General features: G+C 36.4%; 12 protein-coding genes, 1 long non-coding RNA gene and 1 pseudogene across 15 annotated transcripts in view; all 14 read right to left on the bottom strand.

Annotated features, from left to right (window-relative positions):
- LOC127904853 (beta-glucosidase 13-like) overlaps positions 1–4,108 on the bottom strand; it is a 6,530-nt gene extending 2,422 nt beyond the window's left edge. Inside the window, exons 1-6 of the mRNA XM_052449844.1 lie at positions 3,909–4,108; positions 3,726–3,795; positions 1,602–1,660; positions 1,384–1,459; positions 676–753; positions 489–576 (exon numbers count right to left, since the gene is read on the bottom strand). Coding sequence (XP_052305804.1) covers positions 489–576; positions 676–753; positions 1,384–1,459; positions 1,602–1,660; positions 3,726–3,795; positions 3,909–4,070 — 533 coding nt within the window. The 5' untranslated portion in view covers positions 4,071–4,108. The remainder of the gene's footprint in view (positions 1–488; positions 577–675; positions 754–1,383; positions 1,460–1,601; positions 1,661–3,725; positions 3,796–3,908) is intronic.
- A 7,295-nt stretch (positions 4,109–11,403) lies between these two features.
- On the bottom strand, positions 11,404–13,731 carry LOC112325732 (uncharacterized). Of its 2 annotated transcripts, none has more exons than XM_024592684.2 (2): positions 13,576–13,731; positions 11,404–12,069 (listed from the first exon to the last, which is right to left on the bottom strand). In XM_024592684.2, the coding sequence occupies exon 2, from the start codon at positions 12,019–12,021 to the stop codon at positions 11,608–11,610; it is 414 nt and encodes a 137-aa protein (XP_024448452.1). In that variant the 5' UTR covers positions 12,022–12,069; positions 13,576–13,731; the 3' UTR covers positions 11,404–11,607. The 2 variants fall into 2 exon arrangements, with proteins under 2 accessions (XP_024448452.1, XP_024448451.1); XM_024592683.2 differs by having other exon boundaries at positions 13,273–13,671.
- Positions 13,732–20,138: 6,407 nt separating this feature from the next.
- On the bottom strand, positions 20,139–41,584 carry LOC18097260 (G-type lectin S-receptor-like serine/threonine-protein kinase LECRK2). Of its 2 annotated transcripts, none has more exons than XM_052449848.1 (2): positions 40,198–41,584; positions 20,139–21,340 (listed from the first exon to the last, which is right to left on the bottom strand). In XM_052449848.1, the coding sequence occupies exons 1-2, from the start codon at positions 41,567–41,569 to the stop codon at positions 20,295–20,297; spliced, it is 2,418 nt and encodes an 805-aa protein (XP_052305808.1). In that variant the 5' UTR covers positions 41,570–41,584; the 3' UTR covers positions 20,139–20,294. The 2 variants fall into 2 exon arrangements, with proteins under 2 accessions (XP_052305808.1, XP_052305807.1); XM_052449847.1 differs by having other exon boundaries at positions 20,139–21,400; positions 40,258–41,584.
- Positions 41,585–43,657: 2,073 nt separating this feature from the next.
- Positions 43,658–46,272, bottom strand: LOC18110091 (G-type lectin S-receptor-like serine/threonine-protein kinase LECRK3). Its single transcript, XM_052449845.1, has 2 exons — positions 43,839–46,272; positions 43,658–43,799 (listed from the first exon to the last, which is right to left on the bottom strand). The coding sequence occupies exon 1, from the start codon at positions 46,270–46,272 to the stop codon at positions 43,849–43,851; it is 2,424 nt and encodes an 807-aa protein (XP_052305805.1). The 3' UTR covers positions 43,658–43,799; positions 43,839–43,848.
- Positions 46,273–49,089: 2,817 nt separating this feature from the next.
- LOC18097259 (G-type lectin S-receptor-like serine/threonine-protein kinase LECRK3) lies at positions 49,090–53,852 on the bottom strand (annotated as a pseudogene).
- Positions 53,853–60,256: 6,404 nt separating this feature from the next.
- Positions 60,257–62,984, bottom strand: LOC18097256 (G-type lectin S-receptor-like serine/threonine-protein kinase LECRK2). Its single transcript, XM_052449849.1, is given in 2 exon segments — positions 60,257–60,975; positions 60,977–62,984. Coding segments are annotated over 2 exon segments (2,019 nt in total). The 5' UTR covers positions 62,447–62,984; the 3' UTR covers positions 60,257–60,426.
- A 2,983-nt stretch (positions 62,985–65,967) lies between these two features.
- LOC18097255 (G-type lectin S-receptor-like serine/threonine-protein kinase LECRK2) lies at positions 65,968–68,609 on the bottom strand. Its single transcript, XM_024592693.2, has one exon. The coding sequence runs from the start codon at positions 68,607–68,609 to the stop codon at positions 66,219–66,221; it is 2,391 nt and encodes a 796-aa protein (XP_024448461.2). The 3' UTR covers positions 65,968–66,218.
- An 877-nt stretch (positions 68,610–69,486) lies between these two features.
- LOC18097254 (G-type lectin S-receptor-like serine/threonine-protein kinase LECRK3) lies at positions 69,487–75,533 on the bottom strand. The gene is made up of 3 exons (XM_052449852.1): positions 73,519–75,533; positions 73,166–73,238; positions 69,487–69,903 (listed from the first exon to the last, which is right to left on the bottom strand). Exons 1-3 carry the CDS (start codon positions 75,531–75,533, stop codon positions 69,487–69,489), a joined length of 2,505 nt encoding a protein of 834 aa, XP_052305812.1.
- Positions 75,534–80,655: 5,122 nt separating this feature from the next.
- LOC18097253 (G-type lectin S-receptor-like serine/threonine-protein kinase LECRK2) lies at positions 80,656–88,955 on the bottom strand. The gene is made up of 2 exons (XM_006386020.3): positions 86,836–88,955; positions 80,656–81,313 (listed from the first exon to the last, which is right to left on the bottom strand). The coding sequence occupies exons 1-2, from the start codon at positions 88,646–88,648 to the stop codon at positions 80,721–80,723; spliced, it is 2,406 nt and encodes an 801-aa protein (XP_006386082.2). The 5' UTR covers positions 88,649–88,955; the 3' UTR covers positions 80,656–80,720.
- Positions 88,956–89,281: 326 nt separating this feature from the next.
- Positions 89,282–90,528, bottom strand: LOC18097252 (G-type lectin S-receptor-like serine/threonine-protein kinase RLK1). The gene has a single exon (XM_024592691.2). It carries the CDS (start codon positions 90,265–90,267, stop codon positions 89,863–89,865), a length of 405 nt encoding a protein of 134 aa, XP_024448459.1. The 5' UTR covers positions 90,268–90,528; the 3' UTR covers positions 89,282–89,862.
- Positions 90,529–98,555: 8,027 nt separating this feature from the next.
- On the bottom strand, positions 98,556–100,471 carry LOC127904855 (uncharacterized). Its single transcript, XR_008058285.1, has 3 exons — positions 100,207–100,471; positions 99,314–99,395; positions 98,556–98,720 (listed from the first exon to the last, which is right to left on the bottom strand). It is a non-coding gene; the product is annotated as an uncharacterized LOC127904855 (long non-coding RNA).
- Positions 100,472–101,550: 1,079 nt separating this feature from the next.
- LOC18097251 (G-type lectin S-receptor-like serine/threonine-protein kinase LECRK4) lies at positions 101,551–103,086 on the bottom strand. Its single transcript, XM_024592685.2, has 2 exons — positions 102,920–103,086; positions 101,551–102,866 (listed from the first exon to the last, which is right to left on the bottom strand). The coding sequence occupies exons 1-2, from the start codon at positions 103,084–103,086 to the stop codon at positions 101,774–101,776; spliced, it is 1,260 nt and encodes a 419-aa protein (XP_024448453.1). The 3' UTR covers positions 101,551–101,773.
- Positions 103,087–117,687: 14,601 nt separating this feature from the next.
- On the bottom strand, positions 117,688–120,464 carry LOC127904854 (G-type lectin S-receptor-like serine/threonine-protein kinase RLK1). Its single transcript, XM_052449846.1, has one exon. It carries the CDS (start codon positions 120,248–120,250, stop codon positions 117,833–117,835), a length of 2,418 nt encoding a protein of 805 aa, XP_052305806.1. The 5' UTR covers positions 120,251–120,464; the 3' UTR covers positions 117,688–117,832.
- A 1,881-nt stretch (positions 120,465–122,345) lies between these two features.
- LOC127904856 (G-type lectin S-receptor-like serine/threonine-protein kinase RLK1) lies at positions 122,346–123,881 on the bottom strand. The gene is made up of 2 exons (XM_052449851.1): positions 123,679–123,881; positions 122,346–123,562 (listed from the first exon to the last, which is right to left on the bottom strand). Exons 1-2 carry the CDS (start codon positions 123,879–123,881, stop codon positions 122,569–122,571), a joined length of 1,197 nt encoding a protein of 398 aa, XP_052305811.1. The 3' UTR covers positions 122,346–122,568.
- Between the last annotated feature and the right edge of the window lie 20,298 nt (positions 123,882–144,179).

Below are 144,179 nucleotides of genomic sequence, written 5' to 3'. Positions count from 1 at the left end.
TCAATCTGATCGACAATATTATAATGGGATTATACGCCCTAATCATGATCATATGTTAATAATTCAATTTATACGTTCCAAGATAACAATTTAATCAAGGAAATTATATCACCTTCATTACCATAGGTGTCGAAAATATTCATCATTCGATGACGAATCCAAAATCTTCATTATTTGGTAACAATGCATCAATGGCTACAAGCCCATTGGTACTTTTGCCAAAAAAAAAAAAAAAAGGCGAAATCTTTATCAATCAATAATTAATCTTAGTGAGATGTGGGAAGGACCTAATCATTTAGATGCACCAAGTGGGTAGATCATAAATTTAAAACCTTGACTTAAAATCTTCTAAGGAATTGCAGATATTTCATTTTTCTGTAAATAAACATTTAATTTTTTAAGGGTTATCTTTTAAATGACTGTTTTTTAATTAACACACTCAATTATTAAAAAAAAGATATATTAAGGAATTTAGTTAAGTTACTTACACAATTCTAGGGCTTAAGAAACCTCCATACTCATCCTCTAAGGTATGGGGGAGATCCCAATGAAAGAGAGTTACAAATGGTTGTATGCCTGTGTATGACAAAATTAAAGAAAGAAATAAGCTATTTGCCCATGGCGCCAAGATTTCTTGAAAGAAAATTAAAAAGAAATTATAAGATTAATTAAAACCATTGGCTAGTAGCTCATTGATGAGGTTGTTGTAGTATTGGATTCCTTCTCTATTAACACCTCCACTTAGCTTTCCATCTGAGAGGATTCAGGTAAATAAATATTAGATTCCAAAGATGTAATTAACAAAAACTTATCAACACATGTCAATAAATATTTGTTAATTTGACTTAATAATTAAGAATATCAAAGGCACTTTTAATCATGAGATGATGTTCAACTAAGTTGTGTGATCATCCAAATTAAGAAAACTAATTAAGTTTCAAAGATTAATTATTGTTAACAAATTCATCTCGCTGAAAATGTATCAAATCTAGCTTAGAAGTTTGGTGACATGAAGACAAAGCTGTATCTTTTGTGTATTGTTATTTTTTTTGTGGTTTATTATAATTAAAGGGTTTAAGAGTGTAGTAACAGTTGTTTTTTAAAGTGTTTTTTGTTTGAAAATATATTAAAAAATATATCTATTTTATTTTAAAAAAATTATTTTTTATATCAGTACATCAAAATAATACAAAAACATTAAAAAAACTCAAAATTTAACCAATTCTCATTTGAAATACAATATCAAAGGAGAGCTTAATCTTGTTGTCCTCCTTGTTTTTTAATTATAACCCTACTGAACTTAAGTCTTTGTAGATTTGAATTTTGTTTTCTTGACCAAATTATGGCGATTTAGTGCAATATATATATATATAAAAAGCTTACTTGGTAATATTCTAGACCATGATATTGAAAATCTATAAGCATCCAAGTCCATCTCCTTCATTATGCCAACATCTTCCTGTGAAATAATTAGACAACAAAATTGCATTAACCCCTTGATCTACAAGCAGTTGAAAAGGATAGTATATAACTCATAATTAATACATTGAAATCCTTGTAATTTTGTTTTCTTTCCCTCATCGACAATTTTATATACGTACCTTGTAGCGATGATATGAATCAATAGCCAGATCTCCATTGGATCCATCCTTTATCTTGCCTGTCATTTCACCATGCACGTATTTTTATGAAATAAATAAATAAATAAATATAATAGACAACATGGCGCGCAAGGCAAGAATCGATGCCTATACATGTTATTAAATTTGATCTGTCCAGCACAAGAGACAACTTGGGAAAGGCGAAGGGTGTCTCTCCCACTTGTCCTTTACGAGAATAAGTTATTAGACTAATCAACTTCTTAAAACATGAAGAAAAAAAAAAAAAGAGTAACGACAGGATACTAATTTTATATATATCCAATGTAACTATCGACAATAATGGTAATAATTAAATATGATAATTATTCAAAACTAGTATTAACAGAAATTAAGCCTCGGGGCCAAAACACTACAGCTTTAATTATTCTTCATCCATTCACAAATTATTATGAATTGGTATAGATATTTAAAATTAAAATTTAATTTCATTATCGATTTTTTTTTCACAATTAAACTATTTTGAATTCAAATTAACACTCAAATATATTTTTTTATGAAAATATTGAAAAGTCAAAGGATCAAAGTGAAAATAAAAAGTTACATAGGTGGTGGCTTCAAATCTCATATATTTTATTTTGATTCCTTATTTTTTTTTATTATTAATTATGGGTGTCCGAGTTAACTTATATACACCTCAATTAATCTTTCAAGGTTTTAAAGTTAATAATTATATAAGTTTATAGTGACTTTAAAGTTTGTAGCACTTTAACTAGTGATTTTTAAGAAGTATACTTAAAATCTGATTAGTTAAGATATACCCCTTAAAATAAATCCTATAGAGGATTGATCAACCCTATAGTTGCTAGGCTTCATGCTGTTTCTCAAATCAGGTTAGGCATTGTTCATTAAAAATGTGAAACGACACTAATTAATATGTTGTCCTTAATATGTACGTTATAGTATTGTCATGAATACGAGATGTTAACGAAGGCGTAACCCAATAATTTTAAATTTTATTTATTTATTTTTTAAAATTCCGAATCCAAACATAAAAATAACAAGAGTAAAGCTAATTGTTATGGATAATATTAGAGAATTGATACGATTGTTTGAGGAAATGTGCTTACTTTTATGATGTAAAAATTTCTAATCCTACGGTAAATAGTCATTTTGTTTTTTAAAGCAAGTGTCTGCTATATTTTGTCCATAACGTTGTGTCCAAAGACAATAATAAGATAGAAAGATTGAGGCTGTCAAAAATTTGAATTTCATGGCCAACTTGATACAATATTGTGTATCATATACTTCGTAAAGATAATAAATAAATAAACAAAACATGTTAGGATAAAAAAAACAATGTTAGGTCCTTTGTTTTTTTATTTATTTATTTGGGATATTATAATCACTTAGATGTTATAGTCAATAAGATTCTTTAATTAATAGGCGGCATCAAAATTAAATTGGGCATATGCAGTATGCAGGTGAAGTTGAATATATGTATTTTTTTTAGTATATGGTACCTTCAAATCAATTTATATGTCACCTAATATTAATTTTTTTTAACAATCTTAAAAGTGCATTTATTATATTGGTCTGTTCAGAGAAATTTAATAATTCTTTTCGGGGATGACTCTATAAGATTTGAAAATATAAAATTAAATAATAAAGCATTAATTTCTTAAAACTTAAGATGTAATCAATCTATAAGCATTAATTATTACGTATAAAAAAATCAATTAAAGAATATATCTAAAAATTAAAATTATATTTGGGATGAGACATGCATCTGACCCGTTGTTCAGATTAAAATTATAGGAGGAATTATTCAGTAAGAAAAAAAAATCAATTAAGGTTAATGGATATTTCATAATAAATTGTATATATTTACATTAAAAAAAAGTAAGAGAGCATCAAATATATCTAACAACTTTTCACATATAATAATAATAATAATAATAATAATAATAATAATAATAATAATAGCAAGTTTAATTGTTTTCTATAGCAAATTTAATTTGTTGTCCAAGCACTGAATTCTACCAAGAGGTAAAAAGCAGAATTAAATAGCAAAAAAGCAAGTAGATTTACCAACCAAACTAAAGCTACAAATTAAGAGAGGAGAACCTGGATATCTATGGGTGTAAATATCCCATATACTGGGTCCTCGGCCTCCTTTAGCTGCTGCACCTTCATACTGGAAAAAACAAAAACAAAAACAAAAAATCAAGAAGACAGCTTTTCCTATCAACATCTCATGCATCAGGATTTCAAAACCTAGGAGAAAACAAACCATAATATTATCCTAACCTGGTAAGCTGATGATGCTGTCCCAAAGATGAAACCTCCTGGAAAACTACTACGGTTTAGAGAAGCAATGTTAATGTGGCTTGGTGCAGCAGCTGCTACATTTGAAGTCACTGTGCCAAGAACGAGAAGCAGAGCTGGCAAGAAACAGTTTTTGGTTGCCATAGCCTGTCGTTGAGCTAGCTAGACAGGAGAGACCTGCGGCCTTCATATATATAGGAGTTACATATGCCAAAAAGCATGCGATATGACAGGTAATATATATTAATCACTGCTAGCTTTTGAATAAGGTGCAGTGTTTGTTTGATATTATGGTTTAGAGTTTTTTTTTAATTTAAAACGTATTTAAATAATATGTTTTTTAGATTTTTATTTTATTTTTTATATAAACATATTAAAATATAAGATAAATATTAATTTAATATTTTTTTTAAAGTAAAAACAATTTAAAAAGAATTTAAACCACAACATTACCAATCACACCTTAGCTCATCATTCTCGTGTATTTTTCCGATTTTTACTCTGGTGCACGTGTTGTGGGCTCCAAAGAAAGCCACAAATTAATGGTTCAATTTCTGAAATAAGGCGAGTGGACCCCAGTTCACGGGGACCCGCTTTGAATCGGTTGAGCTTCTTCCAAGAGTATGGTTTCAAGGAATATAAGTTTTGCGAAAGTGGTCAAAAATATTCATTAAGTTAAATTAAATTAAATAAAAAATATCAAAAATTCAATTAGATCCCTTCATGCATTGTGTCCAAATTGTATTTTTTTTTCTCTATCGTTTCTTATTGTAGAATATTGTAGACGGCCTGTTGGCTTGTGTTTTACTGCTTGTATATATTAACTGATTTATACAAATTAAAAAAAATGAAAAACCATAAATTAAATCGGACGGTCAGAAAAAATCAAACGAGGGGAATACTAGGAGAGATTCGGCTAACCAAATGGTGAGGTCCTAAAGAATATCCAGATAACCTAGAGTAGAAAAAGGCAAACAGAACAAATTAAGGCGTTTATTAGAATAAATAAAGTTGTTTTTTTTACTCTTTCTAGTTCTTAAAATAAGAAATCAATAAATAATATAAAATGGAATTAAATAAAGTTTAGATCATATATATATATATATATATATATATATATATATATATATATATATATATATATATATATATTGCTTTTATTTCTAGGAAGACAGCATGTATGTCTATTTTTTGAGAGAGCTCTTGACCAATGGGCTGAAAGTTTATGATATCTTTTCAGTCCATCTTTATAATCTACAAAGATGAGTTAATGACTCATTATTAAATTCACCAACCCCTAAACAAATCGAAAGCATGTCGTGATTATGAAAAAAATAATTTCTATACTTTTTTCACGTTAAGGATTATTGCAGTGTTAATTGAATTTAATTGGAAACGTTTATTACCATTTTCAGTGATGTACTTCTTCTTTGTGATGAGTCATTTAAAGAAAATAGAAAAAAAAAAAAAAACTATGAGTACTTGATCGAGGGAACATGTACAGAGGACTGAAACACCACAAATCCCAGCAATCAACCCATCATCTAACCCAATTAACCCCACCTCTCTTCTTTTCCCATCCTTACCCATAACCACCACTGCCAACCTCTCTCGGATGCTGCCTTCCTGCAAAACACAGCCATGAAGTCCCTGTTTTGCATTGCGTTCTAAAGAACAGGGTTAGCCAATTTTTGAGGATTTTTCTCCTTTTTTTTTTTTTTGAGAATTTTTGCATCGAAGCTCATATTTTTCATAATCCCAACATCTTCCCGTGTCAATATTGTGCTTTGATTTATTTTTTTTAATAGTAGCTCAAAAAACATGAACACAAGTGGTGATTAATATATATATTATATATGTATACTGAATTGTTTCAAAATTAAAAATAAATTTAATTTACTAACCTAGAAACCACATTTCTATTCTTTATTTTCCATTTCCCTAATTATCATTATCACGTACCTTGTAACGATGATATGAATCAATGGCCACATCTCCATTGGATCCATCCACATCTCCATAGGTTAAAAAAAATTGACAACAAGGTAATAAAATGATGTTGTATTATTAAAACCATCAATCATACATAAATAAATAAATAAAAATTAAAAATAAATCAGAGGATGGCTTACGGGTGTTTGAAGGCTTTCCCAAGGGTGTATGGCTTACGGGTTAGGTGAAAGAGACCGGAGAGAAACCTTTCCAGTTTTCTTCCCTTTCGGTTTATGACCTTCCAGGGCCCATGCTCGGTACAGTGAGCTTTTCTTTATCCACTAAATCACATCTTATTCATTGAATATAGAAAATTCTTGTAAAGATCATAAGTATTATAATTGTTGCTGTTGACTTTCTAGAGATGTAAATAAATTATTTTAACCTAAATCTTAATGCGAGCAAAATCATCATTATCTTCTCTTGGGTATAATTTATTTCTTTTTAATTAGAAAAAAATAAAAATTATAGGATTTTAACTTATAACAATTTAGTTATTAAAATCTTTATTGCCAAAAAATAATATAAATCATATCTTAAAACCTCACTTAAAAGCTTAAGTATTTATGTTAAGATAGTTATTTGATATGATACAAGAGTTTTATAGACCAAAAAATCATGAATTTAAATATCATCATTTTTATTTTTTTTAATTAAAATTAATTAATAACACAAGATAATATTTGTTTATACAAGTTTTAACCCCAAATTAATTATATTTGAGATGATATATTAAATAATAATATAAATCATATTTCTATAACACTACTATCATATTAAAAAACCATCTCAATTCAAAAACTTAATCAATTAAAGTTTATATATATTAACTCTCTGGTAAAATGAATACACTATTTAGTCGAATGATGTTGCCATTTATTTGATGTAGTAAAAAGAATACAGTGTACAAGCTGGAGAGCTCTGCCAACAATTCTTATTCTGCGTAGAGAAATAATAGGTGTTGGAACCTATTTTTGGATTTCTGTAAAAAAAAAATTAAAAATATTATTAATAAATAATAATAATGAAAAGAGGATGCCAGAACACCATAAAAATAGTTAAAAATTGGTTGAAGAGGTTTAAAAATACAAAGATTAAAATTTGACGGTATTTTGTTGACTGATGATAGCTCTGTTGACAAAGAAAATTCAATTTGAGGAAGAAAAGTCCAAAATCAGATATTTATGAACTTAATTAAATTTTATTGAAGGTTTAATTGAATTTATGGATGGTTTGATTGCAAGAAAAATTGATTTTGGAGTTAATTTAAACTTTACTTGGAAGAAATTAAAGTTCTGGGGTCAAATTATACTTTTGAGAGTTAATTTGGTCAAATCAGGAGTTTAATTGCATAAATATTGAAGTTTGATGGTCAATTATGGACTTAATTGAAGAAATCCGAAACCAAGAACCAAACTGGAAAAGGCGCGTAAATAGAGGGGCTGTAATTAAAACCAAATCAGGGGTCAAATTGAAGAAATTAGAAGTTTATTGCTCAATTGAGGGTCAAATTGCATAAATCAGAGACCAAGAACCAAGTTGGAAAAGGCGGCCAACTTCAGGGCCGGCGATTGATTTTTGGCAGGGATGCAATTGCATTGATTTTTAAATCAAAATTGCAATTTAGGACTTGATCGAACAAGTTACAAATTGAAGACTGATTTGTATTTTGATATAAGTTTGGCGCCGTTTTCATTTAAATGAAACGACATGTTTTGTTCAAAACGACGCCGTTTCATACAATGTTCATTAAAAAAAAAGAAGCCCGGAACGGTGCCGTTTTGACGGCACTGTGGGTCTTCTTCTTCCCCTGGATGCGTGAGGCAGGGGAAGAGGAAGAATTTTCCTCCCTGCTTTTCTCCTCTCCCTCTGTCCCCTAAATCTCAAAAAGACGCTGACACAACATCCCCACTTGTTTGCCACGTGATGGAGGAAAGAAGGGGACGTACCCCTTGGGCAGTTCGGGGCGGCTGCACGATGGCCGCCCCGCCCACGTACCCCTTGGACAGGGGTAGTAGGGGGTCTCCCCCCCCCCTTTGTTTTACCTATAAATACAAAGGGGGGAAGCTGAGAAAAAAGGGACAAAAAAAGGAAAAGAGAGAGAGAGAAAAAAAAAAGAGACAATGAAGAGAACAAAAAACCGAGAGAAAGAAAAAAGAGAAAGGAAAACAGAGGAATAGAGAGAAAGAAGAGAGAAGCATAATAGGGATAGAGAGGAGAGAATCGAGAGAGGAAAAAGAAAAGAAAAAAAAAAGAGACAGAAAGAAGAAGATTTCAACCCCTATATTCTCGTGCCTTTTCCAGTTTGATCCTTGGTTTTGGATTTCTTCAATCAAGTCCTTAAATTCCCATTAAACTTTAATATTTATGCAAGTAAGCCTATGATTTGACCAAATTAACTCCTAAAAATTACAATTTGACCTTAGACTTTAATTTCTTTCAATGAAATCCTAAATTGACTTTAAAAAACAAGTTTTCTTGTAATTAAGCTCTCAATAAATTTAAATAAACCTTGAAAAATTTTAATTGAGTCCTTAAACATCCAATTTTAAAATTTCCTCCTTAAATTAATTTTTCTTTGCTAATAAAACCTTCATAAATAGAAAATGCACTGCTAAATTTTTTAATATCTTAAAAAGATATTAATCATAGTCATTTTACAAAGTTCAATTGATATTAATCAGTAAAAAGATTTAATTACCTTTAAAAAGGAAAAAATAGGCTTGCATAAGAGGACCTTTTGATCTTTTTGTTTTTTCAAAATAGTAAAATAGTGGTTTTACCTTAAAATCAAGCATTTACAAAGGGGCTTTGTTATTTTTTCATTCTTTTTTGAAAAGTCAAATGATGGATTTGTCCTTAAAAAAAAAAAAACTAATGTTGTTGTCACAATGGCATTTTCATCTTTTTTGTATGGTTTTTTTTTATTATTATTACCGGTTTCAATTAGGGACAATTTGGTAACTTAACAAATACAAATATCATTAAAAAAAAGCAGGAGGTACATCTTTGCGCATGTCAGCCCGTGGATTTACATTTCTTTGGATTAGAGTGTGCTGTCGTGTCTTTTGTCTAAAAATGACCAAGCATCATGGTGTCCAAAGCTTCCAATGGCGCCGAAGTTAATGGGGGCGGCCCGTGTTTTTTTTTTTTTTCCCCATGCTCTTTACTCTTTTGTTTTTTTTTTTTTTAAAATGTTAATTTCAATCGTTTTTTCTCAGCCTCAGGTTAAAGCGAATATAGGTTGAAGCCCAAACTTTTACTAAGAACTCGGTAAAATAGAGGTAAGGCCTTAAGCTAATCAATGGACTGACATGGGCTAAAAGATTAATTACAAGTTTATTTAAAATGTAGTATAAAAATATGATATTATAACTTTAATAATCAAACGTCCAAATTTAAAATTATCCATTCTTATTTTCTATTAGTAAAAAACAAATACACATAAAATAGTAATGAATTGTACATATTTTAAATTTAAAAGTTTTAATTTAGAAAAATATGTCAAGATATATTATAAAATCATTCATTAATGTGTTTAGTAATGTGATGTAAAATATCTATTTGTACATGAATCTTGCTTTTTTTTTTTCCTAGTTGACAAGGCCGTGTTTTAGATTAAGTTTGGTTGAGTTCATCGAGTTGTTATAAACCTAGCTAGATCAAATAGTTTTATTAAATCAGTATTTTATATAATTCAATTAAAAACCTAATATAACCTGATTTCTATGGCTAAAATGATCAATACAAATATATTTGTTGGGATTTTTGTATTGTTTAAAGATTTTAATTTAACCTGATTTGAATTAGATTCTGAATTAAAATAAAAAAAAAACTGATTAGTCAAAACCCAATTAACCCAATAAGATTTTAAATAACCTCGATCCAAATTTTATCAAGTAATAAAAATGTAATAAAAATAATTGACGTATTAACCAGGATAGGATATTGACATGATAACAGAATCAACTAGATGCTTTTCCAATTCCGTCTCATGACATTGTAACAACTATGATTTTCAGTAATGTTAGTCAACGAATAGCTCCTGTTGATGTGATTTTGTACCATAGTGGTTTTAATTGATGTAAAAAAAAGAAAGAAGAAAGGAGCAGGCAATCATGGTGGTTGCCCAACATAAAAAGTCTTGGGAGGGCAGCCCACCCACCTAAAGAATATCATGCATGGTGTTTCTTGCAGATTGCATGTGTACAAGCTAGAAGAAAAGGGAAAAACGATATCGAAGATCTAACATTCTCAGGGACTATAATGAAACATGAAATCCTCAAAGACAAGGACAAATTGCATTACGACTGCAGACAACCATGTTGGTTCAACAAACAAGAAATAAAGTAATGAATCACTCCACCACAAGAAATGTCCCGACATGAACCCTACAAGAGTCGGCGTGTGTTTATTTAAACACAGTTTGCCGCAAAAAAACATCATTTCTTAATTACAGTTTGAAGTGCAATCGACCGCGTACACAAAGCAGTATGTTTTTCAAGGCAAAGGGCATCAAATCAAGGAGATTCTTAGTGAAGATCTCTCCTCTATGTTCTTCTCTGGCTTCATCTTCTGGACGTCACTCGAAAACTTCCGCAGAAGTCCAACATCATTCAATGCTTTGTGCCCTAGAAGGCCAGAATTCACTGAACATGAAGCAAAATTGTTTGTGCTTGCTCAATCATGCTGTTAACTATTCAAGATGCTCGTGTTCTTACTAAAGGCACTCGATAAGAGGTTCAAAACTGATGCTCAGGGTTTTCAAGTGATCAATTCAAACTTCTCAGCTTCACTGTCAATAAGCTTATCACGCACAATTTCTAACCTTTTGTCTTTAACTAACACTCTTGAATAAAGAAATGCAAGATCATAAGAATCTTCAACTAAGGACAAACTTCAGCAAATTCTTAAACGTACAAGACAAAGACCAACACTCGTATCTACATCATCTCTTTTGCTGAGGCAAGGTAAATGAATTTATGAAATGTAATTCAGAACCTCTAGACCTGGTAAGCGAACACAACTGCACTACTATTGATCAAGCATTTTTAAGGCAGAGAAAGAATTGAGAAATACATACGCAAAGCACGTGAGTCAACCATTCAAGTCCACAGCAAAATGCAGATGTAAAACTCAGCTGTTTGCCACAACCCAATACACTACCCCGGTAATTGCAGTCCCTCAACTCCTACCAGCTGGATCAAAATGCCATGACAGGAAGAAAGACAATTTGAAACGTTTTTCCACATCATATGCATAACTGCAAGGAACTAAGAATAGATGGCATAAATTTTCTACGAACAGGCAGACTTCCTTGTCGTTTCAACCGCTCAAAGGAGTTTGACAAGGAGCTGTGAGATTGTAAGTGCAATGATGAAGATAAAATTATAGGAAATAATCACAACAGACATCTGGAAGGAATGAAGAGGACATTTCAACGGGCCAAGCATGTCATGCAAATCAAATGATAGAGGAACCCAGAGACGGTATGAAACATAATAGCATTATAAAAATTACAGGCAGTACAAAACTCCCAATTAAAGTGAAGAAATCGGCAAAAGGATGACCAAAATAATAAACCAAAAAATTCAAAATGAAACTAGAGATTTTACTAGGCCTCAATTCCTATATAATTTACTGGAAAGTCATCAAAAGAAGAGACCCACTGCAAAAGCCAACAATGGCTTCACTTACATTCCACACCTGCTTCAGCAGCACGACGAGGCTTGCTTTTCCGCCTACTTCCATTATGACGAAAACCATTAGACTTGGTTGAGTCATCAGTACTTGATCTGGTTCCAACACCATTTTCTTCCTTTACTGAATCTGGTTTCTCCTTTGCCTGTGAATATCGCTTCCTCTTCTTTCCATTTTCTGCTGCTGTTGGACTTTTTGAATCTTTGCTTGTGATGTCAGTTTTTCCTTTCTCTACATCTTCATCTTCAATTTTTTCAACTTCCTCCTCATCGATGCCATCTTTCAGCGGTTTTTGTGGCCTTCCCCTTCTCTTCTGTGCTGGAATTTTCTCTTCCTCCCCACTTCCAGTATCATCATGATTGCTAACAGTCAACTTCTTTCCTTTTCCTCTGCCTCTACCCATAATTCTATAACTCCGCGAAAGAAAAACTCATGCAGATGAAGAATATTTCTGTCAAATCAAAGAAACAAGAGTTAAGCTTTTAATAAAGAAATTTCAATGGCAAGAAGCACACCCGTGGTATCACAACAGTGAACCATCTGAGCAGAGTTCATGTATCATGCCAGCCAACCAGAAACATGCATTACAAAGCTTATAGAGATTTCTATTCTATGATCAGTGGTGCTTCATAAAATGAATAATTTCAAGACTAACCAGCCCAACTCCACTGCTAACATTAACATAAAACCTTGCGTCTGAATCCAGACATGTTTCAAAGATGACTTCACACTACCTTCCAATTACTTAAATAATAAATGCATGACATCATTTATAGGATTCCAAATGCTTACATGGTTTCACTTATCTTATATTCATAACTTAGTGCGATAGCTCCCTTCCCTTTAATGACCTATTATACACGCATAATGGATTACACAAAGAGGCCAAATGCCATTTTCTCAGCTCGAAAACCCCAAACAAGAACAGAACTACAGATATGAAGCTGAAGACTCATTTCATGTTAAGAACATAGTCTTTACCCCCTATTTGGTTGCAAATACAAAGGACCAACACAATCACAAAGGTTTTTCCTATCAAATGTGTGCTTGAAAGTTAAAATACTCAACTTCTAAAAGATCATCACTTTATCAGAATCAAGGGAGTAAAAGCATAGTTTTCCATGCCCATTAACAATAAGTCATGTGACTTGCTCTTTTTTCATATATTTACACTACAGCTAAATGCAGAATGAGGGAACATCCATTTCTATATCCTCATCAAAGCAAACAGAACCTTAGGTATTTTAGACAAAAGGATTGAAACAGATATCACATAGCTTCCAATAGCCAGAAACATCATAACATAAATAACAGTGAAAGTGAAATCAAGAAGAAAAGGCACATCTATATACCAATAACTCAAAATTAAGGGTCACTAATTTGATATCTTGAAAACTGATGAATCAAAGAGTCCAGACTCACAATACTTTAAAAAACCGCACAAAATCTCCTTAAACCAGTTCATAGCAAGATCCATGAAAAGCATAAAAATCTCAACTTTCACAATATATAGACATAGTAGAGCTAAATTAATCATCAAAAACAATCTCAAGTAGCTCCTCAAAAGCCACAAACATCAAAAACTAAAAAACCAATAAATACACAACAAAACATCAAAAATATCTCAAAAACAGAACGGCTAAATGAAACCAACCTGATATTGAGCAAACCTTATTTGCAACTTCAACAAGAAACCCATTACTTTGAATTTGTTAAAGAAAGCAAAAGGCACTCAAAAAGACCAAAACCCAGATAGGTCTTTCTCTTATAGTGACAAAAGCAAAGATTTTTAACACTAAACTATGATCTAAAGAAGAAACACTTGATGCCCAGATCAAGAAACATTGAGATTCCAAAATCTGAAAAAAGAAAAGTACTAAGTACAACTACAAAACATGACCGAAATGAAACACCAAGAGATGGAGGAAGAGACAGAGAGAAGAGTTGATAGATATACGTTGATTGGTTAGTCTATGTGTGTGACTCTCTGTATACTTTGCTGTGATGTAATCTCTCTGTGGGAGTAGGGAGGTGAGTGTAAGGAAAAATGAATTGGAAGGGTATTGTGGTAAATGTGGGTCCAGTGTTTACTATGTTAGTTAGTGGACATACTTTTATTAACTTCAAACTTCTTCTGTCTGATGTTTTATTCAAACTTCAAAAACATGGAGCTCTTGTCTGCCTTGTTTCAAAACGTGAACAGGCGGGCAGGTCGATCCATCTTAGATTAGTTCAGATTAAAAAAATAGAAAAACAAAATAGTTCATCCGGTTAAAATCTTGGGGTAGATTCTGTGTCATGAGTTCATCCGGTTAAGCTCTGCTTATCTATGCTATATATCTTTTTTTTTTTTTTTTTATGTTTGAAAGATTTAGAGATCACCCATAACACGAATTTCATCCTAAATTAAGCTTTAAATTGAATTTTAAAACTATGCTTCTCTATGCTATGTATCTCTTTTCATGTGTGTTGCCTTAAAATCTAAAACACCCCCACCAGATTCTTTTAATTTTCTCTGATTTGTCATACTAAAATAATAATAAAAAAAGAAATCTTGGAGAAGTTGGTTTAAATGATAATGAAAATAACCTTTGTTGTTCGAGAGTTAACTTCATAAAAATATTTTAAGATTTGATCTCGACATTAATACTGTGAAATCTCTCAAAACATAATGTTTTTTTTTTTGGATAGTATATATAATCAATTTATTGTATAAACACATTAGTAGTATCAAAACAAATTTAAAAGAGAAAAAAAATATGACATCCTCCCAAGAATTTGTGTGTATATCCATCAATAAAAATAAATCTAATAAAGTTTTAAACACTTCATCTGTATCTAAGAAAATTCTCCCAACTTTTTTTAAATAGCGTTTGTTTACTGATAATTGTGACAATGAAAAGTGAAAACATGCCCTTTTTTAAATATTAAACCCTTTTTTGTCATTTGCTTAAAGATGAAGTCATAATTTGTCATAATTGTAAAGGCTTTATGATAGATTAAGCAACTAAAAGGATTCCTATCCCCGATCTCTACATTCAAGCAACTTCAAATAACTCAGAATTCTATAAGCAATATATAGTAAGCCATGTTTTAAACTATTATTGATCACTCCATATTGCTGTAGTGAGATGAAAATAATAACATCAATTGAAGGAATGTCTCAAATATAGTATTTATTTACGGTTAGAAAAATATAAATCATGTTTTAAGATCTCACTGTAAAACAGGAAGAAAAAGAAAAGTAATTTTTTAACAATCTTTTTTTTAAAATACCCTTATTAGCTTGATTGAATTTTGAGTCAAGGAAAATTGAAGGAAGAAGTAATTATCTCTCTTTTTTGTTATTTTCAATTAGGAAATTGATTATGGAAGGATTTAAAAAGTTTTTAGAGTTTTTATTTTTATTTGATAATGAAACGATTTAAGAGTTTTTATGGATGTTTACGGTGTTAATTTTGACTTAAAATGAACTGATTAAGAAATGGAATTATAGGCTCTAAAGAAATAGATTAATTATTTGGGGAATTACATATTTAAAAACTAGTTGATTGGGATTCTAAAAATTCTGATAAATTGATTGACCGGTTAGCTAAATTGGCTGACTGGTTGTTGTTAGTCGATTGGTTGGTCTAAATCGGCGAACTAGTTGGCTTATTGTAGTGATTGACCGAATTGGTCATTTTTGTCAATCAATTGACCCAACAGTAGGGGTTAATCGAATCTGTTAGGTTTAATTAGTTTGATTTATATTCGGGATCCATCAGGAGAATTAGTTTGTCTTTATAATTACATTTTGGTCTCTAAGTTTAAAGTTTTAATCTTTTATGTTATCTTGCTTTGAGTTGTTTTTGAGTGTTTTTTTTTATATTTGTTATAGGTTTTGTTGATATTTCTTTTAACAATCTTCAGTAGTCTCCAGTTCTATATTCGTTTGTATTTTGCTTTTATTTTCCGGGTGAGTGAGATAATCTTTAATATGCATGTAATATAAATAATACATGTATGCTGATTAGATGATGAGTACAAGTGGTTATTTCTTGAATACACAAACACACGCATATGTGTGTGTGCTCGCTTGCGCGTATTCTGTATACCTAGCTAATGAGAGAGGCACCAACTTTTAACAACTAATTCTCCCACAGTGATCACTTTCGGTTGTTATCTGATCTCTGACATGTATTCTACTATCTTATATTAATATGTTTAGTATGTAAATCTATATCAAGATATGTACGACTTGTAAACTATTAATATTTAAGATATATATTAATTGTTATTCTCTCACTAAGTTGGTTGAACTCACCTCTCTATTTTAATATTATTTCAGATTCTTAACTTTGGTTAGCAGGTTGATCTTTGATTGAGAGTTCCTGCTACTTTATTTGTTGGTATGCCTTGCTTGTTTCCGCGAGATTTTTTTTATCTTTATGATTCGATGCTTTAAACGCTCTACTATTTTGTTGTTTTCATTGTTTTATTAGTTTTGAGGAATATTTAACATAATATTAGATTCTTATTGATCAAATGATTACGAGTTTGAATTTCACTATCTTATTTTAATTGATATAAATTCACTTCAGGGTATGTTAAAGAATAATATAAATCATATCTTGTATTTTTTTAAAAAAATTTATGATAGGGTAAGCTATTCTAGTTTATGCAATCCAAAGTTTATTGAATTTTTTGTTGAACCAAAAAATGTGTCGTGGTATGATGTGTTGGTGTCCTAATTTGGATGTGAATGTCCAACTCGAGAAGAACTTAATCAAGTCATGCAAGCTCATAAATATTATGATGGGAGGAATGACAAATAAATTTATTGTTATATAATAAATAAAATATATTTTGTGATTTAATTTCTGTTTTTTTTTAATATTTTATAAGTTAATTTTTGTGTTTTAAAATAATAGATTGGCCAGAGAGATAGTGGTTGGTTGAACATGAAATTTCCCTAATATAACTACAAAACTATATATTTATCCTCTAGTTACAAGTCTATCCCAATCAGGCACCCTTTGCTCCTCTCCTTTGATTTCTTCTTACTCTTTAATATATGCCAGGAAAAAATTAAAAATTAATAATTATGAGGATAGCTTAACAAATCAACAGCTTAAGAAAGATTTCTGGGTTCAATACCAAGAAAAAAGAAGGAAAAAAAAAAACTTATCTGAGCTAGGAGAAGAGGATGTACCCTTGATAGAAGGTTTTTTTTTTTTTTTTTTAAAGAGAAATTCAAATATGTTTACTACACATTTTTTACAATCATAATGCACAAAATTTATTTATTTATTTATTTATTTTGTGCCCACAGATCATATAACACAACTAATTTATTTAGCTTTTTTCTGGTACCCGATTAAAAACAGTGCGTGTGAAGATTTGTGGATTTATCATAATTTTACTTCTCAACCTATTCTGAAAGTGTCCTTAAGATTAATAAAGCAAGGAATTGTAAACAAGAAGTAAATTCTCTCTTAATCTTGAATGTAATTAATTAATCAAGAGGTGTCCAAACCCATATGAAATTTAATTAAGAATTAAACTCATCGATCACAAAGGGAATATTAATTTGTCAAATATGAGAGGTGTCTGAACCTATAGTATCTAGCAATAGCCACATATTTTAGACGTGATTGGCAGACAAAAGTCTGCACCTAGCTTGACATTTTAAGTAAAGGATGACAGCCAAATTTGTCGAAAGATTGATAAAGAAAGTCTTAATCTTGACAGCTTTGTTCACCATGTACAAGGGTGCATGCATATTCTATTTCATCATAATTTCAAGACACTTCTAACCCAATCTTTTGACTTTCGTTTTAACTACTCCTGGTATTGGCGGATTCACTCGGGATAAGGCTTGGATTATTAGTTGGGAATGTTAATTTTTTATTTTTTTTAAATAATCATAACATTTTGTTTTGGTAAAAAAGTTTTTTAAAAAATTTAATGAGTTAAGGGTGGATCTTAAGGTTTGGATTATTTGTCAAGAATGTTGATTTTTTAATTTTTTTTTAAAGATAATCATAACATTTTGTTTTGATAAAAAGATTTTTTTTATAAAGTTAATGGGTTAAGGCTGGATATTAAATAAATTAGATATGATTAGACCGAATTATAAGGTTAACTTGAGTTTTAGACTAAATCAACTACTTTTTTTTTTTCCAACTTAAACTAGTTTAAAACTACCAAGTTCAAATCAAACTTGTCAACTCTTACCAATATTAGCTAGTATCAAGAAGGAAAAGTTATTCTAACAAAATTCAAGAGGAGAAAATGTGAAAAACAATATGTTTTGAGAAATAATTTTTCTTAATTTTATGTTTAGTATTCTATCTCTTACTTTTTTCAATCAAGTGTATACCATATATGTTGAAAGCAATTAATTCATATAAAATTTGGTAGATGATTGAACGAAAAACAGAGAGTTGAATACTCCAACAAGAAGCATCAAGAATTGAAATACTCCAACGAAAATAATAAATTTTGGGTACTTGATTGGTTACAAAGAGAAAGTTACAATACTTGTTTGAAGAAAATCAAGAAAGTTCGTGATTAAAAGTTCATTAAAAAAAAATAGGTCTTGAAGACATATTAAAACTCCAATCATGACACTATTAATATAATAAAAAAAATTCTATAAAATAAATCCAACAACATAACAAAAATCTTCAATAATAACCTGAATATCAAAACTTTGATATTCCTTCTGACTTTGTCTATCTTTTTTTTTTTTTCTGTCATCTCATCTCTTCTAATGTGCAACTCATTTTTTTTTAATATTATTATTTTGAATAGCTATATCCTATAATTTTTTTTTAATATTTTGCCAACTCTTATTTTAAAAAATGCTAATAAGTAGAAATACCATAAAAAAGGGTAGAGTCTTTTCTTTTATCTTGTTCTTAAATAATAAAAACAAATGAATTCACATTTTCCATAAAAAAAAATCCCCATAATTTATTTTTCATAAAAAAACCGTTCTTTTTTTTTTTCACTACAAAGGAAAAAAAAAACCCTGTTCTATGATAAATTTTGGTAACATTTTATGCTTGTGGACCTCACTACTAAAACTAAATAATGCACATGCTATTAAATGGTCAAGGAAAACCACTAACATATGGACCCCTAGGCCCTATCCTTTGAGCACAACATTGATGAAACATGATCTCTCCATTCTAAAATAGACCACACATTTTCTTGCTTCTTTCCCGGCAACTCAGAGCTCTGCTACTCTTTCGAGTTCTGTCAAATCACCTAAATATTTCACTAATAAAATCATGGGCATGATTACAAGATTAATACTGATGTAATGCTACAGTATCGTCACAGGATTAATAGAACATATGAAGCGTGCAGATGTCTTGCTGTTTTGATAACTGTGTATGCATAGTGCTTTTACTGTAGAAAATGACGGTGTGGTGGAAAAATTGTTCTTGATCTTTGGGTTATTAACATAAACATGTTGAAGCTGTCTGTATATCTCGTATTATTTTGAAAAAAAAATTTATAATCCGTGATGAAACATGAGTTACATAACTAAGTATATGTATATATTGTTTGTAAGAATAAAACCACATCAAATGTATAGCCAATACATTTATTTATTAACAAGATAAATAAAGTAAAGTTTAAGAAAAGGTTTAAACATGTTAAATTTTTTTAACAAAAAATAAGTATTATTTTTTTATTTAATTATTGAATTAAACTGGAATTTCGCTGGAGTGTTATATAGACTCTGTTTTATGTTAAGGGTCAGCAAACTATTATCCTACCACGTTTTTTTCATGCCCGGATTAGGTATAGAAAATGCTTTTTTTTTTTTTTAAACTTTTAGTTAATTATATATATATATATTTTATTTTCTACTTAGGTCAGCTTAATATTTATTCAAACAACCAAGTAAGTTATTTTAGAAAAAATATTTTTTTTTACACTTTCAGAATTTATAAAACATATATTTTCTTTACATATTCATCATGTTGTGAAAGAATATAGCAATTATTAATGAATATTATAATAGAAAAAAAATTAGAATAAACATAAAATTTAATGTGGTTCAGCAATGTATTTATATCTACATAAACGATGAGTTTTTATTTTTATTATATCAAAATATAATTATATGATAAGTATTCATAATAGATCCTAAACTATCCGAGTAATCGTGGCAATTCAAAGAATTCTAACCGTTCAAGAAATATTAATAATTTTTTATAATATTTTTTTAAACAAAACAGAAAAAAATCCCGGCAGCCACAAACTAGACACAATTAATATTCTTGCAAATGATAAACATCCTAAGATATTACTATAACATTTTGAGATTCATGCTGCAGAGTATTAGAGTACTATAATCATATATTTTGGCTAAATTCCTATGTTGATATATACACGAATAACAATGATTTTTTTGTTGTCAATACTAAAGATGCTTGGAACATTTTTCAGTCCATATTTCTCTTTCAATCTTTCCTTTTTCCCCAGGTATTTTGTCTAAAATAATTCGTCACCAACAAATTAATCGTGTTAAATTTTCTTGAGGAAATTTTACTGAGTTTTTGGATTGGGATAAAATTTGAGAGATTCAAAGTTACAGGCCCTACTCGTAAGGAAATTAATGAGCATAGCTTGTGCTCAAAGCAGCAAGCTTTCACCTAATGACTTGAACATATATTAGGTGAATGATGAAAAATCATCTTGAATGCTGATAAATGATGAAAAATCAGGAGGAATAGAGACTTGAACAGCTCCTTCTAGCATCTGCACAACTTTCTTCATTCCAGGTCTTAAAGATGGATCATCTTGAATGCACCAAATTGCAACCATCACAAACCTCTCCACCGTTTTCATGTCTTCTGTTGCCTCTTCATCTTCTTCTACTAAAAGGTCTAACTTTACTTCTTTAAGGCAATCACATGCCCAGTCTGCAAGAACTATCTGACCTTCTTTCTTATCAATATCAAAGTTCTTTCTACAGCATACTAGCTCCAGCAAAAGAATGCCAAAGCTGTAGGTATCTACTTTGGTTGTGACAGGCAGGTTCTTGAACCATTCAGGAGCTACATACCCTTTGGTACCCCTGATTGCTGTAGTTGTTTTAGTTTGGTCTGTCTTCAACAGCTTGGCTAGTCCGAAATCAGAAATCCTTGCATTAAAAGATTTGTCGAGGAGGATATTTTGAGGCTTGATATCACAATGGATTATCTGGGAGCTGCATTCTTCATGGAGGTAAAGGAGCCCTCTGGCTATATCGAAAGCAATTTGCATTCTTCGGTACCAGTTAGGCCTTGAATCTCCAAAGAGAAAATTGGCCAAAGAGCCATTGCTCATGTATTCGTAGACCAGAAGGCGATGTTGCCCTTCGTTACAGAATCCAACAAGTTGAACCAAATTCTTGTGATTTGTTCTTCCAATAACTTTCACTTCTGTATTGAATTCTTTGTCGCCCTCTCCGGCCATCTTATCTAACTTCTTCACTGCAATGAGTGGTTCGTCTTCGTTCGCTAGTACCCCTTTGTAAACAGTTCCATAGGCACCGCTACCAAGTTCTTCCTTGAATCCTCCTGTAGCTCTTTCGAGCTCACTGTAAGTGAAATTCTGCATATTCATATCTGGCATGAGACGGTGTTGCGGTATCATTTTTTGTTGCTGTCGGTTCCATCGAGAAAAGAACACATAGATCCCTAGCAGTGAGAGAACAATTAGAAAGATGGAGCTACCTAAAAGCACCGAGCCTGTTGTGATCAAATTCGATCTATCACACTTCTTTGCACTTGAACCTGCAGTCGAGTTGCCTGTCCTTACTTTTATCAGGGCTTTTCCACCAACACTTGGATCTGTTACCCCATTCGAGAGAGGGACTCTCTTCATCCAACATTGTCCAGCAGTGTTAAAAATGGCAACAGCACAATAACAGTCACTTAAGCAAGCCTGTCTGCACCAATCCTCGTCCACCGAACCAAACATTTCATAATCATTAAATGGCCAGTTTGTGTTAGGCATTTCCTTGATCTCAAAGCTATCTATTTCTTGCGATGGATGGTCACAATCCTGTGAAATAAAGTCTTTCTTGCATCCCTTCCTCTCATCATTTGGATCAAAGAAAGTGTAACCAGGAGGACACTTGCAACTTGGTCTTTTGTCATCTCCTAATCTGCAATAGCTGTTGAAACCGCAAGCTCCACCGCCTTGTTGTCCCGCAATTCTCAAGCAGATATTTGATGGTATGGAGTTTGACAAAGTCGTCCAGGCCATAGCCCTGCTTCTGCTACTGGAAGTAGTCTTTGGATAAGCATATTGCCTAAAAACTCCATCATAGTCTATGGTAGCCCTCAAGTAGAAATCTTGCATTGATACTGAATTAGAGAATACCGAATTAAGCATAGTGCCATTTTGGGCTACGAGGTACATATAGCCAGACTGGTTAAAGACCACCCTATAACCGCTTCCAATAGAATCCTGGGTAGACCAATAAGCAAAATTTGAGGTAGTTAATGGATAGTGTGTGGTGTACAGGATGAGATTCCCGTCAGCTTGTAGAATGAACTTGTATCTTCCTTCTGAATAATTCTTATTTTCCAGGTAGGGAGCAATTAGTTGAGCACCTAAATTCAGATTTTGTGTGGGCAACAGTGTGTCTGTTGGTTCATCAAAACTCTGCCACAAATTCGCACCAGCTTGGCTTGCTACCACGAAGTTTCCCGAGTCAAGCATGGTTGCATAGGCGGTTCCACTTCCCCCCGATTGTGGACGGATCCATATTTGTCTGCCTGATTGATCATTTAGAATCAACTCACCATCTGCCGTAAGTTGTACTCTTGATCCACCCTGAACTAGATCATTTCTATTAGCAGACCAGACCATGGTTCTTTCAGGTATTTTGTTGAACCATATGGCAAGTAAGTAGCCAGCATCACCAACTTTCTGGAAACCAAAAGCAAATTCGCCAGATGGTGAAGTCCAAGAAAGGTTATCACTTGCAGCAGTGAGAGATGACCCCAAAGATATGTTTCTGTAAGTCTGACCATTGGTGGAGAATGGCAGAAGCAGAAGAAGAAGGAAGAAAAAACAATATGGTAGTTGAAAATCCATGATGTGAAGATACTATATTTTAAGACATTGCATGATTTAGGGCACAGGTCCTCTTCTCTATTTATGCTGAGTATTACAGTTGGAAGAAATATTGAGTCTCCAACTATCCGCGTACGCATCAAATGAATAAATTAATGAAGTAAAAGTAAAGCATTAGAAAATTGTAAGTCTGATCAACGGTCAAGTTTTCCAATATTAACGTGAAGAAAGGGGTGTTCAAAGAAGAGAAATTATTAGCAATAAGTCTTAGAGCGATTACTAATGCCATTGGAATAAACGGTGTGGCCCTTTTCTTCTGACCACTTCAACTATAAAGGCTTCACTGTTTCTCTTGATTTAGGATTGCATGTGCTACAAATTTTCTTCATTGAAAATCTCTAAAATCCTGGTCTTTCTGAGAAAATCCAACTAGAACTTGGAGAAAGAAATGCAAAAATGAAGTGTTTTCATACTCAATATCGTTAAATAACCGGTTCCTAAAAAGTTATACATTCTAAGTCCTTTTGAAGAAATTCTTAATTATAAATCTGAAGAAACAAAAGGACTCGAGAAAAATAACTTATTTGATCATGATAACAGTTGTTAAAGAATAAATTAAATTCAATTTAAAAGCTAAAGCAAATTAGCACAAAATTAAAATAATAATTTAACTAATAAGATTCCATATCTAGTTTAATCAAAAAATTTAAGATATTGATGATAATTTAAGATATAATTTATATTATTGTAAAATAAATATTACTAATGAAATTAATAAGAAGCTTTTTTTTTTAAACCATTCCAATTACACAGTTTTAACTGCTTGGATTTAAGATTATTCTACAATTTTTTTTAATTAAAAATCCCTAAAATCCTAATAACAAGTTATATATAAAAAACTCAAATTTATTCATGTTGATTCTTCATTTTCATATTTATATTTTCCTCTCATAAAATAAAACACTTCAAAGATTCAAGAAAGGTAAGGTATTTGATGAAAAGGATGACATTAATTTAGTTCATTTATAAACTACAATTGTGAAGTTCGAGATCTTTAAAATATAAGGGTACAAAAAGAAAATTGTTTCATTTACAGGGGCAAATGATAAAGTTTACCCTTTTGCTAATTTGCCACCGAATCGTGCATGAACACAAACAACGAGGACAAAGCAACGACATGTCTTTCATGTTGGTCCAGAGACTTTGGACTAGCTACGGATGATAACGAGTACATATGAATCGAGTTTTTGTTATATTCATTTCTGATTAATTATTATTAATCAAGTTAAAAATTTATTAATGAATCGAGAAATTCAGTGCTGGTGAATTATAATTCCTTTTTGAACACGTTGAAATAGGAAAATCCTTGTAAAAAAGGAATTCATGCACTTATTCCCTTCTTCTCTTTCTTTCCTTAACCCGTTATTTTCTTTAGCTGAGCTGAGAGAGTGAGAAAGAAAGAAAAAATCTAAGTACTTCGCTAGCTGCCGACTTTACGTTGATTGTGTTTGTTTTGGTGTTTAAAAAATATTTTTAAATTTTAAAGTAAAGAAAAAGATATTAATTTAAAGAAAAAAATTAAAAAAATTTAAATTTTTTTAAAACGTTTTTAAAATGTAAAAACAAATAAATTTTTTTTCTTTTTTTTTAGAGTATATTTATTTATTTATTTATCCAACCAAAACTTTCTCTTGAAGATCACGTGAATGAAGCCTGCCCCGTTTCACAACGCTTTCACATAGGAAACATTTGTCAAGACAGCACTGTCGTTTCTTCTCCTCAGCTGAGAGCAATGTAGTAGTCATCAATGAGAATGTTCTGCGGCTTGATATAACAGTGAATGATTTGGGGGCTCCAAGTTTTTTCTTAATGCAAATATCTAAAAAGGATAATTAAAATAAACTCTTTTAAGATTGATTTTTACTTTTGTTGTAACGCATTTTTGGGTCCCCACACAAGAAAAAAAATACAAAAAAAAATCAATAAATAATAATATATATAAAAAAATATAGCAGTGAAAAGAGGATGTCAGAGCACCTAGAAAATGACCAAAAAATAGTTGAGGAGGTTCAAAAAAAAATATAAAGATTGGAATTTGATAGTACGTATATCATTGACTAGTGAGAGCACTATTGATAAAGAAAATTTTATTTGAGGAAGAAAAGTACAAAATCAGATGTTTATGGACTCAATTAAATTTTATTAAAGGTTTAATTGAATTTATGGAGGATTGATTACAAGAAAAAAAAATGATTTTTAAGTCCATTTAGGCTTTAATTAGAAGAAATTAAAGTTCTGGGGTCAAATTATAATTTTTAAGAGTTGATTTGGTCAAATCAGGGACTTAATTATGTAAATATTGAAGTTCGATGGCCTATTAGGGACTTGATTGAAGAAATCCAAAACCAAGGACCAAACTAAAAATCACGCAAATTGAAGGACTGACTTGAAATCTGACGCATTTTGGCGCCAGTTTCCATTTAAATGAAACGGCGCGTTTTGGGAAAAACGACGTCGTTTCATGCATTTTCCACAAAAAAAAAGGGAAAACAAAAATTGTCGTTTTTAGGCGGCACTGTTTCTCCTTCTTCTTCCCTTGGACATGCAACAGGGGAAAAGAAGTTTTTGTTTTTTCTTCCTTGTTTCTTCCTCTCTCCCCCTCCCAACGTGCTCTGTTAAAACCAAAACCGGACGCCATCCGGACCTCCTCATAATGACAAAACAGAGAAGTCGTGCCCTGCAAGCGACACCCCCATTGGCCACCTCTCTCGGTGCCGTGACAGAGCAGGAGGACCTCGCACCCTATGCAAAATGATGGGACGGGGCAGGGTTGATCATATTCCCTCTGCCCCTATAAATACTGCCCGAACAGAGGGAAGAAAGGGAGGAGGATCAACGGGAAAGAAAAAAGAATAGGGGAGAGAGGAAGAAGAGAGAGGAGCGGAAGAAGAGGAAAAGAGAGAAACTGAAAGAGAGAGACAGGACAGTGAAAGAGCCGAAAGAAAGAAAAAAAATAGAGAAGGGGAATAGAACAAAGGGGACAGAACATAGAGGGAAGAATAAGAAAAGAAAAGAGAAGGAGAACAAAGAGATGAGTGAATGAGAACTGAAACGGGAAGAGGAAGATTTGCTTGAGTGATAGCATAAAAAGAGCGAAAACAAACGAGGGGAAGAAAAAACAGAGACCGCGGGCTCTGCACAGAGGAGAAGAAGAAAAGACAATCGCGCCACCACCTGGAATCATCGTCATTTCTCCTCCCAACCGCTGCCCCAGTCACCTTCCACCACCGCTGACGACCAGAACCATGTTTTCCCGCTTCAGGTAACGTGAGCAATTCATGTTTTGCAGCAAATGAAGTTTAATTAGCTAGTTATTGTGCTGTGCACAGTAACGAGCTAATTATATTTGGCTGGTTACTGTGCGCAACACAGTAACCAGCACTTTTGTTCGTTTTGGGCTGGAACATCAGCCGAGCCCACGCGGCTGGGCTCAGTCCAGCCTTGTTGCTAGGCCAATACAGGCCCAGCTCAGATAATTGAACCGGGTCCGACCTAGTTTCATTTTTTAAAAAAAATTAAAAAAATAATAATGATATGTTTTCGAAGAAATTGCGATTTCCTCTTGTATTTTTCTTTGCCATTTTGATTAATATCGGTCTGTATTTTCATATCGTAAAGATACAAATCTGATATTAAAATTTATAGTTTTTTTTTTAAATATTTTTGTTTTCATGTCTACGGCCAAGTCTCTCGAAGCAAAAAAAAATAATATTGTGTTTTAATACAACAAAAAAACTTCAATATATATATATATATATATATATATATATATATATATATATTAGCATACATTTTGCCTTTAATAACCAATTTATTAAAGTAATAAAATCTTTATATTCATTTCAAATCTTTTATTTTACTTATTTCTTGTGAACATGGAAAATAAAAAATAATAATTGAAAGCAGGCGTTTTAAGCCTTATTGTACAAGATCTAACACATGATGCCTGAAATGATAGGAAATACAGATTATTCAATACAAGGAACTACAGATTATTCAATGCAAGGTAGATATGTAACATTCATTGGCCTTAGTTTCTGGATATATATATATATATATATATATATATATATATATATATATATGTGTGTGTGTGTGTGTGTGTGTGTGTGTGTGTGTGTGTGTGTGTGTGAAAAGATTTAGATTGTGCTGATAAATGATGAAGGATCAGGAGGAACAGAGACTTGAACACCTCCTTCTAACATCTGCACAACTTTCTTCATTCCAGGTCTTAAAGATGGATCTTCCTGAATGCACCAAATTGCAACCATCACAAACCTCTCTACCCTTTTCATGTCTTCCATTGCCTCTCCGTCTTCTTCTACTAAAAGGTTCAACTTTCCTTCTTTAAGGCAATCACATGCCCAGTCTGCAAGAACTATCTGATGTTCTTGCATTGCATTAATCTCAAAGTTCTTTCTGCAGCAAACTAGCTCCAGCAAGAGAATGCCAAAGCTGTAGATATCTACTTTGGTTGTGACAGGCAGGTTCTTGAACCATTCAGGAGCTACATACCCTTTGGTCCCCCTGATTGCTGTCGTTGTTTTGGTTTGGTCCGTCTTCAACAGCTTGGCTAGTCCGAAATCTGATATCCTGGCGTTAAGAGATTCGTCGAGCAGGATATTTTGAGGCTTGATATCACAATGGATTATCTGGGAGCTGCATTCTTCATGGAGGTAAAGTAGCCCTCTGGCTACACCGAAAGCAATTTGCATTCTTCGGTTCCAACTAGGCCTTGAATATCCAAATATGTAGTTTGACAAGGAGCCACCGCTCATGTACTCGTAGACCAGAAGGCGATTTTCCCCTTCGTTACAGAATCCAACAAGTTGAACCAGATTCTTGTGATTTGTTCTGCCAATAACTTTCACTTCGGTTTTGAATTCTGTGTCGCCCTCCCCGGCCATCTTTTCTAATTTCTTTACTGCGATGAGCGGTTTGTCTTCGTTGGCTAGTGCCCCTCTGTAAACAATTCCAAAAGCACCCCTACCAACTTCTTCCTTGAATCCTCCTGTAGCTGTTTCCAGCTCATTGTAAGTAAAATTCTGCAGATTCATTTCTGGCATGACATGGAGTTGCGGTACCACCTTTTGTTTTTGTTGGTTCCATCGAGTAAAGAACACGTAGATTCCTAGCAGAGAGAGAACAATTAGAAAGATGGAGCTACCTAAAAGCACCGATCCTGTTGTGATCAAAGTTGATCGATCACTCTTCTTTGCACTTGAACCTGCAGTCCAGTTGCCTTTCCTTACTTTCATCAGGGATTTAAGACCAATACTTGGATCTGTTACCCCATTCGAGAGAGGGCCTCTCTTCTTCCAACATTCTCCGCTGTTATAAGTGGCAACAGCACAATAGCAGTCACTCAAGCAAGCTTGTCTGCACCAATCCTCGTCCACTGAAGTAAAATATTCATAATCAGTATATGGAAAGTTTGTGTTAAGCATATCCCAGATCATAAAGTTATCTATTTCTTGCGATGGATGGTCACAATCCTGTGAAATAAAGTTTTTCTTGCATCCCTTCCTCTCATCATTTGGATCAAAGAATGTGTAACCAGGAGGACACTTGCATCTTGGTCTTTGGTCATCTCCTAATATGCAATAACTGTTGAAACCGCAAGCTCCACTGCCTACTGGTCCCCTAATTACGACGCAGATATTTGAGGGTATGAAGTTTGGCAAAGTCGTCCAGGCCATAGGCCACCTTGTGCTACTGGAAGCAGTCTTTGGATAAGCATATTGCCTAAAAACTCCATCATAGTCCAGGGTTGCCCTCAAGTAGAAATCTTGCATTGATACTGAATTAGAGAATACCGAATTAAGCGTATTGCCATTTTGGTCTGCGAGGTACATATAGCCAGACTGGTTAAAGATCACCCTATAACCGCTTCCAATAGAACTTTGGTTAGACCAATAAGCAAAATTTGAGGTAGTTTTTGGATAACTTGTTGTGGATAAGATGAGATTCCCATCAGTTTGTAGACTAAACTTGAATCTTCCATGTGAATAATTCTTTTCCAGGTAGGGAGCAATTAGTTGAGCACCTAAATTCAGATTTTGTGTGGGCAAGAGTGTGTCTGTTGGTTCATCAAAACTCTGCCACAAATTGGCACCAGCTTGGCTTGCTAGCACAAAGTTTCCTGTGTCAAGCATGGCTGCATAGGCGGCTCCACTTCCACCAAAAACTGGACTCCATATTGTTCTGCCTGATTGATCATTTAGAACCAACTCACCATCTCTGGTAAGTTGTACTCTTGATCCCCCCTGAACTAGATCATTTCTATTAGCTGACCAGACTATGGTTCTTTCGGGTATTTTGTTGAACCATATGGCAAGTAGGTAGCCAGCATCACCGACTTGTTGGAATCCAAAAGCAAATTCCCCAGATGGTGAAGTCCAAGGAAGGTTATCACTTGCAGCAGTGAGAGATAAGCCCAAAGATATGTTGCTGTGAGCCTGACCATTGCTAGAAAATGGCAGCAGCAGAAGAAGAAGGAAGAAAAAACATGGTAGTTTAAAATCCATGATGTGAAGATACTGTATAGTAAGACATTGCATGATTTAGGGCACAGGTCCTCTTCTCTATTTATGCTGAGTATTGTCGTTGGAGGAAAATATGGGTCTCCAGCTAATTGATAAAGAGATTGTATTTATGTGATTGTATTTTTCCCTTGTGATAAATTCGAATCTTTTTTTCATGCATGAGAATAAACTAATGCTAAAAACCTTCCAGTTATTAAACGGTCAATGCATTTATCTGCATTAAACTAGTTAGATTTCAAATTAAATATCTGAATTGACTTTTTTTATGTGATTGTATTTTTCCCTTGTGATAAAGAGATTTCAACTAATTTCGAATCATTTTTTCATGCATGAGAATAAACTAATGCTAAAAACCTTCTGCGTATCCAATGAAGATGGAAAAGACTTTCTTTCTGTCTTTATGATTTTTTCTTTTTGGTAAATAAATTTTAACTAATATCGAATTTTTACAGTAACCAGCCAACTGGTGAGCACAGTAACCAGCCAACTCTGCATTTGCTGCAGAACGTGATTTATTCACGTTCTGCATGCAAATGCAGGCGAGGTTAACAACAAGGAAGAGGGAGGCGCAGTTACCTGGAGCGGTGGCGACGCTGGCGACTGCTGGTGGCAGGGGTGGTGGTGTAAGCGGCGACTGTTTTCTTTCCTTCTCTCCTGTCTCCTCTGTTTCTCTCCTCAGCCCCTCCTCTGTTTTTTTCCGTTATCTTCTCTTTCTCCCCTCTGTCTCTCCTCTTCTTTCTCCTTTTCTGTCCCCCCCCTCCTCCCCCCCTCTGTTTCTCCTCCTGTCTTCTCTTTCCCTCTCTCTGTTCTGTTCCTCTTCTCCTCTGTGCAGTGACCCCCAGTCTCTGTTCTTCTCTTCCGCACGTATGCTTTCGCTTTCTCTCCTTTGTCTCTCAAAAAATCCCACGTCCGGTTTCCCTTACCCCTCTGCTTTCTCTCTATCTCTCCTCCTCGGTCTCTTCCTCTTCTCTCCCCTTCTCTTCCTTTTTCTTCTGTTTTCACCGAGCTTCTTTGATCTCAAAAACAAACTCCCCCTCTCTGTTTTCTGTTCGTCTGTAAACCTCCCCTGTCTTCTTTCTCAAATCGTTCCTCCTTTCTCTATTTTTTTTCTTCTTCTTCTCTCTCTGTTCTGTTCGGTTTTCCCCTCTCTCTCTCACATTCGTCCCTCCCTTCTCTTCGTCTCTCTTCCTCTATTTATAAGCGGGAAGAGAGAGAGAGGCCACCTTGCCCTGTCTCGTTAGGGTGCAGGGCAGGGTGGCGTGAGAAAGAAATGCAAAAATGACCTGTTTCATCCTCTATATCGTTAAATAACCGGTTCCTAAGAAGTTATATAATATTCTAGTTCTTTTGACGAAATTCTAATAATTCTCGGAGAAAGAAAGGACTCGTGAATATATAATGATTTATTTCATGGTAAATTCAATTCAACAACATAAGCAAATTAGAAAATATTTAAAATAATAATTTAACTAATAAGATTTTAATGTCATATTAAATAACTAGTTTAACCAAAGAATTTAAGATATAATTTATGTTGTTAATTATATAATAAATATTACTAATGAAATTAATCAGAAGCTTTCTTTTTTTTTTACCACTCCAATTACACAGTTTTAAGTTTAACTGCTTGGATTTAAGATTATGCTGCAACTTCTTCTTCTTTTTTTTTTTTTTATTAATAATCTTTAAAATCCTAACAAGTTTTATAAAAAATTTACCGTTTTAACTACTATTCAATCCGTAAACCGATTCCTCTGTTCTTTTTTTTTAAAAAACAAGATATCATCACGACCCGATTTCTGGATCCATGACCGGCACATAGACAAAGTTCCCCTCCAAGGTTCCATACCTATGCGAACCCAAACTTACATACAAACTTATCCATTAAATAAGTCAATCAGAGTTCAATGCAACAGTAATAACAAAACTAACTTTATAATATAATTTAATTGACTTAATACAAGAGTTAATATAATTTCATAGTTTTGGAACACTAACTAGACATAAAGAAAAATATACAAATTACAACAAAAAAAGCAGGTTCTGAAGGTCTAACAAAAGTGACCTGCTATCAAGCTATAAACCTGAAAAGGATAAATAATAAGAGGGTGAGTTCAACAACTTAGTGAGTAGATAACATTCAATACACACACACGAGGTAATACCACAATGAGAAATATATATACAAGTACAGCCTTAGATTCTTATAGAAAGGTTTCTCAAATAGGTCATAACAAGAAGATCATATGGTAAAACTCGTCAGAGAATCAAAATGCAATGAGCATAAGGCTCCGTACTGTGGGATGATCAGTTCACACAGGTTGGTGACTCCCCCGACCAACTAGGGTTCAGATACGATGTGCACAAAGACTAACACTACCCTGTTAGCATGAGTATTTTGACTAGTATACCATAGGTTCATAATCATAATCATAATCAAACAGACATATTCATATTTCAAAGCTCAACTCATGATATCAATCAAATGAGGAGCTATCAATTCAGAAGTCAATTCAAAATATATACTGATTCATTTCAAGAATTCATATTCAACAATTAATCATGCTTTATCATAACAAAGATAATAATCGACATATATATTATCAAGAAGTATGATCCAATTCATATTAACAAATCAAATATTTATAATATTTCTCATGCATATGGAAAATTATCCACTCACCTGACTCGAAAGCAAACAGAAGTCAAAAGCAGACACTGAAGAAAATCCTACTGACGTCCCGCCAATAGAATATCAGGATTATCTGAATATAAAGAAGACACATTCAAGAATAACATAAAAGAACATATAACCTATTTAATACATTTATCTAAGGGTATATTCCATAACACTATGTTTTTAGACTAAACTAGTTATTTTCCCAAAAACCCAAAAATCGAAAAATCAATGGTTTTCCCGTAATCTAATCCATAATAAAACAAATAATAAGACTTGATAATAATTCACTAAATAACCCTCAATTATTCTCAAATAGGTCAGCTTAATATTTATTCAAACAACCAAGTAAGTTATTTTTTTAAAAAATATATTTTTATATTTTTTAGAATTTATAAAACATATATTTTCTTCGCATTTTAGACCGGTAACTTAAAGTTTGAAAAACTCTGATTTTTTTTTGCTATGCATTGCGTTAAAGAAGTTTAACATATTCATCATGTTGTGAAAGAACATGTAGTCATAATTAATGAATATTGTAACAGAAGAGAAACTACAATGAACATAAAATTTAACATGGTTCAACAATGTATCTATATTCACATGAATGATGAGTTTTTATTTTTATCATATCAAAATATAATTATATAATAAAACTTTATAATAGATCCTAAACTATCCGAGTAATCCTAGCAATTTAAAGAATTCTAATAGTTCAAGAAATATTAATAATTTTTCATAATATTCTTTTAAACTAAACAGAAAAAATCCCCGCAGCCACAAATAACAAAACACAATTAATATTCTTGCAAATGATAAACATCCTAAGATATTACTATAACATTTTGAGATTCATGCTGCAGAGTATTAGAGTATAATCAAATATTTGGCTAAATTCCTATGTTGATATATACACGAATAACAATGATTTTTTTGTTGTCAATACTGAAGATGCTTGGAACATTTTTCAGTCCATATTTCTCTTTCAATCTTTCCTTTTTCCCAGGTATTTTGTCTAAAATAATTCGTCACCAACAAATTAATCGTGTTAAATTTCTTAAAGCCTACTTGATCATGACTTGAAAAAAACAACTATATATTTTTTCCTTTTTGTACCTCATAGAACATTGAGTGAAAGTTAATTACTTTAGGTTTACGAAGGAGTACAATTTTTTTTTTATATTTCATATATATATTTATAAATAGTGGAGTATCTAATCTATGAATCTCTTTAAATTACTGTATCTAATCTTTCATGATTTTGGTAAGTAAATGGAGAATTGCATTTACTGTTGTGAATATTAATTGCATGTTTGATATATGGTATAGGTTGTTTTTTAAAAATATTTTTTATTTAAAAATATATTAAAATAATTTATTTTAGATTTTTTTACTTTTGACATTAGCACATTAAAATAAATAAATAAATACTAAAAAACCCATGAATTTAAGCTAAATGTACTTTTAAAATATAATTTTAAACACAAAAATTAATGTTACTTAAACCGAGTCTTGTATTCTAAATTCTGATAGAACTGCAAGTTAGTTTTGTACCTATTTTCTTGGGGAAATTTTACTGAGTTTTTGGATTGGGATAAAATTTGAGAGATTCAAAGTTACAGGCCCTACTCGTAAGGAAATTAATGAGCATAGCTTGTGATCAAAGCAGCAAGCTTTCACCTAATGACTTGAACATATATATGATTCTAAGAAGTTGAATAGAAGTGAGAAAAGAAATAGAAGATGCATGGTCTTAACTTGACCTGCCGAGTTAAGTAAATAAAATTGACTTTTATATATATTCAAACTAAATTTTAACAAAATTGACCTGCCGAGTTAAGTAATAACCACGAACAAACTTTTTTATGAAACTCGAGCCAAGCTGGACTGTAAACTTGAAATTCTTTTTTTCTCGGCCTTCTTAATTAGGACTAGCTACATTGTGATAAATAACTTCAGAAACAAACATACTATTTACACGGGCCCAGTCTATGAGAGTTACACCGTTTAAGATTGAAGTACTGGTTAGTAATTAGTTTATTAAGCACATATTTTGAATAATAATTCTTTGATTCTACTCGTTACTCTTGAGCATGGAAAAGGAAAAAAAAAGGATGCAAGTATTTGAAGCCTTGTTGTGCATGTTGTAACACATGATGTTTTTCTTTCCAATCAGATAGAGACTCAGTCCCTACGATCAATCTGTTACTCAATTGGACAAGTTGAAGAAATCATCATTTGACGTGAAATTTAGAATACGAACCCAGAAGATGATCTAGACATGTCTGAAATGATAGGAACTACAGATTATTCAATACATGGTAGATAAGTTATATTCATTAGCTTTAGTTTCTGGATATATATACGTGTACAAAAAGGATTTAGATTATGCTGATAAATGATGAAAAATCAGGAGGAATAGAGACTTGAACAGCTCCTTCTAGCATCTGCACAACTTTCTTCATTCCAGGTCTTAAAGATGGATCATCTTGAATGCACCAAATTGCAACCATCACAAACCTCTCCACCGTTTTCATGTCTTCTGTTGCCTCTTCATCTTCTTCTACTAAAAGATCTAACTTTCCTTCTTTAAGGCAATCACATGCCCAGTCTGCAAGAACTATCTTATGTTCTTGAATAGCATTAATCTCAAAGTTCTTTCTACAGCATACTAGCTCCAGCAAAAGAATGCCAAAGCTGTAGGTATCTACTTTGGTTGTGACAGGCAGGTTCTTGAACCATTCAGGAGCTACATACCCTTTGGTCCCCCTGATTGCTGTAGTTGTTTTAGTTTGGTCTGTCTTCAACAGCTTGGCTAGTCCGAAATCAGAAATCCTTGCATTGAAAGATGAAAGTGTTTGAATTAAAAAACAGTGAAACAGTAAATAAGATTTTCAGATTTTAATCTGAACAGTGGCTGTTTTCTACTGTTTTATTAGCAAGAAATCTGACGAAGGTGTTTCTTGTAGTTGCTGTAGTTTTAGGTGTTTGAAGTGTACTTGAAGAAACAAGAGAATAGAAGAGAAATCAATATTAATACTGCACTCTTTTATTAAGAATGAATTAATACAGAATTGCTTAATTGTTGACAGCAATCTCGTACATATTTATAGAAGCAAATTACAACTGAAAAAGCTAAAATAAAGCCATGATCTGTTAACAAACTAACAGATTAACAAATTCCTAATGACTAGGACAAGCTATTATTATTGCAGGAAAATATAAACTAAAAACAGAATCTTTGACCGCAGCATCTTAAAGCAAACTTCAACACTCCTCCTTGCTTTAAGAAGTGCAAATTCCTAACATTTTCCTTAGATACTCAAACCTACTTACTGGAAGTGGTTTGGTAAATAAGTCAGCAAGTTGATCTTCAGACTTGCAATAAATTAACTTAATATCTCCATTTTTCTGCACCTCCCGTAAAAAATAAAGCTTGATGTTGAAGTGCTTAGTCTTCCCATGAAATACTGGATTATGAGAGATTGCAATAGCAGCTTGATTGTCTACTGAAATCTCTGTTGGTTCTCTTTCCTCCATTGACAAATCACTTAAGATTTTTTTCAGCCATAGAGCCTGGTTTACTGCTGCTGTGGCTGCAATAAATTCTGCTTCAGCCGTGGATTGTGCTACAATCTCCTGCTTCTTTGAACACCAAGAGAAAACTCCAGAACCAAAATTAAAACAATATCCTGAAGTGCTTCTCATATCATCAAGGGAACCAGCCCAGTCACTATCTGAAAATCCATATAACTTGAAGCTTTGACACTTCTCAAATTTGACCCCGTAGTTGACAGTTCCTTTAACATACCTCAATATTCTCTTTGCTGCTCTTAAATGTAATTCACTAGCACCATGCATAAAACGAGATAAGAGACTTACAACAAATAGAATATCAGGCCTTGTTGTTGTAAGATACATTAAGCATCCAATCATGCTTCTAAAGTATCCTTCATCAACTTTATCTGCCCTATCATTCTTGCTTAGCTTTTCCTTTTGGTTCATTGGTGTGCTGGTTGCTTTACACTCTTCCATCTGAAATTTCTTCAATATTTCCTTTGCATATTTCTTCTGGCAGATGAAGACTTCATTCTGGCTTTGCTTGACCTCCATTCCAAGAAAATAAGTCATAAGACCAAGATCGGTCATTTCAAACACATTCATCATTTCTTGTTTGAATTCTTCAACCAGCAATTCATTATTTCCTGTCACCAAAAGGTCATCAACATAAAGGGACACTATAAGAACATCATTGTCCTTCAGTTTGACATACAGAGTGGCCTCGTATAAGCTTTTTACAAAGCCTAAATTTAGCAAATGCTCATCAATCCGGCTGTACCAAGCTCTAGGAGCTTGCTTCAGCCCATAGAGAGCTTTTTGCAAAAGGTAGACCTTATCCTCTGCTCCTTGAATCACAAATCCATCAGGCTGCTCCACATATATTTCTTCTTGTAAAACTCCATTTAAGAAGGCTGATTTTACATCTAACTAAAACACTTTCCAGCCCTTCTGTGCTGAGATTGCTAGCAGCAATCTGATTGTGTCCAGTCTAGCAACAGGTGCAAACGTGTCAGAATAATCAACACCAAAAATCTGAGCATACCCTTTAACAACAAGCCTGGCCTTGTGTTTGTTGATGGAGTTATCTGCATTCAGCTTCGTTCGATATATCCACTTCACTCCTATAACTTTTCTGCCTTCAGGTCTGTCAACTAATGTCCAGGTATTGTTTTTCTGAATCATTGACAGCTCCTCCTCCATGGCGTTCTTCTATTTGCTGTCTTTGAGTGCCTCTTCATATCCAGCAGGTTCATAAAATGCAATGTTGCATCTTTGATAGATGTCTGATAGCAGCCTTGTGCCTTTAACTGGAGGATCATCTTCTAGTTCATTCTGCCACTGAGGAGCTATTTGATCTTCAGAAGGAGTTCTCTGTTGAAGGTTCTTCCAGTCCCATTGCTCATCTTCATTGAAGTGTACATCCCTTGTAATTGATATCTTTTTTGTTTGTGGATGATACACTTTGTATGCTTTGGAGACTAAGCTGTATCCCACAAATATGCCTGGAAGTGCTTTCTTATCAAGCTTGTCGCGCTTGACCTGAGGAATGTGGACAAAACACACACTGCCAAATACTTTAAGAAAGTTCAGTGAAGGTTTATATCCATACCAGACTTCGAATGGTGTTCTTTCATTCAAAAACTTGGCTGGAAGTCGATTTTGAAGAAAGACTGCTGTATTTGCTGCCTCTGCCCAGAATTCTTTAGGCAACTCCTTGTCATGCAACATACACCTAGCCATCTCCATTACATATCTATTTCTCCTTTCACTAACCCCATTTTGCTCTGGAGTGTAAGGAGCAGTGAGCTGATGTTCAATTCCAGCTTCTTCACAGAATAGATTAAATGTTGCTGAAGTATACTCCTTCCCATTATCTGATCTTATGCTTTGAATCTTGCAGCCACTCTGATTTTCCACCATCTTCTTGAATTTCCAGAAGATTCTAGCAACCTCTGACTTGAACTTCAAGAAAAAAATCCAGCACATTCTTGAAAAATCATCAATGAACACAATGTAGTAGAGACTACCTTTCAGTGATGGTGTTCTTTAAGGTCCTGCTACATCTGTGTGAATGAGTTGCAGCTTTTGAGATGCCTTCCAGGAAGATTTAGGAAAAGGCAGCCTCCTTTGTTTGCCAAATTGACAAGCATGACAATTCAGCATTTGATCAGCAAGAGCAGGCAATCCTCTTATCACTTCATTCTTTTTCATTGTCAGTATTCGCTGGAGATGACAATGCCCAAGTCTCTTGTGCCAAGTTTCAGTGATGCTTGTATTTGTGGAATAGGCTGTATGCTCCTTCTCAGTTGGAAAAAATGAAAAGCTTTTCCCTTTCATTTTAACTTGTAAAATTTTATGGCCAGCAACATCATATATGAGGCAGCAATGATCTTCAAATGTAACTTTGAATCCCTTTTCTATTAGCTGACCCACACTCAGCAAATTTTGATCAATATCAGGTACGTAAAGAACATTTGAAATAGATTTTGTACCTGAGTTTGTTGTAATTGAAATGGTTCCTTTTCCCTTTGCTGGAATATAGTCACCATTTCCTATTCGAACCTTTGTGATTTCAGTGGACTGCAAGTCTTTGAAAAGGGTTCTGTCATATGTCATGTGGTTTGTACAACCACTGTCGATCAGCCAACATTCTGAGGAGCTCTTGGTTGAAAAACAGGTTGCCACAAAAATCTGATCTTCATCATCTTTCTCAGCAATTTGAGCATCTGCTTCCCTTATTTGAAATTTGTTCTTGCATATAACAGCCTCATGTCCAAGCTGATTGCACTTGTTACATTTTGCATCAGGCCTTTTCCAGCATTTGAATGGTGGATGACCTGTTCTGCCACAATACTTACAAGGTGGATAACCTCTATTTGAGTTTCTTCCTTTGCCTTGATTTCTGGTGCTGGTAGTGGCTTCATTAATTGAAGCCTGAAATTTCTTGATGAATTTCCTTTTGTCCTTGCCGTGGTCCTGATGCTTGGCTGGTAAAGCTCCTTCAACAATCTGATCTTGCCTCATAAGCCTCCGTTGCTCTTGAGCTTGTAAGGCATTCAATAATTCTGCCAAGGTGATCTTGCACAGATCCTTGGTATTCTCCAAGGTGGTTATGGATGCTTCATATTTCTCAGGTACAGTTACTAGGATTTTCTCTACAATTCTGGAGTCAGAGAAACTTGTACCTAGTAGCCTTACCTTGTTGACGATTCCAAGCAATTTATCTGAGTACTCTTTTATGGACTCAGAATCCTTCATCCTCTGCAGTTCAAATTCTCTTATCAAGTTGAGACTTTGCATGCCACGAATTCTTTCATCTCCTGCGTATTCCTTCTTCAAGTAATCCCAAACATCCTTTACTGATTGAAGTGACATAATTCTGGTGAAAATGGTTGTGGAAACAGCAGCAAATAGACATGCTTTTGCTTTTGATTTCCTTGTTTTTCTCTCTTTGTGGTTTTTGATCTGAGCCACTGTTGGATTATTAGGCAGAGGATGCACTTCATAATCTTCCTCAACAGCTTCCCACAGATCCATAGCATCCAGATAGGTCTCCATCTTCACTGCCCACAGTTGATAGTTTTCTCCATCAAAGATAGGAGAAGACATGTGAGAAAAACTTGTTTCAATCTCCATTACAGGTCCCTTCAAGAATCAGCTCTGATACCAAATGAAAGTGTTTGAATTAAAAAACAGTGAAACAGTAAATAAGATTTCCAGATTTTAATCTGAACAGTGGCTGTTTTCTACTGTTTTATTAGCAAGAAATCTGACGAAGGTGTTTTTTGTAGTTGCTGTAGTTTTAGGTGTTTGAAGTGTACTTGAAGAAACAAGAGAATAGAAGAGAAATCAATATTAATACTGCACTCTTTTATTAAGAATGAATTAATACAGAATTGCTTAATTGTTGACAGCAATCTCGTACATATTTATAGAAGCAAATTACAACTGAAAAAGCTAAAATAAAGCCATGATCTATTAACAAACTAACAGATTAACAAATTCCTAATGACTAGGACAAGCTATTATTATTGCAGGAAAATATAAACTAAAAACAGAATCTTTGACCGCAGCATCTTAAAGCAAACTTCAACAAAAGATTTGTCGAGGAGGATATTTTGAGGCTTGATATCACAATGGATTATCTGAGAGCTGCATTCTTCGTGGAGGTAAAGGAGCCCTCTGGCTATATCGAAAGCAATTTGTGTTCTTCGATACCAGTTAGGCCTTGAATCTCCAAAGAGAAAATTGGCCAAAGAGCCATTGCTCATGTACTCGTAGACCAGAAGGCGATGTTGCCCTTCGTTACAGAATCCAACAAGTTGAACCAAATTCTTGTGATTAGTTTTTCCAATAACTTTCACTTCTGTATTGAATTCTCTGTCGCCCTCTCCGGCCATCTGATCTAACTTCTTCACTGCATTGAGTGGTTTGTCTTCGTTCGCTAGTACCCCTTTGTAAACAGTTCCAAAGGCACCGCTACCAAGTTCTTCCTTGAATCCTCCTGTAGCTTTTTCGAGCTCACTGTAAGTGAAATTCTGCATATTCATGATGTCTGGCTTGACACGGTGTTGCGGTATCATTGTTTGTTGCTGTTGGTTCCATCGAGAAAAGAACACATAGATCCCTAGCAATGAGAGAACAATTAGAAAGATGGAGATACCTAAAAGCACCGAGCCTGTTGTGATCAAATTCGATCTATCACACTTCTTTGCACTTGAACCTGCAGTCGAGTTGCCTTTCCTTACTTTTATCAGGGCTTTTCCACCAACACTTGGATCTGTTACCCCATTCGAGAGAGGGACTCTCTTCATCCAACATTGTCCAGCAGTGTTAAAAATGGCAACAGCACAATAACAGTCACTTAAGCAAGCCTGTCTGCACCAATCCTCGTCCACTGAACCAAACATTTCATAATCATTAAATGGCCAGTTTGTGTTAGGCATTTCCTTGATCTCAAAGCTATCTATTTCTTGCGATGGATGGTCACAATCCTGTGAAATAAAGTTTTTCTTGCATCCCTTCCTCTCATCATTTGGATCAAAGAAAGTGTAACCAGGAGGACACTTGCAACTTGGTCTTTGGTCATCTGCTAATCTGCAATAGCTGTTGAAACCGCAAGCTCCACCGCCTTCTTGTCCCGTAATTCTCAAGCAGATATTTGATGGTATGGAGTTTGACAAAGTCGTCCAGGCCATAGCCCTGCTTCTGCTACTGGAAGCAGTCTTTGGATAAACATATTGCCTAAGAACTCCATCATAGTCCAGGGTTGCCCTCAAGTAGAGATCTTGCATTGATACTGAATTAGAGAATACCGAATTAAGCATGGTGCCATCTCTAGCTACAAGGTACATATAGCCAGACTGGTTAAAGACCACCCTATAACCGCTTCCATTAGAACTTTGGGTTGACCAATAAGCAAAATTTGAGGTAGTTAACGGATAGTGTGTGGTGTACAAGATGAGATTCCCATCAGCTTGTAGAATGAACTTGTATCTTCCTTCTGAATAATTCTTTTCCAGGTAGGGAGCAATAAGTTGAGCACCCGAATTCATATTTTGTGAGGGCAACAGGGTATCTGTTGGTTCATCAAAACTCTGCCACAAATTAGCAGCAGCTTGGCTTGCTACCACAAAGTTTCCTGTGTCAAGCATGGCTCCATAGGCGGCTCCACTTCCACCAAAAACTGGACTCCATATTTGTCTGCCTGATTGATCATTTAGAACCAACTCACCATCTGTCGTAAGTTGTACTCTTGATCCCCCCTGAACTAGATCATTTCTATTAGCTGACCAGACTATGGTTCTTTCGGGTATTTTGTTGAACCATATGGCAAGTAGGTAGCCAGCATCACCAACTTGCTGGAATCCAAAAGCAAATTCCCCAGATGGTGAAGTCCAAGGAAGGTTATCTCTTGCAGCAGTGAGAGATGACCCCAAAGATATGTTTCTGTAAGTCTGACCATTGATGGAGAATGGCAGAAGCTGAAGCAGAAGAAGAAGGAAGAAAAAACAATATGATAGTTGAAAATCCATGATGTGAAGATACTATATTTTAAACAATAGGTCCTCTTCTCTATTTATGCTGGGTATTGCCGTTGGAAGAAAATATGAGTCTCCAACAATCCGCGTATGAAATGAAGATGGCAATCATGACTTTGTTTATGTGATTGTGATTTTTCCCTTCTCATAAAGAGATTTCAACTAATTTCGAATCTTTTTAATGCATGAGAATAAACTATGTTAAAAACCTTCCGCTAATTGGATGATTTTATTATATTTGGGATTGTGATAATATTATTTTTTAAATATATTTTATTTGAAAATATATTAAAATAATATATTTTTTTATTTTTTAAAAATTAATTTTGACTTCAGCACATCAAAATGATTTAAAAACACCAAAAAATATTAATTTCAAGTAAAGAAAAAAATAAAAAAATTTAAATTTTAAAAAAAATATTTTTGAAACACAAAAACAAACAGAATCCTTGTAAAGACTTTTTTTTTTATCTTTATAAATTTTTATTTTTGGTAAATAAATTTTAACTAACATCAAATTTTTCCAGTTATTAAACGGTAAATGCATTTATCTGCCAACCCAAAACCAAACTTTGGTTATTTTTTAAAATAAACTAATTAAAATTTACTTAATCAGATTTAATCAACTTAATAAAAATCCCGGAACCAGACCGACAATATAAAAACCTTGTTTAATTTTAAAAAAATTAAAATAATATTATTTTAATTTTTTTTTAAAATAACAAAATAATATTTTTATGAATCGGCTCGTTATATCGTTAAATCCCGGTCGGTAAACTATAAAAAAAACTGAAATAAATTATCATTTGACTGGAGGAAAAAACATAGCAGCTTCCTGTTTACTGCCTTAGGAAAAACTTATCGCAGCATTAATGAGTCAAACATTAGGTGGTTGTAATTTTCAATGGTTAACTATTCCAATATATATTAACGCGAAGAAAGGACTGTGTGATAGACCCATGCAAAAAAGACATGTTATTAGCTGTACGTCTTAGAGCAATAGATAACGTCCATTGAAATTAATCACAAGCTTCCTTCTTTTGACCACTTCAATTATAAAAGTTTTATTTTATATTTGATATATACTAGAATTGTACTCCCATCTCAGGTGGGACTCGTACGTGTTTGTGTAAGAGGGGGGATTACAGCTCCAATATTATACCTGCTAGTTTCTCAACATTTCATCTTCTTAGCATTAATTTCCCATGTATATGTAACATTAATTCTACTTCCTAAGACCCTCTTTTGTTTCGAAGGCCAAAGAAATGATTGTTCCATCAATCGAATGACACCAAGCAGAAAGATATTCGCTCTTTTGGATTCATATTTTATCAGGTATCTATCTGTATTCGAAGATGATAGCTGCAGAAAAACATCAATCGGCTTGTTTTACAAACTATTTATTCTATCAAAGAGATGTGATATGTTGTCCTCTGATGGATGCATCTTACACTAATCCTTATGATAGTTTCTGGTTCTTCTTTGCCTGTGTTTCTGTCACGATGCATTCTCATCTAAACTAAATCCCAATCAATCCACGAACCAGACCAAGTTAATATATAACAATCCGTACGAGTCCCACCTGAGATGGGAGTACAATTCTAGTTTTCTTTATTCTAGATTTTGTTTTGAGAAAATTCCACTAAATCTTGGAGAGGAAAACCCTTTCAAAAGGTGGCTTGTTCCAAGAAATTATATATATATATTCTGGTTTTTTTTTAGAAAATTCTATTAAATTACAGAGAAAGAAATAACTCGTAAAAAATGACTTATTATTCAATTTAAAAACAAGAATTATTAGTTAAGATTTTAAATTTTTATTTATATTATTCTTTAAAAATATTAGATGATATCACAGGGTACGTGTAATGTTTTCACTTCTAGGATTTAGGATTGTGCTCCAAGTTTTTTTTATTGAAAATATCTAAAAAGAATAATTAAAATAAACCTTTAAAGATTGATTTTAATTCACTTTCTTGCTGAGAAATTGTATTTAACATCTTGAATTTTATACATGCGTTAATATATAACATCCTAAAAGAAAATCAAGAAAAAATATCTAATAATTATTTACGGTTTGCCTTTATATTCATTTTAAATCTTTTATTTTACTTATTACTCGTGAACATGAAAAGAAAAAATAATAATTGAAAGCATGCGTTTTAAGCCTTATTGCCCTGAAATGATAGGAACTACAGATTATTCAATACAAGGTAGATAGGTAACATTCATTGGCCTTACTTTCTGGATATATATATGTGTACAAAAAGGATTTAGATTGTGCTGATAAATGATGAAGGATCAGGAGGAACAGAGACTTGAACACCTCCTTCTAACATCTGCACAACTTTCTTCATTCCAGGTCTTAAAGATGGATCCTCCTGAATGCACCAAATTGCAACCATCACAAACCTCTCTACCCTTTTCATGTCTTCCATTGCCTCTTCATCTTCTTCTACTAAAAGATTCAACTTTCCTTCTTTAAGGCAATCACACGCCCAGTCTGCAAGAACTATCTGATGTTCTTGCATAGCATTAATCTCAAAGTTCTTTCTGCAGCATACAAGCTCCAGCAAGAGAATGCCAAAGCTGTAGGTGTCTACTTTGGTTGTGATAGGCAGGTTCTTGAACCATTCAGGAGCTACATACCCTTTCGTCCCCCTGATTGCTGTAGTTGTTTTAGTCTGGTCCGTCTTCAACAGCTTGGCTAGTCCGAAATCAGAAATCCTTGCATTAAGATATTCGTCGAGGAGGATATTTGGAGGCTTGATATCACAATGGATTATCTGGGAGCTGCATTCTTCATGGAGGTAAAGGAGCCCTCTGGCTACACCGAAAGCAATTTGCATTCTTCGGTGCCAACTAGGCCTTGAATATCCAAATATGTAGTTCGACAAGGAGCCACTGCTCATGTACTCGTAGACCAGAAGGCGATTTTCCCCTTCGTTACAGAATCCAACAAGTTGAACCAGATTCTTGTGATTTGTTCTTCCAATAACTTTCACTTCTGTATTGAATTCTGTGTCGCCCTCCCCGGCCATCTTTTCTAATTTCTTTACTGCGATGAGCGGTTTGTCTTCGTTGGCTAGTGCCCCTCTGTAAACAATTCCAAAAGCACCCCTACCAAGTTCTTCCTTGAATCCTCCTGTAGCTGTTTCCAGCTCATTGTAAGTAAAATTCTGCAGATTCATTTCTGGCATGACATGGAGTTGCGGTACCACCTTTCGTTTTTGTTGGTTCCATCGAGTAAAGAACACGTAGATTCCTAGCAGAGAGAGAACAATTAGAAAGATGGAGCTACCTAAAAGCACCGATCCTGTTGTGATCAAAGTTGATCGATCACTCTTCTTTGCACTTGAACCTGCAGTCCCGTTGCCTTTCCTTACTTTCAGCAGGGCTTTATCACCAATACTTGGATCTGTTACCCCATTCGAGAGAGGGCCTCTCTTCTTCCAACAGCTTCCACTGTTATAAGTGGCAACAGCACAATAGCAGTCACTCAAGCAAGCTTGTCTGCACCAATCCTCGTCCACTGAAGTAAAATCATCATAATCAGTATATGGAAAGTTTGTGTTAAGCATATCCCTGATCATAAAGTTATCTATTTCTTGCGATGGATGGTCACAATCCTGTGAAATAAAGTTTTTCTTGCATCCCTTCCTCTCATCATTTGGATCAAAGAAAGTGTAACCAGGAGGACACTTGCATGTCGGTCTTTGGTCATCTTCTAATATGCAATAACTGTTGAAACCGCAAGCTCCACTGCCTACTGGTCCCCTAATTACCACGCAGATATTTGAGGGTATGAAGTTTGGCAAAGTCGTCCAGGCCATTGGCCACCTTGTGCTACTGGAAGCAGTCTTTGGATAAGCATATTGCCTAAAAACTCCATCATAGTCTATGGTAGCCCTCAAGTAGAAATCTTGCATTGATACTGAATTAGAGAATACCGAATTAAGCATAGTGCCATTTTGGGCTGCGAGGTACATATAGCCAGACTGGTTAAAGACCACCCTATAACCGCTTCCAATAGAATCCTGGGTAGACCAATAAGCATAATTTACTGTAGTTGTTGGATAACGTGTTGTGTACAATAAGAGATTCCCGTCAGTTTGTAGAATGAACATGAATCTTCCATGTGAATAATTCTTTTCCAGGTAGGGAGCAATTAGTTGAGCACCTAAATTCAGATTTTGTGTGGGCAACAGTGTGTCTGTTGGTTCATCAAAACTCTGCCACAAATTGGCACCAGCTTGGCTTGCTACCACGAAGTTTCCCGTGTCAAGCATGGCTGCATAGGCGGCTCCACTTCCACCAAAAACTGGACTCCATATTTGTCTGCCTGATTGATCATTTAGAACCAACTCACCATCTGCCGTAAGTTGTACTCTTGATCCCCCCTGAACTAGATCATTTCTATTAGCTGACCAGACTATGGTTCTTTCGGGTATTTTGTTGAACCATATGGCAAGTAGGTAGCCAGCATCACCAACTTGCTGGAATCCAAAAGCAAATTCCCCAGATGGTGAAGTCCAAGGAAGGTTATCACTTGCAGCAGTGAGAGATAAGCCCAAAGATATGTTGCTGTGAGCCTGACCATTGCTAGAAAATGGCAGCAGCAGAAGAAGAAGGAAGATAAAACAATACGGTAGTTGAAAATCCATGATGTGAAGATACTGTTTTTTAAGACATTGCATGATTTAGGGCACAAGCCCTCTTCTCTATTTATGCTGGGTATTGCCGTTGGAATAAAATACGAGTCTCCAACTATCCGCGTACGTATCAAATGAATAAATTAATGAAGTAAAAGTAAAGCATTAGAAAATTGTAAGTCTGATCAATTGTCAAGTTTTCCAATATTAACGTGAAGAAAGGGGTGTTCAAAGAAGAGAAATTATTAGCAATAAGTCTTAGAGCGATTACTAATGCCATTGGAATAAACGGTGTGGCCCTTTTCTTCTGACCACTTCAACTATAAAGGCTTCACTGTTTCTCTTGATTTAGGATTGCGTGTGCTATAAATTTTCTTCATTGAAAATCTCTAAAATCCTGGTCTTTCTGAGAAAATCCAACTAGAACTTGGAGAATAAAATGCAAAAATTAAGTGTTTTCATACTTAATATCGTTAAATAACTGGTTCCTAAAAAGTTATATATTCTGGTCTTTTTTTGACGAAATTCTAATAAATCTAGACAAAAAAACTTGAGAAAAATAAACTTATTTTATAATAACAGTTGTTAAAGAATAAATTCAATTCAAAAGCTTAAGTAAATTAAAAAAAATTTAAATAATAATTTAGCTAATAAAATTTTAATGTCATATCAAATAACTAGTTTAATAAAAAAAAATGTAAGACATTGATGATAATTTAAGATATAATTTATATTATTGTATAAAAAATATTACTAATGAAATTAATCAGAAGCTTCTTTTTTTTTTTACCACTCCAATTTCACAGTTTTAGCTGCTTGGATCTAAAATTTTGCTGCAACTTCTTTTTTTATATAAAAAATCTCTAAAATCCTAATAACAGGTTATATAAAAAAGTATTACTAATGAAATTAATCAGAAGCTTTCTTTTTTTTACCACTCCAATTACACAGTTTTAGCTGCTTGGATCTAAGATTCTGCTGCAACTTCTTTTTTTTATATATATAAAAAATCTCTAAAATCCTAATAACAAGTTATATAAAAATAATATTACTAATGAAATTAATCAGAAGCTTTCTTTCTTTTTTACCACTCCAATTACACAGTTTTAGATGTTTGGATCTAAGATTCTGCTGCAACTTCTTCTTTTTTTATATATAAAAAATCTCTAAAATCCTAATAACAAGTTATATAAAAAATATTAATAATGAAATTAACCAGAAGTTTCCTTTTTTTTTACCCACTCCAATTACACAGTTTTAGCTACTTGGATCTAAGATTCTGCTGCAACTTTTTTATATATATATATATAATCTCTAAAATCCTAATAACAAGTTATATAAAAAATATTACTAATGAAATTACTCAGAAGCTTTCATTTTTTTTTTTTACCATTTTAATTACACAGTTTTAGCTGTATTGATGTAAGATTCTGCTGCAACTACTGTCTATTGTGTCTTCCTTGGTTCCAACACTCTTTCTTTTCCAAGAAAGAAGCAAGCATTTAACAAGAAAGAATTAATCAGAAGCTGAGTATTACAGTTGGAAGAAATATTGAGTCTCCACCTATCCGCGTATCAAATGAAGATGGCAATCATGACTTTGTTTATGTGATTTTGATTTTTCCCTTCTCATAAAGAGATTTCAACTATTTTCGAATCTTTTTCATGCATGAGAATAAACTAATGTTAAAAACCTTCTCTGTATTGAGATTTAAGAGTGTGATAGTAATTATTTTTTAAAGTATTTTTATTTAAAAATATATTAAAATAATTTGTTTTATTTTTTAAAAATTAATTTTAATATCAGCACATTAAAATGATCTGAAAACATTAAAAAAATATTAATTTTAAATAATAAAAAATAAAAAATTTTAATTTTTTTAAAAATAGTTTTAAAACATAAAAATAAATAAAATCCTTGTAAAATAGTTTTTTTTTTATCTTTATAAATTTTTCTTTTTGGTAAATAAAAAGCTTATGGCAGCATTAATGAGTCAAACATTAGGTGGTTGTAATTTTCAATGGTCAACTATTCCAATATATATTAACGTGAAGAAAGGACTGTGTGATAGACCCATGCAAAAAAGACATGTTATTAGCTGTACATTGAAATTAATCAGAAGCTTCCTTCTTTTGACCACTTCAATTATAAAAGTTTTCTTTATTGAAAATCTCTAAAATCCTAACAATTTATATGTATTCTAGATTTTGTTTTGAGAAAATTCCACTAAATCTTGGAGAGGAAAACCCTTTCAAAAGGTGGCTTGTTCCAAGAAATTAATTATATATATATTCTGGTTTTGTTTTTAGAAAATTCTATTAAATTACAGAAAAAGAAATAACTCGTAAAAAATGACTTATTATTCAATTTAAAAACAAGAATTATTAGTTAAGATTTTAAATTTTTATTTATATTATTCTTTAAAAATATTAGATGATATCACAGGGTACGTGTAATGTTTTCACTTCTAGGATTTAGGATTGTGCTACAAGTTTTTTTTAATTGAAAATATCTAAAAAGAATAATTAAAATAAACCTTTAAAGATTGATTTTAATTCACTTTCTTGCTGAGAAATTGTATTTAACATCTTGAATTTTATACATGCGTTAATATATAACATCCTAAAAGAAAATCAAGAAAAAATATCTAATAATTATATACGGTTTGCCTTTATATTCATTTTAAATCTTTTATTTTACTTATTACTCGTGAACATGAAAAGAAAAAATAATAATTGAAAGCATGCGTTTTAAGCCTTATTGCCCTGAAATGATAGGAACTACAGATTATTCAACGCAAGGTAGATAGGTAACATTCATTGGCCTTAGTTTCTGGATATATATATATGTACAAAAAGGATTTAGATTGTGCTGATAAATGATGAAGGATCAGGAGGAACAGAGACTTGAACACTTCCTTCTAACATCTGCACAACTTTCTTCATTCCAGGTCTTAAAGATGGATCTTCATGAATGCACCAAATTGCAACCATCACAAACCTCTCTACCCTTTTCATGTCTTCCATTGCCTCTTCATCTTCTTCTACTAAAAGGTTCAACTTTCCTTCTTTAAGGCAATCACATGCCCAGTCTGCAAGAACTATCTGATCTTCTTGCATTGCATTAATCTCAAAGTTCTTTCTGCAACAAACTAGCTCTAGGAAGAGAATGCCAAAGCTGCAGGTAACCTTGGTTGTAACAGCCAAGTTCTTGAACTATTCAAGAACTACATACCCTTTGGATAGTAATGCGAGATGCATTCTTCATGGAAGGAGCCCCCTGCTAGAAGAAAATTAATGTGGTAGCTTATATGGATAAATACTAAATTGCAAGGCTATTTAACAAGAAGAAATTTTTAGAGGAAAGTATGTTTTATTAAGTGTTTTTCTTTTCTGTACTTGTCTTATATTTATAATTAAAAGCCTATTTATAAATATAAAATTTTAGACAAATAAGAAATTAAACTAAATAAAAAATAATTTAATATAATAAAAAATAATTTTTTTTTACTTAATTAGTCAAATAATTTTCACCGGTAAATTAGTTCCTCTGTTTCAACTAGTCGATTAGTTCCTTTATTTAAAAAAAAAAACCAAAAATTTAATTTATTTTCAACATTCTCTATTAAACTTGATTTTTGATAACTCCTAGCATATCTCTAAGCTTGGCAAAAACATCATGTTTGAGTGACTTTATTAGAATATTTGTGACTTGGTCTTAGATCTTGATATATTTGACTTAAACTTCTTTTAATTATTTTTCATCTTTTAATTACCTTATACTTATAATTACAAGCCTATTTATAAATATAAAATCCTAGACAAATAAGAAATTAAACTAAACAAAATATAATTTAATATAATAAGAAAAAGTAATTTTTTTGACTTACTTAGTCAAACAATTTTCAACCGGTAGATTAGTTCTTCTGTTTCAACTAGTCGAATAGTTTTTTCATTTAAAAAAAACCAAAAAATTTAGTTTATTTTCAACATCCTCTATTAAACTTGATTTTTGATAACTCCTAGCATATCTCTAAACTTGACAAAGATATCATGTTTGAGTGACTTTGTCAGAATATTTGTGACTTGGTCTTAGATCTTGATATATTTGACTTAAACTTCTTTTAATTATCTTTAAACTTTTAATTTCATACAATTTCATCCCTGTCAAACTCAATAATCAACCCCAGAATTTAGCACCTTTTCTAATTAGGTTATTGATTGTTGATTTATGTAAATTAACCCTCAATTGACCATCAATTAAACTTTCAATTGTCTTTAATTTGACCCTTGATTCTGTCGATTTAAGTCTCATACCTTTTACGATTTGGTCTTTGGTTTTGAGTTTCTTTAATCAAGTCCCTAATTGCCTAACAAACTTTAATATCTATGCAATTAAGCCCTTGATTTGACCAAATTATCTTTTTAAAATTGCAATTCAACCCCAAGACTTCAATTCTTTCCAATTAAAACCCAAATTGAATTCAAAAACCAACATTCCTCATAATTAAACCTTCAATAAATTTAATTAAACCCTAAAAAAATACCAATTGGGTTATTAAACATTCAATTTTAAATGTTTCTTCTCAAATTGAATTTCTCTTGTTAATAAGGCATTTATCAATCAAAATTGAACTATTAATTTTTCAACTTTGGGCATTTTGATCTTCCTCAACTAGTCTTTGAAAATTTTCTAGATATTTTTCATGCTCTTCTTATTGATATGTATTTTATTTTTCCAAAGTTTTTTAATTTTTTAGTATGGGGTCCCAAAAATAGATAACAATAATGTTGATTTGACAAGTTAATTTAGGTTGACCTGAGTCGATTCAATATATTTTTATCTTAATATTTCTTAAAAAATATAATCTTGGAAATTTTTTAATCAAACGATGTTTTTAACGATTGTTAATTTTAAGTTAACCAAGTTATATCAGGTTAACTCATATATAATTTAAATTATTTTTATCAAAAAAACATGTTAGATACATCTGCATGTTTTTCTTTATATATAAAAAATTGAGCCAATAATTTAGTTAACATCTCGTTGAGTAATTTGTAAAGTGAATTAAAAGTGATCATTGTTGGAATGCTGCCTCCTATATATTGATTTTGAATTAGAGCATTTATATCTAAATTTGTAAATTCAGAAAAAGGAATCGTTTTTTTAAAGATTGAATTCTAAATAGTAGCTTAAGGAGCAAACTCATTTATCATTTAAACTAAACCTTCAAAATAATATATTATTATTTAAAATTAAATTAAGTGGAATAATAAATTATAAAACCCTTTTGCTTAATGCTAATATATAAATATAAGATTTTACTTGTTACTCTTTAATATGGAAAAAAAGAAAAGAAAATAAATAAGCGCATGAAACTTTAATGTGCATGGTACAATTAACACACGAATCAATCCAATTTGAAAGTCACATTGCCATCAACTACGTGTCATACATAAACAAGACAACAAATGCAACGACTAGTCTTTTATATTGGTCTAAAATTGTCTTGTACGCCGAAATGAACCTTTTCTTCCTATCATTATTATAATGGACTGGTCAACTTTTGTCTGCAATTACTAAATTTCTCAAGATGTTAAACAAACCATTCACATAAAAAATATTAAGCCCGAACTCGCACATCATGACCCACAGATTAGATATGTTAATTTAGATTTTTTAAATTAATTTAAAATAATATTTTTTAAATTTATTTTAATAAAAGTTAAAACGATATTTTAAAAATAGAAAAAAAATTAAGGTTGTGAATTGATCAGGATTGAGTTAATCTAATAACTACAAACAAAGTTTTTTATGAAAATCAAGCTCAATTAATATGATCTTAATCAGGACTACATTATGATAAATAACTTGGGAAACGAACATGCCATTTACACGGGCCAAGTCTATAAGAGCTAGACCATTTAAGATTGAAGTACTGGTTAGTAATTATTTATTAAGCACATATTTTGAACAATAATTCTTTCATTCTACTCGTTACTCTTGAGCATGGAAAAGGGAAAAAAAAAAAGGATTCAAGAATTTGAAGCCTTGTTGTTGAAGAAATCATCATTTGACTCGAAATTTAGAGTATCAACCCAGAAGATGATCTAGACATGTCTGAAATGATAGGAACTACAGATTATTCAATACATGGTAGATAGGTTACATTCATTGGCCTTAGTTTCTGGATATATATATATATATATGTGTGTGTGTGTGTGTGTGTGTACAAAAAGGATTTAGATTGTGCTGATAAATGATGAAGGATGAGGAGGAATAGAGACTTGAACAGCTCCTTCTAGCATCTGCACAACTTTCTTCATTCCAGGTCTTAAAGATGGATCCTCATGAATGCACCAAATTGCAACAATCACAAACCTCTCTCTACCCTTTTCATGTCTTCAGTTGCCTCTTCATCTTCTTCTACTAAAACGTCTAACTTTCCTTCTTTAATGCAATCACATGCCCAGTCTGCAAGAACTATCTGATGTTCTTGCATCGCATTAATCTCAAAGTTCTTTCTGCAGCAAACTAGCTCCAGCAAGAGAATGCCCAAGCTGTAGGTATCTACTTTGGTTGTCACTGGCAGGTTCTTGAACCATTCAGGAGCTACATACCCTTTGGTCCCCCTGATTGCTGTAGTTGTTTTAGTTTGGTCCGTCTTCAACAGCTTGGCGAGTCCGAAATCAGAAATCCTGGCGTTAAGAGATTCGTCGAGGAGGATATTTTGAGGCTTGATATCACAATGGATTATCTGGGAGCTGCATTCTTCATTTCATGGAGGTAAAGGAGCCCTCTGGCTATATCGAAAGCAATTTGCATTCTTCGATACCAGTTAGGCCTTGAATCTCCAAAGAGAAAATTGGCCAAAGAGCCATTGCTCATGTATTCGTAGACCAGAAGGCGATGTTGCCCTTCGTTACAGAATCCAACAAGTTGAACCAAATTCTTGTGACTTGTTCTACCAATAACTTTCACTTCAGTATCGAATTCTTTGTCGCCCTCTCCGGCCATCTTATCTAACTTCTTCACTGTGTGTTTTTTTGCTACAGTTCCTCTCACCTTAGTTATCGATGTTTTGACATTGAATCTCATTGCATGTATATCTCCTGTCATGTCCGTTTTCATGAACATGTTTTTTCGTTTGATAAATCTGAACAAATTGCACAGGTCTCGTCTCAAAACCACACATCATTCCCTGCTACCATCCTCCCAAATCTGACCCACTTCCTATTATTCACCGATGATAACACACCCCATCCCGCCTCTGCCCTGCATTCACCTCCTACCAAAACACCACAGCCTCCACATTTCCCTTGCCGATCACCACATGCATCTTTATCTCACCATTCTGTTGTAGGTACAGGTTGTCGATCAGTTTTCCCTGCACTCCAGCACGATGTCTCTACTAGTACTGGGACAACCTTTGGTTCCTCCTCTGCTTCCCCTTATTCTGCCAGTCACCCGGCTTCTGCAGACTCTATCTCTACTGCCAGCCCTCTACTTGCAGCAGCTTCTTCCCTGACTTCTTCACCTGGTCTGAATCTAGTGGTTGATCTCTCCGCTTATCCACTGCAACAGGACACCTCTGTGACACCTACCTCTTCTGCGTCGCCACCATTGCTCAGCCGCCACCCTATGGTCCTTAGACCGCGGCAGCCCAAAACCACAAATATAGTGGCCTCTGCTGCAGCTGATACAACTGCCACCCGGGTATTGGTCTCTCATTCTTCTGAACCTATTGCCTTCTCTGATGCAGATAAATATGTTGCTTGGCATGATGCTATGTGTGATGAGATCAAGGCTTTACGTTCCAATCACACTTGGTCCCTAGTGCCCTTTCATCATTCGATGAATGTTGTGGGTAGCCGATGGGTATATCGAATCTAACATCATGTTAATGGCAGCATTGAACATTATAAAGCCCGTCTAGTTGCTAGAGGCTTTACTCATCAGGAAAGCATTGATTATTCTGAAACTTTCAGCCTAATTATTAAGCAAGCCACCGTCAGATTAGTCTTTTTCATTGCGGTTTCCTGTAATTGGAAGATTCATCAGCTTGATATTCATAATGCCTTTCTCAATGGTGTTCTTACTGAAGAGGTTTACATGAAACAACCTCCAAGTTTTGTTGACCCTACTTTTCCATCTCATGAGTGCAGATTGCACAAGTCATTATATGGTTTAAAACAGGCACCAAGGGCATGGTACACCCGTCTGAGTGATTTTTTACTCTCCATTAGTTTCCTTGCCTCCAAGGTTGACACCTCCCTGTTTATCTTATCTGATGGTACTAATATCTTTTATCTCTTGGTCTATGTTGATGATATTCTGCTTACGGGCAACAACTCTGCCATGCTTCATCACCTAATCCAGTTACTAAGCTCAGAATTCAAGCTTCGTGACTTAGGTGATGTTCACTACTTTCTGGGTATTGAAATTCAGTCTACAGGTATGGGTCTGATGCTGCGCCAACACAAATATATTCTTGACATCCTCACTTGGGTTGGTATGACTTCTTGTAAACCCGTTGATACTCCAGTCTCTCCTTCCAAACTTGTTATACAGCCGGATCATCCATTCTCTAATCCCACACGATTTCGTCAAATCGTGGGTACTATTCGGTATCTTACATTCACTCATCCAGATATCTGTTTTGCTGTTAACAGAGTTTGTCAGTACATGCATGCTCCTACAGATTCCCATTGGGCTGCTGTTAAACGCATACTCCGCTACCTCAAAGGAACGGCATCCTATGGTTTTCATATCACTCGAGGCACCTCTTTTGCTCTTCATGGCTTTACAGATACAGATTGGGCTGGTAGTATTGATGATCGCAAGTCTACGGGTGGCTATCTTGTTTTCTTTGGTCAGACACTGATTTCATGGAAATCCAGCAAACAACGTACAGTTGCCCGTTCCTCCACTGAGGCTGAGTATAAAGCCTTAGCAGATGGTACTACTGAGGTCATCTGGCTTCAATATTTGTTAATAGATCTGTAGTTCCCATCGTCTCTACTCCTACCATTTGGTGTGATAATCTTGGTGCGACCTATCTCTCGGCGAATCCTATCTTTCATGCTCGTACTAAGCATGTTGAGGTAGATTATCATTTTGTCCGCAACTGGGTTGCGAAGAAGGAAATTCAGATTCGCTTTATCCCTTCTCGGGACCAACTTGCTGACGTCTTCACCAAACCACTTTCCGCTGTGTCCTTTACTGCTTTCAGGTTCAAGTTTCGGGTCGATCCTCCACCCTCAGCTTGAGGGGGCATATTATAGAATGTATAGCATGTATATCTCTGAATAAAAAATTAATGTAGGATTATTCCAATGTTGTAATCCCTACGGTTGCTGCCGTGTTATGCCGTACATATATAAATAGGAAAGGTTGGCTAAGGCCAACCCAAGTCATTCTGTTATTCTCAATTGAGTTAAATTTTAAATTAATCTGGATAGAAGTTCACTCGGTTAAACTTGATTATCTTAGCAGGTCAAGCTATGAAGCAGTAAAAATCTTATCTAAATCTAATTTGATTTTTTTTCCAAAACAATATCGTTTGAAGTTATAAAAAAATTAAAATGACATTATTATGGTTTGATTTGGATCAACTCAATATTAACCCGTGAGCCGGACCAAATTTAATAACTTTGCAATATGCACTACTTTTAAAAGACACTGAATCTAATTTTATAAGATACAAATGAATAAATTAAGGGGAGCATGAAAACTAGCGTGAATAAATTAATGAAGTAAAAGTAAAGCATTAGAAAATTGTAAATCTCAACGGTCAAGTTTTCCAATATTAACGTGAAGAAAGGGGTGTTCAAAAAAGAGAAATTATTAGCAATGAATCTTAGAGCAATTACTAATGCCATTGGAATAAACGGCGTGGCTTGTTTCAATGGTCACCATTACTAATGGAATTAATCGGGAGTTTCCCTTTTCTTTTGACCACTTCAACTATAAAGGCTTCACTGTTTCTCTTGATTTAGGATTGCGTGTGCTACAAATTTTCTTCATTGAAAATCTCTAAAATCCTGGTCTTTCTGAGAAAATCCAACTAGAACTTGGAGAAAGAAATGCAAAAATGAAGTTTGTTTTCATACTCAATGAATCGTTAAATAACTGGTTCCTGAAAAGTTATATATTCTGGTCTTTTTTTTAACGAAATTCTAATAAATCTAGGACAAAAAAAGGAATCGCAAAAATGATAATTTAGCTAATAAAATTTTAATGTCATATCAAATAACTAGTTTAACCAAAAAATTTAAGATATTGATGATAATTTAAGATATAATTTATATTATTGTATAATAAATATTAGTAATGAAATTAATAAGAAGCTTCCTTTTTTTTTAAACCACTCCAATTACACAGTTTTAACTGCTTTGATTTAAGATTCTTCTACAATTTTTTTTAAATTAAAAATCCCTAAAATCCTAACAAGTTATATAAAAAAAACTCAAATTTATTCATGTTGATTTTGATTTTTCATATTTATATTTTCCTCTCATGAAATAAAACACTTCAAAGATTCGAAAAAGGTAAGGTATTTGATGAAAAGGATGACATTAATTTGGTTCATTTATAAACTAGAATTGTGAAGTTCGAGATCTTTAAAATATAAGGGTACAAAAAGAAAATTGTTTCATTTACAGGGGCAAATGATAAAGTATACCCTTTTGCTAATTTGCCACCGAATCGTGCATGAACACAAACAACGAGGAGAAAGCAACGACATGTCTTTCATGTTGGTCTAGAGACTTTGGACTAGCTACGGATGATAACGAGTACGTATGAATCGAGTTTTTGTTATGCTGATAAGGTAAATCGTGCAAATTATGCTGGATTAGGCGCCTTAGCCACTGTAGTCTCTCCCCGTACAGTCTCTGGTAATATTCATTATCTGCATTATGGAGGGCTCTTAATTATAACCACCCTACGTTCACCATGTATTTGGTACCACAGAGAGCTAGAAAGGCACGTACGTACTAATTACTATGTCTATCTCTCTTACATAATCTCAATTATTTACATGGATTCATCGCTGTAATTTGTTGTCAAATCCTTTGCTTGATTTTGCCTTCTACTGATAGTTATTTTGCCTGTTTTATCCAGTAGCTAGAAGATCAAACATGGCTGTATTATCGATAGATTTTTTATTTATTTTCCTCTTTTATGCAGTTATTTCTTCTTTTTTAAAGTAAAGTAGATAGATATTCTTGAATGTGCTGTCACGTCTTTTTGGGATTTAAGTTAATTTATACGAAGTTTTCGTCCCCAAACGGATATATAGTTCTTAAAAGTCCACCTACTGTTTTCTTTAATTTTTCTTGCGCACCTGCACCCTTTCTGTCGGTCCATTTAGTAATGGGATAAGAGGAAAAAAAAAATTGGACAGAAGGCTCTTGTGACTGATACTCGATGATTTTCCCTTTAGGTAGATCTTACACGTGGGAAATGTTTCGAAATCTCCACGTGTTTTTTATTTCTTAAAAGAGCCGCATAAAATAGTGGATGTTTCCAAAATTCAATTGGGCGGGGATCAGATTCAGGATTCGTGAGGCACATCATCCACTGAAATGGACAAAGGTTAGAGGTACAGAGATGTTTTAATTTATTTTTCTCAAGAAACAAAGAAATTTTCTAACCAAGTTCATTCTATGTATCAAATAAATGAATACATACATGTTTAACCAATTTTTTTTTTTTAATGGTGAGACATCAAGGATTGCAAGGATAAATTTGTGTAATTAGCATATAAAATGCAAAAAAAAAAAAAAAAAATTGACACCGTAGCAAAATTTTTTTAGCAAAATAGCATACTTTTGGATATCGTGATTTATAAACATGATATTTAATTAAATGTTGTGATTCTAAATCACGATATCAATTAAATTTCAGTACCATTAACAAGAATATGAACTAGTCAATCGATTCATAATAGTTAATTAAACTAATGCGGTGATGGTCAATTTTGATATAGTCGGGACAACTAACGTAAGAAAAAATCTATCTATAACACATATGTATTAACTTTACAAGCAGGTAATCCATCAAATGTATTAATTAAACACATATCCTTCCATAATATAGCAACCAAACACATGGTATATAAAAAGGTATTTATATTTCCATTTATAAATGTTTTACGATAGTTAAATGTCATGATCAAGCTACTTCAACTCAAGTTTACTCGATTACATTCAAGGACTATGAGTGTGTTTGATATTGCGGTAGCTGTTGTGGTTGTGATTTGAAAAAAGTTGTTTTATAAAAAGTACTTTTAGTTGAGGTTGATTTGAAAAAATAGGTGTTTGGTTAAAACTGTGGTTGAAATTGAGGTTAAACAAAAAGTAGAAAAATCCTTGTAAAAAAGGAATTCATGCACTTCCCTTCTTCTCTTTCTTTCTTTAACCGATTATTTTCTTTAGCTGAGAGAGTGAGAAAGAAAGAAAAAATCTAATTACTTGGCTGCCGACTTTACGTTGATTGTGTTTGTATTCATGTTTAAAAAGTATTTTTAATTTTTTTATAAAAATATTTTTTTTAGTTTTTTATTGTTTTAACGTGCTGCTACAAAAAGCAAGGGTAATGGCAGCTTTTCTTTTGATTTACAAAGGCCCCGTTTATTTACTGGAAAGTAGTTTTCTTTTGAAAAGTAAATTTCAGGAAAATGAATTATTTTCCGATATTTGGTAGTGTAATGGAAAATAAGTTGGAAAACACTTTTCAGTGTTTGGTTCTGTCATGGAAAATGAGCTGGAAAATAACTTATTAATGTTTTATTTTTTTCAAGTTTATTAAAATAATAAGAAACAAATCTTACAAATTAAAAAGTTGAATCAAAATGAAATTGAAAAAAAAAATATAATTTCATAAATTATCTCAAATAAAATAAATAATAATCAAAATAATAGAGATCAAATCTAAAAAATAAAAAAAATTGAAAGATGAAGAAATTAAAATAATAATAATAATTAACATTTCATAAATTAATATAAAAATTCAATTTTAATGGATGAAATTGAAAAACAAATATTCAAAACAAAATATATATAGCAATCAAAAGTTTGAGGACCAAATTTGATATAATTAACAAATAATATGACATTTCTAAATTTTTCACAACTTCCGGAAAGTGTTTTCCGCCCAAAATAAAAGGAAAACATTTTCCTGGAAACCAAGCGAAATTTTCCTTTGACTGGAAAGTGTTTTCCGTTGACCGTAAAGTGTTTTCCGTTGACCAACTTTCATGATGACAAACAAACACAGAAAAGTTTGGAAAGTGGTTTCCCGGAAACCATTTTCCAGGAAACAAACACAGCCTAAAATAGTGCAGGCCGCGAGTTAAAATCGTCTCTAGTAGGTACGTGAGCTGCATGGCTTGCGTGTTTGGAAGGTTGTAATTATTATTTTTAAAAAATTATTTTTAATATCAGTGCATCAAAATAATCTAAAAACATAAAAAAATATTAATTTAAAGTAAAGAAAAAAATAAAATAAAAATTCAAATTTTTTAAAAACATTTTCAAAACACAAAAACAAATAAATTTCTATTTTTTCCCTTTATTTTTTCTTAGTATATTTATTTATTTATCCAACCAAAACTTTCTCTTGAAGATCACGTGAATGAAGCCTGCCCTGTTTCACAACGCTTTCACATAGGAAACATTTGTCAAGACAGTACTGTCGTTTCTTCTCCTCAGCTTAGAGCATTGTAGTCGTCATCAATGAGAATGTTCTGCGGCTTTATATCACAGTGAATGATTTGGATGCTCCAAGTTTTTTCTTAATGCAAATATCTAAAAAGGATGATTAAAATAAACCTTTTAAGATTGATTTTCACTTTCTTGCTAGAAATTATATTTAATATCCTGAACTTTATCTATGCGTTAATATTTAAAATCCTAAAAAAAAATAAAGAAAAAATATCTAATTATATACGAGTTTACCTTTATATTCATTTCAAATCTTTTATTTTACTTATTACTGGTGAACATGGAAAAGAAAAAATAATAATTGGAAGCATGCGTTTTAAGCCTTATTTTACAAGGTCTAACACATGATGCCTGAAATGATTGGAACTACAGATTATTCAATACAAGGAACTACAGATTATTCAATGCAAGGTAGATAGGTAACATTCATTGGCCTTAGTTTCTGGATATATATATATGTACAAAAAGGATTTAGATTGTGCTGATAAATGATGAAGGATCAGGAGGAACAGAGACTTGAACACTTCCTTCTAACATCTGCACAACTTTCTTCATTCCAGGTCTTAAAGATGGATCTTCATGAATGCACCAAATTGCAACCATCACAAACCTCTCTACCCTTTTCATGTCTTCCATTGCCTCTTCATCTTCTTCTACTAAAAGGTTCAACTTTCCTTCTTTAAGGCAATCACATGCCCAGTCTGCAAGAACTATCTGATCTTCTTGCATTGCATTAATCTCAAAGTTCTTTCTGCAGCAAACTAGCTCCAGCAAGAGAATGCCAAAGCTGTAGGTATCTACTTTGGTTGTGACAGGCAGGTTCTTGAACCATTCAGGAGCTACATACCCTTTCGTCCCCCTGATTCCTGTCGTTGTTTTGGTTTGGTCCGTCTTCAACAGCTTGGCTAGTCCGAAATCTGAAATCCTGGCGTTAAGAGATTCGTCGAGCAGGATATTTTGAGGCTTGATATCACAATGGATTATCTGGGAGCTGCATTCTTCATGGAGGTAAAGGAGCTAGCCCTCTGGCTACACCGAAAGCAATTTGCATTCTTCGGTGCCAACTAGGCCTTGAATATCCAAATATGTAGTTTGACAAGGAGCCACCGCTCATGTACTCGTAGACCAGAAGGCGATTTTCCCCTTCGTTACAGAATCCAATAAGTTGAACCAGATTCTTGTGATTTGTTCTGCCAATAACTTTCACTTCTGTATTGAATTCTGTGTCGCCCTCCCCGGCCATCTTTTCTAATTTCTTTACTGCGATGAGCGGTTTGTCTTCGTTGGCTAGTGCCCCTCTGTAAACAATTCCAAAAGCACCCCTACCAACTTCTTCCTTGAATCCTCCTGTAGCTGTTTCCAGCTCATTGAAAGTAAAATTCTGCAGATTCATTTCTGGCATGACATGGAGTTGCGGTACCACCTTTTGTTTTTGTTGGTTCGATCGAGTAAAGAACACGTAGATTCCTAGCAGAGAGAGAACAATTAGAAAGATGGAGCTACCTAAAAGCACCGATCCTGTTGTGATCAAAATTGATCGATCACTCTTCTTTGCACTTGAACCTGCAGTCCGGTTGCCTTTCCTTACTTTCATCAGGGCTTCATCACCAATACTTGGATCTGTTACCCCATTCGAGAGAGGGCCTCTCTTCTTCCAACAGTGTCCACTGTTATAAGTGGCAACAGCACAATAGCAGTCACTCAAGCAAGCTTGTCTGCACCAATCCTCGTCCACTGAAAAAAAATCTTCATAATCAGTATATGGAAAGTTTGTGTTAAGCATATCCCTGATCATAAAGTTATCTATTTCTTGCGATGGATGGTCACAATCCTGTGAAATAAAGTCTTTCTTGCATCCCTTCCTCTCATCATTTGGATCAAAGAAAGTGTAACCAGGAAGACACTTGCATGTCGGTCTTTGGTCATCTCCTACTATGCAATAACTGTTGAAACCGCAAGCTCCACTGCCTACTGGTCCCCTAATTACCACGCAGATATTTGAGGGTATGAAGTTTGGCAAAGTCGTCCAGGCCATAGCCCACCTTGTGCTACTGGAAGCAGTCTTTGGATAAGCATATTGCCTAAAAACTCCATCATAGTCTATGGTAGCCCTCAAGTAGAAATCTTGCATTGATACTGAATTAGAGAATACCGAATTAAGCATAGCGCCATTTTGGGCTGCGAGGTACATATAGCCAGACTGGTTAAAGACCACCCTATAACCGCTTCCAATAGAATCCTGGGTAGACCAATAAGCATAATTTGAGGTAGTTGTTGGATAACGTGTTGTGTACAGTACGAGATTGCTGTCAGCTTGTAGAATGAACTTGAATCTTCCATCTGAATAATTCTTTTCCAGGTAGGGAGCAATTAGTTGAGCACCTAAATTCAGATTTTGTGTGGGCAACAGTGTGTCTGTTGGTTCATCAAAACTCTGCCACAAATTGGCACCAGCTTGGCTTGCTACCACGAAGTTTCCCGTGTCAAGCATGGCTGCATAGGCGGCTCCACTTCCACCAAAAACTGGACTCCATATTGTTCTGCCTGATTGATCATTTAGAACCAACTCACCATCTCTGGTAAGTTGTGTTGGGATTTGCCATTATTGGGCAACCTACCCTAAGGAGTAGGGTTACCATTTGTCAATGGTAGTTGCACCCACCATTGACAAATGTATCAACCCATGTGCAGCTGCTGTTGTTGAAGAAGAGAAGCCACCATACTTGCCTATTTATAGGCATACGTGAGAGAGCAAAAGGTAAGAGAGGTGTGAGAATGTGAAGAGTATAGAGAGAAAGTGGAGAGCTGCAATGGCAGCAGCCTTGTTGCCATTGCAGCAGCTGCAAGTGCAGCAATGAGAGCTGGGAGTAGAGTTTGAGTGAAGTGATCCTCCTCCTCCATGTATATCCTTTCTCTAATCTCAAATAAAATGGACTCTCTCCCGTGGATGTAGGCGGTTTTGCCGAACCACGTAAAATATTGTGTCAGTGTGCTTTACCCTCCTATGAGCAAATATCAGTACACCCCCGGTCCGCGCAAGGGGAGCCGGAATTCCCCAACAAGTTGTACTCTTGATCCCCCCTGAACTAGATCATTTCTATTAGCTGACCAGACTATGGTTCTTTCGGGTATTTTGTTGAACCATATGGCAAGTAGGTAGCCAGCATCACCAACTTGTTGGAATCCAAAAGCAAATTCCCCAGATGGTGAAGTCCAAGGAAGGTTATCACTTGCAGCAGTGAGAAATAAGCCCGAAGATATGTTGCTGTGAGCCTGACCATTGCTAGAAAATGGCAGCAGCAGAAGAAGAAGGAAGAAAAAACAATATGGTAGTTGAAAATCCATGATGTGAAGATACTGTATATCAAGACATTGCATGATTTAGGGCACAGGTCCTCTTCTCTATTTATGCTGAGTATTGTCGTTGGAGGAAAATATGGGTCTCCAACTAATTGATAAAGAGATTGTATTTATGTGATTGTATTTTTCCCTTGTGATAAATTCGAATCTTTTTTTCATGCATGAGAATAAACTAATGCTAAAAACCTTCCAGTTATTAAACGGTCAATGCATTTATCAAATGAATATGGCAAAGACTTTCTTTATGTGGTTAATTGTGATAAAGAAATTTCAACTAATTTCGAATCATTTTTTCATGCATGAGAATAAACTAATGCTAAAAACCTTCTGCGTATCAAATGAAGATGGCAAAGACTTTCTTTCTGTCTTTATGATTTTTTCTTTTTGGTAAATAAATTTTAACTAATATCCAATTTTTCCGGTTATTAAACGGTCAATGTATTTATCTGCCAACCCAAAACCAAAACCCGGTCGATTTCATTATATAAAAATCTTGTTTAATTTTTTAAAAAAATAAAAAAATAATATATATATATATATTTTTAAATAACAAAATGATACTTTTATAAATTAACTTGAGTTAACTCCCGGTCGTTATACTATAAAAAAAACTAAAATAAATTATCAATATTTGACTGGAGGACAAAACATAGCAGCTTCCTGCTTACTTCCTCAGAAAATGCTTATCGCAATGACTCAAACATTAGGTGACTCTTCCAATATATATTAACGCGAAGAAAGGACTGTGTGATAAACCCATGCAAAAGAGACATGCAAAAAAGACTTGTTATTAGCTGTACGTCTTAGAGCAATAGCTAGATAATTAGGTCATTGACAATCAATTGACTATCAAACCTTCAATTGTTTTTAATTTGACCCTTGATTTTATCGATTTAAATCCTTGAAGTCTCATGTCTTTTATGGTTTGGTCTTTGATTTTAAGTTTCTTCAATCAAGTCCTTAATTGCCTATTAAACTTTAATATTTATACAATTAAACCTCTGATTTGATCAAATCATCTTTTTAAAATTGCAATTCAACCCCAAGACTTCAATTCTTTCCAATTAAAGCCCAAATTGAATTCAAAAACCAACATTCCTAGCAATTAAACCCTTAATAAATTCAATTAAACCCTAAAAAAAATACCAATTGAGTTATTAAACATCTAATTTTGAATTTTTCTTTCCAAATTGCATTTTTCTTGTTAATAAGACCTTCATCAATCAAAATTGAACTGTTAATTTTTCAAATTTGGGTATTTTGGTCCTTCTCAACTAGTTTTTGGAAATTTTCTAGACAATTTTCATGTTTTTCTTACTGATATATATTTTATTTTTCCAATATTGTTTTTTAATTTCTTAGTATGGGGTCCCAAAATGGGTACCAATAATATTGATTTGACAAGTTAACCCAAGTTGACCTAAGTCGATCCGATATGTTTTTGTCTTAATATTTCTTTAAAAAATCCTCTTGGGATTTTTTTTATCAAAATTTTTTTTAACGATCATTCATCTCAAGTTAATCAAGTTATATCAGGTCAACCCACATATAATTTAAATTATTTTTACTAGAAAATATGTTAGAAACATCTGCATATTTTCCTTTATATATATAAAAAATCTAGTATGTAGCGTAGTGTGAGCTATTAACATCAATTTGTTGTTGAGTAATATGTAAAGTGAATTAAAAGTGATCATTCTTGGAATGAATTCCTCCTATGTATTGAGTTTGAATTAGAGCATTTATATCTGAATTTGTAAAGTCAGAAAAAGGAATCGTTTTTTTAAGGATTCAATTCTAAATAGTAGCTTAAGAACAAACTCATTTATCATTCAAACTAAACCTTTCAAAAAAAAATTTATTTAAAATTAAATTAAGTGGAATAATAAATTATAAAACCCTTTTGCTTAATGCTAATATATAAATATAAGATTTTACTCGTTACTCTTTAATATGGAAAAAAAGAAAAGAAAATAAATAAGCGCATGAAACTTTAACGTGCACGGTACAATTAACACACGAATCAATCCAATTTGAAAGTCACATTGCCATCGACTACGTGTCATACATAAACAAGACAACAAATGCACGACTAGTCTTTTATATTGGTCTAAAATTGTCTTTTACGCCAAAATGAACCTTTTCTTCCTATCATTATTATAATGGACTGGTCCACTTTTGTCTGCAATTACTAAATTTCTCAAGATGTTAAACAAACCATTCACATACAAAATATTAAGCCCGAACTCGCACATGACCCACAGACTAGATATGTTAATTTAGATTTTTTAAATTAATTTAAAATAATATTATTTTAATTTATTTTAATAAAAGTTAAAACGATATTTTAAAAACAGAAAAAAATTAAAGTTGTGAATTTATCAGGCTGAGTTAATCTAATAACTACAAACAAAGTTTTTTATGAAAATCAAGCCAAGCTCAATTAATATGATCTTAATTAGGACTACATTATGATAAATAACTTGGGAAACAAACATGCTATTTACACGGGCCAAGTCTATAAAAGCTAGACCGTTTAAGATTGAAGTACTGGTTAGTAATTATTTATTAAGCACATATTTTGAATAATGATTCTTTGATTCTACTCGTTACTCTTGAGCATGGAAAAGGAAAATAAAAAATGGATGCAAGTATTTGAAGCCTTGTTGTGCATGTTGTAACACATGATGTTTTTCTTTCCAAGCTGATAAAGACTCAATCAATCTGTTACTCAATTGGACAGGTTGAAGAAATCATCATTTGACTTGAAATTTAGAGTATCAACCCAGAAGATGATCTAGACATGTCTGAAATGACAGCAACTACAGATCATTCAATGCATGGTAGATAGGTTACATTCATTGGTCTTAGTAACTGGATATATACATGTGTACAAAAAGGATTTAGATTGCGCTGATAAATGATGAAGGATTAGGAGGAATAGAGACTTGAACAGCTCCTTCTAGCATCAGCACAACTTTCTTCATTTCAGGTCTTAAAGATGGATCCTCTTGAAGGCACCAAATTGCAACAATCACAAACCTCTCTACCGTTTTCATGTCTTCTGCTGCCTCTTCATCATCTTCAACTAAAAGGTCTAACTTTCCTTCTTTAAGGCAATCCCATGCCCAGTCTGCAAGAACTATCTGACCTTCTTTCTTATCAATATCAAAGTTCTTTCTGCAACAAACTAGCTCCAGCAAAAGAATGCCAAGGCTGTAGGTATCGACTTTGGTTGTGACAGGCAGGTTCTTGAACCATTCAGGAGCTACATACCCTTTGGTCCCCCTGATTGCTGTAGTTGTTTTAGTTTGGTCTGTCTTCAGCAGCTTGGCTATTCCGAAATCAGAAATCCTTGCATTAAAAGATTTGTCGAGGAGGATATTTTGAGGTTTGATATCACAATGGATTATCTGGGAGCTGCATTCTTCATGGAGGTAAAGGAGCCCTCTGGCTATATCGAAAGCAATTTGCATTCTTCGGTACCAGTTAGGCCTTGAATCTCCAAAGAGAAAATTGGCCAAAGAGCCATTGCTCATGTATTCGTAGACCAGAAGGCGATGTTGCCCTTCGTTACAGAATCCAATAAGTTGAACCAAATTCTTGTGATTTGTTCTTCCAATAACTTTCACTTCTGTATTGAATTCTCTGTCGCCCTCTCCGGCCATCTGATCTAACTTCTTCACTGCAATGAGTGGTTTGTCTTCGTTCGCTAGTACCCCTTTGTAAACAGTTCCAAAGGCACCTCTACCAAGTTCTTCCGTGAATCCTCCTGTAGCTCTTTCGAGCTCATTGTAAGTGAAATTCTGCATATTCATGTCTGGCATGAGACGGTGTTGCGGTATCATTTTTTGTTGCTGTCGGTTCCATCGAGAAAAGAACACATAGATCCCTAGCAGTGAGAGAACAATTAGAAAGATGGAGCTACCTAAAAGCACCGAGCCTGTTGTGATCAAATTCGATCTATCACACTTCTTTGCACTTGAACCTGCAGTCGAGTTGCCTTTCCTTACTTTTATCAGGGCTTTTCCACCAACACTTGGATCTGTTACCCCATTCGAGAGAGGGACTCTCTTCATCCAACATTGTCCAGCAGTGTTAAAAATGGCAACAGCACAATAACAGTCACTTAAGCAAGCCTGTCTGCACCAATCCTCGTCCACTAAACCAAACATTTCATAATCATTAAACGGCCAGTTTGTGTTAGGCATTTCCTTGATCTCAAAGCTATCTATTTCTTGCGATGGATGGTCACAATCCTGTGAAATAAAATCTTTCTTGCATCCCTTCCTCTCATCATTTGGATCAAAGAAAGTGTAACCAGGAAGACACTTGCAACTTGGTCTTTGGTCATCTGCTAATCTGCAATAGCTGTTGAAACCGCAAGCTCCACCGCCTTCTTGTCCCGTAATTCTCAAGCAGATATTTGATGGTATGGAGTTTGACAAAGTCGTCCAGGCCATAGCCCTGCTTCTGCTACTGGAAGCAGTCTTTGGATAAACATATTGCCTAAGAACTCCATCATAGTCCAGGGTTGCCCTCAAGTAGAGATCTTGCATTGATACTGAATTAGAGAATACAGGATTAAGTACAGTACCATTTCTAGCTACAAGGTACATAAAGCCAGACTGGTTAAAGATCACCTGATAACCGCTACCTATAGAACTTTGGGTTGACCAATAAGCAAAATTCGAGGTAGTTAACGGATAGTGTGTGGTGTACAAGATGAGATTCCCATCAGCTTGTAGAATGAACTTGTATCTTCCTTCTGAATAATTCTTTTCCAGGTAGGGAGCAATAAGTTGAGCACCCGAATTCAGATTTTGTGAGGGCAACAGGGTATCTGTTGGTTCATCAAAACTCTGCCACAAATTAGCATCAGCTTGGCTTGCTAGCACGAAGTTTCCTGTGTCAAGCATGGCTGCATAGGCGGCTCCACTTCCACCAAAAACTGGACTCCATATTGTTCTGCCTGATTGATCATTTAGAACCAACTCTCCATCTCTGGTAAGTTGTACTCTTGATCCCCCCTGAACTAGATCATTTCTGTTAGCTGACCAGACTATGGTTCTTTCGGGTATTTTGTTGAACCATATGGCAAGTAGGTAGCCAGCATCACCAACTTGTTGGAATCCAAAAGCAAATTCCCCAGATGGTGAAGTCCAAGGAAGGTTATCACTTGCAGCAGTGAGAAATAAGCCCGAAGATATGTTGCTGTGAGCCTGACCATTGCCAGAAAATGGCAGCAGCAGAAGAACAAGGAAGAAAAAACAATATGGTAGTTGAAAATCCATGATGTGAAGATACTGTATTTGAAGACCTTGCATGATTTAGGGCACAGGTCCTCTTCTCTATTTATGCTCGAGTTATTGGTATTGCCTTCGGAAGAAAATATGATTCTCCAACTATCCGCGTGGTTATATTTAAAATTATAGTAGCTGTTATTATATAAATTATTTTTTATTTAAAAGTATATTAAAATTATATTTTTTTTATTTAAAAAAATAAATTATTTTTAATATTAGTGCATTAAAGTAATTTAAAAATACTAAAAAAAATTATTTTAAAAAAAATTATTTTTTTATAAAAACAGGTTGGATTGCATTTCCAAACAGGCATGACAAAGACTTTCTTTATGTTATTGTGATTTTTACCTTGTGATAAAGAGGTTTCAACTAATTTCGAATCTTTTTTTCATGCATTGAGAATAAACTAATGTTAAAAACCTTCCGCCTATGGCAAAGACTTTCTTGTTGTCTTTATGATTTTTTTTTTTGATAAATAAATTTTAACTAATATCGAATTTTTCCGGTCAATGCATTTATTTGCCAACCCAAAACTAAACTCTGGTTAGTTTTTAAAATAAACTAATTAAAATTAACTTGGTCGGATTTAATCAACTTAATAAAAAAGCCCCGTGACATTAATAAAAAAATCTAATAATTATATACGATTTGCCTTTATATTCATTTTAAATCTTTTATTTTACTTATTACTCGTGAACATGAAAAGAAAAAATAATAATTGAAAGCATGCGTTTTAAGCCTTATTGTACAAGATCTAACACATGATAGGAACTACAGATTATTCAATGCAAGGTAGATAGGTAACATTCATTGGCCTTAGTTTCTGGACACACACACACACACATGTGTGTGTGTTCAAAAAGATTTAGATTGTGCTGATAAATGATGAAGGATCAGGAGGAACAGAGACTTGAACACCTCCTTCTAACATCTGCACAACTTTCTTCATTCCAGGTCTTAAAGATGGATCTTCCTGAATGCACCAAATTGCAACCATCACAAACCTCTCTACCCTTTTCATGTCTTCCATTGCCTCTTCATCTTCTTCTACTAAAAGGTTCAACTTTCCTTCTTTAAGGCAATCACATGCCCAGTCTGCAAGAACTATCTGATGTTCTTGCATTGCATTAATCTCAAAGTTCTTTCTGCAGCAAACTAGCTCCAGCAAGAGAATGCCAAAGCTGTAGGTATCTACTTTGGTTGTGACAGGCAGGTTCTTGAACCATTCAGGAGCTACATATGTTAGGAAATTGCCATTATTGTGGCAAATACCCCACTCCCACTTGGTAGATAGTGGAGCATAATTAGTGCCTCATTTTGTGGATCTTGTCTCACCATAAAATGCCTATAAAAGAGGCAATTATTTGAGAGCAAAGTGAGAGTGAAGAGAAGGCTGAGAGAGAGAACGTGAGAATAGAGAGAAAAGAGAGAGCTGCAATGGCAGCAGCCTTGCTGCCATTGCAGCAGATGTAATCTTCTTCCATGTATCTCTATATCTAATAAAATGGACCTCTCCCGTGGATGTAGGCGGATTTGCCGAACCACGTTAAATATTGTGTCAGTGTCCTTTAGCCTCCATTGAGCAAATATCAGAACATCACCGGTCGGATTCCCCAACAATTGGTATCAGAGCACATGGTTTAAAGGGGTGTTTGATTTTTGCTCAAAAATGAAAGTTCTCAAAATGGTGTTTTGACCATACCACTGTGTAGAGGAGGCCGAGACGAAGCCACTGGTGAAAACGGCGTCAAAATCGGACGTCGGACATGGCCGCACTCTCCATCACTCTCCGGCAGGGCGTCTGCCCACGCGCCCCACGCGTGACACGCGTCTTCTTCGCCCGGATGGGCTGACCCGACCCGAATACCAGTTGACCCGACCCACATGGCTGACCCGGATATGAATGACGTCAGCATGGCATAATTGTGATGTCAGCATGCACAGTAGGCATGCCAGGGATGACATCAGCATGATGTAATTGTGATGTCAGCGTACACAGTAGGCATGCCAGGTCATTAGACACGTCATCGATCAGTCAGCAGACACGTCAGCAAAGTGGGACCCACCTGCCACATCATCAGCCTCGAGCCGAGTTGAGCCGAGCCGTGTTGGAGCCGAGCCGCGAGCCGAGGGAAATGATTCTGTGCAGCAGAGTCTACGTACAACCGGATCTGAGATTAAATCTGGGCCGCTCATCAGGCCAGAATTGTTTTGATCAAATCGTAGCCGTCTGAAGTGCGATTTGGACGATTTCAGACTTGTTTCCAGCTAATTTGATCGTTCCGGATGCAATGGTACGGTCCGATCGTTGAGATTTGAGACCAAAAATGGCGGTGGTTAATTAACAAAAGAGATTGCCCGATCAGGAGGCATCTGAAGGTCATTATGGTGGTCGTTGAAGAGAAGAAGAAGAAGGTGCACATGTTTACCCAATTACATGTGCTGAACTGCTAAGTGGGGAGAAATTTAACTGCCTTGAGGGAAGGCAAAATTGGGACACTCTGGACACCCGATCAAGTGGACAATTTGAGGTGAAGAGTGGAAATTGATGAAGACCAATCTTAACGAATCTAAGAACTGGTAGTCTCGCCAGATGTTGAGAAATCATGTATTAAACTAGTATATTCCAGATCACTTGTAAAGGAAAGCCGCAACAAAGCTAGCAAATGGTTGTATATACGGAAAGACAGTACGATGGATAGATATGGCCTAAGAAGTTCTGGCTAGGAGATTGGGTTTTAAGCGGGACCAGTGTGACCCCTCCAATCTTTCCTAGGAACTTGCTTAGTGGAAGGATTATCCATACGGTACTATTTTCGTATATATAGCAGTTTGTAATGAAACGGTGGAAGACTAGCAAGACGACGGCACAAGGGAACAGTTGGGTTCCGTATGATCAAGGATCTGATGAAATGGTGATTTCTCCAAAGAAGTTAGATTCGGTGACTGTGATTTCTCGAGGGGAGAATTGATGAAGACCCTGATAATGGTAGAGAAATACGGCAAGGGATAAAGATTGGCACCCTATTTTGACTTGGATAGATGTGGTGACAGGATGAGCTGCTGTCAAACATAAGCAAGGAATAGGGGAAAAATCTGGAGAACAGAAATTGCACGAGGGCACAAGGAGATTGTGCATGAGTACCCGTAGGATCCAACGAGGTGCTGTAATGAGACAACAGGTGCAAGGAGAAGAAGTGTTCCCAGATGAAGCTCAGAGCAGAGACTGTTAAAGTTTGTACAACAGGAAGTCTCTTATGCTCTTAATGAAGACAACAGGCGAAGACCTTTCCAATGCATGCAAGGATGGAAAGAGAGCTGTTGTAGAAGCACCTAATTGAGGGGGTGCAAACGCCTGTGATAAAAGGCGACCGCCTATGATGAAAGGCGATGACACCAAAGAGAGTTGGTGTAGGTGGAGCTGTCAAGCAGAAAGGCGTAGAAGCTCCAAACATAGAAATCGAGGTGGAGGATTGCGAGGAGTATACCGCAAGTTTATCTTTCTATGTAATCAGTGGCAGTGATCTCCCATAGTGCACATGGTGGTAGAAAATTTTGGAGCCACTTTGAAGCATCTCAGCTGAAAGAGGATGCGACCGCCCCATGACAACGGGCGAAGACACCTTAGATAGAAGGTGTGTGAGGGCCATGATAGGAGCCCGGATCAGACCGCCCCATGACAACGGGCGAAGACACCTTAGAGAAGGTGTGAGGGTCGTGATAGAAGCCCCAGTTCAGACCGCCGTATGGTGACGAGCGGAGACACCTAAGGAGAAGGTGTGTGGGCCACGATTTGAGCCCAGTTCAGAACGCCCCAGAGCCAATGTAATGGCTAGATATGAGTGGACAGGTGTATAGCCAATGAAATGGCTATGATGAGTATGAAGACAAATGCATGATTGACTTTCATAGATATTGCCCCCATGCTAAAGATCAATGAGCTAGAAGACATTTGCCTTGGACAATAAGTGTGTGACTTGTGGAGCATTAAGACGCGGCTGCTATGAAGAAGCAGAAGGGCATGCGCAGGTTCCGAGAACGAGTTAACTCTTGTCAAGGTGGTGAGCTCGGTAATGGCATTGTAATACTCAGAGTATGAAGACAGATATGGATCAACCTTTAATGGGCTGCCCCCATGGTTAAAGGTGGAGAGCTACCTGGACTCTTACGACTAAGAGCGAGAGACTCACGGAGAAGTAAGGCGTGGTTCCTAGGGTGGAACAGAGGGCAGGCGCAACTCCTGGATGAGTAGACTCTTGGAAGAGTGGTGAGCTTGTGATCACATTGAAATACTCAATGACTGTCACACTTGGAAATATTCGTTTGAGGGGGTGTTGTAAGCCTTGGTGTAAGGCTTGAAAAAATCATTCCGGACCGAGCATGGTTGATACGCTCGAAGGGGAATGTTGTGTTGAAGACGCTCTCAGAATGGTAAGCTTGGAAGAGCTGCAGAATGCAAGCTTGTGCTGAAGAAGTAAGAGGACAATTGCCACAAATGGCAAAGGGGGTGATTGTTAGGAAATTGCCATTATTGTGGCAAATACCCCACTCCCACTTGGTAGATAGTGGAGCATAATTAGTGCCTCATTTTGTGGATCTTGTCTCACCATAAAATGCCTATAAAAGAGGCAATTATTTGAGAGCAAAGTGAGAGTGAAGAGAAGGCTGAGAGAGAGAACGTGAGAATAGAGAGAAAAGAGAGAGCTGCAATGGCAGCAGCCTTGCTGCCATTGCAGCAGATGTAATCTTCTTCCATGTATCTCTATATCTAATAAAATGGACCTCTCCCGTGGATGTAGGCGGATTTGCCGAACCACGTTAAATATTGTGTCAGTGTCCTTTAGCCTCCATTGAGCAAATATCAGAACATCACCGGTCGGATTCCCCAACAACATACCCTTTCGTCCCCCTGATTCCTGTCGTTGTTTTGGTTTGGTCCGTCTTCAACAGCTTGGCTAGTCCGAAATCTGAAATCCTGGCGTTAAGAGATTCGTCGAGGAGGATATTTTGAGGCTTGATATCACAATGGATTATCTGGGAGCTGCATTCTTCATGGAGGTAAAGTAGCCCTCTGGCTACACCGAAAGCAATTTGCATTCTTCGGTGCCAACTAGGCCTTGTATATCCAAATATGTAGTTTGACAAGGAGCCACTGCTCATGTACTCGTAGACCAGAAGGCGATTTTCCCCTTCGTTACAGAATCCAACAAGTTGAACCAGATTCTTGTGATTTGTTCTGCCAATAACTTTCACTTCTGTATTGAATTCTGTGTCGCCCTCCCCGGCCATCTTTTCTAATTTCTTTACTGCGATGAGCGGTTTGTCTTCGTTGGCTAGTGCCCCTCTGTAAACAATTCCAAAAGCACCCCTACCGAGTTCTTCCTTGAATCCTCCTGTAGCTGTTTCCAGCTCATTGTAAGTAAAATTCTGCAGATTCATTTCTGGCATGACATGGAGTTGCGGTACCATCTTTTGTTTTTGTTGGTTCCATCGAGTAAAGAACACGTAGATTCCTAGCAGAGAAAGAACAATTAGAAAGATGGAGCTACCTAAAAGCACCGATCCTGTTGTGATCAAAATTGATCGATCACTCTTCTTTGCACTTGAACCTGCAGTCCGGTTGCCTTTCCTTACTTTCATCAGGGCTTTATCACCAATACTTGGATCTGTTACCCCATTCGAGAGAGGGCCTCTCTTCTTCCAACAGTGTCCACTGTTATAAGTGGCAACAGCACAATAGCAGTCACTCAAGCAAGCTTGTCTGCACCAATCCTCGTCCACTGAAAAAAAATCTTCATAATCAGTAAATGGAAAGTTTGTGTTAAGCATATCCCAGATCATAAAGTTATCTATTTCTTGCGATGGATGGTCACAATCCTGTGAAATAAAGTTTTTCTTGCATCCCTTCCTCTCATCATTTGGATCAAAGAAAGTGTAACCAGGAGGACACTTGCATCTTGGTCTTTGGTCATCTCCTAATATGCAATAGCTGTTGAAACCGCAAGCTCCACTGCCTACTGGTCCCCTAATTACCACGCAGATATTTGAGGGTATGAAGTTTGGCAAAGTCGTCCAGGCCATAGCCCACCTTGTGCTACTGGAAGCAGTCTTTGGATAAGCATATTGCCTAAAAACTCCATCATAGTCCAGGGTTGCCCTCAAGTAGAAATCTTGCATTGATACTGAATTAGAGAATACCGAATTAAGCGTATTGCCATTTTGGTCTGCGAGGTACATATAGCCAGACTGGTTAAAGATCACCCTATAACCGCTTCCAGTAGAACTTTGGGGAGACCAATAAGCAACATTTGAGGTAGTTGTTGGATAACGTGTTGTGTACAGTCCGAGATTGCTGTCAGCTTGTAGAATGAACTTGAATCTTCCATCTGAATAATTCTTTTCCAGGTAGGGAGCAATTAGTTGAGCACCTAAATTCAGATTTTGTGTGGGCAACAGTGTGTCTGTTGGTTCATCAAAACTCTGCCACAAATTGGCACCAGCTTGGCTTGCTAGCACGAAGTTTCCTGTGTCAAGCATGGCTGCATAGGCGGCTCCACTTCCACCAAAAACTGGACTCCATATTGTTCTGCCTGATTGATCATTTAGAACCAACTCTCCATCTCTGGTAAGTTGTACTCTTGATCCCCCCTGAACTGGATCATTTCTATTAGCTGACCAGACTATGGTTCTTTCGGGTATTTTGTTGAACCATATGGCAAGTAGGTAGCCAGCATCACCAACTTGTTGGAATCCAAAAGCAAATTCCCCAGATGGTGAAGTCCAAGGAAGGTTATCACTTGCAGCAGTGAGAAATAAGCCCGAAGATATGTTGCTGTGAGCCTGACCATTGCCAGAAAATGGCAGCAGCAGAAGAACAAGGAAGAAAAAACAATATGGTAGTTGAAAATCCATGATGTGAAGATACTGTATTTGAAGACCTTGCATGATTTAGGGCACAGGTCATTCTTCTCTATTTATGCTCGAGTTATTGGTATTGCCGTCGGAAGAAAATATGATTCTCCAACTATCCGCGTATGAATTGAAGATGGCAAAGACCTTCTTTGTGTGATTGTGATAATTTTCCCCTTGTGGCAAAGAGATTTCAACTAACTTCGAATCTTTTTTTCAGGTATGAGAATAAACTAATGTTAAAAACCCGGCAGGCCTAGTAGTTTAAAACTTGTTGACTAGATCTGATTGGGATTAAATTTTAAATTAATTTGGAATTAAGTTTACTTGATTGCCTTACCAGGTTAAGTTGTGGCTAGTAAACACCTTATATAAATTTATTATTATTTTTTTCAATGATATTCATTTGAACTTATACAAGAAAATTAAAATAACATCATTAGAGTTTGATTGGATTAATCTATCAACCTATGACCTGAATTAAATTTAATAACTTTACAGTATACACTACTTTTAGAAGACATTGAATTTAATTGTATAAGTTATAAATGAATAAATTAATGAACTATTTAGTAGGTGGTTTAATTGTAAGAGTTTGGAACCAAGGGGTTTGTTTTTCCTATGGTTTCAGGTTGGAGCCTTGTGGTTATTAATATTGATAGTCACTGAAGATTTACATAATCATTAACTTCAGGACTCGTGTGATTAGTCGAGTTACACGCAAGCTGACCCGAACATCGATATTAATAAAAAAAATTTGAATAAATTAATGGTAGCATGAAATAATTAAACGGCGTGGCTTGTTTCAATGGTCACAATTACTAATGGAATCAATCAGGAGTTTCCCTTTTCTTTCGACCACTTCATCTATAAAGGCTTCACTGTTTCTCTTGATTTAGGATTGCATGCGCTTCAAATTTTCTTCATTGAAAATCTCTAAAATCCTGGTCTCTCTGAGAAAATCCAACTAGAACTTGGAGAAAGAAATGCAAAAATGACCGTGAATAACCGGTTCCTAAGAAGTTATATAATATTCTAGTCCTTTTGACGAAATTCTAATAATTCTCGGAGAAAGAAAGGACTCGTGAATATATAATGACTTATTTCAATTCAATTCAACAACATAAACAAATTAGAAAATATTTAAAATAATAAAATTTTAATTTCATATCAAATAACTATCAAATAACTAGTTTAACCAAAGAATTTAAGATATAATTTATATTGTTAATTATATAATAAATATTACTAATAAAATTAATCAGAAGCTTCCTTCTTCTTTTTTACCACTCTAATTACACAGTTTTAACTGCTTAGATCTAAGATTATGCTGCAACTTCTTTTAAATTAAAAATCTATAAAATCCTAACAAGTTATATACAAAACTTACCGTTTTAACTAGTATTCAATCCATAGAATGATTCCTCTGTTTATTTTTTATTTTAGAAAAACAAGATATAATGGACTCTTCAAGTTCATCACAATCCTCAATTAACACTGATCCTAACAGTCTATATGGTCTTCAATGTTCAGATTTTCAATCAAGAGTTTTTTGTGATTCTGATTGGGCTAGCTAGCCATGAAGATTCTTCTTTTCTACAGCTGTTAAGGCTTTTCTTGTCTCATTTTTTATATTTTAAAAACCATTTAAGGTCAGAAACTTAAATCATTAGGTTGTGTTAAGAATGATTACAACTCCTGGCCGCTAAATGATTTGATGAGATTTACTCTCATAATATATTATTAATTTTTCTTGCATGATAACTGATTTACGATGATTAAATTTTGGAAAATTTTTTACAGTAAAGACAATTACTCGTGCTACGAACGGTATGAAAAGATTGTGACCTTGATACATACAACATCTGTGATTCAAAATTGAGAAATCATATCTACATTGCCACCCACAGAGGCAAAATAGACCTGCAATGGGACCTGCTTGATAGAACTTGGAATTTGTCAAGCTTACTTTTCATGCAGCAGAAGCAGGTCAGCATTAAATGCACAGTAGTGATTAGAATAGTAAGAGAAGGTGGAATGCACTTGAGATGGCTAATGCACTATTTTAAAATTTGATTTGACTTAGAACAGGCCAGGTTTCAACAAAAATAAAAAAAGAAAGTAATTGACCCGGTATGATCGCATTAAACTGGGCATTTCTGACCTTGCCGGGTTACAAGGAGCTAGCCTCTTATTATAAATCTATGGCTATAGAACTTTCTATCAAAATCTGAATAGCGTCTACGAAAAGTATAGCGTGTTGATACGCAGAAATATTGAATCATTTTACCTTTAAGTATACGGAGTCCAAGCTACTGGAAAAACTATTGCAATAATTTTGGAAACTTAATTGTCCGAGTAGGACGTAAGACTGGTTTTTTGTTCATCTTTTACTTTTAACCATAGAGTGGTTGTCATAACTCAATTTTTAATCTTTTTATTTTAATTATTTTTATTTTTAAAAAAATGATGAAAAAACAAGTAAAAATAAAATAATTAAAAAATAAATTAAAATTTGGGTTAAAAACAACATGATTGAAAGTTTAAAGATTTAATTAAACTCTTGACTATTTTAATTAATTAAATCAATGACTTAATTGGAGAATTGATTTAATTAAAATTTAGATTATTTTAATTAATGAAATTAAGAGTTTAATTGAAGAATTAATGAGTTTGAGGACTTAATTAAACTTTGATTTAATTAATTAAATAAATTCAGGGATTTAATTGAAATTAATCCAAGGGTAAAATTAAAAGATTGTTGGGATCAAATTGTTAAATTCCAGAGGCAGGGGTCAAATTGAAAATTCTCATTTTTTTTACCGAAACGGCACCGTTGCTAACAGCCGTGCGTCTTCTCCATCCCGCTTCAATAGGGGAGCTCCCGATTCAGCAGGGAAGCTGATAATCTGCAACAAATCCGATCGTGGACCACGTCTCTCGCCCACGATCTCGTCGGGGAAGATAACAGTCCTGTAAAGGCAGGACTGGTTAGAGGCAAGCAGCTGGGTCTCTATAAAAGGGGCCGAAAATCAGAGGAAAAAGGGGAGTTTTTGGGGGGATAAAACAGAGAAATAAACCCAGAAAAGGAAGAGAAAGATCAGAGGGGAAAACAGAGGAAAATTCAACCCAAAACAGAGCCAAGAACAGAAAAAAAGACAGAGAAAGACTGAGCATGTGAGAGCAAAAAGTAAAAGAAAAAACAGATCGAGAGAGAGGGGACAGACACAGGCGAAAAAGGAAAAGCAGAGGAGATAACGTGAACAAAAAGAGAACCAGGGGAACGCAGAGGAAAAACAAACGCAGAAGACAGAGAACGAGAGCAAGAAAACAAAAAAGGAGCGACTGGAAACAAGAACAGGGGACGAACAAGCCAAGAAACAGGGGACGAACAAGCCAAGAACCGGAGAAAAACAGAGAAAAAGGGACGAACATAAGCAGAGGAAAGCCACCGTGACCAGAACCATTGTTGCTGCTGCCTTCGTTGTATCCAGAGCCAGGTAAGTAAGTTTCTCTTTCACCGCTTTTCATTTTAATTCACTTCCTACTGTACACTCTCAATTAATTCCTTTATCTGCTAATGCACGCGTGATTTAGTTCACGCGTGCTTCATGTTGCCCAGCCGGGTCACTGGCTTGGGCCAGTGACTGGGCTGGGCTGGCTGGGCCTAGCCCAGCCCATATGGATTGAGCTGGGCCCAGCCCCAAAAAAAATATATAAAAAAAACAGAAAAATAAAAATAAAAAATGTGTATGCATGAATAAAAATAATGTAAATTTATTGGTTTATTCACTGACGCCAGAGTCAGGAATAAAAATACCGGTTTAAATTTATATTAATTTTATTTATTGTATTTTATTTTATTTAGCTAGAAATATAAAAAATATTTGCATTTGTAAAAAATAAATTTATTATTATTTATTTATTCACTGGCGCCAGAGTCGGGAATAAAATAAAATATTGATCTAATTTATTTTATAGCTACGTAATATTTACTAACGCCAGAGTTGGAAATATTCGTAGTTGAATATTCACTGGCGCCAGAGTCAGGAATATTATAAGCAAATTTTCATAGCATAAACTAATAAACATTTAACAATTTAAGACGAAACTAGCAATGCAGCCTGCCTTAGGCAGGACGTTTAAGGGGTGATAATATCTTCTCTTTTATGTAACCAGTCCCGAACCATAGAATCTTTGTTGACTAGTTAGGGTTTCTAGTGACCATAATACTAGGTGGCGACTCCTTAAACAAAGATCATTCCCCATTAAAGAATAGGATGCTAGAAATCCGTTCTTTTTTAAAGATTTAATTTTTAAGGCCGCCGCGATGTCGGGTGCGATAGTGGTATTTAATTCAACGGAGAGCACCTTATATATATTCTGCCAAGTTAAAGTTCAAATTAATGAAGGATCACCAACCCAGCCTAGCATGAGTTCATACGTCAAGAAAGTGACCTCCCCTTACAAATGCAAGAACAAAATAAATTCTTTGTAAAAATAAATTCTGCAGAATCTAAAGATTAATGGCCACTTAGGCATGCTACTTTCCTGTCTTTCTATGCTGAAAAATGCTTCAAACAGCAGCAACAGCATCCAGCAACCTTAAAAATCAGTGCTTGCTTCACATGGTCTGCAGTAACTAATTGTTGGACATATTCATTATTAAGTTTCTTTAAAGTGAATTAACCTCCTACAATGAACTTAATAGCAAGAATTAGAGCCCAGTAATTGCTTCTTCGCAACAATATGTATCCAACCTGCTGCGACAGATCTTATAACCAGCCTCAAGCACACCACAGGTCCACAACGTTGCCTTCGTTCTTTTTTTGTAAGTCTGGTGAATAATTAAGGAAGGTACGTACTTATGGCATGTATGAAGAATATGATCTTATAGAATGCAAGAGAATGACACACCAGATTTATATGATCTTGCAAGGAGCAGTGTAAAGCAAAACTATAACAGCTATAACTATCAAACCACAGTTCTTGGAAAGTAGGACATGCATCGAATACAGCGTTACTTATGTACAGAGCTGCCTTTTGTAGTAGCAGGCAAAACAGAAATGACAAGCACTAATAATCTTGAAGTGAAGAACTTATGGTGGACAAGACACTGGTGAAGAAGCCAATAATCAAGAAAAGGTTACTAGTGAAAGATAATAGGGCTGGCAACGCTACAAAGCTGATTTAACTTGCTGCGTAAAGAAGGCATGGACATGGTGGAACAGGCACTTCGACTACTCCTTCAAGCATCTGTGTAACTTTCCTCATGGTGGGTCGGAGAGATGGATCTTCCTGAATACACCAGAAAGCAATCATCAGAAACCTCTCTAGCTTTTCTATGTCATCTAAGGCTCCGGTATCAGATCCAACGAGGGCATCCAATGTCCCTTCACGATAACAGTCATATGCCCAGTCTGTTAAAATTGCCTGTTCTTCTATGGTTGCTTTGCTCTCCACATTTCTTCTGCAACAAATGATCTCTAGCAGAAGTACACCATAGCTATACACATCCACCTTCACAGTGACGGGAAAGTTCCTGAACCATTCAGTTGCAACATACCCTTTTGTCCCTCTGATGGCAGTACGGGCTTGGCTCTGATCCAGCAACAAGAGCTTTGCCAAACCAAAGTCAGATATCCTTGCGTTGCAATATTCATCCAGAAGTATATTCTGGGGTTTGATATCACAATGGATAATCTGATTGCTGCACTCTTCATGCAAGTACAAAAGTCCTCTTGCAACTCCAAAGGCAATTTGGATTCTTTTCTTCCAACCAGGTTTTGCATCTTGAAAAATAGAACTTGATAGACTTCCAGTGCTCATGAACTCATACATTAATGAGTATTACAGTTGGAAGAAAAATTGAGTCTCCAACTATCCACGTATCAAATGAATAAATTAATGAAGTAAAAGTAATTAAAGCTTTAGAAAATTGTAAATCTCAACGGTCTAGTTTTCCAATATTAACGTGAAGAAAGGGGTGTTCAAAAAACAGAAATTATTAGAAATATGTCACGACCCGATTCCCGGATCCATGATCAGTACACTGACAAGGTTCCCCTCCAAGATTAATTCCATACATATTCGAACCCAAACTTACATACAAACTTATCCTTCAAATAAGTCAATCAGAGTTCAAAGCAGCAGTAACAACAAAACTAACTTTATAATATAATTCGATTGTCTTAATACAAGAGTTCATATAAATTCATAGTTTTGGAGCACTAACTAGACATAAAGGAAAATGTATAAATTACAACCAAAAGAGCAGGTTCTGAAGGTCCAACAAAAGTGACCTGCTATCAAGCTATAAGCCTGAAAATGATAAATAATAAGAGGGTGAGTTCAACAACTCAGTGAGTAGATAACGTTCAATATACACACACGAGGTAATATAACAATGAGAATATATTTACAATTATGGCTTTAGGTTCTTATATGAAGGTTTCTCAAATAGGCCATAACAAGAAGATCATATGGTAAAGCTCGTCAGAAAATCAAAATGCAATGAGCATGAGGCTCCGTACTGTGGGATGATCAGTCCACACAGGTTGGTGACTCCCCCGACCAACTAGGGTTCAGATACGATGTGCACAAAGACTAACACTACCCTGTTAGCATGGGTATTCTGACTGACATACCATAAGTTCATAATCATAATCAAACAGACATATTCATATCTCAAGACTCAACTCATGACATCAATCAAATGAGGAGCTATCAATTCAGAAGTCAATTCAAAATATATACCGGTTCATATCAAGAATTCAGATTCAATAATTGATCATGCTTTATCATAACAAGGATAATAATCAACATATATATTATCAAGAAGCATGATCCAATTCATATTAACAAATCAAATATTTATAATATTTTTCATGCATATGGAAAATTATCCACTCACCTGACTTAAAAGCAAACAGAAGTCAAAAGCAAATACTGAAGAAAATCCTACTGACGTCCCGCCGGTAGAATATCAGGATTATCTGAATACAAAGAAGACATATTCAAGAACGACTCGAAAGAACATATAACCTATTTAATATACCTAACTAAGACTATATTTCATAACCCTATATGTTTTTGAACTAACTAGTCAATTTTCTCAAAAACCCAAAATTAAACGGTTATCCCGAAATCTAATCCATAAGAAAACAAATAATAAAATTGGTAATAATTCACTAAATAACCCTTAATTATTCATCAAACCAATCTGAAAAAGCTAATATTACAGATAGGGACCAATCTGTAATTTATAATATTTTTAAGGGTCAAATTGTAACTTTTGTCAAATTGAAGGACCAAACTAAAAATCTCATAAATCCATGACTATACTGAAATTCTGACCATAATTAATCCTCAATTCTGTGCAGAATATCTCATTATGCTCCAGGGACCATTGGAAGTTTTTCAAAATTTTAGGGTCAAATTGTAATTTTTGTCAAATTGGAGGACCAAATCGAAAGTGTTAATATATCATAACTATACAGGAATTCTGCCCATAATTCATCTTTTATTCTGTTCAGAATCTCGGAATATGCTCCAGGGACCAATCTGTAATTTTCCAAAGTTTGGGGACTAAATTGTAATTTTCACAAATTGAGGGACCAAACCGAAAATTTATCATCTTCAACCTCCAACCCAGAATTTTCACAGAAAACCTACTGTTCTTTCCAAATTTCTAACTCAAAATTCACCATTTACATAAATCATAACTCAAATCATCATCTTTACCTACAATCTCTCAAAATCAACTAAACAATCCATTACCCACAACAATCAACCCCATAACATTCAAATAAATTCATCAATCAAACCCAAAACACAATCTTCAAAACCCTAACATTTATCAAAACTGAAATTAAAGTTCAAAGAACACATTTATACATTTATAAACCTAAATCTTACATTTAAACTTATTTTCTTCAACTCCTTTCTATTTTCCTTTTTAATTTCCCTCTTTTCTCTTCTTTCCCCCTTCTCTCCTGCCGATCCTCACACTAAAATTTCAAATCCCTTTTTCTTTTTTTTTTTACGTTCTATTTATATTTATCATCTCTTTATTCAATTACTACAATACTCCTCATTTAATTATACTTACTTTTTAAGCCTCCAAGAGCTTTATTACCTTTTCCTATCTCTTTTAATTCGAAACATTACACAATAAGTCTTGGAGCGTTACTAATGCCATTGGAATAAACGGTGTGGCTTGTTTCAATGGTCACAATTACTAATGGAATTGATCAGGAGTTTCCCTTTGACCACTTCAACTATAAAGGCTTCACTGTTTCTCTTGATTTAGGATTGCGTGTGCTACAAATTTTCCTCATTGAAAATATCTAAAATCCTGGTCTTTTGGAGAAAATCCAACTAGAACTTGGAGAAAGAAATGCAAAAATGAAGTGTTTTCATACTCAATATCGTTAAATAACTGGTTCCTAAAAAGTTATATATTCTGGTCCTTTTCATGAAATTCTAATAAATTTCAGAGAAAGTAGAACTCGAGAAAAATAACTTTTCATAGTAACAGTTGTTAAACAATAAATTCAAAAGCTAAAGCAAATTAATAATAATTTAATTAATAAAATTTTGATATCACATCAAATAATTAGTTTGATCAAAGAATTTAAGATATTAATAATAATTTAAGATATAATTTATATTATTTTATAATAAATATTACTAATGAAATTAATCAGAAGCTTCCTTTTCTCTTGACCACTTCAATTACATAGTTTTAACTTTTTTTTTTAATTAAAAATCTCTAAAATCCTAAAAAGTTAGATACAAAATTTACCGTTTTAACTAGTATTCAATCCATAGAATGACTCCTCTGTTTTTTTTTTTTTTTTAAAAAAAAAACAAGATATAATAGATTCTTCAAGTTATTTACAAAATTTACCGTTTTAACTAGTATTCAATCCATAGAATGATTCCTCTGTTTATTTTTTATTTTTTAAAAACAAGATATAATGGACTCTTCAAGTTCATCACAATCCTCAATTAACACTGATCCTAACAGTCTATATGGTCTTCAATGTTCAGATTTTCAATCAAGAGTTTTTTGTGATTCTGATTGGGCTAGCTAGCCATGAAGATTCTTCTTTTCTACAGCTGTTAAGGCTTTTCTTGTCTCATTTTTTATATTTTAAAAACCATTTAAGGTCAGAAACTTAAATCATTAGGTTGTGTTAAGAATGATTACAACTCCTGGCCGCTAAATGATTTGATGAGATTTACTCTCATAATATATTATTAATTTTTCTTGCATGAGAACTGATTTACGATGATTAAATTTTGGAAAATTTTTTAATGGGACCTTGATACAGACAACATCTGTGATTCAAAATTGAGAAATCATGTCTACATTGCCACCCACAGAGGCAAAATAGACCTGCAATGGGACCTGCTTGATAGAACTTGGAATTTGTCAAGCTTACTTTTCATGCAGCAGAAGCAGGTCAGCATTAAATGCACAGTAGTGATTAGAATAGTAAGAGAAGGTGGAATGCACTTGAGATGGCTAAAGCACTATTTTAAAATTTGAATTGACTTCGAACAGGCCAGGTTTCAACAAAAATAAAAAGAAAATTGCAAACTAGGCATTTCTGATCTTACCGGGTTACAAGGAGCTAGCCTCGTATAAATCTATGGCTATATATAGAACTTTCTATCAAAATCTGAATACTGTATATGAAAAGTATAGCGTGTTGATACGCAGAAATATTGAATCATTTTACTTTTAAGTGTACGGAGTCCAAGCTACTGGAAAAACTATTGGAATGATTTTGGAAACTTGTCCAAGTAGGACGTAAGACTGGTTTTTTGTTCATCTTTTACTTTGAACCATACAGTGGTATTTAATTCAACGGAGATCACCAAACCAGCCTAGCATGAGTTCATACGTCAAGAAAGTGACCTCCCCTTACAACTGCAAGAAAAAATAAATTCCTTGTAAAAATAAATTCTGCAGAATCTAAAGACATCATTTATTTGATGCTAAAAAGTAATATAAAATTATTTTTGAAGTCTAATTTAATAGTTTAAATTTTTAATAAATTAGGCATGCTACTTTCCTGTCTTTCTATGCTGAACAATGCTGAAAACAGCTGCAACAGCATCCAGCAACCTTAAAAGTCAGTGCTTGCTTCACATGGTCTGCAGTAACTAATTGTTGGACATATTCATTATTAAGTTTCTTTAAAGTGAATTAACCTCCTAAAATGAACTTAATAGATAGAATTAGAGACCAGTAATTGCTTCTTCACAACAATATGTATCCAACCTGCTGCGACAGATCTTATAACCAGCCTCAAGCACACCACAACGTTGCCTTTGCTCTTTTTTTTAAGTCTGATGAATAATTAAGGAAGGTACTTATGGCATGTATGAAGAATATGATCTTATAGAATGCAAGAGAATGACACACCAGATTTATATGATCTTGCAAGGAGAAGTGTAAAGCAAAACTATAACAGCTATAACTATCAAACCACAGTTCTTGAAAAGTAGGACATGCATCGAATACAGCGTTACTTACGTACAGAGCTGCCTTTTGTAGTAGCAGGCAAAACAGAAACGACAAGCACTAATAATCTTAAAGTGAAGAACTTATGGTGGACAAGACACTGGTGAAGAAGCCAATAATCAAGAAAAGGTTACTAGTGAAAGATAATAGGGCTGGCAACGCTACACAAGCTGCTTTAACTTGCTGCGTAAAGAAGGCATGGACATGGTGGAACAGGCACTTCGACTACTCCTTCAAGCATCTGTGTAACTTTCCTCATGGTGGGTCGGAGAGATGGATCTTCCTGAATACACCAGAAAGCAATCATCAGAAACCTCTCTAGCTTTTCTATGTCATCTAAGGCTCCGGTATCAGATCCAACGAGGGCATCCAATGTCCCTTCACGATAACAGTCATATGCCCAGTCTGTTAAAATTGCCTGTTCTTCTATGGTTGCTTTGCTATCCACATTTCTTCTGCAACAAATGATCTCTAGCAGAAGTACACCATAGCTATACACATCCACCTTCACAGTGACGGGCAAGTTCCTGAACCATTCAGGTGCAACATACCCTTTTGTCCCTCTGATGGCTGTATGGGTCTGGCTCTGATCCAGCAACAAGAGCTTTGCCAAACCAAAGTCAGATATCCTTGCATTGTAATATTCATCCAGAAGTATATTCTGGGGCTTGATGTCACAATGGATAATCTGATTGCTGCACTCTTCATGCAAGTACAAAAGTCCTCTTGCAACTCCAAAGGCAATTTGGATTCTTATCTTCCAACCAGGTTTTGCATCTTGAAAAATAAAACTCGATAGACTTCCATTGCTCATGAACTCATACACCAACAACCGCTGATCTCCTTCTTCGCAGAATCCCAGCAACCGAACCAGATTCTTGTGATGGGTCTGGCCGATCACATTTACCTCCGTCTTGAATTCCCTCACTCTATCTTCTGCCACATTATTTAGCTTCTTCACAGCCACAACAATGCTAGACCCTATATGCACCACCCCTTTGTAAACAACTCCAAATGCTCCTCTTCCCAACTCTTCCTTGAACCCCTCTGTTGCTTCTGCAAGCTCTTGGTAAGTAAAACACCGCAAATTTGTTTCGACAGCACCGTCTTTCTGAGGAATTCTCTTTGTTCTCCTGCGGTAGATGAAAAAAAAACACATAAAAATTGCACAAACCAACAAAAAGTTCACAAACACAGAGCAGCCCAAAAACACAGATCCCACCAGGATCAAACCGTCTCTGTCTTTTTTGTTGTTAGGGAAATAAGGACTTCGTGGATTGACATTACTTCTCCTAACTTTGAGAAGAGCTTTCCCATCAAGATTAGTTTGTACTCTTCCATTCGAGAGTGGCAGCTTCTTCTTCCAACACATATCACCAGATCTGAAAATAGCGACAGCACACATACAATCATTCAAGCAAGACTGTCTGCACTTTTCTTCAGTGAAAGGCTTCAAGAGAGCGTAGTCAGATGTTGGCCAATCTGTATTTGTAAGTTCTTCAAAATCGTACAAATCTTCCACAGGAGCCACCTCATCTTCTTCACAGCTTTGTGTGTAGTTTGGTCTGCAACTTCCATACTGATCACTTGGATCGAGTAACGAGTATCCTCCAGGGCATTCGCAGATTGGTCTTCGATCTGAATTCAGCCTGCAGACACTGTTGAACCCACAGGTTCCACTGCCAGAACTAACAAAACTTGCTTGGCAAATATTATCTGGTTGAGACCAAATTGGTGTCCACCTTTCATTGCCAGTAGATGCTTTTGGGTGATAATACTGGGTGAAAAGTCCGTCAAAGTTGAGAGTTGCTCTGCGATAGAAGTCTCCAGTGGAGGCAGTCACTCTCTGTGTTAGAGAGAATATTTGGTCATTCTCCCTCAATATATACAGGTATCCTGACTCATTAAAGACCACTTGATAGCCAGGACTCGATGAATCCAACCCACCATCGGTACCACTTTTATAATAAGGTTCATTAGTATAATCACTAGGCAGGTTTATTGTTGCTAGCTCAAGATTCCCGTCATCTGTAAGTTTAAGCTGGAACCTTCCCATAGAAAAGTTGTTTTCTGATTGGCGAGAAGAAAGGGTCATCCCCCTGTCCAAGACTTGTGAAGGCAGTAAAGTGTCAGCAGGATTCTTGAAACTCTCCCACAGCTTATCAGAAACACGATCTTGAAGCACGAAGTTGCCTTTGTCAGTCATGGCACCGTAGGCAACAACACCAATGATTGTCTCGGATCTCCACAACTCTCTGCCTTGAGGGTCAGTAAGTGAAATCCCGCGATTGGCAGTCAGCACTGCCTTGGACCCTGTTGGTGCAGGTTTATCTCCATTTGCATACCACACTATGGTTTTTTCTGGTATTTTATCGTACCATATGGCAAGCAAGAAGAGATATTTGTTGCCATACAGTGGATGAAAACCAAAGGCAAAGTCACCAGAAGGTGAGAGCCATGAGGTGTTTTCAGAAGTGGAAAGGGAAGCACCCACAGTTATATTACCACCAGTTTGAGAAACAGCAAAAGGAGGTAGCATAATGAGCAAGGAAAACGAAAGATGAAGAATAGGAAAGGCCATTGCAAAATATGATGACTCCAAACTATGAGGCAAACGAAGTTCAAGGCACGGTCATTAAATAACCTATGGGAAAGAGAAGGGTGGAGCCTGAAGCCAAACACAAGTCTTCTTGGGCCTTTTCTTGGCAATGGTATTTTCTCTGAATTTTCATGAATTACAGACTAGAGTATGTTCATGGTATACCATAGCAAGACTTTCAACCCTACATAAATGGTAGAAGTTACCTGTCAATATACTTGGTTATAATCCTTATAGTCTCTCAAGAGTTGGGTCTGAGTCGCGGATTTCTCTGTCTATTTTGAATCAAGACAAATGCTGATAAGTGATATAGAAGATTTTTATCAAAGTGGTTACCAGATATTCCAACTATGTACCGTCTTGGAAAATCTTTCCCGGAATTTAACCCAGGTTGAGGTTCATTTTGTGAAAATATCATTAGTAATATGGAGTGATGTTACGATCCTAGTCTACTGCTGGGGAAGTCTGGGTGAAGATATGGTTTACTTACTAGTCTTTTGTTATCATTTACTTGGTCTTTTGTTTGAAATAGTAAATAATGTTGTTGTTGCTAATTCCTTACAAGCAGGAGTCAAAATAACTAGTTTGTTAAGTAACAAACTATAAGTACAAATAGGAGTAAACTGAGGAAGTAACTCCTCTGATTTTCTGTATTTAAATCCTTTTTTTAAATGAAATGATATCAAATTCAAACATTCAAGAAAACACCACTGTCTTTTGGAGGCCAAGTTACCCTCGAAGTAGCTTATATTCTCTTATCTCTATTTAGTTGCTTGCTCAAGCTAAGGTTTAATAACAGTGGTATCAGAGCCAAGCTTCCTCTGCCATTTTCATCAACAACCTTAAAACCCAAGACCCCTCCCCTTCTTATATATATGGCTAACGAAGACGCCCCGGGAACTCGTTTTAATGTCTTATCTGAAACAGTTTCCAAGCAAGGTTCAATGCTGCAACAAATCAACACCCATGTGACTGATATTCAACAACAAATTACAGCCCTTACCTTATCCATTGAAAAGCTCACCAAAGAACCAAAATCTGTGAGAGAAGAACACAGTGTTGGACCTTCAATAAGGCATTCACTAGCTTCTAATTCTAGCGGGTTACTGACAAAGGGGCTAAAGATTGATCTCTTCAAATATGATGGCACTGAAGACCCCTCTGGCTGGACTTTACTAGCTGATCAATACTTCCTATTACATCAGATCCCTCCAGCCCAACGTCTCCTTTATGCTTCGTTCCACTTGAAGGCTACCAGATGACCATATTAGGTTGCCTTGAGGATCAGTAAGCACCAGCCCACTATCACCCCTCAGCTCGACCTTAGACTCCCTTGGTGCAGGATTATCTCCATTTGCATACCAAACTATGGTCTTCTCAGGAATCTTGGCATACCAAATAGACAGCAAGAAATGATCCTTGTATTCCAAGGGCTGAAATCCAAAAGCAAATTCTCCAGAGGAAGAAAGCCATGAAGGAGCATCATCAGTTGCAGTGATAAATGCACCCACGGGCATACTTCCATTAGTTTGAGCAACAGCCATAAGCTGTAACAGTACCATCGTTACTAGGAACATCAAAGTAAAAATAGCAGTAGCCATTCCTAGGATCTTTGAACTCACATACTTGTAACAAAGGATTAAAGAACATATTTAAGCACAAAAATGGTCCATCACAAGGGCAAGCCAGAGTTTTCAAGTCAAACTAAAGTATTAGGAAACCAATTTTCTTGCTTCCAGACCACAAATTTCATTCAAGGTTTGGACACAAAGACTTTTCAAATCCCAACAGCTGCATTCCAGAAGTCTTTGCCCTTACAAGGAGGCAATGTTACATATGGTGGACCAAGTCCATGTTATTGTAGTTATTGAAATGGTAAATTTCGATGAAAAAAAGGTAGAATATTGAACAAGAACCACATAATTATTGGTGTTTGAAACGGTGGAAGTCATTTATTCAACAGAGGCTTGGGACCAGGGCAATAATTGAATGGATCCAAAGACTTAAAAATTGCAAAATGGGCCCTGCCCTTTATCAAGTCTTGACAACCAAACAAAGACTTGCATGTGATGCATGACATCTGTTTGCTTTCAAGCCATCCTGAATCACTCTCTTTGACTAGAAACATTTAGTAATAAAAAAAAAAATTCAGTAATAATAATTTGATATAATAAAAAATTAATAATTTTTTTTATAAATTATTTTTAGTTTATGAATTTTCTTTTTATTTTTAATTCATTAATTAAATATTAGATTCATTAATCAAATATCAATAAATATTAAATATTAAAAAAAAATTATTAATAATAAATATATTTTACATCAATAAAATTAATATTATATATAATTAACTGATTCACTACAAGTATATTTACTAACAAATCAGTGATAGGTCTTTCATGATTATTTACAAAACTTATTCAATATTAACATATAACCACTAACCAATGAGGAATTGGTTTAGTAAAAGCTTAAAAAAATCAATGGAAATCAAGTACTCAATCTTCTTTTTGTATACCAAAGTACTAACATGGCCTGGCACGGCCAATTCCAAGCAGTGGCAAGGTGCAGTACCACTCTTCTTGACGAAAACGATAATGTTTATGATTTTTTATTCTTTAAAAAAAATTGTCACGACCCGAATCCCGGATCCATGACCGGCACATAGGCAAGGTTCCCCTCCAAGGTTCCATACCTATGCGAACCCAAACTTACACACAAACTTATCCTAACTCAATCAGAGTTCAACGCAGCATTAACAACAAAATCAACTTCATAATATAATTGAATTGTCTTAATACAAGAGTTAATATAATTCATAGTTTTGGAGCACTAACTTGACATAAAAGGAAGGTACAAATTACAACCAAAAAGCAGGTTCTGAAGGTCCAACAAAATGACCTGCTATCAAGCTATAAGCCTGAAAAGGATAAATAATGAGATGGTGAGTTCAACAACTCAGTGAGTAGATAACGTTCAATATACACACACGAGGTAATAAAACAATGAGAAATATATATACAAGTATGGCTCTAGGTTCTTATAGAAAGGTTTCTCAAATAGGCCATAACAAGAAGATCAAATGGTAAAGTTCGTCAGAAAATCAAAATGCAATGAGCATGAGGCTCCGTACTGTGGGATGATCAGTCCACACAGGTTGGTGACTCCCCCGACCAACTAGGGTTCAGATACGATGTGCACAAAGACTAACACTACCCTGTTAGCATGGGTATTCTGACTGACATACCATAGGTTCATAATCATAATCAAACAGACATATTCATATCTCAAGGCTCAACTCATGACATCAATCAAATGAGGAGCTATCAATTCAGAATTCAATTCAAAATATATACTGGTTCATATCAAGAATTCGGATTCAACAATTGATCATGCTTTATCATAACAAGGATAATAATCAACATATATATTATCAAGAAGCATGATTCAATTCATAATAACAAATCAAATATTTATACTATTTCTCATGCATATGGAAAATTATCCACTCACCTGACTCAAAAGCAAACAGAAGCCAAAAGCAGACACCGAAGAAAATCCTACTGACGTCCTGTCGGTAGAATATCAGGATTATCTGAATACAAAGGAGACATATTCAAGAACGACTCAAAAGAACATTTAACCTATTTAATAAACTTAACTAATAAAATTGGCAATAATTCACTAAATAACCCTTAATTATTCATCAAACTAATCTGAAAAGGCTAATATTACAGCTAGGGACCAATCTGTAATTTATCCTATTTTAAGGGTCAAATTGCAATTTTTGTCCAATTGGAGGACCAAACTGAAATTTATCATAAATCCATGAATATACTGAAATTCTGACCATAATTAGTCCTCATTTCTGTCCAGATCATCTCATTATACTCCAAGGACCATTCTGGAATTTTACCAAATTTTTAGGGTTAAATTGTAATTTTTGTCAAATTGAAGGACTAAATTGAAAGTGTTAAATTCTCTTATCTATACAGTAATTCTGTCCATAATTCATATGTTATTCTGTTCAGAATCTCGGAATATGCTCCAGGGACCAATCTGCAAATTTTCCAAAGTTTGGGGACTAAACTGTAATTTTCCAAAATTGAGGGACCAAACCGAAATTTTGTCATCTTCAACCTCCAACCCAGAATTTTTAACAGAAACCTACTGTTCTCTCCAAATTCCTAACACAATTTCACCATTCAAACAAAATCATAACTCAAAATCATCATCTTTCAATTCAATCTCTCAAAATCATCCAAATAATCAAATACCCATAACAATTAACTCTATAACATTCAAATTAACTCATCAATCAAACCCAAAACACAAATTTCATAACCCTAACATTTATCAAAATCGAAATTAAAGCTTAATTAACATATATTTATACATAATCTTACCTTTTTACTTATTTCCTCCAACTCCTTTCTATTTCCTTTCTAATTTCCCTCTTTTCTCTTCTTCTTCTTCTTTCTCCTTTCTCTCTCACGGTTTACTCTTTCAATTTTTCAGATCCCTCTTCTCTTTTTTTTTTCATTTTTTTACTTCCTATTTATATATATCATCTCTTTATACAATTACTACAATACCCCTCATTTAATTATACCCACTCTTTAAGCCACCAAGGGCTTTGTTGTATTTTCCTAACTCTTTATATTCAAAACATTACAATCTCCCCACCTTATAAAAGTTTCGTCCTCGAAACTTAATAGAAAAGATTGAATACTTACCGAGATTATCGAAAAGATGAGGGTACTCCTCACGCATCTTATCCTCGAGCTCCCATGTCGCTTCCTCACGTGAATGACCTTTCCATTTCACTTTTACTGAAGCTATATCCTTTGACCTAAGCTTCCTCACTTGTTGGTCGACTATAGCTTCTGTTTGCACCTCATAAACCATATCATCCCTCAATTCAATGGGATAAACCTCTAATACATGCGATGGATCTGACATATACTTTCTTAGCATTGAAACATGAAATACCGGATGAATAGCGGACAAGTTTGGTGGTAATGCTAACCTATAAGCAACTGCCCCAACTCTCTCCAGAATCTCATACGGTCCAATGAACCGAGGACTCAACTTGCCTTTCTTCCCAAACCTGAATACTCCTTTTGTCGGTGATACTTTTAAGAACACACAGTCACCCACTGAAAACTCTAAGTCACGCCTTCTTTTATCTGCGTAACTCTTTTGTCTGCTCTGAGCTGTTTGAAGCTTATTTCTAATTACCTCTATCTTCTCTGAGGTAATCTGAATCAACTCTGGTCCCATTAGCCTCTTCTCACCAACCTCAAACCAACAAACCGGTGATCTACACTTCCGACCATACAAAGCCTCATAAGGTGCCATCTCTATGCTAGTCTGATAACTGTTGTTGTAAGCAAATTCCACTAATGGTAGGAACTTACTCCAACCAACTCCAAAATCCATGACACAAGCCCTTAGCATATCCTCCAAGATCTGAATAGTCCTCTCAGATTGACCATCTGTCTGAGGGTGAAAAGCTGTACTCAACTGCACTTTAGTACCCATAGCTTCTTGGAATTTCACCCAAAACCGCGATGTAAACTGTGGACCTCTATCAGACACTATCGAGATTGGCACTCCATGCAACCGTACAATCTCACTAATAAATAATTCTGCCAACTTTGCATATCCATAAGTAATCCTAACTGGCAGAAAATGGGCTGATTTTGTCAACCTGTCAACAATCACCCATATTGAATCATAACCCTCCTGACTCCTAGGCAATCCTGTCACAAAGTCCATTGTGATCCTTTCCCACTTCCATTCTGGAATCAACAATGGTTGCAACAATCCAGGAGGTTTCTGGTGTTCACCCTTTACCCTCTGACAGGTCAAACACCTAGAAACAAAGTCTGCTACATCAGCCTTCATCCTATTCCACCAATAACACACCTTAAGGTCTTTATACATCTTGGTGGAACCTGGATGCACTGTGTAAACTGTCTGATGTGCCTCTACCATCAATTCTCTCCTCAGATCATCTACATCAGGTACACAAAGCCTATCCTTATATCTCAGCACATCATCATCACCTATCACAAAACCTGCAGCCTTACCCTGCTCAACCTCATTTCTAATCCTGAGTAGTGAATCATCTTTCTTCTGAGCTGCTTTTATCTTATCAAACAAATCTGACTTAACCTGAAAATGAGCAATCATTGCTCCAGCTTCACTAAGATCAAATCTGACTCCTTCATCCACCAACTCATGCAGCTCTCTAATCAGAGGTCTTCGTACCTCCTGAATATGAGCTAAGCTCCCTGATGATTTTCTACTCAAAGCATCGGCAACTACATTTGCCTTACCCGGGTGGTAATGTATGGTACAATCATAATCCTTCAGCAATTCCATCCATCTCCTCTGCCTCAGGTTTAGATCCCTCTGCTGAAAGATGTATTTCAAACTCTTGTGATCTGTGAAGATCTCACAAGTTTCACCATACAAGTAGTGCCTCCAAATCTTCAAGGCAAAAATTACAGCCGTCATCTCTAAATCATGTGTAGGATAGTTCTGTTCATGCTTCTTCAGCTGCCGTGAAGCATAGGCAATAACCTTGCCATGCTGCATTAGAACACATCCTAACCCCACTCTCGAAGCATCACAATACACTGTGTAACCACCAGAACCTGATGGTACTGCTAGAACAGGCGCTGTAGTCAATCTCTCTTTCAACTCCAAGAAACTTTTCTCACAAGCTTCAGACCACTGAAACTTAACATTTTTCTGCGTTAACTTAGTCAATGGTGCAGAAATCCGAGAAAAGTTCTCCACAAACCTCCGATAATAGCCGGCCAAACCTAAGAAACTTCTAATCTCTGTCGCCGAAGTAGGCCTAAGCCACTGCTTAACTGCTTCAATCTTTTGAGGATCAACCTCAATCCCATTCCTTGACACTACATGCCCAAGAAATGCTACACTCTCCAACCAAAACTCACTCTTTGAGAACTTGCCATACAGCTGATGGTCTCGCAGAGTTTGAAGCACCATTCTCAAGTGCTGCTCATGCTCCTCTCTAGACCTCGAATACACCAAAATATCATCAATAAAAACTATCACAAATTGATCAATAAACTGGCCAAACACTCTATTCATCAAATCCATAAAAGCTGCTGGTGCATTCGTCAACCCAAAAGACATCACTAAGAACTCATAATGACCATACCGAGTTCTAAAAGCTGTCTTCAAAATGTCTGACTCCCTAATCCTCAACTGATGATACCCAGATCGAAGATCGATCTTAGAAAAGAATTGAGCTCCCTGCAACTGGTCAAACAAATCATCAATGCGAGGGAGTGGGTATCTATTTCGAACAGTCACCCGATTCAGTTGCCTATAATCTATACACAACCTCAATGACCCATCTTTCTTCTTCACAAACAACACTGGGGCTCCCCAAGGGGACACACTTGGTCGGATGAACTTTTTATCTAACAAATCCTGCAGTTGCTCCTTTAGCTCCCTCAATTCTGCTGGCGCCATTCTATATGGTGCCATTGATATTGGTTCGGTACCCGGAACCAAATCAATACAAAACTCAATCTCCCTATACGGAGGCAATCCAGGTAAGTCATCGGGAAAGACATCAATAAACTCCCTAACTATAGGGACTTGGTCTAACTGGGAAACTTCTTTCTCTACATCCATTATATATGCTAGGTAGCACTGTACCCCTTTTCTGGCCATTTTCCTCGAGATAGCCGACAACATAATTGATGGAGACCCAATCTTATCTCCTTGAAATACCAACCCAACTTCTTCATCTAGATCAAATATTATTTTCTTACCCCAACAATTTACCGAAGCCCTATGCTTTGCCAACCAATCCATTCCCAAAATCACATCAAAATCAACCATATCTAAGACATTTAAGTCTCCCATAAAATTTTTATCTCCAATCTCTATTTCACAATCCAGATACACATACTTCACTAATATTAATTCATCTAAGGGAGTGGAGACTGAAATGGGGGATTTTAACAAGGTTGGTTGTTTATCTAACCTCATGGCAAAATATGGGGACATAAATGAATGGGTTGCACCCGTATCAAACAACACTTTTGCTTCAAAAGAGCAAACAGGAAGAATACCTGAAACAACTGTGTTGGATGCCTGAGCATCCTGCTGAGTCAAGGCAAAAACTCTAGCATGCCCCTGACCCTGCTGTATCTGACCTCTATCACCTGCACCCCGGCCTCTCTGACCACGGCCACCAAAACCTCTACCCCCATGAGCCACAGACTGGCTCGTCGATGGTGCCTGAATAGGATGTTGGACTGAAGCAGATAACCCTGAAGCTGACAACTGTCTCCTCGGGCACTCTCTGATCTTATGACCTATCTGGCCACAACTAAAACAAGCCCCGGTCCTTCTGTAGCACTCTGCACTAGTATGACTTCCTCCACAGTGCTGACATGAAGAACTATCACTAGGTGTAATAAATGAACTACGAGGTGCAGTTTGAACTAAACTCTGAGTACCACTACTGCCACTCTGACCGCCTGAGCCACTAACTGACGGTCTCTGTCTAAACCTCCTCTGAACCCATGAGCCCTGACGGCCGCTTCGTCCCCTAGACGGACCTGCACTTAATCCCTGTTGCCTAAAAGACTGACCCTCTTCTCTAGGCCTCTTAGACTGGCTCTAATTCTCGCGCCTCTATCAACCTGGCGCTATCAACAGCTGAGGAGTATGATGGAAACACCTGTGACACCATCACCATATACATAGAGGATTTGAGTCCTCTAATAAACCTCTTCACCCTCCACTCCTCAGTGGGTAGAAGATGCTCTGCATACCTAGACAGCTGAGTAAACTTCAGATCATACTCATCCACTGTCATGCTCCCCTGAGATAGCCTCTCAAACTCATAAAGTCGAGCATCCCTGACGCTCTGAGGGAGAAACCTGTCTAAGAACATGGAGCTAAACTCCTTCCATGTCCACTGAGCCTCTACTGGTCTTGCTCTTTTCCTAGACTCAAACCAAGAGATTGCCACATCTCCTTCCAACCTGAACGATGCCAAACTCACAGCTCGGTGGTCTGTACATCCCAAAGCTTCACACCGTCGCCAAATATCATCTAAGAACCTCTGAGGATCCTCTGAACTATCCATCCCAGTAAAAATAGGAGGTGCCAACTTCATGAAGTCATTCAACGGCACATTAACTCCCTGAACAGTGTGGGATGTCGAGGGTACATCTCTATCCCTCCTTCTATCTCTCTCCATAGAAAACTCTATCCAGGTCCGCACAACCTGGCTAAGTTGCTGAAACTCTGTAACAGGTTCAGGGTCAGCTACCCCCACACCTGTTTCATCAACAATATCTTCCTCTTCTATCTCCTGAGGCTCTTCCTCCACTGGTGGAGGTACCTCCTCAACATGTTGAGGCACGGGTGCACCGCGCCTCCTTCTCTGCCTTGCAGTTCTCAACCGCCCAATAGGGACATCATCCTGATCATCCTCTACTCTAACAGTATCAGCTATTCGTCTATTCCTCGACATTTCCTAAAATAAAAGTGAGAGCACTCAAGTCATGCTAGAACAATAGCATGATAATTATCATAGAATTATAGGAAAACATATCTATCACAAGGAAGAAGACATGCTTAATGAGAATTCGGAATTTCAAAGGCAACAAACAAGACAACACGGATCCTAATGCTCCACTTATTACGAATTTAATTATTTTATTGTTTCTTTAACCTAAAGCTCTGATACCAAGTTTGTCACGACCCGAATCCCGGATCCATGACCGGCACATAGGCAAGGTTCCCCTCCAAGGTTCCATACCTATGCGAACCCAAACTTACACACAAACTTATCCTAACTCAATCAGAGTTCAACGCAGCATTAACAACAAAATCAACTTCATAATATAATTGAATTGTCTTAATACAAGAGTTAATATAATTCATAGTTTTGGAGCACTAACTTGACATAAAAGGAAGGTACAAATTACAACCAAAAAGCAGGTTCTGAAGGTCCAACAAAATGACCTGCTATCAAGCTATAAGCCTGAAAAGGATAAATAATGAGATGGTGAGTTCAACAACTCAGTGAGTAGATAACGTTCAATATACACACACGAGGTAATAAAACAATGAGAAATATATATACAAGTATGGCTCTAGGTTCTTATAGAAAGGTTTCTCAAATAGGCCATAACAAGAAGATCAAATGGTAAAGTTCGTCAGAAAATCAAAATGCAATGAGCATGAGGCTCCGTACTGTGGGATGATCAGTCCACACAGGTTGGTGACTCCCCCGACCAACTAGGGTTCAGATACGATGTGCACAAAGACTAACACTACCCTGTTAGCATGGGTATTCTGACTGACATACCATAGGTTCATAATCATAATCAAACAGACATATTCATATCTCAAGGCTCAACTCATGACATCAATCAAATGAGGAGCTATCAATTCAGAATTCAATTCAAAATATATACTGGTTCATATCAAGAATTCGGATTCAACAATTGATCATGCTTTATCATAACAAGGATAATAATCAACATATATATTATCAAGAAGCATGATTCAATTCATAATAACAAATCAAATATTTATACTATTTCTCATGCATATGGAAAATTATCCACTCACCTGACTCAAAAGCAAACAGAAGCCAAAAGCAGACACCGAAGAAAATCCTACTGACGTCCTGTCGGTAGAATATCAGGATTATCTGAATACAAAGGAGACATATTCAAGAACGACTCAAAAGAACATTTAACCTATTTAATAAACTTAACTAATAAAATTGGCAATAATTCACTAAATAACCCTTAATTATTCATCAAACTAATCTGAAAAGGCTAATATTACAGCTAGGGACCAATCTGTAATTTATCCTATTTTAAGGGTCAAATTGCAATTTTTGTCCAATTGGAGGACCAAACTGAAATTTATCATAAATCCATGAATATACTGAAATTCTGACCATAATTAGTCCTCATTTCTGTCCAGATCATCTCATTATACTCCAAGGACCATTCTGGAATTTTACCAAATTTTTAGGGTTAAATTGTAATTTTTGTCAAATTGAAGGACTAAATTGAAAGTGTTAAATTCTCTTATCTATACAGTAATTCTGTCCATAATTCATATGTTATTCTGTTCAGAATCTCGGAATATGCTCCAGGGACCAATCTGCAAATTTTCCAAAGTTTGGGGACTAAACTGTAATTTTCCAAAATTGAGGGACCAAACCGAAATTTTGTCATCTTCAACCTCCAACCCAGAATTTTTAACAGAAACCTACTGTTCTCTCCAAATTCCTAACACAATTTCACCATTCAAACAAAATCATAACTCAAAATCATCATCTTTCAATTCAATCTCTCAAAATCATCCAAATAATCAAATACCCATAACAATTAACTCTATAACATTCAAATTAACTCATCAATCAAACCCAAAACACAAATTTCATAACCCTAACATTTATCAAAATCGAAATTAAAGCTTAATTAACATATATTTATACATAATCTTACCTTTTTACTTATTTCCTCCAACTCCTTTCTATTTCCTTTCTAATTTCCCTCTTTTCTCTTCTTCTTCTTCTTTCTCCTTTCTCTCTCACGGTTTACTCTTTCAATTTTTCAGATCCCTCTTCTCTTTTTTTTTTCATTTTTTTACTTCCTATTTATATATATCATCTCTTTATACAATTACTACAATACCCCTCATTTAATTATACCCACTCTTTAAGCCACCAAGGGCTTTGTTGTATTTTCCTAACTCTTTATATTCAAAACATTACAAAAATGGAGAGAAAAAAGGCAAATATATCATCACAAGAGAGTCAGTGGATTTTTTCACTATATTAGCATCTCTACTTCAAATCTAATACAAAGCTTCAAAACAAAAATGTCTTCTTCTGAATGTTCATCGCATGGAATATATTGCTATTATGTTTATAGATTTGATAGACATGATAAATCCTTAGAAAAAAGCTTGTATGTTTCAAACTTTTAAACTTAATTAGAAGATGTTATTTTAATTTTTTTCTAGTTAATTTCATGTGTTAATTAGTTTTTTTTACTTAGCTTTAGTTTTTTTTTTTTTTTTGTTAGGTTTATTTTTATCTCTTTATAAGTAGTTGATGTGTTGTTTTTTTTATTAGATTATTGAATTCAAAGACTTTTCAGAATATATGAAAGTTTTTTTATTAATTTCTCTGTAGTTTCGTTAATCCTGGCAGAGAATTAAAATGGCACTGCAGGCTCGAGACATTAAAAAAAAAAAAGGTGGGCTCTCTTGTGTGTGTGTGTGTGTGTGTGTTCGCATGCAGGCAAATACCATATTTTGCAACGAGCAAGACTGCCCTCTCTGTCAACAAAACATTCAACAGAATCTTGACAATCTTACCTCCAACTCACTTGCATGAGAGCATCCTTACTGGCCAACGAAAAACAGCAACATAGGGTATAACTAGAGGGAGGTGCACATGGTGACAGATTTTATATTTTGAAAATCTGCGACCTTGAAGATTTAACACCTAAGTGATAACTATGCGTCTAGCTGTCGAATTTCTTTCTTTGTTGTCTCCGTAGTGTGAGTAGGCAACAATGTATCAGTAGGTTTGCTGAAACTCTTTGCCTCGAGGATCAGCAACCACCAGCCCACGATTTTCATAATAATTTTCTTCAAAATGCTTTGTGTTCTTCCGAAAACAGGAGGGAAATGGTCCTCGATTTACAATCAGGAAGTGGTAAAAATCGAGCACTAATCTTGAGGAAAACCATACTAATGATTGTAAATTCTATTAATCCGTGATGATGTTCTTCTGAGAAAATGAGAAGTCATTTTAAACTTACAATCAGAGAGCAGCAAAATTTGAGAAATAATCTTGACGAAATCCATATAACTGTAATAAACACTCAGCTGTGGACAAGATGAAAAGCTCCTTGAAGAAAACTATAATGTTTTGCACTTCTATCACGTAGAATTGGATGAGAAATGAATATACTGGCAACAGATGAATCATTAGATGAGTATGGATACAACCAGAGTCAGAAAAATCATAACTAGTTGAAATTAAGGCAGTTACTGTTGTTTTCAGGAGCAGCTAATTTCACTGAACGGGAACGGATTCGGTGGAGCAGGCACTTCAACAACTCCTTCAAGCATCTGTGTCACCTTCCTCATGGTGGGTCTAAGAGATGGCACCTCTTGAATGCACCAAATTGCAACCTTCATAGCCCTCTCTAGTGTTGATACGTCATTCATGGCCTCCATGTCATCTTCAATCAAAGCGTCAAGCGTTCCGTGCCTATAGCAGTCATAAGCCCAGTCGATCAATATAGCTCCAGTTCCACTGATCTCCAGATCTACACTTCTCCGACAACAGATGATCTCTAGCAGCAAGACACCAAAGCTATAGACATCAACCTTCACAGTGACTGGTGTGTTCCTAAACCATTCAGGAGCAACATATCCTTTTGTTCCTCGAATGGCAGTTTTGGTTTGGCTCTGATTAATCGCCAAAAGTTTTGCCAATCCAAAATCTGATATCCGAGCATTGTAGTAGTCATCAATAAGAATGTTCTGCGGCTTTATGTCACAGTGAATGATTTGGGTGCTACATTCTTCGTGTAGGTACAAGAGTCCTCTTGCAATGCCGAAGGCAATCTGAGTTCTTTGCTTCCAACTAGGCCTTAAGCTTCCAAAAAGAAAATCGGCTAGAGTGCCATTACTCAAGAACTCATACACCAACAAACGATGCTGCCCCTCGTCACAAAATCCTAACAATCGGACCAAATTCTTGTGATGCGTCTGACCGATCACAGTCACTTCGGTTTTGAATTCCTTCTCGCCATGTTCAACCACGCCATCTAACTTCTTCACAGCAATAAAATTAGTAAAACCTGTTTTTATCGCACCCTTGTAAACACCACCAAAAGCTCCTCTCCCCAGTTCATCCTTGAAGCCTTCTGTAGCTTCTGTGAGCTCTTTGTATGTAAATGAACGCAAGTTTGACTCCACATTGTTTTCTTCTCGAACATTTGCTACTTTGTTGCGGTAAATGAAGGAAGAACAGAAACATAATGTACTGATCAATATAAAGTTGACAAATACAGAGCTAACCAAGAGCACTATTCCTGTGATGACCTTAATGTCGTCCCTTTCCGATACCACACTATGGTTTTTTCTGGTATTTTATCGTACCATATGGCAAGCAAGAAGCGATATTTGTTGCCATACAGTGGATGAAAACCAAAGGCAAAGTCACCAGAAGGTGAGAGCCATGAGGTGTTTTCAGAAGTGGAAAGGGAAGCACCCACAGTTATATTACCACCAGTTTGAGAAACAGCAAAAGGAGGTAGCATAATGAGCAAGGAAAACGAAAGATGAAGAATAGGAAAGGCCATTGCAAAATATGATGACTCCAAACTATGAGGCAAACGAAGTTCAAGGCACGGTCATTAAATAACCTATGGGAAAGAGAAGGGTGGAGCCTGAAGCCAAACACAAGTCTTCTTGGGCCTTTTCTTGGCAATGGTATTTTCTCTGAATTTTCATGAATTACAGACTAGAGTATGTTCATGGTATACCATAGCAAGACTTTCAACCCTACATAAATGGTAGAAGTTACCTGTCAATATACTTGGTTATAATCCTTATAGTCTCTCAAGAGTTGGGTCTGAGTCGCGGATTTCTCTGTCTATTTTGAATCAAGACAAATGCTGATAAGTGATATAGAAGATTTTTATCAAAGTGGTTACCAGATATTCCAACTATGTACCGTCTTGGAAAATCTTTCCCGGAATTTAACCCAGGTTGAGGTTCATTTTGTGAAAATATCATTAGTAATATGGAGTGATGTTACGATCCTAGTCTACTGCTGGGGAAGTCTGGGTGAAGATATGGTTTACTTACTAGTCTTTTGTTATCATTTACTTGGTCTTTTGTTTGAAATAGTAAATAATGTTGTTGTTGCTAATTCCTTACAAGCAGGAGTCAAAATAACTAGTTTGTTAAGTAACAAACTATAAGTACAAATAGGAGTAAACTGAGGAAGTAACTCCTCTGATTTTCTGTATTTAAATCCTTTTTTTAAATGAAATGATATCAAATTCAAACATTCAAGAAAACACCACTGTCTTTTGGAGGCCAAGTTACCCTCGAAGTAGCTTATATTCTCTTATCTCTATTTAGTTGCTTGCTCAAGCTAAGGTTTAATAACAGTGGTATCAGAGCCAAGCTTCCTCTGCCATTTTCATCAACAACCTTAAAACCCAAGACCCCTCCCCTTCTTATATATATGGCTAACGAAGACGCCCCGGGAACTCGTTTTAATGTCTTATCTGAAACAGTTTCCAAGCAAGGTTCAATGCTGCAACAAATCAACACCCATGTGACTGATATTCAACAACAAATTACAGCCCTTACCTTATCCATTGAAAAGCTCACCAAAGAACCAAAATCTGTGAGAGAAGAACACAGTGTTGGACCTTCAATAAGGCATTCACTAGCTTCTAATTCTAGCGGGTTACTGACAAAGGGGCTAAAGATTGATCTCTTCAAATATGATGGCACTGAAGACCCCTCTGGCTGGACTTTACTAGCTGATCAATACTTCCTATTACATCAGATCCCTCCAGCCCAACGTCTCCTTTATGCTTCGTTCCACTTGAAGGGAGCAACACTCCAATATTACAAATATTTGCAACATGCAGGTGAGCTTAATGATTGGGTGTCGTTTATTCAAGCTCTTGAAAAACGGTTTGGACCTACAGAATATGAGGATCCAGAGGGAGAACTGTCAAAACTTCGTCAAACTTCCACAGTTGCAGCTTACCAAAGTCAGTTTGAGAATTTGGCTCAACGAATCGATGGTCTTCTTGATAGATTTCTCACACGCACTTTCATTAGTGGTCTCAAAGATGACATCAAGACAAATGTAAACTCATTCCGCCCTACTTCTTTAAAAGATGCAATAGGTCTCGCTCGTCTCCAGGAGAAGAGTTCCTCAGGAGATCGTAGAAATTTTCCAAGACCCCAAGCACCCACCCAGACAGTTTCAGACCTAAAGGTGAAAAAGATATCTTTTGAAGAGATGAAGGAGCACCGGGAAAAAGGATTGTGCTACAATTGTGACGAGAAATTCAGACCTGGCCACAAATGTAAATCTCTTACTCTCTTCCTTATTGATGGAAATGATTATTGTGATGAAGATATGGACTGCTCTCCTGATAGCAATGCTATTCAACATCCAGAGATATCTCTTCATGCCATTGCAGGTGCTACGAACCCCGAGACTATGCGTGTCACTGGTTATTATCACAATAAGCCTCTTTACATACTACTGGACTCTGGCTCTACTCATAACTTCTTGGATCCTTCAGTTGCATCAAAGCTCAATCTTCCTATATCTTGTAAGACCTCCTTTGATGTCATGGTGGCTAATGGAGATCGCTTATATAGTGAGGGACAATGTCAAAATATATTTATTGCCATCCAAGGAGTTCCAGTTACCTCAGATTTTTACCTCCTTTCCCTCGGGGGATATGATGCTGTTTTGGGTGCACATTGGCTCCAGACCCTTGGTCCCATTTTATGGGATTTCTCCAAACTGACCATGGAATTTTGTTACCAAGGGAAAACATATAGGCTGGCTGGTATACCTACAAAGGAGCTGTCCGTCCTCTCATGTCACAAATTGGAGAAACTTTTTCGGGTCCGACCACCAAGTCTGATTCTAGATGTTTCACAGATTTATGCCATCGACAACGTTTATCAAGTTCCACCCACCATCCAGGCAGTCATTGATAATTTTTCTGATATGTTTTGTCCATCATCAGGTTTGCCTTCTACTCGGTATCATGATCATCGCATTATACTTCCTCCAGGCACATCACCTACTAATGTTCGACCCTACCGGTACCTGATGCTTTAGAAGGCTGAAATTGAACGCATGGTCAAAGAGATGCTCCATGAGGGAATCATTCATCCAAATCGCAGCCCATTCTCATCTCCTGTCTTGTTAGTTCGCAAACATGATGGCACTTGGCGATTATGTGTTGATTATCGTGCTTTAAACGCTGTCACAGTCAAGGATCGGTTTCGTATACCTGTGGTTGATGAGCTTCTTGATGAGCCTCATGGGGCAACCATCTTCTCCAAATTAGACCTGAGATCAGGTTTCCACCAAATCAGGATAGCCGACGAAGACATTCCTAAAACTGCATTTAGGACCCATGACGGCCATTACGAGTTCCTTGTTATGCCTTTCGGCCTCACAAACACACCATCAACTTTTCAAAGCCTTATGAATGAAATATTTTGTCCATTTTTAAGACAATTCATTCTGGTCTTCTTCAACGATATCCTGGTTTACAGCTGTTCGGAGGAAGATCATGTCATTCATCTTCAGAAAACTTTGGAGATCCTTCGTCTTCATAAACTGCATGCGAAGTTGTCTAAATGCCGTTTTGGGTGCTGTGAAATTGATTATTTGGGACATGTGATTTCTGCTAACGGTGTTGCTGTTGATCAGAAGAAGATTGAATCGATCCTTCAATGGCCTTTTCCATCTTCACTGAAATCCTTGCGTGGATTCCTTGGCCTCACTGGATATTACAAAAAGTTTGTGCACGGTTATGGGCAGATTGCAAGACCTCTTATAGACATGCTCAAGAAGGGGGCTTTTCAATGGACTCCTACATCTGAATCAGCTTTCAAAGAACTTAAAATGGCTATGACTAGCCCACCAGTTCTAGCACTTCCTGATTTCTCAAAAAATTTTGTGATCGAGTGTGATGCATCGGGAAGTGGCATTGGTGCAGTCCTAATGCAATCAGGATGTCCCTTGGCCTATTTTAGCTAAGCCTTGCATGGTAAAAATCTCCAACTCTCTACTTATGAAAAAGAGCTGCTTGCACTCACCCTTGTTGTTCAGTGATGGCGTCCTTATTTGCTTGGCAGCAGTTTTATAGTTCGAACTAATCATCATAGCCTGAAATATTTGCTTGAGCAAAGGGTGGGAACTCCTTCTCAACAACGTTGGTTGTCCAAGCTTTTGGGATACGACTATATTGTCGAATATCGCAAGGGCTCACTAAATGTGGTAGCAGATGCACTCTCCAGGCGTGATCCCGATGTTGGTATACATTCAATCTCTCAGCTGGAACCAAGTTGGATTGAGGCAATTGATAATATGGCTCATACTGATCCAGATATCATTGGCAAGCTACAGTCTTATACAAATGGCCAGCTTGATCAATCCAAATTTTCTGTTCACAATGGCAGGGTGTTCTATAAGGGAAAATTATACATTGGGGCAGATTCATCTTTTCGCAACCTGATCTTAAAAGAGCTTCATTCCAGTCCAGTTGGGGGTCATTCTGGTTTCCTTCAGACACTACAAAGAATTCGACAAAACTTCTACTGGCCTAACATGCGCTCATTTATAAAATAGTATATCCAGGAGTGTGAAACTTATCAACGCAACAAGTCAGAAAATGTTCATCCTGCAGGTCTTTTGCAGCCACTTCCGGTTCCACACCAGATTTGGGAAGATATATCGATGGATTTTATCGATGGATTACCCAAATCCAGCGGTAAAAATGTCATTTTTGTTGTCGTGGACCGCTTGTCCAAATATGCTCACTTCATCGCAATGTCTCATCCATATACAGCCTCATCTATTGCACAAGCCTTCTTTGATAACGTATTTAAATTCCATGGCATGCCTAAAACCATCGTAAGTGATCATGATCGTGTTTTTCTTAGTGACTTTTGGCAGCAGTTATTCAAGTTACAAGGGACAAGTCTCCATTTCAGCTCTTCTTATCACCCTCAAACGGACGGCCAAACAGAAGTAATCAATAGGTGTCTTCAGACTTATCTTCGGTGTTTTGTTAGCCTTCGGCCTAAAGATTGGATGCAATTCCTCACATTGGCAGAGTATTGGCATAATACTAACGTGAACTCTTCTACTGGCTATACTCCTTTTGAAGCAGTTTATGGATGCAAGCCTCCAAAGTTAGTTTCATATATTGACCAATCATCTTCTTTACCTCAACTGGATGAACTACTAAGAACTCGTTCATCTATTCTTCAATTGTTGCGACAGAATCTAAGTGAAGCTCAAAACCGTATGAAGACTTTTGCTGATAGGAAGCGCACTGAACGTGAATTCGAGGTTGGTGATTATGTTTACTTACGCCTGCAGCCGTATCGCCAATGCTCAGTTGCAACATGAAAATCTCTCAAGCTTTCACCATGATATTATGGTCCGTTTCAGATCAAAGAAAAGATTGGGGCAGTGGCTTACAAGCTAAATTTGCCTTCATCTGCAAAAATCCATAATGTTTTCCATGTATCCCAACTAAAGAGGAAATTAGGTACTGCAGACGTATCACAAATTTTCCTTCCAGATATTTCAGATGAGGGAATCCTAAAGCCCAAACCTGCTCATGTGTTGGATGGTCGCATAGTTCGTAGGGGTCGACGTAATGTTACAGAGATCTTAGTTCAATGGGAAGGCACTTCTCGGGCTTCTGCAACCTGGGAGCGCTTATTTGATATGAAAAGACGATTTCCTGAACTTAACCTTGGGGACAAGGTTAGTCTTGAGGGGGAGGCATTGTTACGATCCTAGTCTACTGCTGGGGAAGTCTGGGTGAAGATATGGTTTACTTACTAATCTTTTGTTATCATTTACTTGGTCTTTTGTTTGAAATAGTCAATAATGTTGCTGTTGCTAATTCCTTAGAAGCAGAAGTCAAAATAACTAGTTTGTTAAGTAACAAACTATGAGTACAAGTAGGAGTAAACTGAGGAAGTAACTCCTCTGATTTTCTGTATTTAAATCCTTGTTTTAAATGAAATGATATCAAATTCAAACATTCAAGAAAAGACCACTATCTTTTGAAGGCCAAGTTACCCTCGAAGTAGCTTATATTCTCTTATCTCTATTTAGTTGCCTACTCAAGCTAAGGTTTAATAACAAGTGACAACGAAGGAGAGAAATGAAAATTGGTTACAACTTATGCTTCGTCCTTTCTGAATTGGAAAATGATTTTACGTTGGATATGATATAAAATGAGAAGACTAAAATTTCTAGTGCCTGTGACAGTGAAAACTTAACATTTTAGTGCCAAATAATTGATACAAGTGATGATGATGGGTTTTACAGTTTATACTTTATAGTGCGTTACGTAGCTATCAGTTGTGCCTATCCTGGTAGAACCGCCCTGTCACGACCCGAATCCCGGATCCATGACCGGCATATAGGCAAGGTTCTCTTCCAAGGTTCCATACATATGCGAACCCAAACTTACATACAAACTTATCCTTTAAACAACAAAATCAGAGTTCAACGCAGCATTAATAACAAAACTAACTTCATAATATAATTTAATTGTCTTAATACAAGAGTTCATAAAAATTCATAGTTTTGGAGCACTAACTAGACATAAAGGAAAAAGGTACAAATTACAACCAAAAGAGCAGGTTCTGAAGGTCCAACAAAAGTGACCTGCTATCAAGCTATAAGCTTGAAAATGATAAATAATAAGAGGGTGAGTTCAACAACTCAGTGAGTAGATAACGTTCAATACACACACATGACGTAATATAACAATGAGAATATATTTACAATTATGGCTTTAGGTTCTTATATGAAGGTTTCTCAAATAGGCCATAACAAGAAGATCATATGGTAAAGCTCGTCAGAAAATCAAAATGCAATGAGCATGAGGCTCCGTACTGTGGGATGATCAGTCCACACAGGTTGGTGACTCCCCCGACCAACTAGGGTTCAGATACGATGTGCACAAAGACTAACACTACCCTGTTAGCATGGGTATTCTGACTGACATACCATAGGTTCATAATCATAATCAAACACACATATTCATATCTCAAAGCTCAACTCATGACATCAATCAAATGAGGAGCTATCAATTCATAAGTCAATACAAAATATATACTAGTTCATATCAAGAATTCAGATTCAATAATTGATCATGCTTTATCATAACAAGAATAATAATCAACATATATATATTATCAAGAAGCATGATCCAATTCATATTAACAAATCAAATATTTATAATATTTCTCATGCATATGAAAAATTCTCCACTCACCTGACTCGAAAGCAACAGCACTCAAAAGCTGATACCGAAGGAAATCCTACTGACGTCCCGCCGGTAGAATATCAGGATTATCTGAATACAAAGGAGACATATTCAAGAACGACTCGAAAGAACATTTAACCTATTTAATACACTTAACTAAGGGTGTATTCCGTAACCCTATATGTTTTTGAACTAACTAGTTAATTTTCTTAAAAACCCAAAAATTAACGGTTTTCCCGAAATCTAATCCATAATATAACAAATAATAAGACTTGATAATAATTCACTAAATAACCATTATTTATTCATCAAACCAATCTGAAAAAGCTAATATTACAGCTAGGGACCAATTTATAATTTTCCAAAGTTTGGGGACTAAACTATAATTTTCGCAAATTGAGGGACCAAATTGAATTTTCATCATCTTCAACCTCCAACCCAGAATTTTAACAGAAAACCCACTGTTCTCTCCAAATTTCTAACACAAATTCACCATTCAAACAAAATCATAACTCAAAATCATCACAATCTTCCATAATCAACTAAATAATCAATTACCCACAACAATCAACCCCTAACATTCAATTTAATTCATCAATTAAACCCAAAACACAAATATTTAAAACCCTAACATTCATCAAAACTGAAATTTAAAGTTCAATAACACACATTTATACATTTAACAACCTAAATCTTACCTTTAAACTTATTTCCTCCAACTCCTTTCCTTTTTCCCTTATTTTCCCCTCTTTTCTCTTCTTCTTCTTCTTCCTCCCTTCTCTCCTGTCGGTTCTCTCTCAAAATTTTCAGATCTTTTTTTTTTCTATTTATATTTATCAAGTTTGTTGAATTACTACAGTACCCTTCATTTAATTTATTCCTACATCTAAGCCTTCAAGGGCTTTCTAGCCTTTTCCTATCCCTTTAATTCAAAACATTACATGCCCATCCAATAGATTCATAAGAATATCTAGTCCTACAACCCCCTCAGCTTTATCCAACTTCGCATGGAAGAGAGGACAGGTTTTTACAGGTCAATCACTAGGCATTTCCTGGAGAAGAAAGCCCCAAAACAAACAAAGTCGTCGTTAAATAACCAATGGGAGAGAGAAAGATGGAGCCTGAAGCCAAATACAAGTCTTCCTGGCCCTTTTCTGGACAATGGTATTTTCCCGATCTGAATTCAGCATTACAGACTTGGACAATACTTATGGCATACCATGGCAAACGTTATCACAATAAAGCTCAGTTGGTGAACTTTGTTCTTGGCAAGCAACTTGTTCAGCCATATTGCTTGATTTGCAGCAGCTGCTAGGAAAATATACTCTGCTTCAGCTGTTGATTGTGCCACCACTTCTTGCTTTTTAGCATTCCAACAGATTGTACCTGAACCAATTGTAAAAACATATCCAAAAGTGCTTTTCATATCATCAACACTCCCTGCCCAGTCACTGTCTGCATATCCACTTAAATTTACTCCTCCTGACTTTGAGTACAAGATTCCAAGATTGGTTGTCCCTCTAATATACTTCAGCACCCTCTTGGCAACTCCCATGTGAAAATTGCTAGGTGAGCTCATGAACCTTGACAGTAAACCAGCTAGGAACATCAAGTCAGGTTTGGTTGCTGTCAAGTATAGTAGGCTACCTACTAAACTTCTATATGCAGAGGGTTCTTCAAGTTTCTCACCATCATTCTTTGAAATCTTCTCATTTTGTGCCATTAGAGTTGTTACTTCTTTGCATGATTCAAGCTTAAATCTCTTGAGTATATCAACAGCGTATTTCCTTTGTGAAATAAAGATACCCGAGCTGCATTGATGTATTTCCATTCCAAGAAAGTAGTTTATAATGCCAAGATCAGACATTTCAAAAACATCTTGCATTTCTCTTTTGAATTCTGCCAGCAATTTGACATTGCTACCAGTCACTAGCATGTCATCCACATAGAGTGAAATTACTAGCTGCAGACCATCTTGATCTTGTTTCAAATACAAAGTAACTTCATTTTCACTTCTCTTGAATCCCAGTTGAATCAGATAAGTATCAATTCTGTTGTACCAGGCCCTTGGTGCTTGCTTCAAGCCATAAAGAGCCTTGTGTAGCTTATATACTTTGTGTTCATGACTAGTAACTACAAAGCCTTCTGGTTGTTGAACATAGATTTCTTCAAGGAGTATCCCATTTAGAAAAGCAAACTTGACATCTAAATGATACACTTTCCATTTCTTTTGACCCGCAAGTGCAAGTAGAAGTCTAATGGTATCATGCCTAGCAACTGGTGCAAAAGTATCATCATAATCCACTCCAGCAACTTGAGCAAAGCCTTTAACAACCAATCTAGCCTTGTGTCTGAAAATTGAACCATCTGGATTGAATTTGGTTTTGAAAACCCATTTCACACCAATTTCCTTTTTGTTCTGAGGAAGTTCTGTCAATTTCCAGGTTCCATTTCTTTCAATGGAATCAATTTCTGACTTTATAGCATCAATCCAAGCTGGAAATCTTGCAGCTTCAGTGTAGCTTGTAGGCTTAGCATATACCGGATTACATCTTTCATAAACATCAGACAAAGGTCTCACCTTAAGTATTGATGTATCTGAAGTTCCTTCAATGTCTGATTGATCTCCAGTTCCTCCTACTGCTGGTTCAAGAGCAGCTGTGGTTGTGCGATCTACTTCCTTTAAGTCCCACTTCCAGCAGGAATTCTCATTAAAATGAACGTCTATGCTAATCTGAACTTTAGCTGCACTCAGATTGTATATTCTGTAACCTTTAGATTATGTCGCATATCCCATAAAAATTCCTTTTTCAGCTCTTTCATCAAGATTCCCTCTTCTAGCAGATGGCACATGAAAGTAGCACAATGATCCAAACACTTTGAGATGTTTGATAGTAGACTTAACACCAGACCATGCCTCCAATGGTGTTATGTCTTAAACAGACTTTGTTGGTAGTTTGTTGATCAAGTAAACTGAAGTGTTTACAGCTTTAGCCCATAGAAACTTTGGTAGCTTCTTTTCAAATAGAATGCACCTTTTCATCTCCATCACATTCATGTTCTTCCTTTATGAAACTCCATTCTGTTGTGGTGAGTATGGAATTGTCAGCTAATGTACAATTCCAGCTTCTTGATAAAAAACACTGAACTCTTTTGAAGTATACTCTCCTCCATTATCAGTTCTGAGCTTCTTAATTTTCTGACCACATTGAGTTTCCACCATTTTCTTAAAGTTGTTGAACATAGAAAGTGCTTGTGACTTGGTTTTCAGAAAATAAACCCAAGTCATCCTACTGAAATCATCAATGAAGAGAATAAAATACAGATTATTGCTTAATGAAGTTGTGCTCATTGGTCCACAGATGTCTGAATGGACTAACTCTAGCTTGTGAGTGGCTCTTTTTGATATACTTTGAGGAAATGGTTGTCGATGTTGCTTCCCAAGCTCACAACTATCACAAGTTTGGTCACTAACATGGATTTCAGGCATATCATCTACCATACGAGCATCATGCATAAACTTTAAAGACTTTAAGTGGAAATGACCATATCTTTTGTGCCACATAATACTCTTATCAACCTTGGCATAAAAGACGTGCCCTTCAACTGCATCAAGCTTCAAATAGAAGCTATTACCATCCATTTTGAGTTTTGTTATCTCTAATCCATGTGTATCAGTGATAAAACAAAAGTTTCTTTAAAGGAGACTGCATAACCATTTCTTAGCATTTGTGCAACACTAAGCAGATTTTGATCTAGTTCAGGAATGCAAAAAACATTATTGATGATCTTTGTACCTCTTTTGGTGCTGACAGCAATCGTTCCTCTTCCTTTAGCCTGCACAACATCACTATTTCCCAGCTTGACTTTTAGTTAAATTGATTTATCAATGGAAGAAAAAATTGCCAGATGTTTGGTCATGCGACTAGTGCAGCCACTGTCAATGAGCCAAATATTCTGTTCATGAGAACTAATAACTTGTGATGCCATAAACAAATGCTCGTCATCCTCTTTTTCTTTTTCTGAAACATTTGCATGCTTGTGAATATGCTGTTGAGATTGTTTCTTCTTTGCTCTGCAATATTTCTCACTGTGACCGAGATTATTACAGAATGTGCACTTGAAAGAAGGTTTGTCTTTATACCAACAATCCTTCTCAGCATGGTTGGTTCTTTTGCAATGAGAGCAAGGTGAGTAATTTTGCTTTCTTGAAGACATTTCAGTTTTTCCCTTGGTAAACTTGAAAGACTTCTTTCGTTGCAAGTATCCAGAACTCCTTTCCTTGGTGTTTGCTTGGAAAGCTCCTTCAATAGCCTCTTCATCTCTCATTTGGACCCTTTGCTCTTGTACATGAAGTTTGCTGGTTAATTCTGCAATAGTGAGATTGTTCATATCACAAGACTCTTCTATTGCAGAAATTTTAGCTTCAAACTTCTGTGGTACTGAAACCATGATTTTCTCTACCACCTTATGGTCTGTAAAAGCCTTGCCAAGAAGCCTCATTTGGTTTACAACATCCATTAATCTGCCAGAATAATCTTTGACAGATTCATTATCTTTCATTTTCATCAACTCAAACTCCCTTTTCAATGCAAGAAGTCTAACAGACTCTGCTACTACCCTCAAATTCACCTTGAAGCTTGTCCCATACCTGTTTTGGTGTTTCCAACTCCATATATTTTATCGCACGTCACCCGCGCGATGTCGACTGGCGATTTTTTCGTTATGTTGTTTGCTTTGATTGGTTCGTTAGGAGTCGCCGCCTAGTAATTGATTGAGGGCTACTAGGAAACTAGATGTACTGGTCTTGTCGGAGATTCGCGAGTAAGGGACTGGTTGTGGTTAGGGAAGGTATTAGCACCCCTAACGCACCCTACCTGAGGTAAGCTGCTTCGTGGCTTTGACGTGTTAAAGAAGTTTTGAAAATTTTATCTTTTCATCGAATATTAGAAATACAACTTACGTATAAGTTCGTAATCTTTTATCGTGAGCCAATCAAAATATTAAATTCTTCTTTTGCCTTTGCGATTTTATCATAAAAAAACATCCATAAATAAATGAAAATCCAAACACACACACTCACTTTTACTATATATATTTTTTTTTCTTTTTTCTTTTACATCCACATTTACAAAGTACAAATTATAAAAACTCAAAAATAAACAAATATTACATTAAACAATTTGAAAATTACAAAATAATCCAAAACAATTCGGAACAGTGTCAAACGAACTTCTGGAGTTGCCAGAACAGTGGCGGCGCGTGGGCCTCACACACCTCCGCCACTGGCGGTGCGTGGGTGCAAGAAAACCTAAGAAACCAGGGTGGTCTGGAGCGGCTTCCTCCCCTCTTCACTTTTTTGCCGGCGGTGAGGATCCCTGTCACCTGCAAAAGGAGAAAACACACACAAACTAGTTGATTTTATTTCTTCATCTTTACAGATCTGCTTTTGGTTCCCCTTTTCTTCTCCTCCGTAGACGGTTCTACTGTAAAGGAGATCCTTTACTTTGGTGGCCATGATCTGCTGTGAACGAGGGTTACTCCATGGTGGCAGATCTAGCGGCGAGAAGGTGTGACGACCGAGAGGGGGTGGTGCTGCTGGGGCTAGAGCAACAGGTGTCGCCGCTGCATTCGGGCTGTTACTGGAGGCTCTGATCCGGTTTTGGCGAGCTGGCTGGTTGGTAGTAAAGGAGATCGCCTGCTGCTATGTGGCCTGGTGGAGGCCGGCGTTGATGGTCTTCCTTCCTGTTGGTGGCAGTGGTGGTTGGCCTCGCTGCTGGTTGTCTGGCTACAAATGAGAGGAAATGGGGGAAGATCGGCTGTGGGTTCTGTGGGAGTGAAACTGTGGGCGGAGTGGAAGTGAGGGACTTTCCAGTGGCGGCTTGAGAGGAGAATGGATGGGGGAGCGGAGTGGCTGCTCTAGTTTCGGAGAGTGGGGTTGAGGGTGAGATGGCCGGGGAAGAAGAAAATCCAAAACCAGTCGGAGGGGGCGGCTGGTCTTGGTTTCTTTTGCCAAATAGGGCGCCGGCTGGCTTCGGGCAAAGAGAATGGAAGAAAACCAAGAGCTGCCGAGGGCGGCGGCTCTTTTTGGTAGCGATGGTTAGGTTTTGTCTTTAGGGTTTTTGTGACTCTTTTTTTTCTTTTTTCTTTTTTCAAAATTGCCCTTCCTTTTTTTGTGTGTGTTGAAGGCTACTATTTATAGGCAAAAATGTTGTTAGGTCTCAAACTTGGTCCCTCGACTTCTTTTTTTTTTTGTAAATTTGATTTTTCTTATTTTTTTGAATTTTTCTTATCAACATCGACTCGAACGAGGAAAATCGGTGATTTTAAAAATAACACGTTAAAAGTCGAACCCGTTCTAAAACCTTTGAAAATTTAAATTTTTTTGAGACGATGCTAAAAATTCTAAAAATGATGCAAATATATTAAAAATATATTTTTTTTGGATTTTCGATGTTTTTTGCTATTTTTGGATTTTTTTCTGAAAATTTATCAAAACATGGGTCAAAAATTGGGTAGCAATAATTTTGGTGAAGATGTGATATGCAAGTCCAGAATGTAGGCAGGTGATGACTTTGTCCTTCTTGAGTTTTTCTTCTTTATGTGCCTACATCTGAGCAATTGTGGGGTTTGTTGTCAATGGTGGTGGATTAGAATCAGACACTACAACTTTCCACAAGCCTTGAGATCTTAGATAAAATCTCATCTTAACAGCCCAAATATGATGATGTTCACCATTAAACACTGGAATTGCACATGCAGAGTTGCTTGAGGTAGACATCAAATCAGTAGACAAAATAAATTACTAGTGTTTACACTTACCCTCTCTCTCTCTCTGTTTAGCACTTAACCTTACCATGTTTAGCACTCAAAAAACTTGCCCCACAATCCATGGAATATATGCTCTGATACCACTGTTAAATCTACAGTTAAATGAATACTATTGAAATCTGCAGTTTAAATGAATAACAAATGCAGAGAATTCTAAAAGAGAGAAAGTTGAAGCTGAAAGATAATAAATATTATAAATTAAGAATACCTCTTTAAAGGCTTACAACCAAATTCAAAATGCTATAAATTATCAACAAACATAAGAGATTATTGGATTACTACTAATAACAGAATAATAGCAAAACTTGCAACTGACTCTGTTACGAAAAAAATAAATACAAAGACTAAGTCTAACAGCTATCTTCAGAGGCAAATTTTCATAGATTCTAACAGGCAAGACTTTCAACCATACATAAATGGAAGTGGTTACCTGCCAATCTACTTAATTACAATCCTTGTGGTCCCTACAGAGTGGGCGTCTGAGTGTCATGGAGTTCTCGGTCCATTTTCTATTAAGACAAATGCTGGTATAGAAGTAATGATGATGGGTTCTACAGAGTATAGTGCATTGTATAGTTATCAGCTGTTCCTATCCTGATAAAACCCCCCATCCAATAGATTCATGAGAATATCTATAGCTACAACATGCTTCACTTACAACCGTATACTAACCATTCAACATGAAATTCAAGGGACCAAGTTGCTGGTTGTTACTTTCTTAATTATGCAAAGGGATAGCGGAAACAACCATGATGTAATGGAATGGTGTTTGATGTTTCACTTTTTTCTGTAAAAAGCTTTGTCCGACTTCGCATGGCAAGAACTACAGGTTCTTACATGTCTATCACTAAGCGTTTCCTGGAAGAAAAAATGCCCCCAAACAAGCCAAACATCTCTTGACCAAGACTTGTGTTTTTTTATTTTGATTCTCATGGTAGTACAGAGCAAATTGGACTTTAAACCTGATCCCTACCCTTACTCTGCTAAGAGAGTAACACCACGATGAACTTCCATTGGTATATCTGAAGCAAGGAAACTAAAAGAACAAGAACATGCTAACCCCAAGTTTTTGGATTCATCACAACATTTTGATTCCTTGGAAACTAATTCAAATTTAACACAGAGTTTCAATTTATAAAGCTACATTTCATGGTGGAAGAAACTGTAGAAAAATCATATCTAAGTGAAATAAAGATCATTAGTGACTGTATTTGCTAATTGAACTATATGGAAATGGATTTGGAGCAGCAGGAACTTCAACAACTCCTTCAAGCATCTGTGTGACCTTCCTCATGGTGGGTCTGAGAGATGGATCCTCTTGAATACACCAAATCCCGACCTTCAACAGACGCTCTAGTGTCGATATGTCATTCTTGGCCTCCGTGTCATCTCCAATTAAAACATCCAAACTTCCATCCATATAGCAGTCATAAGCCCAATCAGTCAGTACTGGATTCTCTACTTCACCGATCTCCAAATCTACATTTCTTCTACAACAGATGATCTCTAGCAGCATGACACCGAAGCTATACACATCAACCTTCACAGTGATTGGTCTGTTCCTAAACCATTCAGGTGCAACATATCCTTTTGTTCCTCTAATAGCAGTTTGAGTTTTGCTCTGATCCATCACCAAAAGCTTTGCCAGTCCAAAATCAGATATTCGAGCATTGTAATAATTGTCAAGAAGTATGTTCTGAGGCTTTATATCACAATGAATGATTTGGGTGCCGCATTCTTCATGCAGGTACAAGAGTCCTCTTGCAATGCCAAAGGCAATTTGGGTCCTTTGCTTCCAATTAGGCTTAGAGCATCCGAAAAGGAAGTTTGCTAGAGTGCCATTACTCAAGAACTCGTACACCAACAATCGATTCTGCCCCTCGTCACAAAATCCTAGCAACCGGACCAAATTCTTGTGATGCGTCTGGCCAATCACTTGTACTTCTGTTTTAAATTCTTTTTCCCCATCCTGAACCACTTTATCTAACTTCTTGACAGCAACAACCCTAGTAGAGCCTGCCTGTATTGTCCCCTTGTAAACAACACCAAAACCTCCTCTTCCCACCTCATCTTTGAAGTCATTTGTCGCTTCAGCGAGCTCTTTGTATGTAAAATACCGCAAGTTTGTCTCCAAACCACTTCCACCTTCCTTAACTTTTTCAGTTTTCTTGCGATAAATGAAGGAAGAAGTGAGACAGAAAGCACCGACCAATACAAAGTTGACAAATACAGAGGTACCAAGGACTACTGATCCAGTGATGAACTTAATGTCTGGTTTCTTTTTCTCTCCAGGAAGCTGAGGAGGAGGCCTGTCCAGAGGAACATAACCTTTCGGAAATTTGAGGAAAGCCTTCCCATTCATACCAATGTCAAATCTTCCATTCGAGAGTGGTAACTTCTTCTTCCAGCAGCCATCTCTAAAAATGGCAACAGAACATAGACAATCATTCAAGCAAGACTTTCGGCACTCATCTTCGTTAATAGGTTTGTACCTCTCATAATCAGATGTTGGCCAATCAACATTTATTAGCTCCACAAAATCATACTGATCTTCGGTGGAATTGAGTCCATCATCTCTGCAGCTTAGTTCGAAATCTGGTATGCAGCTTCCATACTTGTCATTCTGATCAAGCAAAGAAAAACCTTGTGGACATTTACATTCTGGCCTTTTATCAGCTTTTAGATTGCAGATGCTGTTATATCCACATGCTCCACTACCCAAGTCCGCTCCCATATTGACACATATATCATCTGGTTTGGACCAGACTGAGGACCAGCTTCTGTTACCGCTAGATGCTTTTGGGTAAAAATATTGAGTGAAAACACCATCAAAATTGAGTGTTGCCCTATGATAGAAGTCTATAGTAGGAAGTGCTGTTTTTGTGAGATCCTCTATCAGCCCATTTCTTCTCAATATGTACATGTAGCCTGACTCATTGAAGATCAATCGATAACCAGAATTTGATGAATTTGAAGCATCAGAAGTTTCACTACTATAGTAGTCATCGTAAACAAATTTGGTTGGCAAATTCATGTAATTCAGCACAAGATTTCCATTATCAAGCAAACGGAGCTGGAATCTCCCCAGCGAAAAGTTGGTCTCCGTCCTTCGAGAAGAAACCACCCCTCCAACCTCCATAATCTGAGTAGGCAACAATGTATCAGTGGGATTGCTGAAACTCTCCCACAACCTGAAAGAATTGCTATTTTGAAGCACGAAGTTGCCAGTGTCATTCATTACACCTGACGAAACTGTACCAAGAAGGCTACCAGATGACCATATTAGGTTGCCTTGAGGATCAGTAAGCACCAGCCCACTATCACCCCTCAGCTCGACCTTAGACTCCCTTGGTGCAGGATTATCTCCATTTGCATACCAAACTATGGTCTTCTCAGGAATCTTGGCATACCAAATAGACAGCAAGAAATGATCCTTGTATTCCAAGGGCTGAAATCCAAAAGCAAATTCTCCAGAGGAAGAAAGCCATGAAGGAGCATCATCAGTTGCAGTGATAAATGCACCCACGGGCATACTTCCATTAGTTTGAGCAACAGCCATAAGCTGTAACAGTACCATCGTTACTAGGAACATCAAAGTAAAAATAGCAGTAGCCATTCCTAGGATCTTTGAACTCACATACTTGTAACAAAGGATTAAAGAACATATTTAAGCACAAAAATGGTCCATCACAAGGGCAAGCCAGAGTTTTCAAGTCAAACTAAAGTATTAGGAAACCAATTTTCTTGCTTCCAGACCACAAATTTCATTCAAGGTTTGGACACAAAGACTTTTCAAATCCCAACAGCTGCATTCCAGAAGTCTTTGCCCTTACAAGGAGGCAATGTTACATATGGTGGACCAAGTCCATGTTATTGTAGTTATTGAAATGGTAAATTTCGATGAAAAAAAGGTAGAATATTGAACAAGAACCACATAATTATTGGTGTTTGAAACGGTGGAAGTCATTTATTCAACAGAGGCTTGGGACCAGGGCAATAATTGAATGGATCCAAAGACTTAAAAATTGCAAAATGGGCCCTGCCCTTTATCAAGTCTTCACAACCAAACAAAGACTTGCATGTGATGCATGACATCTGTTTGCTTTCAAGCCATCCTGAATCACTCTCTTTGACTAGAAACATTTAGTAATAAAAAAAAATTCAGTAATAATAATTTGATATAATAAAAAATTAATAATTTTTTTTATAAATTATTTTTAGTTTATGAATTTTCTTTTTATTTTTAATTCATTAATTAAATATTAGATTCATTAATCAAATATCAATAAATATTAAATATTAAAAAAAATTTATTAATAATAAATATATTTTACATCAATAAAATTAATATTATATATAATTAACTGATTCACTACAAGTATATTTACTAACAAATCAGTGATAGGTCTTTCATGATTATTTACAAAACTTATTCAATATTAACATATAACCACTAACCAATGAGGAATTGGTTTAGTAAAAGCTTAAAAAAATCAATGGAAATCAAGTACTCAATCTTCTTTTTGTATACCAAAGTACTCACATGGCCTGGCACGGCCAATTCCAAGCAGTGGCAAGGTGCAGTACCACTCTTCTTGACGAAAACGATAATGTTTATGATTTTTTATTCTTTAAAAAAAATGGAGAGAAAAAAGGCAAATATATCATCACAAGAGAGTCAGTGGATTTTTTCACTATATTAGCATCTCTACTTCAAATCTAATACAAAGCTTCAAAACAAAAATGTCTTCTTCTGAATGTTCATCGCATGGAATATATTGCTATTATGTTTATAGATTTGATAGACATGATAAATCCTTAGAAAAAAGCTTGTATGTTTCAAACTTTTAAACTTAATTAGAAGATGTTATTTTAATTTTTTTCTAGTTAATTTCATGTGTTAATTAGTTTTTTTTACTTAGCTTTAGTTTTTTTTTTTTTTTGTTAGGTTTATTTTTATCTCTTTATAAGTAGTTGATGTGTTGTTTTTTTATTAGATTATTGAATTCAAAGACTTTTCAGAATATATGAAAGTTTTTTTATTAATTTCTCTGTAGTTTCGTTAATCCTGGCAGAGAATTAAAATGGCACTGCAGGCTCGAGACATTAAAAAAAAAGAAGGTGGGCTCTCTTGTGTGTGTGTGTGTGTGTGTGTGTTCGCATGCAGGCAAATACCATATTTTGCAACGAGCAAGACTGCCCTCTCTGTCAACAAAACATTCAACAGAATCTTGACAATCTTACCTCCAACTCACTTGCATGAGAGCATCCTTACTGGCCAACGAAAAACAGCAACATAGGGTATAACTAGAGGGAGGTGCACATGGTGACAGATTTTATATTTTGAAAATCTGCGACCTTGAAGATTTAACACCTAAGTGATAACTATGCGTCTAGCTGTCGAATTTCTTTCTTTGTTGTCTCCGTAGTGTGAGTAGGCAACAATGTATCAGTAGGTTTGCTGAAACTCTTTGCCTCGAGGATCAGCAACCACCAGCCCGCGATTTTCATAATAATTTTCTTCAAAATGCTTTGTGTTCTTCCGAAAACAGGAGGGAAATGGTCCTCGATTTACAATCAGGAAGTGGTAAAAATCGAGCACTAATCTTGAGGAAAACCATACTAATGATTGTAAATTCTATTAATCCGTGATGATGTTCTTCTGAGAAAATGAGAAGTCATTTTAAACTTACAATCAGAGAGCAGCAAAATTTGAGAAATAATCTTGACGAAATCCATATAACTGTAATAAACACTCAGCTGTGGACAAGATGAAAAGCTCCTTGAAGAAAACTATAATGTTTTGCACTTCTATCACGTAGAATTGGATGAGAAATGAATATACTGGCAACAGATGAATCATTAGATGAGTATGGATACAACCAGAGTCAGAAAAATCATAACTAGTTGAAATTAAGGCAGTTACTGTTGTTTTCAGGAGCAGCTAATTTCACTGAACGGGAACGGATTCGGTGGAGCAGGCACTTCAACAACTCCTTCAAGCATCTGTGTCACCTTCCTCATGGTGGGTCTAAGAGATGGCACCTCTTGAATGCACCAAATTGCAACCTTCATAGCCCTCTCTAGTGTTGATACGTCATTCATGGCCTCCATGTCATCTTCAATCAAAGCGTCAAGCGTTCCGTGCCTATAGCAGTCATAAGCCCAGTCGATCAATATAGCTCCAGTTCCACTGATCTCCAGATCTACACTTCTCCGACAACAGATGATCTCTAGCAGCAAGACACCAAAGCTATAGACATCAACCTTCACAGTGACTGGTGTGTTCCTAAACCATTCAGGAGCAACATATCCTTTTGTTCCTCGAATGGCAGTTTTGGTTTGGCTCTGATTAATCGCCAAAAGTTTTGCCAATCCAAAATCTGATATCCGAGCATTGTAGTAGTCATCAATAAGAATGTTCTGCGGCTTTATGTCACAGTGAATGATTTGGGTGCTACATTCTTCGTGTAGGTACAAGAGTCCTCTTGCAATGCCGAAGGCAATCTGAGTTCTTTGCTTCCAACTAGGCCTTAAGCTTCCAAAAAGAAAATCGGCTAGAGTGCCATTACTCAAGAACTCATACACCAACAAACGATGCTGCCCCTCGTCACAAAATCCTAACAATCGGACCAAATTCTTGTGATGCGTCTGACCGATCACAGTCACTTCGGTTTTGAATTCCTTCTCGCCATGTTCAACCACGCCATCTAACTTCTTCACAGCAATAAAATTAGTAAAACCTGTTTTTATCGCACCCTTGTAAACACCACCAAAAGCTCCTCTCCCCAGGTCATCCTTGAAGCCTTCTGTAGCTTCTGTGAGCTCTTTGTATGTAAATGAACGCAAGTTTGACTCCACATTGTTTTCTTCTCGAACATTTGCTACTTTGTTGCGGTAAATGAAGGAAGAACAGAAACATAATGTACTGATCAATATAAAGTTGACAAATACAGAGCTAACCAAGAGCACTATTCCTGTGATGACCTTAATGTCGTCCCTTTCCGATACCACACTATGGTTTTTTCTGGTATTTTATCGTACCATATGGCAAGCAAGAAGAGATATTTGTTGCCATACAGTGGATGAAAACCAAAGGCAAAGTCACCAGAAGGTGAGAGCCATGAGGTGTTTTCAGAAGTGGAAAGGGAAGCACCCACAGTTATATTACCACCAGTTTGAGAAACAGCAAAAGGAGGTAGCATAATGAGCAAGGAAAACGAAAGATGAAGAATAGGAAAGGCCATTGCAAAATATGATGACTCCAAACTATGAGGCAAACGAAGTTCAAGGCACGGTCATTAAATAACCTATGGGAAAGAGAAGGGTGGAGCCTGAAGCCAAACACAAGTCTTCTTGGGCCTTTTCTTGGCAATGGTATTTTCTCTGAATTTTCATGAATTACAGACTAGAGTATGTTCATGGTATACCATAGCAAGACTTTCAACCCTACATAAATGGTAGAAGTTACCTGTCAATATACTTGGTTATAATCCTTATAGTCTCTCAAGAGTTGGGTCTGAGTCGCGGATTTCTCTGTCTATTTTGAATCAAGACAAATGCTGATAAGTGATATAGAAGATTTTTATCAAAGTGGTTACCAGATATTCCAACTATGTACCGTCTTGGAAAATCTTTCCCGGAATTTAACCCAGGTTGAGGTTCATTTTGTGAAAATATCATTAGTAATATGGAGTGATGTTACGATCCTAGTCTACTGCTGGGGAAGTCTGGGTGAAGATATGGTTTACTTACTAGTCTTTTGTTATCATTTACTTGGTCTTTTGTTTGAAATAGTAAATAATGTTGTTGTTGCTAATTCCTTACAAGCAGGAGTCAAAATAACTAGTTTGTTAAGTAACAAACTATAAGTACAAATAGGAGTAAACTGAGGAAGTAACTCCTCTGATTTTCTGTATTTAAATCCTTTTTTTAAATGAAATGATATCAAATTCAAACATTCAAGAAAAGACCACTGTCTTTTGGAGGCCAAGTTACCCTCGAAGTAGCTTATATTCTCTTATCTCTATTTAGTTGCTTGCTCAAGCTAAGGTTTAATAACAGTGGTATCAGAGCCAAGCTTCCTCTGCCATTTTCATCAACAACCTTAAAACCCAAGACCCCTCCCCTTCTTATATATATGGCTAACGAAGACGCCCCGGGAACTCGTTTTAATGTCTTATCTGAAACAGTTTCCAAGCAAGGTTCAATGCTGCAACAAATCAACACCCATGTGACTGATATTCAACAACAAATTACAGCCATTACCTTATCCATTGAAAAGCTCACCAAAGAACCAAAATCTGTGAGAGAAGAACACAGTGTTGGACCTTCAATAAGGCATTCACTAGCTTCTAATTCTAGCGGGTTACTGACAAAGGGGCTAAAGATTGATCTCTTCAAATATGATGGCACTGAAGACCCCTCTGGCTGGACTTTACTAGCTGATCAATACTTCCTATTACATCAGATCCCTCCAGCCCAACGTCTCCTTTATGCTTCGTTCCACTTGAAGGGAGCAACACTCCAATATTACAAATATTTGCAACATGCAGGTGAGCTTAATGATTGGGTGTCGTTTATTCAAGCTCTTGAAAAACGGTTTGGACCTACAGAATATGAGGATCCAGAGGGAGAACTGTCAAAACTTCGTCAAACTTCCACAGTTGCAGCTTACCAAAGTCAGTTTGAGAATTTGGCTCAACGAATCGATGGTCTTCTTGATAGATTTCTCACACGCACTTTCATTAGTGGTCTCAAAGATGACATCAAGACAAATGTAAACTCATTCCGCCCTACTTCTTTAAAAGATGCAATAGGTCTCGCTCGTCTCCAGGAGAAGAGTTCCTCAGGAGATCGTAGAAATTTTCCAAGACCCCAAGCACCCACCCAGACAGTTTCAGACCTAAAGGTGAAAAAGATATCTTTTGAAGAGATGAAGGAGCACCGGGAAAAAGGATTGTGCTACAATTGTGACGAGAAATTCAGACCTGGCCACAAATGTAAATCTCTTACTCTCTTCCTTATTGATGGAAATGATTATTGTGATGAAGATATGGACTGCTCTCCTGATAGCAATGCTATTCAACATCCAGAGATATCTCTTCATGCCATTGCAGGTGCTACGAACCCCGAGACTATGCGTGTCACTGGTTATTATCACAATAAGCCTCTTTACATACTACTGGACTCTGGCTCTACTCATAACTTCTTGGATCCTTCAGTTGCATCAAAGCTCAATCTTCCTATATCTTGTAAGACCTCCTTTGATGTCATGGTGGCTAATGGAGATCGCTTATATAGTGAGGGACAATGTCAAAATATATTTATTGCCATCCAAGGAGTTCCAGTTACCTCAGATTTTTACCTCCTTTCCCTCGGGGGATATGATGCTGTTTTGGGTGCACATTGGCTCCAGACCCTTGGTCCCATTTTATGGGATTTCTCCAAACTGACCATGGAATTTTGTTACCAAGGGAAAACATATAGGCTGGCTGGTATACCTACAAAGGAGCTGTCCGTCCTCTCATGTCACAAATTGGAGAAACTTTTTCGGGTCCGACCACCAAGTCTGATTCTAGATGTTTCACAGATTTATGCCATCGACAACGTTTATCAAGTTCCACCCACCATCCAGGCAGTCATTGATAATTTTTCTGATATGTTTTGTCCACCATCAGGTTTGCCTTCTACTCGGTATCATGATCATCGCATTATACTTCCTCCAGGCACATCACCTACTAATGTTCGACCCTACCGGTACCTGATGCTTTAGAAGGCTGAAATTGAACGCATGGTCAAAGAGATGCTCCATGAGGGAATCATTCATCCAAATCGCAGCCCATTCTCATCTCCTGTCTTGTTAGTTCGCAAACATGATGGCACTTGGCGATTATGTGTTGATTATCGTGCTTTAAACGCTGTCACAGTCAAGGATCGGTTTCGTATACCTGTGGTTGATGAGCTTCTTGATGAGCCTTATGGGGCAACCATCTTCTCCAAATTAGACCTGAGATCAGGTTTCCACCAAATCAGGATAGCCGACGAAGACATTCCTAAAACTGCATTTAGGACCCATGACGGCCATTACGAGTTCCTTGTTATGCCTTTCGGCCTCACAAACACACCATCAACTTTTCAAAGCCTTATGAATGAAATATTTTGTCCATTTTTAAGACAATTCATTCTGGTCTTCTTCGACGATATCCTGGTTTACAGCTGTTCGGAGGAAGATCATGTCATTCATCTTCAGAAAACTTTGGAGATCCTTCGTCTTCATAAACTGCATGCGAAGTTGTCTAAATGCCGTTTTGGGTGCTGTGAAATTGATTATTTGGGACATGTGATTTCTGCTAACGGTGTTGCTGTTGATCAGAAGAAGATTGAATCCATCCTTCAATGGCCTTTTCCATCTTCACTGAAATCCTTGCGTGGATTCCTTGGCCTCACTGGATATTACAAAAAGTTTGTGCACGGTTATGGGCAGATTGCAAGACCTCTTACAGACATGCTCAAGAAGGGGGCTTTTCAATGGACTCCTACATCTGAATCAGCTTTCAAAGAACTTAAAATGGCTATGACTAGCCCACCAGTTCTAGCACTTCCTGATTTCTCAAAAAATTTTGTGATCGAGTGTGATGCATCGGGAAGTGGCATTGGTGCAGTCCTAATGCAATCAGGATGTCCCTTGGCCTATTTTAGCTAAGCCTTGCATGGTAAAAATCTCCAACTCTCTACTTATGAAAAAGAGCTGCTTGCACTCACCCTTGTTGTTCAGTGATGGCGTCCTTATTTGCTTGGCAGCAGTTTTATAGTTCGAACTAATCATCATAGCCTGAAATATTTGCTTGAGCAAAGGGTGGGAACTCCTTCTCAACAACGTTGGTTGTCCAAGCTTTTGGGATACGACTATATTGTCGAATATCGCAAGGGCTCACTAAATGTGGTAGCAGATGCACTCTCCAGGCGTGATCCCGATGTTGGTATACATTCAATCTCTCAGCTGGAACCAAGTTGGATTGAGGCAATTGATAATATGGCTCATACTGATCCAGATATCATTGGCAAGCTACAGTCTTATACAAATGGCCAGCTTGATCAATCCAAATTTTCTGTTCACAATGGCAGGGTGTTCTATAAGGGAAAATTATACATTGGGGCAGATTCATCTTTTCGCAACCTGATCTTAAAAGAGCTTCATTCCAGTCCAGTTGGGGGTCATTCTGGTTTCCTTCAGACACTACAAAGAATTCGACAAAACTTCTACTGGCCTAACATGCGCTCATTTATAAAATAGTATATCCAGGAGTGTGAAACTTATCAACGCAACAAGTCAGAAAATGTTCATCCTGCAGGTCTTTTGCAGCCACTTCCGGTTCCACACCAGATTTGGGAAGATATATCGATGGATTTTATCGATGGATTACCCAAATCCAGCGGTAAAAATGTCATTTTTGTTGTCGTGGACCGCTTGTCCAAATATGCTCACTTCATCGCAATGTCTCATCCATATACAGCCTCATCTATTGCACAAGCCTTCTTTGATAACGTATTTAAATTCCATGGCATGCCTAAAACCATCGTAAGTGATCATGATCGTGTTTTTCTTAGTGACTTTTGGCAGCAGTTATTCAAGTTACAAGGGACAAGTCTCCATTTCAGCTCTTCTTATCACCCTCAAACGGACGGCCAAACAGAAGTAATCAATAGGTGTCTTCAGACTTATCTTCGGTGTTTTGTTAGCCTTCGGCCTAAAGATTGGATGCAATTCCTCACATTGGCAGAGTATTGGCATAATACTAACGTGAACTCTTCTACTGGCTATACTCCTTTTGAAGCAGTTTATGGATGCAAGCCTCCAAAGTTAGTTTCATATATTGACCAATCATCTTCTTTACCTCAACTGGATGAACTACTAAGAACTCGTTCATCTATTCTTCAATTGTTGCGACAGAATCTAAGTGAAGCTCAAAACCGTATGAAGACTTTTGCTGATAGGAAGCGCACTGAACGTGAATTCGAGGTTGGTGATTATGTTTACTTACGCCTGCAGCCGTATCGCCAATGCTCAGTTGCAACATGAAAATCTCTCAAGCTTTCACCACGATATTATGGTCCGTTTCAGATCAAAGAAAAGATTGGGGCAGTGGCTTACAAGCTAAATTTGCCTTCATCTGCAAAAATCCATAATGTTTTCCATGTATCCCAACTAAAGAGGAAATTAGGTACTGCAGACGTATCACAAATTTTCCTTCCAGATATTTCAGATGAGGGAATCCTAAAGCCCAAACCTGCTCATGTGTTGGATGGTCGCATAGTTCGTAGGGGTCGACGTAATGTTACAGAGATCTTAGTTCAATGGGAAGGCACTTCTCGGGCTTCTGCAACCTGGGAGCGCTTATTTGATATGAAAAGACGATTTCCTGAACTTAACCTTGGGGACAAGGTTAGTCTTGAGGGGGAGGCATTGTTACGATCCTAGTCTACTGCTGGGGAAGTCTGGGTGAAGATATGGTTTACTTACTAATCTTTTGTTATCATTTACTTGGTCTTTTGTTTGAAATAGTCAATAATGTTGCTGTTGCTAATTCCTTAGAAGCAGAAGTCAAAATAACTAGTTTGTTAAGTAACAAACTATGAGTACAAGTAGGAGTAAACTGAGGAAGTAACTCCTCTGATTTTCTGTATTTAAATCCTTGTTTTAAATGAAATGATATCAAATTCAAACATTCAAGAAAAGACCACTGTCTTTTGAAGGCCAAGTTACCCTCGAAGTAGCTTATATTCTCTTATCTCTATTTAGTTGCCTACTCAAGCTAAGGTTTAATAACAAGTGACAACGAAGGAGAGAAATGAAAATTGGTTACAACTTATGCTTCGTCCTTTCTGAATTGGAAAATGATTTTACGTTGGATATGATATAAAATGAGAAGACTAAAATTTCTAGTGCCTGTGACAGTGAAAACTTAACATTTTAGTGCCAAATAATTGATACAAGTGATGATGATGGGTTTTACAGTTTATACTTTATAGTGCGTTACGTAGCTATCAGTTGTGCCTATCCTGGTAGAACCGCCCTGTCACGACCCGAATCCCGGATCCATGACCGGCATATAGGCAAGGTTCTCTTCCAAGGTTCCATACATATACGAACCCAAACTTACATACAAACTTATCCTTTAAACAACAAAATCAGAGTTCAACGCAGCATTAATAACAAAACTAACTTCATAATATAATTTAATTGTCTTAATACAAGAGTTCATAAAAATTCATAGTTTTGGAGCACTAACTAGACATAAAGGAAAAGGTACAAATTACAACCAAAAGAGCAGGTTCTGAAGGTCCAACAAAAGTGACCTGCTATCAAGCTATAAGCTTGAAAATGATAAATAATAAGAGGGTGAGTTCAACAACTCAGTGAGTAGATAACGTTCAATACACACACATGACGTAATATAACAATGAGAATATATTTACAATTATGGCTTTAGGTTCTTATATGAAGGTTTCTCAAATAGGCCATAACAAGAAGATCATATGGTAAAGCTCGTCAGAAAATCAAAATGCAATGAGCATGAGGCTCCGTACTGTGGGATGATCAGTCCACACAGGTTGGTGACTCCCCCGACCAACTAGGGTTCAGATACGATGTGCACAAAGACTAACACTACCCTGTTAGCATGGGTATTCTGACTGACATACCATAGGTTCATAATCATAATCAAACACACATATTCATATCTCAAAGCTCAACTCATGACATCAATCAAATGAGGAGCTATCAATTCATAAGTCAATACAAAATATATACTAGTTCATATCAAGAATTCAGATTCAATAATTGATCATGCTTTATCATAACAAGAATAATAATCAACATATATATATTATCAAGAAGCATGATCCAATTCATATTAACAAATCAAATATTTATAATATTTCTCATGCATATGAAAAATTCTCCACTCACCTGACTCGAAAGCAACAGCACTCAAAAGCTGATACCGAAGGAAATCCTACTGACGTCCCGCCGGTAGAATATCAGGATTATCTGAATACAAAGGAGACATATTCAAGAACGACTCGAAAGAACATTTAACCTATTTAATACACTTAACTAAGGGTGTATTCCGTAACCCTATATGTTTTTGAACTAACTAGTTAATTTTCTTAAAAACCCAAAAATTAACGGTTTTCCCGAAATCTAATCCATAATATAACAAATAATAAGACTTGATAATAATTCACTAAATAACCATTATTTATTCATCAAACCAATCTGAAAAAGCTAATATTACAGCTAGGGACCAATTTATAATTTTCCAAAGTTTGGGGACTAAACTATAATTTTCGCAAATTGAGGGACCAAATTGAATTTTCATCATCTTCAACCTCCAACCCAGAATTTTAACAGAAAACCCACTGTTCTCTCCAAATTTCTAACACAAATTCACCATTCAAACAAAATCATAACTCAAAATCATCACAATCTTCCATAATCAACTAAATAATCAATTACCCACAACAATCAACCCCTAACATTCAATTTAATTCATCAATTAAACCCAAAACACAAATATTTAAAACCCTAACATTCATCAAAACTGAAATTTAAAGTTCAATAACACACATTTATACATTTAACAACCTAAATCTTACCTTTAAACTTATTTCCTCCAACTCCTTTCCTTTTTCCCTTATTTTCCCCTCTTTTCTCTTCTTCTTCTTCTTCCTCCCTTCTCTCCTGTCGGTTCTCTCTCAAAATTTTCAGATCTTTTTTTTTCTATTTATATTTATCAAGTTTGTTGAATTACTACAATACCCTTCATTTAATTTATTCCTACATCTAAGCCTTCAAGGGCTTTCTAGCCTTTTCCTATCCCTTTAATTCAAAACATTACATGCCCATCCAATAGATTCATAAGAATATCTAGTCCTACAACCCCCTCAGCTTTATCCAACTTCGCATGGAAGAGAGGACAGGTTTTTACAGGTCAATCACTAGGCATTTCCTGGAGAAGAAAGCCCCAAAACAAACAAAGTCGTCGTTAAATAACCAATGGGAGAGAGAAAGATGGAGCCTGTCACGGGGTTAATTTTTTCGCAACTAAACTTAACCCAATGCGGCAGTCTAGCCCCAACTAGACTCAGCCTTGCCTCACCCTTTCACTCGTGTTTTCCTACGACTATGTGTTTCGCTCACTCAAGGAGGTTCTCACACTCGCCTCGTCGTAGACAACAAATAAACACAAGCAACACAAGCAACACAAGAGTTTTACAAGAATCCCTCTCAACCTTTATTTATCTCATCAACAAAGGAATACACAAATATGGTGTGTGCTATGCACAAATCGCATGCTACACAGCAGAGGCTTGGCAGCCTATTTATAGCCAAATGTGAGATTCCATCCTCACCCATAATCCCCTAATTTCGGGGCATAGTGGAGCATTATCTCCCCCATGATCACCCTTTACATGGACTAGTGGAGCACTACCTTCCCCATTATCCTTAGTGGGTTGGTGAAGCACTTTGTCTTCCATTATCTGGCCCCTCCACCCATGATTCTGCCTGCCCTCATAGCAGCCCCAATTGACTGCCTTGCTGTGTCAGCTGCTGACTTAGAAAGTCCATTGTCTAAGCCCCACGTCCATGCCAAGTCGCCAGCTCAAAGACTTGCACAGACCCTTGCACGCTGCCTGCCGAATTCGTTTCTGCCGCAGTCCATCGCTGCCGAATTCTAGGCAATGTGCCTTCGTTGGCGCGCCCCGCGCCTAGACCTCTAACAAACCACCCCCACTAGAAGAGTCCGACGTCCTCGTCGGAATAGACGTGAGGTAGTCTTGAATTTGATCCTCAAATTGCCACAAGTCAGTATCTTTCTCCCATGAAACCTCCTCATTTTTCTTCCATTTTACTAAGAATTCTGTCCGCCGATTCTTTCGATGTTGGCCGAGTCTACGATGATCCATAATCTTGACAATCCCATCGTCAAATTGTTTATGAATCGTAGGAGGAGCTCGTTGTGACTTGCTTCTTTTTGGATCCTCATTGTCTTCATGAAAAGGCCGTAAGTAACTTACGTGAAACGTAGGATGAAGTTTCAGCCGTTCAGGCAGCTTCAGCCTATAGGCAACAGCGCCTACCTTTTCGATGACTTCAAAAGGTCCATCGTACCTTGGCACCAGCCCTCGGTGCTTCGTCCCCACAATTTTCTTCCAAATCTGCGGAGTTAACTTGAGCAACACCTTGTCACCCACACTGAATTCCAGCAATCTCCGCTTTTGATTGGCATATTTGAGCATTCTTTTCCTTGCCTTGCGCAAACTATCTTGCGCTTGCTCGAATAGCTCCTGCCGCTCCATCGCAAACCTGTATGCTGCTGGACTCTTCCCACCCGATATCTGCACTGCAATCTCCGCAGGAGTTTGGGGTTGAGCTCCCAACACTAGCTCAAACGGACTTGCTTCCGTTGCCGAGGATTTTTGAAGATTGTAGCAAAACTGCGCACTATCTAGCAACTCCAACCAGTTTCGTTGCATTGCTGTCACGTAGTGTCTCAAATATTCCTCTAGCAAAGCATTTATCCTTTCCGTCTGCCCATCGGTTTGCGGATGGTTCGCAGTTGAAAACTTCAGCCTTGTTCCCATCATGTTGAACAATGCTGTCCAGAATCTGCCCGTGAATCGCACATCACGATCGCTCACAATGTCTGAAGGCACTCCAAAGTACTTCACCACGTTGCGGTAGAATAATTCAGCGGCCACTTCGGCTGTACACACCGTCGGGGCAGCGACAAACACCGCATACTTGGTGAATCTGTCCACAACAACCATGATTGTGTTCATGCCATCCACCTTTGGAAAACCAACAATAAAATCCATTGAAACCGACACCCAAGGCTTTTCTGGAATCGGCAGTGGCTGTAACAAGCCTGCCTCTCGTTGCCGCAAAGTCTTGTCTTGTTGACACACTAGACAAGTCCTTACGTAAAGTTCCACATCCTCCTCCATCTTCGGCCAATAATAGGTTTGCGACAAGAGAGCAAGCATCCTTTCCCGGCCAGGATGTCCAGCCCACTGCGGATCATGCGTCTCTGTCATTAAGTATTTTCGCAGCTCTCCCTTTGGCACGAAGATTCGACCCCCTTTTGCATAGAGTAGGTCCTGCTCTAACCAATACCTCCGTATTGTCCCTTCTCGTACAAGTTCCACCATTTTCTTGTACGTTGCATCCTCCGTAGCAGCTTGGCGAAGTCGATCCAGCATATCTGACTCCACCTGAACAATAGCAAGAACAGTAGCTATTACCTCGCGTCTGCTGAGTGCATCCGCAACCTGATTGTGGCTCCCCGGTTTGTGCTCCCATACGAAATCATATTCGGCCAGAAATTCCTGCCACCGAGCTTGTCGTTGTGACAATTTCTTTTGCGTTTTGAAGAATGTATTAGCAACATTGTCGGTCTTGACAATGAATTTTGGCCCCAGCAGATATACTCTCCATATGCCAAGGCAGTGCACGACTGCCGTCATTTCCTTCTCGTGTGTTGAGTAATTCCGCTCCGCATCACTTAGCTTCCTACTCTCGAAAGCAATCGGATGTCCCTCTTGAATGAGCACTCCACCAATAGCCCTATCCGAAGCATCAGTATTCACTTCGAATGGCTTTTCAAAATCAGGCAGCCCCAAAACTGGAGCTGACGCTACCGCTGTCTTCAGCTTCTCAAAAGCTTGCTCGCAGTCAACTGTCCATTCCCATCTCCGATCCTTCTTGAGAAGATCTGAGAGAGGAGTTGTCTTCTTGCTATATCCCTCAATGAACCGTCTATAGTAGTTTGCAAGCCCCAAAAATGACCTCAATTCCGGGACTGATTTTGGTGCTGTCCATTCAACGATGGCTTGGATCTTCCGTGGATCCATCTTCACCTGTCCTTCTCCAATTACATGGCCTAAGAACATAATTTCAGATTTTGCAAACTCACATTTTTCCTTCTTTACATACAGTTCATGTTCTCTCAATCTACCTAAGACTTTGGAAAGATGAGTTACATGTTCTTCAATTCCTCTACTATAGATTACAATGTCATCTAAGTAGACTACAACAAAATTGTCTAAGAAATCATATAACACATCATTCATTAAATTACAAAACGTTGCTGGAGCATTTGTTAGGCCAAACGGCATAACTAGAAACTCGTACGAGCCATACCTCGTCACACAAGTAGTCTTATGCTCATCTCCGTCAGCAACTCTCACTTGCCAATACCCCGATCGCAAGTCCAACTTCGTAAAGATCGAAGCGCCACACAATCTGTCCATCAAATCCTGAATCAAAGGAACAGGATATTTGTTTTTGATTGTTACCTTGTTTAGTGCTCGGTAGTCCACACACATGCGAAGGCTCCCATCCGCCTTCTTTTGGAACAAAACCGGAGCACCATATGGGGCTTTGGAAGGTCGGACAAACCCTGAATCAATCAGCTCTTCCAACTGCTTCCTCAATTCGGCCAATTCTTTTGGCGACATTCGGTAGGGAGCTTGAGATGGTGGCTTTGCCCCTGGCACCAGCTCAATTCGATGGTCGATGGCCCTCCTGGGCGGGAGTTTCTTTGGCAGCTGAGGCGGCATCACATCTTCGAATTGCTGCAGCACGCTAGCAATCTCTTTCGGCACCTCCTCACAATAGTCGGCTTCCTCCTCCACTATTGTTGCTAGGAAAACTTCCCCTCCTTTCCGCAATGCCTTCTCAATAGCAATTGCCGATATCAAGCTCTTCTTTCCTTTCACAACGTTCGCAATTGCGACGTTTATACATGGGATGAAGCATGGGCATCCCTCACTCGCAATCATCATTCCATTGAGATATGGCATCAAAACAACCTTGGCTTTTCGTAAGAAATCAAGGCCAAGAATAATATCGTAATCATCAAGACTTACGACCAGCACATCCTGCTTACCTCTCCACTGATCCAGCGTTATCGGCACATCATAAGACATCCCAGCAATCCTTTGCGCCTTCGAGTTTACTGCCTTCATTGATGTGTGGCTGTCACTCAGCCGCAGGCCAAGTTCTTTCACCAGCCGATCTGCCACAAACGTGTGGGTTGCGCCTGAATCCAGCATAGCATTTATGTCTTTGCCATTTATCCCGATCTTCACATACATCAGGTTGTCCGAAGCCCCTGGCTTCCCTTTTCTCAATGTATCAATTCTCGCCAAGTCTTTCTCAACATGGCAGGTTTCGGCAGCCGCATCCCCTGATTCAGCTACCAGGCAGTTCAACACACGCATAGGATTGACACGCGTAACTACCCCCTCTTCCTCATCGCTATTCCCAGCCCGAATAGCATTCAACTTCTCCCTCTTTGGGCATTCCCTCGCAAAGTGAGGACCATCACAAATGAAGCATGTAAGGTTCGGTTTAGTACCATTACCTGGTGTGCTCGTAAATTTTGACTTGCCTTTCTCCGCGGCAGTAGCCTTTCCAGCACCCCCACCAAACTTCTTCTTTGGCCTTTCCTCCTTGCTCTTCCCCTTGAAGGAGGCTGATTTATAGCTCTCTCTCGTAGGAGCTTTATAGTCCACCAAGTTGTCCGCGGCAGCAATAGCAGAAGACAGATCCTTCACATTCTGTCGTCGTAGTTCCGCTTGCGCCCAAGGTTGTAATCCGGACATAAAATTGAACAACCTGTCCTCCTCGGACATATTCTCGATGTCGAGAATTAAAGAACTGAAAGACTTCACATAATCACGAACTGACCTGTCTTGTTTGAGTCTTTTCAATTCGTCTCGTGCAATCCACGATGTGTTGTTCGGGAGGAACTGCTCCTTCAGCTCCTTCTTGAGACGCTCCCATGTCTCAATCTTTGGACGTCCCGCACTTAGATCATCTTTGGTTCTCGTCCTCCACCAAAGCTTTGCGTCACCCGTGAGATACATCACGGTGAGATCAACTTGTTCCGCTGCGCCTATCCTCGCAACACTGAAGTATTGCTCCATGTCCCATAAGAAATTTTCCAGCTCTTTGGAACTTCTTGCTCCACCAAAACATTTTGGTTCGGGCAACTTAGGCTTAGAAGAACTTACCCCAAGAGGAGTGTTTGTGACTGCCCTCTTTAGAACAGCAATCATCTCTTCGGCAGCAGCCAATCGCTCACTCGATTCTGCCGCAAGCGAGATGTACAAGCTCTCAGCCCGTTCAGCGCTTTCCATCGCTTCCTTCAAGCGATCCATTATAGAGCGATCTTCCTCTTCCTCGTCTGGCCCTATCAAAGTCTCCAGACGTGTAAGTCGTTCCCGAATGGCTTCCATGGCTTCGGGTTGCACGTTGTTGAATCAACCGTGCTCTGATACCAATTGTCACGGGGTTAATTTTTTCGCAACTAAACTTAACCCAATGCGGCAGTCTAGCCCCAACTAGACTCAGCCTTGCCTCACCCTTTCACTCGTGTTTTCCTACGACTATGTGTTTCGCTCACTCAAGGAGGTTCTCACACTCGCCTCGTCGTAGACAACAAATAAACACAAGCAACACAAGCAACACAAGAGTTTTACAAGAATCCCTCTCAACCTTTATTTATCTCATCAACAAAGGAATACACAAATATGGTGTGTGCTATGCACAAATCGCATGCTACACAGCAGAGGCTTGGCAGCCTATTTATAGCCAAATGTGAGATTCCATCCTCACCCATAATCCCCTAATTTCGGGGCATAGTGGAGCATTATCTCCCCCATGATCACCCTTTACATGGACTAGTGGAGCACTACCTTCCCCATTATCCTTAGTGGGTTGGTGAAGCACTTTGTCTTCCATTATCTGGCCCCTCCACCCATGATTCTGCCTGCCCTCATAGCAGCCCCAATTGACTGCCTTGCTGTGTCAGCTGCTGACTTAGAAAGTCCATTGTCTAAGCCCCACGTCCATGCCAAGTCGCCAGCTCAAAGACTTGCACAGACCCTTGCACGCTGCCTGCCGAATTCGTTTCTGCCGCAGTCCATCGCTGCCGAATTCTAGGCAATGTGCCTTCGTTGGCGCGCCCCGCGCCTAGACCTCTAACAGAGCCTGAAGCCAAATACAAGTCTTCCTGGCCCTTTTCTGGACAATGGTATTTTCCCGATCTGAATTCAGCATTACAGACTTGGACAATACTTATGGCATACCATGGCAAACGTTATCACAATAAAGCTCAGTTGGTGAACTTTGTTCTTGGCAAGCAACTTGTTCAGCCATATTGCTTGATTTGCAGCAGCTGCTAGGGAAATATACTCTGCTTCAGCTGTTGATTGTGCCACCACTTCTTGCTTTTTAGCATTCCAACAGATTGCACCTGAACCAATTGTAAAAACATATCCAAAAGTGCTTTTCATATCATCAACACTCCCTGCCCAGTCACTGTCTGCATATCCACTTAAATTTACTCCTCCTGACTTTGAGTACAAGATTCCAAGATCGGTTGTCCCTCTAATATACTTCAGCACCCTCTTGGCAACTCCCATGTGAAAATTGCTAGGTGAGCTCATGAACCTTGACAGTAAACCAGCTAGGAACATCAAGTCAGGTTTGGTTGTTGTCAAGTATAGTAGGCTACCTACTAAACTTCTATATGCAGAGGGTTCTTCAAGTTTCTCACCATCATTCTTTGAAATCTTCTCATTTTGTGCCATTAGAGTTGTTACTTCTTTGCATGATTCAAGCTTAAATCTCTTGAGTATATCAACAGCGTATTTCCTTTGTGAAATAAAGATACCCGAGCTGCATTGATGTATTTCCATTCCAAGAAAGTAGTTTATAATGCCAAGATCAGACATTTCAAAAACATCTTGCATTTCTCTTTTGAATTCTGCCAGCAATTTGACATTGCTACCAGTCACTAGCATGTCATCCACATAGAGTGAAATTACTAGCTGCAGACCATCTTGATCTTGTTTCAAATACAAAGTAACTTCATTTTCACTTCTCTTGAATCCCAGTTGAATCAGATAAGTATCAATTCTGTTGTACCAGGCCCTTGGTGCTTGCTTCAAGCCATAAAGAGCCTTGTGTAGCTTATATACTTTGTGTTCATGACTAGTAACTACAAAGCCTTCTGGTTGTTGAACATAGATTTCTTCAAGGAGTATCCCATTTAGAAAAGCAAACTTGACATCTAAATGATACACTTTCCATTTCTTTTGACCCGCAAGTGCAAGTAGAAGTCTAATGGTATCATGCCTAGCAACTGGTGCAAAAGTATCATCATAATCCACTCCAGCAACTTGAGCAAAGCCTTTAACAACCAATCTAGCCTTGTGTCTGAAAATTGAACCATCTGGATTGAATTTGGTTTTGAAAACCCATTTCACACCAATTTCCTTTTTGTTCTGAGGAAGTTCTGTCAATTTCCAGGTTCCATTTCTTTCAATGGAATCAATTTCTGACTTTATAGCATCAATCCAAGCTGGAAATCTTGCAGCTTCAGTGTAGCTTGTAGGCTTAGCATATACCGGATTACATCTTTCATAAACATCAGACAAAGGTCTCACCTTAAGTATTGATGTATCTGAAGTTCCTTCAATGTCTGATTGATCTCCAGTTCCTCCTACTGCTGGTTCAAGAGCAGCTGTGGTTGTGCGATCTACTTCCTTTAAGTCCCACTTCCAGCAGGAATTCTCATTAAAATGAACGTCTATGCTAATCTGAACTTTAGCTGCACTCAGATTGTATATTCTGTAACCTTTAGATTATGTCGCATATCCCATAAAAATTCCTTTTTCAGCTCTTTCATCAAGATTCCCTCTTCTAGCAGATGGCACATGAAAGTAGCACAATGATCCAAACACTTTGAGATGTTTGATAGTAGACTTAACACCAGACCATGCCTCCAATGGTGTTATGTCTTAAACAGACTTTGTTGGTAGTTTGTTGATCAAGTAAACTGAAGTGTTTACAGCTTTAGCCCATAGAAACTTTGGTAGCTTCTTTTCAAATAGAATGCACCTTTTCATCTCCATCACATTCATGTTCTTCCTTTATGAAACTCCATTCTGTTGTGGTGAGTATGGAATTGTCAGCTAATGTACAATTCCAGCTTCTTGATAAAAAACACTGAACTCTTTTGAAGTATACTCTCCTCCATTATCAGTTCTGAGCTTCTTAATTTTCTGACCACATTGAGTTTCCACCATTTTCTTAAAGTTGTTGAACATAGAAAGTGCTTGTGACTTGGTTTTCAGAAAATAAACCCAAGTCATCCTACTGAAATCATCAATGAAGAGAATAAAATACAGATTATTGCTTAATGAAGTTGTGCTCATTGGTCCACAGATGTCTGAATGGACTAACTCTAGCTTGTGAGTGGCTCTTTTTGATATACTTTGAGGAAATGGTTGTCGATGTTGCTTCCCAAGCTCACAACTATCACAAGTTTGGTCACTAACATGGATTTCAGGCATATCATCTACCATACGAGCATCATGCATAAACTTTAAAGACTTTAAGTGGAAATGACCATATCTTTTGTGCCACATAATACTCTTATCAACCTTGGCATAAAAGACGTGCCCTTCAACTGCATCAAGCTTCAAATAGAAGCTATTACCATCCATTTTGAGTTTTGTTATCTCTAATCCATGTGTATCAGTGATAAAACAAAAGTTTCTTTAAAGGAGACTGCATAACCATTTCTTAGCATTTGTGCAACACTAAGCAGATTTTGATCTAGTTCAGGAATGCAAAAAACATTATTGATGATCTTTGTACCTCTTTTGGTGCTGACAGCAATCGTTCCTCTTCCTTTAGCCTGCACAACATCACTATTTCCCAGCTTGACTTTTAGTTAAATTGATTTATCAATGGAAGAAAAAATTGCCAGATGTTTGGTCATGCGACTAGTGCAGCCACTGTCAATGAGCCAAATATTCTGTTCATGAGAACTAATAACTTGTGATGCCATAAACAAATGCTCGTCATCCTCTTTTTCTTTTTCTGAAACATTTGCATGCTTGTGAATATGCTGTTGAGATTGTTTCTTCTTTGCTCTGCAATATTTCTCACTGTGACCGAGATTATTACAGAATGTGCACTTGAAAGAAGGTTTGTCTTTATACCAACAATCCTTCTCAGCATGGTTGGTTCTTTTGCAATGAGAGCAAGGTGAGTAATTTTGCTTTCTTGAAGACATTTCAGTTTTTCCCTTGGTAAACTTGAAAGACTTCTTTCGTTGCAAGTATCCAGAACTCCTTTCCTTGGTGTTTGCTTGGAAAGCTCCTTCAATAGCCTCTTCATCTCTCATTTGGACCCTTTGCTCTTGTACATGAAGTTTGCTGGTTAATTCTGCAATAGTGAGATTGTTCATATCACAAGACTCTTCTATTGCAGAAATTTTAGCTTCAAACTTCTGTGGTACTGAAACCATGATTTTCTCTACCACCTTATGGTCTGTAAAAGCCTTGCCAAGAAGCCTCATTTGGTTTACAACATCCATTAATCTGCCAGAATAATCTTTGACAGATTCATTATCTTTCATTTTCATCAACTCAAACTCCCTTTTCAATGCAAGAAGTCTAACAGACTCTGCTACTACCCTCAAATTCACCTTGAAGCTTGTCCCATACCTGTTTTGGTGTTTCCAACTCCATATATTTTATCGCACGTCACCCGCGCGATGTCGACTGGCGATTTTTTCGTTATGTTGTTTGCTTTGATTGGTTCGTTAGGAGTCGCCGCCTAGTAATTGATTGAGGGCTACTAGGAAACTAGATGTACTGGTCTTGTCGGAGATTCGCGAGTAAGGGACTGGTTGTGGTTAGGGAAGGTATTAGCACCCCTAACGCACCCTACCTGAGGTAAGCTGCTTCGTGGCTTTGACGTGTTAAAGAAGTTTTGAAAATTTTATCTTTTCATCGAATATTAGAAATACAACTTACGTATAAGTTCGTAATCTTTTATCGTGAGCCAATCAAAATATTAAATTCTTCTTTTGCCTTTGCGATTTTATCATAAAAAAACATCCATAAATAAATGAAAATCCAAACACACACACTCACTTTTACTATATATATTTTTTTTTCTTTTTTCTTTTACATCCACATTTACAAAGTACAAATTATAAAAACTCAAAAATAAACAAATATTACATTAAACAATTTGAAAATTACAAAATAATCCAAAACAATTCGGAACAGTGTCAAACGAACTTCTGGAGTTGCCAGAACAGTGGCGGCGCGTGGGCCTCACACACCTCCGCCACTGGCGGTGCGTGGGTGCAAGAAAACCTAAGAAACCAGGGTGGTCTGGAGCGGCTTCCTCCCCTCTTCACTTTTTTGCCGGCGGTGAGGATCCCTGTCACCTGCAAAAGGAGAAAACACACACAAACTAGTTGATTTTATTTCTTCATCTTTACAGATCTGCTTTTGGTTCCCCTTTTCTTCTCCTCCGTAGACGGTTCTACTGTAAAGGAGATCCTTTACTTTGGTGGCCATGATCTGCTGTGAACGAGGGTTACTCCATGGTGGCAGATCTAGCGGCGAGAAGGTGTGACGACCGAGAGGGGGTGGTGCTGCTGGGGCTAGAGCAACAGGTGTCGCCGCTGCATTCGGGCTGTTACTGGAGGCTCTGATCCGGTTTTGGCGAGCTGGCTGGTTGGTAGTAAAGGAGATCGCCTGCTGCTATGTGGCCTGGTGGAGGCCGGCGTTGATGGTCTTCCTTCCTGTTGGTGGCAGTGGTGGTTGGCCTCGCTGCTGGTTGTCTGGCTACAAATGAGAGGAAATGGGGGAAGATCGGCTGTGGGTTCTGTGGGAGTGAAACTGTGGGCGGAGTGGAAGTGAGGGACTTTCCAGTGGCGGCTTGAGAGGAGAATGGATGGGGGAGCGGAGTGGCTGCTCTAGTTTCGGAGAGTGGGGTTGAGGGTGAGATGGCCGGGGAAGAAGAAAATCCAAAACCAGTCGGAGGGGGCGGCTGGTCTTGGTTTCTTTTGCCAAATAGGGCGCCGGCTGGCTTCGGGCAAAGAGAATGGAAGAAAACCAAGAGCTGCCGAGGGCGGCGGCTCTTTTTGGTAGCGATGGTTAGGTTTTGTCTTTAGGGTTTTTGTGACTCTTTTTTTTCTTTTTTCTTTTTTCAAAATTGCCCTTCCTTTTTTTGTGTGTGTTGAAGGCTACTATTTATAGGCAAAAATGTTGTTAGGTCTCAAACTTGGTCCCTCGACTTCTTTTTTTTTTTGTAAATTTGATTTTTCTTATTTTTTTGAATTTTTCTTATCAACATCGACTCGAACGAGGAAAATCGGTGATTTTAAAAATAACACGTTAAAAGTCGAACCCGTTCTAAAACCTTTGAAAATTTAAATTTTTTTGAGACGATGCTAAAAATTCTAAAAATGATGCAAATATATTAAAAATATATTTTTTTTGGATTTTCGATGTTTTTTGCTATTTTTGGATTTTTTTCTGAAAATTTATCAAAACATGGGTCAAAAATTGGGTAGCAATAATTTTGGTGAAGATGTGATATGCAAGTCCAGAATGTAGGCAGGTGATGACTTTGTCCTTCTTGAGTTTTTCTTCTTTATGTGCCTACATCTGAGCAATTGTGGGGTTTGTTGTCAATGGTGGTGGATTAGAATCAGACACTACAACTTTCCACAAGCCTTGAGATCTTAGATAAAATCTCATCTTAACAGCCCAAATATGATGATGTTCACCATTAAACACTGGAATTGCACATGCAGAGTTGCTTGAGGTAGACATCAAATCAGTAGACAAAATAAATTACTAGTGTTTACACTTACCCTCTCTCTCTCTCTGTTTAGCACTTAACCTTACCATGTTTAGCACTCAAAAAACTTGCCCCACAATCCATGGAATATATGCTCTGATACCACTGTTAAATCTACAGTTAAATGAATACTATTGAAATCTGCAGTTTAAATGAATAACAAATGCAGAGAATTCTAAAAGAGAGAAAGTTGAAGCTGAAAGATAATAAATATTATAAATTAAGAATACCTCTTTAAAGGCTTACAACCAAATTCAAAATGCTATAAATTATCAACAAACATAAGAGATTATTGGATTACTACTAATAACAGAATAATAGCAAAACTTGCAACTGACTCTGTTACGAAAAAAATAAATACAAAGACTAAGTCTAACAGCTATCTTCAGAGGCAAATTTTCATAGATTCTAACAGGCAAGACTTTCAACCATACATAAATGGAAGTGGTTACCTGCCAATCTACTTAATTACAATCCTTGTGGTCCCTACAGAGTGGGCGTCTGAGTGTCATGGAGTTCTCGGTCCATTTTCTATTAAGACAAATGCTGGTATAGAAGTAATGATGATGGGTTCTACAGAGTATAGTGCATTGTATAGTTATCAGCTGTTCCTATCCTGATAAAACCCCCCATCCAATAGATTCATGAGAATATCTATAGCTACAACATGCTTCACTTACAACCGTATACTAACCATTCAACATGAAATTCAAGGGACCAAGTTGCTGGTTGTTACTTTCTTAATTATGCAAAGGGATAGCGGAAACAACCATGATGTAATGGAATGGTGTTT

Source organism: Populus trichocarpa, unplaced genomic scaffold (assembly GCF_000002775.5).
Source record: "Populus trichocarpa isolate Nisqually-1 unplaced genomic scaffold, P.trichocarpa_v4.1 scaffold_104, whole genome shotgun sequence".
Lineage (NCBI taxonomy): Eukaryota > Viridiplantae > Streptophyta > Magnoliopsida > Malpighiales > Salicaceae > Populus > Populus trichocarpa.
The sequence above is the reverse complement of the archived record's forward strand: the minus strand, read 5'-3'. Positions and strand labels throughout refer to the sequence as shown.

Coding starts and splice junctions, on each gene's coding strand:
- LOC112325732 (XM_024592684.2), bottom strand. CDS start 12,021: ATGGGTAGAGGCAGAGGAAAAGGAAAGAAGTTGACTGTTAGCAATCAT.
- LOC18097260 (XM_052449848.1), bottom strand. CDS start 41,569: ATGGATTTTCAACTATCATATTGTTTTTTCTTCCTTCTTCTTCTGCTT. Junction 21,341..40,197: donor AACAGGCTCGGTGCTTTTAG/GTATCTCCATCT, acceptor CGGTGCTTTTAG/GTAGCTCCATCTTTCTAATT.
- LOC18110091 (XM_052449845.1), bottom strand. CDS start 46,272: ATGCAATGTCTTAAAAAACAGTATCTTCACATCATGGATTTTCAACTA.
- LOC18097255 (XM_024592693.2), bottom strand. CDS start 68,609: ATGGATTTTCAACTACCATATTGTTTTTTCTTCCTTGTTCTTCTGCTG.
- LOC18097254 (XM_052449852.1), bottom strand. CDS start 75,533: ATGGATTTTCAACTACCATATTGTTTTTTCTTCCTTGTTCTTCTGCTG. Junction 73,239..73,518: donor GGAATCAGGGGGACGAAAGG/GTATGTTGTTGG, acceptor CCTCTTTTATAG/GCATTTTATGGTGAGACAAG. Junction 69,904..73,165: donor ATCTACCAAGTGGGAGTGGG/GTATTTGCCACA, acceptor CTATCTACCAAG/TGGGAGTGGGGTATTTGCCA.
- LOC18097253 (XM_006386020.3), bottom strand. CDS start 88,648: ATGGCCTTTCCTATTCTTCATCTTTCGTTTTCCTTGCTCATTATGCTA. Junction 81,314..86,835: donor TATTTTTCAAGATGCAAAAC/CTGGTTGGAAGA, acceptor AAGATGCAAAAC/CTGGTTGGAAGAAAAGAATC.
- LOC18097252 (XM_024592691.2), bottom strand. CDS start 90,267: ATGGCTACTGCTATTTTTACTTTGATGTTCCTAGTAACGATGGTACTG.
- LOC18097251 (XM_024592685.2), bottom strand. CDS start 103,086: ATGGCCTTTCCTATTCTTCATCTTTCGTTTTCCTTGCTCATTATGCTA. Junction 102,867..102,919: donor GCCTTTGGTTTTCATCCACT/GTATGGCAACAA, acceptor ATAAAATACCAG/AAAAAACCATAGTGTGGTAT.
- LOC127904854 (XM_052449846.1), bottom strand. CDS start 120,250: ATGGCTACTGCTATTTTTACTTTGATGTTCCTAGTAACGATGGTACTG.
- LOC127904856 (XM_052449851.1), bottom strand. CDS start 123,881: ATGGCCTTTCCTATTCTTCATCTTTCGTTTTCCTTGCTCATTATGCTA. Junction 123,563..123,678: donor CTCTTCTTGCTTGCCATATG/GTACGATAAAAT, acceptor TATATTGATCAG/TACATTATGTTTCTGTTCTT.